This window comes from Ceratotherium simum, chromosome 16, assembly GCF_057802395.1.
Source record: "Ceratotherium simum simum isolate JZ-2026a chromosome 16, ASM5780239v1, whole genome shotgun sequence".
NCBI classification, from domain to species: Eukaryota; Metazoa; Chordata; class Mammalia; order Perissodactyla; family Rhinocerotidae; genus Ceratotherium; species Ceratotherium simum.
In genome coordinates, this window is record NC_141915.1 from 38746311 (window position 1) to 38878539 (window position 132229).

A 132229-nucleotide genomic window follows, 5' to 3' on the forward strand; every position below is an offset into this window, starting at 1 on the left:
TCATTATATTGTACACCTTAAACTAGTACAGTGTTATATGTCAATTATATCTCAGTAAAACTGGGGAAAAATAGAACTGAAAAATTTTAAGAGAAAATACACGCTATCAAGCAGAAAAGTCCTACACACACATATTCACCTGTCCACATCTTTCACTTCCTCCCTTCTCTTGGGGAAGAAGAGCACTCCCTCTAGTCTGCCCAAGCCCCTGTGCCTGAGACTGTCCTAGTAAACCACAGGCCACGCCTCCCTGACCTTGCCTCCTCCTCTTCTGCTGTCCTGTCTCCCTCTAGCTCACAGCTCAGCCCCTAGGAAGGTTGTCTAAACTCACACTGTCTCCCTCCACTGGCACAATCTACCACTCCCCGCCCACCATGCTGGACCAGTCGCCCCTCTCTGAGACACCTGCCCTGGGGGCCACCCCTTCCCTCCTTCCTCTCTCCTCCCTGGTTTCCCGGACACCACTTTCTCTGAGGTTTCTCCTCCATCTCCAGACACTCCTTCTCATGCTCATTGCCTAGCTTCTCTCCCTCTGCCCCCTCTTAAATGCCAGTGTTCCCTGGGCCCCTGGCTTTGGCCTCCTGCTCTCTGCACCTGTGCAGCCTCCAGCTGACCTCACCCGCGCCAGGGCTTCAATTACCATCCACTATTGACAACGCTCAAAGATATCTCTGAAAATTTTTTCAGAGTATCAAGGATATAGCAGAAGAGGTAGACAGAACATTACATATGCTTCAAAAGCCTTTTACAATTTTTTTTTTTTTTTTTGGTGAGGGAGATCAGCCCTGAGTTAACATCCTATGCTGATCCTCCTCTTTTTTTTTTGCTGAGGAAGATTGGTCCTGAGCTAATGTCTGTGCCCATCTTCCTCTACTTTATATGGGATGCCGCCACAGCATGGCGTCACACGCAGTGCGTCGGTGTGCACCCGGGATCCGAACCTGTGAACCCCGGGCCGCCGAAGCGGAGCGCAAGCACTTAACCACTTGCGCCACCAAGCTGGCCCCCCCTTTTACAATTTTTAAAGTGATATACATATCCAGCTGTCTTCTGGGACAGTCCACTGGACCTCAAATTCAGCAAGCCCCAACCTGAACTCAATCAGCTCTCTCCAATCCTGCTCCTCCTCCCTCCTTTCGGAGTCCAGTTGTTTAAGGCAGAGACCTGGGAGTCACCCTCCCACTCCATGACCACCAACTATCAATTACCCCTTCTCTCAATTTCACTTCTACACATGCCCTCTCTCCATCCCCACCGACACTCCACTCCAAGTCCTCCTCCTCACTCCCAGAGAGGTTCAAACATCCATCCATTCATTCATTCAACAAGTATTAACTGGGCACCTATTAGGTGCCAGACGCTGATCCGGGTGCCCGAGTAAACACGACACATAAAAACCACTGCCCTGTGGAACTTACATTCTAGCACTTGCAACAATTTCAGAAATCTCTCCGTCTTCCGCCTTAACCCCTCTGACCGCCAACTCCACCATGGCCACAGTGAACTTTGCAACATATGCGTCTGCTCAGCATCATCCACAGGACCTCATGCTCCTGGGGTCAAATGTAGGCCACATGTGAGGCACCCGGAGCCCTTCCCTCCTGTCTGCTCTCATGTTCCCTTTCCTCTCACCGCCCCCCCCCCTTTTCAATCCTCCTTCACTGAACAGTTGTACCCCCTGAACACAGTAGGGCTCTCACAATAGTGTGTATACTTGCTGGTCCTCAGCTGCGATGCTCTTCCTCACCTGGCTACCCAGCAAACTCCTGGTCACCTCCAAGTCATAGCTCAGACCCTGCCTCCTCCAAGAAGCCTTGCCCAACTTCCCCAGGCAGACACTGGGCCTCCTTCTCCAGGACTCCCTCTGTAGGTGGTCCATCCCCCATCATAACAGGTATCAACAGCACGGTGCAGTTTGCCTGCCCACCAGCCAGCCTTTGCCCTCCATCCCGAGTGCCTGCCAGGCTGCAACCTGCTTTGATGCTTTCTGCAGCACCAGTGCCTGGCCCATGAACTGGCACTTAGTAGGGGTCAGCAAATGGTGGTGGATGAAACAAATGACAGTGAATTAGTAGTAGTGTCACAGATAGGGAAAGGCTGGGGGAGAAGGGAGTGAGTTCTAAACTAGCCCCAGAATAGCCCCCTTACTGATAATTTGGACTGATCTCATGGGTAGAAGCAGGGTTCAGATCCTGCTTCTGTACCTACTGGCTGTGTCCTCTTGGTGCTCTGAGCTTGTTTCCCTCCCTTCAAAGCGGAACAAGAACAGAACCCATCTCAGTGCCGTGGCAAGGTGCATGTTAGATGCTTACCATAATGTCTGGCACATCAGCTCTTGCTAAAAGTGACCTGTTGCTGTTATCATTGCTACTGTCATTACCATCATCACTGCCACCAGAGGTATCCATCCTCGCCTCCTGACCCTTCCATCCCCCTAGTGCTGTTCTCCACTATTTCCTCCCTTCTCATCTCCCAACCCCTGCTTGACCCACTGCGGTCGGCCTCCACCCCACTGGTGCTGGGAACTTTCCAGGCTGAGGTCACCAGGGACCTCTTCCTTGCAGAACCCTTTCTTCCCTTGACCTCTCAATGGCATGTGACCCTGGCACCACTTCCTCCTTAAATGTCCCTCTCTGACTTCCATGACGTGAACTCTCCTGCTTTTCTGGATAGCCTTCTGGGTTTCTCCAGCCCAGACTCTCTGCTGATCCAGACCCAAACAATCAACTGCCTACTGAGCATCATCTCCTCCTGTGCCACAGGCACGCAATATCAGCTTGTCCAAAGCGGTTCCTCACCAGCTCCACCCCCAGCCCCACTCCTGGGTTCCACTGGTGAGCAGACAGCCACCCCCTCCACCAAATCGTCTCCCTCCACCCCACCCCTACCCCCGCAGGCTGCAGCTCTGGGAGTCCCAGTCCTGACCTTAACATCCCCATACGCAGCCCTCCTCTCATTCCCTCTGCTTCTGCCAGAGTCAAACCTTCATCTCTCAACCGAACCCGTACAAGTCTCCCACCACTCAATATTCAAGTGTGCTCTTTGGACCAGCAACACAGCATCACCTTGGAACTGGTTAAAAATGTTGGATCTCAGATTCCCACCCCAGCCCTACTGAATCAGAATCTGCATTTTAACAAGACCTCCAGGGGATTCATACGCACTTTAAAGGTTGAGAATTGCTGTCCTAACCAATCTCCCAACTCTAGCCTCCCCTCGACCCTAACCAGCCCCAGACTTGACAATCCACGTGCACATATGACCATGTACCCCTTACTTAAAAGCCCCTAGTGGCTCCCCACTGCCTTCAGGATTAATTCCAAATTCCCTAGCAAAATATGCAAGGTCCCCTTAAGCTGGTTTTTGCCTTAAGGCCATCCCTCTAACCCGCCTCCTGCTCTCCTACTGCACATACCACCATGCAGTTGCCACAACACACACAACTTCAATACACACTTTGCTGTTTCCTACCTTTGTGCCCTTGAACCTGCTGTTCCCTCTGCCTGGAATGCTCTTCTGCCCCTTATCTGCCTGCAAACCCTCCTTCACCCACTTGGTCCCAGCTCAGGCCTTCCCTGACTCCATAAACACAGCTCCTTCCTTCCTGCCTGTGTCACCATTGTTCTTAGCACTATCATAGCCCTTACCATCTTGAATTGAAGTTATTTCTTTATATGTGTGTCACTCTCACTATCCCCGGCACTGTGTAACTCCTATGGGCCGTCTGTGATGATTCAATGAAGTGTTTACTGAAAGACTGAATAATACAACTTTTTCAACTTCTGTCCTGATGGCAACCATAACAGGAGGAATGAAGACTAGACTTCAGGAGGAACTGGTGGAAAAGAGGAACAAGGCAGGGCAAATGTGCAATTCATCTGTCATCCCTTATTCTGGAAACTTGCCCAGGAGCAGAGTCATCAATCACAGAATGTTAACTCCAAGGGGATTTTCAAGGTCCAGTCACCCAACCAAATGCCAGAAAGGGCAACTGCTTTGCCCAAGGTCACACAGCTGGTTAGGGGCAGGGCTGGGACTAGATTCCAGGTAGCTCTGGAAAAAGTTAGGGCACGTGGCTACCTCATACCATGAACCTCTTTCCTTCCTAGCCATCTTAACTCCCTAAAGTAAGTCCCTTATGCCCTAACATGGCCAAAGGGACTACCTGGGCTGACTCACAGCTCTTAAAACACCTGCCCAGACCTCGGTTGGCCGGAGTTGCCAAAATCCTGCAGATTGGAAGAGGGGATCCAATTATCCCCATTCCACAGATTGGCAAACCAAGGCAGCAAGACTCTTGGTCACACTGCTAGCTAATGGCAAAGGCAGGATTTGACACTAAGTACTGTGCTTTTCCTGTACAAAGATCTGAAGAGCCAAAACTCCCACCCGTGCAGAGTCACTAATTACAATAATCATGACGACTGGCCCCCTAATGCGTGGGGAATCCCCTCCTCCCACCAGTTCCTCTTTAAATCGAGCCTCTATCCCTCTTGCACAGGATGTCTGACTTAGGAAAGAACCTGTACACTCACCCTGGCACCCCACCCAGGCTACTGGAGAGACCACGGCAGAGTCATAACCTTTGACGGGGAAATCACCCTTGCCTGTGCCGGGCACTTGACAGTGTCACCGCTCACATCAACCCTGAGGTTTGTACTACCATTCACATTCTGAGATGGGGAAACTGAGGCTCCCTGATAAGGCATTACTAAATTGGCTAGGCCGGGTCTCGAACCCATGTCTTTCTGACTCTAGCGCCCCCTTTCTATTTGGCCACGCCAAGCTCTCCTACCCGGCAGGTAAACCACCTGAAGCTTCGGACCGGCTGGGTTACCTGGGGAAAGTAACTTAACCTGTCTGAACGTCTCCAACGTCAGAAAGCTTTGCTTTCGGGGGAGAAAGCGGTATGCAAACAAGACGCAAACGAAACACACACCCGCGGGCGCCGGCGCAGTCCCTTCCCGGAGCCCGGGGCTTTCTAATCGGGACGGCGCGCCCCCAGCCCGCGGGACCGGCGAAACCAAGCGACCGGCCGGCTAGCAGAAGCGAAACCTCAATATTCTTCAGCCTCCCCCGCTCGGTTCCGGGAACCGGCGAGCCAGGCTTCGTGGAAACGCGCCCGGCGGCAGCCGCCTCAGGCCTCGGGACCGCCCCGGCCACAGCCCGCAGTCCCGGGCCGGGAGGTGCGGGGGCAGGCGCGGTCGGGCCCGAGCAGCTGCGCGACGCGCGCTTCCGCCCCGCTCGGCTCCGGCGGCAGCCGCGGCGGCCCCACAATCCCCTTCTGGCTCCGGGGACGGGCGGGGCGGGGCGGGGCGGGGCGGGCCGAGCCGAGCGGGCGGAAATAATTTTCTGTTTGGTCCTCTCTGCCCCAGTCCCTTAGCCGCGGGACGCGTGAAACGGGCGAGGATGCCAGAGGCGGGAAGCGGGAGCGGGAACGCCCTGCCCTGGGAAGCTTAGAGGGGCGGAGAGGGGATGGGCAGAGATTGAGTGCCTACTGTGTGCCTTAGCGCTTGACAAAAGGATATTCGTTAGATCTTCACTACAGCCCTTGCCGGAGGGAGTTAATGCCCCATTTAAGAGGAACAAGCTGAGCCTCTGAGAGGTGAAGTCACTCGCCGAAAACTGCACAGCCAGGCTCAGCGTGACACCCCAAATCTGTGCTCAGTTACGCCAAGGAGAGCACGATGAACTTGAACCACTTGCTGGCCGGAGTCCTGCTCTTGCTCTTTTTGTGTAGATAGACACATAGTAGGTGCTCAGGAAAATATTGGAAGATGGAAAATGAGCTTGACAGCTCCGCCCTGGGAGTACGCGCCGCGAATCCAGCCCAGCCCGCGGGGCACCGGGTTTCCCCAGACCTCAGAAGGGAACTTTCGCGATGGGCGGACATCCCAGTTCGACTCAGGCATTCGACGAACACGTGGTGGCGGAGCCCCAGCCCTAGCGGAGGACAGACCGGGTTCAAATCCCCGCTCTGCTGCTATCAGGCTGTGTGACTTTGGGCAAGTCACTTCGTCTGCCCGAACCTCAGTTGCTCCATCTATAAAATGGGGATATTAACACCCACCCCAAAGGGTTGTGGGGAGGATTAAACGAAACAATGTTCCTAACGCACTTAGTAAACGCACATGTATCGTCGCCCGTTCATCCCACAAGCTTCAGGCGGTGCACCCGCACGGGGGGAGGACCCGAGACTAAGGCTTCTCGGCCCCAGTCCGCAAGTCGTCCACCCCTGGACGCAGGGGCCGACGGGCCTTCGAGTGACCCTCGTCCGGCGAAACCCGACATTTCGGCCAGCTCGGCCGCGGTCAGTCCCGAAAGCAAATATTCAAATATTCCGAAACTGGCGCATGGCTAGGGCTGACATTTTGCGTTTAATTTTCTTGAAGTTTTAATCTGGTCAGTAAAAGTAATTCGTTAGACACTCCTAAGTGAGACTTCTCGTCTGTGTTTTTTTTTAACTTTTCGTATGAGCGAAGTTCACAAAGCCGACCAAGATACGGGCGCGTGGCCATCCTTGCGGGGATCCCGGCTCTCGGACCGGCCCCCGACAATCTCATGGCTCTCGGCGCCCTGCCTCAGGCACGGAAGTGGCAGAGACAGGCCTCCCCCCGCCCCGCCCGTTTAGATGGAGCTTCTTCGTCCTGACAGCCCTCTGGGATTCCCGTGTCCCTGCAGGAGCGAGGGGAGGTGGGGGGCTGCAGCCAGAACTCAGCTTCCCCGACCTCCCCCCACTCCAGCCTCGCTGGGATTAAGGGAGTAAATCCCTGATGCCACAGACCAGGTCAAGGACAAGTTCTCCCCCGCCCTATTCCCCTCTCCTGGGCGGGGATTCACCCCCCTTCCGGGATGAAAGGTACTAAATAGACGCGAAGGGAGGGGTGGCGGGGAGCCCTGGCCCCTTGATGTTCCGGTTGAACAGGTGCTGGTGAAAAGGAGGCGGTCCCGACGGAAGAGTCGGCCAGGGGGGCAGTGCGCCGAAGGAGAGGCAGCCTCCTCCACCCTCAGTGCCCCCGCGGATCTTCCCCTCTCCTCACCGTCTGCCCCTCCCCCGCAGGAAGCGTTCCCGGCCCTAAGGTCTTTGAAGTGTCGCTGAAGCCCCCAGGGCTGCTTTCTCCCCTCCGCCACCCCACCTCCCGCTGAGGGAGTGTGACCTTTGGTCCCTGCGGGCGTCCACCCCCTTTTAGGAAGTAGGAGGGTCAGATTTCGTCCCCCTTACCCACGCTGGTCTTGGGGATGAAGCCTTCGGGATGACGCCCCCTCACTTCTTCCCCAGATCCAATTTCAGGGAATTTAATCCCTTAGGGTGCTGTGTGAGTTTGTTATGTGTTTGTGTGCGTGCATAGAGGTCAAGTGTAACTGTGTTGTTCGTGAGCACTTCCGCAGTCGTGGGTCTCTAACTCGCGTGGGTCTCTAAGCGCGCCTGTTGGGCTGGTCCTGGGGTTTGTGTCTCTCTGGGAGGGTCAGCTGGTGTGGCTGGATGAGGCTAGGAGTGAGTTTGTGTGTCTGTGAGTGCCTCCGTGCGCCTCTGAGGGGTCTGAGTCCCTGTGCGTTCGTGCGTGAGTGTCTGTGACCTGGACCGGAGGCTCCCCGAGGGCAGGAATACCTGTTGTGTTCACTGCTCTATCCCAGTGGCTGGACGTAGTCAGCATTCAATAAATATTTCTTGACTGAACAAAACTGCGTATGAGTGTCTACCCTCCAGAGGGGCCTCCGAGGAAAGAGCCCACAAGGGGCCATCCGAAGAGCCCCCCGGACACGGAGGGGCGAGCGGCCCGCGTCGCTCCTGCTCCTTCTAGCGCCCCTTCCATGATCTCCGCCTTCAAGATTTTTGGTGATTGAGACACAGAGACCAAGACCTGCGCGGAGGGGGCTGGAGAATCGGAGACCCGGGGCCGAGACGAAAGGGCGGGCAGAGGAAAGGCTCAGGAGCGCCAACCCCGAGCCATAGACAGAAAAAGAAAGAGGGAAAACCAGCGCGGAGCGAGCGAGCGAAAAGCTCCCTACCAAGCCAGGCTTTTGTTCCCTGAACCTAAGACTTTACCCGGCGGCGGGCGGCGGGCGGGCCGGGAGCGAGCAAGCGGAGGCGCGCGGCCATGGCTGCCGCGGCCGGGCAGGGGGGCCGGGGGGGCGGCGCGTGAGCGGGCGGCGCGGGGCGGGCGGGCGCCCGCGATGTGCCACTCGGCGCCTCCCCCGCCGGGCCCGGGCTGCGCGGCGGCCGGGCGGCCCTAGTAGCTGGGCGCGCGGCGCGGAGGGGGCGAGCCCGGCGCGCGGGTCTCATTGTTGGGGGGGGGGGAGGGCCCGTCGGGGCATGAGGGCGAGAGCACGGCGGGGGGGGCGGCCAGACAGAGCGAGCGAGGAGGAGGAGGAGGAGGACGCCGAGGAGGAGGAAGGAGGAGGCAAAGAAAAGAAGCGGCGGCGGCGGCGGCGGCGGCGGAGGAGGAGGGAGCGAGGAGGCGCGCGGCCCCCCGCTCCCTCCCTCCCCCCTGACCCCCGACCCCCGCCGGCCGGCCCCCAGCCCCAGCCCCGGAGGGAGCTCATGGGAGTATGAAGGAGATGGTAGGAGGCTGCTGCGTATGTTCGGACGAGAGGGGCTGGGCCGAGAACCCGCTGGTCTACTGTGATGGGCACGCGTGCAGCGTGGCTGTCCACCAAGGTACGGGGGTGGCCCGCGGGGGGCGACGGGACCCCGGGGGCGGCGCGCGCAGGGCGCCCCCGGCCGCGCCCTCCGGAGACCTCCCGGGGCTCGGGCGCCCCTCCCCCACCCCACCTGAAGGGAACGGAGGCGTCGCGGGGCTCCCCCCGCCCGGTCCTGGAGGACCGGGTCAGGCATTGTTTTCTTGCCTATTGTTCCAGTCCCGCGCCCCCCACCCCAAGTTGAGGGAGTTTGGGGACAGTCTAGGGGGCAGTGAGTGCACTCTCCGCGCCCCACACTGCCGGCGTCGGGGCTGCTGAGGGAATGTTTACCTGCGAGGTGTCCCCTCCCGCCGGTTATTTTGGTCCCGGCTACGAAAGGGAGAGGTCAAGGGGGGGTCATCCCCCCCTCCCGCTTCCGGATATTGGGAAGAGCGGAATTGGGAAGGGAGGAGAAGGGTCCCAGGGGAGAGGGGACTCCTAAAATCCTCCGGGGAAGAGCCGCGGATAGGAGAGAGGTTGCGCAGGGGGCCGGGACTCGAGAAGAGGGAGGTTTGGAGTTTCCCCCAGCAGCACATGGTTCGGGAGTTAACTCCTTGAGGAATTTTGCCGAGGGCGCAGGCTGGCATCTCCCGCCTGTCTGGCACTGCCAGCTGGGCCCCCCTTCGTGGGACAGCCCTTAATGCTGTCGCTGTCAGCTCTTCCCGCCACTCTTCTCTCGGTTACCTGCCCTGCACCTGCCCTCGGCCTTGACTTTTGATCTGTACCTATTATAGTTATAAGCGAAAGATGAGGTCCCTGGACCACCGACTTCCCCGCCTCTCCTCTTACTAGCCCTTTAAGAAATGCCCCCCCCACCATAACAACAAAACGTGTTTGACTATCTTAAATGTTGTCCCTCTGGTTTTCTCTATTCCTGATGATGAGGACTGGTCCCTGGCAGGAGCTGGGAAACAGGTCCATAAAGGGCGTAGGGGGGAGGATCTTCTAGAAGTTTAAGGTCAAGGACTCAGACTTCCCGCCTCTGCTTGGAGCGCTTGGTTGTGTGGTTGAAGGCTGGCTGTGTGCTGTTGGGCATTCCTTGTGGTCCTGCTGTCTAGTGAGTGACCTCCAGACAGGAGAGCAGCCCCCCTCTCAAGTGGCTCTAGTCCTTTAGAGTCACCCCCTACCCCCAGTTACTCTGGGAAAAGCCACTGCTGACAGGTTTGCTTGGTGATTCTCCTCCCCTACCCCCAGCTTGCTATGGCATCGTCCAGGTGCCAACGGGACCCTGGTTCTGCCGGAAATGTGAATCTCAGGAGCGAGCAGCCAGGGTGGTGAGTCCCCCTCCCATACACCTGAGCATCTCCTACCGGATGAGCTAGGGGACGCTGAGGCTGAGGCTAGGGTGGGCCTGTCACACAGGACTTCCTGTTTCCTGCACACCTATCATCAACCCCATCTCTCCCTTAGCTCATCCCTTACTCTGCCCCACCTCTGTAAGGGGCCTTTTATGTTTGTTTGCTTGTTTGTTTGAACTTTTTATTAGAGAAAGTTTCTAACCTGTACAAAAGTAGAGGGAATACGGTAATGAACCTCATGTCCCCATCACCCATCTTCAGCAATTATCACTCATGGCCAATGCTGTTTCCTCTAGACCCCCACCTATTCCCCCTAGACATCTTTTTTTTTTCAGTTGAGGTAACATTGGTTTATAACATATAAATTTCAAGTGTATATCATTGTATTTTAACTTCTGTATAGACTACATCGTGTTTACCACCAAAAGTCTAGTTTCTATCTGTCACTATACAAATGTCCCCCTTTACCCACCTTCCCCTCTGGTAACCACCACTCTGTTCTCTGTATCTGTATGTTCCCCATAGACATCTGATCATTTCATCCTAGGGCCCTTTGAATGTGTTCAGGGAGGGCCCAGCTCAGCAGATCCCCCAGTCCCTTTGGGAAAGCCCCTCCCAAATCCCTGTGCCCCCTTGCATTGGCAGAGGTGTGAGCTGTGCCCACACAAAGACGGGGCATTGAAGAGGACTGACAATGGAGGTGAGGGGGGCCCTGAGGCCAGGCCTTATCTGTGGAGGTCAGCAAGGCGCCCTGAGCAGGGTCTGGGAAGGCAGGAGTGGATGGGGTGGGGCGGGAGCGGAGGCTGGGTTTCCCTGGCTGGCACTGGAATCTGATGGGAAGGCCATGGAGGAGGGTCTGCAGTGTGTGGTTATGAGGGGTCGGGGTCTCAGGCTCGCTGTCACAGCTGAGGCCCGCCCCACACCGCCCCAGGCTGGGCCCACGTGGTGTGTGCCCTCTACATCCCCGAGGTGCAGTTTGCCAACGTGCTCACCATGGAGCCCATCGTGCTGCAGTACGTGCCTCATGATCGCTTCAACAAGGTCAGCGGCCCCTGCCGTGCCCCATCCCAGTTCCCTTCCTAGTCAGCCATACTTGGGTCCCTCCAGCTCTCTTCATCCAGTGTAATTTGATTCTGTCCAATCGACATTTTCAGGGAACTCAAGAGGAGGGTGGGCAGCTTCCACTGAGGGACACATGGTCATGCTCTGGAACTCAAGTGCAATAGTAGGCTCCCTTGCAGTGGTCCTGCCAGAGGGTGGACCTTGACAAGCAGTTCACTCATTCATCCATGGCACACATTTTACTGAGTGCCTACTATGTGCCAACCCTGGGCAAGGCACACAGTGTTCAGTATTAATCAAGACAGATGGGCTCCCTGCCTCCTGGAACTCACACTCTCATGTGGGAAGACTGTAAATATGAATAAACAGGCAAATAAAGTAAATGCATTTTGGGGCAAGTGCTATGAAGAAAACAAACGGTACTGAAATAAAGACTACCTTGTGGGGGCTTACTTTAGATAAAATGGTCCAAGAAAGAGACGTATAGGTTGAGACCTGGGGAATGAGAAGGAGCCAGCCTTGAGGACGGTGGGGTTCCAGGCAGAAGGAACAGCATGCACAAAGGCCCAGAGGTGGGAATAAACTCACCAGTGAGCAAGGCCGACACAGTCCCTGGCCTTACAGGGCTCCCCATCCAAGGACTGCGCTATCCAATATAGTAGCCACCGGCCACATATATAAATTATATATTATTATATATATTATATATATAAATTATATATTATTTATTATATATATAAATTATATATTATTTATATATAATATGTTTAAATTATATAATTATATAAATTAATTAAAATTATATATAAAATATATATAAATTATATATTATTTATATATAATATGTTTAAATTATATAATTATATAATTATATAAATTAATTAAAATTAAATACAATTTAAAATTCAGTTCCTCAGTCACACCAGCCACATTTCAAGTGCTCAGTAGTCCATGTGGTTTGTGGCTACTGTCTTGGACAGTGCAGTATAGAAGATTTCCATCATCACAGAAAGTTCTATTGGATAGTGCTGACTAGGATCACGGGGAGAAGATGGAATTGAGAAGGGGCAAAGCATCCCTCAGGTAGAAGGAGGAAGGGACGACTATGCTGTGTCCTGCAGACTTGTTACATCTGCGAGGAGCAGGGCCGGGAGAGCAAGGCAGCGTCAGGAGCCTGCATGACCTGTAACCGCCATGGATGTCGACAAGCTTTCCATGTCACCTGGTGAGACCCCTGCCTGCCCGCCGCCCCTCCCCCCGACCCCTCCAGGGTTCTCTGGGATCCCTGGCCGGCTATACCAACCCCTCCAAGGTTTGCCATGGATGGTGGCCTCATCCTAACTGCTGTCTCTTTGCTGATGATGGCAGTGCCTTCCTTGGATGGTCTTAGCTTCACCTCAGTAGGGGTCTAGGAGGGCAGGAGGGAGGTGGCTGGGCTGGTCTGTGGCCATGCCCCTCTCAGGCTGACCTCTCTTGGTTAGCGCCCAAATGGCAGGCCTGCTGTGTGAGGAAGAAGTGCTGGAGGTCGACAACGTCAAGTACTGTGGCTACTGCAAATACCACTTCAGCAAGATGGTGAGTCTCGTCCGCCAGCGTGAGCGAGTCAGCCAGCCATGGTTTAGAGGGCATGGGCTCCAGGCCAGGTTGGTGCCTGGTGCAGGGAGGACAGAGATGGAAGGAACCCGGTCCCTGTCCTTGAGGAGCTCGCCATTGGATGAGGAATAAATTAAAGTAAAGCCTGAGGGATACGAATCAGAGCTGAACCACACAGGCCATCCCAGAAGACAGAGCCCAGACCCAGTCTGTCAGAATCTGGGAGGCTTCAAGCAAAAGGCAGCAGTTCAGCTGAGTGGAGGCAGAAACAATAAGAGCCAACATTTGTGGAAGTTCCTGTGCCCCTTCCTCTGTACTAAGCTCTTCACATGTGTTATTTTGTGTCATCCTCCCAACAACCCTAAGAACTAGGTGTACTGTATTTCCCCATTGTACAGATGAGTAAACTAAGACCCACTAAAGTTATGTAACTTATCCCACAGCTGGTGGGTGGGATTCAGAACAGGCAGTCTGATTTGAAGCTTCTCAGGAGCCTGCCAAGCAAAAACAGAGAGAAAGGAATCAGAGGCAGAGGACTGGCATGGGCAGTCCTGAGATGAGAAGGAATCTGTGAGCAGAACAGGGAATTTGGTGGAGATGAGGCAGGAGATGAGGTGAAAAAGCTCAGGCAGCGCCAGAGCTGGACTTACTTCTGCCCCAGGCCTCAGGGGCCCAAGGAGAAGCTGGAGAAGGGGTGCTGTCCCATGTTTGTGGAGACACCTGCGTGTTCCAGAAGCTGTAGGGCGGCCTGGAGAGGCAGGCTGTGGTCTGACTGGGAAAGCAGCTTGAACCTCACCCCCAGGCCACAGGCTCGTAAGGCTGCTTGTCAGCAGGAGGGTAACATGACCAGATTTGTTTTTTAGGAAGATTACTTTGGCAGCCACTATGAAGCTGGATCCGAAGGACCAAGGCTGGTGGTTGGGAGACAGCTGCGAGAAGGTGGGGTGGGGGTGGAGGGATGAGGCTGGACTCTAGAACCATTTCTAGCTCGCCTTGCCTGCATGTGGTGGTGGCCGAGAAGGAGGAGTTGAGGGCGGTACATAGGATCTAGGTTCTCAACGCTTGAGCACCTGGGGGTGCTAGGAACAGGGAGTGCAGTGAGCTGCTGTAGGGTTAGCACATGTCCTGGTCTGCCCCGGACAGTCCCAGTTTGTGCCTGTTGCCCTGGTGTAATTATTAATAGTCCCCCCTTTCATTTTCAAATGTCCTGGCTTGGATCATAAGTCATATGGTCACCTTGGTTTCAGGGTTTGATGATGACTTAGGACAAGTAGGGAGCTCAGTTTGGTATATAGGAGATGCCAAGTGGGGATATGCAGGTTTGGTGGCTGTCAGACCCCCGGGCAGGGTGGTAATGGCAGCCCCAGGTGTATAAGGCTGGGGCTGGAATGCCCAGATGCCCACCAGGGTAGGTAGGGTGGGTCAAGGTGTGAAGGGAACCGGGAAGGGGAGAGTTGAGCTCAGCAGGGTAGGAGCGCTGCCCACCGCTGGGGAGTGATTGGGTCAGACGAGGCCTGAAATTAGTCCTTGGGTTTGGCAACTGGGAGGCAGTGGATGACCTTAGAGGGAGCAGCTGCAAGTGTGGGATGGGTGAAGCCATCAGGCAGGCCTGGGGGAGCCTATTAACAAGGAAGGGAGGGAGGGGGCAGGCCCTGGCTGGGAGGAGAGGCAGCACGAGGGTCATTTGAGTTTTTCCTGTTGTGGATGTTTACTTCCCCCCTTCTTAAGGGCAGCAGGTCCTTTGGGACAGAAGGAACCACTGTGTGTGGTGGAGGGCCAGGAACAAAGGAGAAAGGGTGATGGCTGGAGCAAAGTGCCTGGAGGGAAGGATGGGGTGTAGAGTGCAAGCCCTCCCCACGAGGGCCCCCCCATACATCCTCTATCCTAGGGAAGGAGGTGGAGGTGGGCCGTGGCCCAGGCTGCCTGGGATGGGCCAAGAGGGCACCCTCGAAAGAGATGGGTGGAGAGTAAGAGACCTGGGTCCCAGTCCTACCTCCAGCAGTGCCTTGCTGGGGCCAAGACGCCCCTCACTTTTCTGGGCCTCAGTTGCCAGATCTGTGCACTGGATAAGCCAGCTGGGGAAGCTCTAGGATTTCAGGCTAGGGAGTGCCCTTCTGTTGAGCAGAGCATTGTTGAGGACACAAGGTCCACTTAGTGACAGGCAGGGTTTGGGGACTGGCCCCCGGATCACTTGACCTTCAGGAACCTTTCCCTAAGCCAGTGAGCAGAGGATTTGGCAATTCCTCTCAATTCTCTCCCCAGAAGACATCCCGGCACAGCAGCGGGGGAGGTGGAGGAACAGGAGGAGGAGGAGGAGGAGGAGGAGGCGGCGGCGGAGGAGGTGGAGGCGGAGGCAGCGGTGGCGGCAGCAGCAGCAGCACAGGGGGAGGTAGCAGTGGCTTCATCACTGGCAGGAGAAGCCGGTCAGCCTCACCATCCACCCAGCAGGAGAAGCACCCTTCCCACCACGAGCGGGGCCAGAAGAAGGTGACAGTCTTCTCCCTCTCCTGCCCACACTCACACACACACCCCTCTTGCAAGAAGCCAGCACGAGGTACCCCCCCCCGGCCTTGGGGCTTGTCCCCTTCCTTCCTCTGAGGCCACTGAGGGCCAGGATGGGGCTGAGGAAGTGATATGTGAGGGTCACAGAGGGTGAGGTGAGAGCCTGGCTTCCCTGGGGCTCTTTGTGTCCGTGTGGTTCCTCCGTGTCCTCCCCATGACATGACAAAGCCCCTAACACATGGCCCTGCACATTTGCACACATCTCCACAGTCTAGCCACGTGTCAGCCCAGTTTGTAAGTGTCTTGGGCTTTGTCCCCTCATGCCACACGTCACAGTGTCCCGGCTCCCATCCCTCTGCACAGCTCTGTGTCCCGGGTGGGCACACTTGCAGGTGCATGCTCACATGTGTGGTGCTGTGTCACTGGCATGATAATGGGACAGCCTATTCAACAGGCAGTGAGGATGAGGGGGAGGGGCTGTTGGCTCAGAGGAACCTACCCCAGCCACTCCTGTCCAGCCAAAGTCCCCTAGTCCCTCTATAGGGGGAGATGACGCCCACAAAGCCCCATCTCTGAGCCACCCACGTCATGTTTATGCTCATCCAGACTTCCCCCCAATACCAATATCTGGTCACCTCTCCCTCCCCAGAGTCGAAAGGACAAAGAACGCCTTAAACAGAAGCACAAGAAGCGGCCTGAGTCACCCCCCAGCATCCTCACCCCACCTGTGGTCCCCACTGCTGACAAGGTACTGCTGCCCACACCCAGGAAGGGGGGCCATGGCAGCGGGAGGGAGGCCAGGTGTGAGGGGTTAGGGTGAGCCAGGGACCCCCACAGCCTCAGGTTAATGTGCCTCAGCTCCCCACCCCAGCCCCCTATTCTCCCCCATTCTAGCCTCGGAGGGGCCTATGCTCCTCAGCCCCACCAATCACTGACCAACCAGGAGGGTGAAGGTGGGGTGGGGGGTACCACCCTGCTGCTGGCTGCCCGATGTTTACATCTGCCTCTGTCCAGACACAGGGCCTTAGCACTGGGCTCTTGTCTGTGCGTACAGTACTCAGGCTGGTTCTCCAAGTTTCTGGGGCTGTTGCCCCAGAGATAGGCAGAGAGGACCCCTTCACTCTCCCCACTCCCCCGACGTCGGAGTATGCCCAGAGCTTGTTGCCTAACAAAATCCCACTCCATGCAGGTTGGAGGGGCTGAAAGTACAGTCCATGGTGGCATGGGGGACAGTCCCCTGGACAACACCCTGAAACTCCCCCTCATCCCCCTCTTCCCAGTGGGGCATGGTATGGTTTCTAGAGACAGACCTGTCTCTAGAAACGGGCAACATCTGGATGAGCAACTGGCAGGCCCTACCCAGGCCAGGGAGTCACTAATCCAAGCCAGAGTGGCCTCCCTGCCCCTCCTTCGACCCGCCCTCCCCATGGAAGGAGAACAGGGGCCTGGAGAAACTGTTTCCTTCTGTCGCCATTATTGCCCCGTTCACCTCCAGCTGCCTTGGGAGGTTGGCAGAGCTCTGGGCATCCTAGCAGGAGGCTCAGGTATCAGGTTTCCAGGGTGATGTTGCTGTGGCAACTGTCCCAGTAACCCTCTCTCCACCCTGCTTCCCAGGGCTCACCTGGAAAGGCTTGTCATCCATGCCCTCTGACCTTTCCCTGGGGCCTTCAGGCAGGTGGAAAGAGAGGGCCAGAGATCTGGGAGTTCCCCCAGTGGCCAGGTGTCCCCTTGGACATGTTGGAGCATTCTGCCCATTCCCCTCCACCCGCCCCAGCATTTCAGCTACCCCTCCCCCCGGCCCCTCTCCTCCCTTGCTCTCAGAACCACATCTGGCTCCCTTCAGAACTCCAGCTGTTGAAAAGAACAAAGAGGAAGACAGAGACAAGGGCTCCACCCAGGGAGGAGCAGCAGAGAGTGGCTGTCATTCCCCCATCCATCCTCCCTCTGGCATTTGGTCGTTCAGCACATGTTTACTGAATACCTGGTCTCCACCAGGAGGAAAAGTGCCATCCCTTTGAATGTGAAGCCCTAACTCACTCACCACATGCCAGGCTCTGCTAGAACAGGGAGATGGATGGGGTGCATGGGGATTAGTTCGTTTAATGCTCAAAATAATCCAGTGAAGTATTTTTTAACCCCATTTAATAAATGAAGAAACTGAGGCACAGAGAGGTTAAGTAGTTTGCCTAAAAGCACACAGCTAGTAAGTGGTGGAATCAAGATTTGAACCCAGGCAGTCTGGCTTGAAGGCCTGCACCCTTAACCACCACAAGATACTGTCTCTGCAATATATTAATAGCAGCCGCTGCTATCAGAATCATGATCGTTACTGACCTCATACTACGTGTCTGGCATCATGCTCCTCGTAACTCTCCAAATAGGCATAATGAGCCCCATAGGGACACTGAAGCTCAGTGAGGTTGAGAGACCATGCAACATGACACGGCGGTCAATGGCAGAGCACGCCAGGCACAGCCTTTCTGCTCTGCCCAGCCCTAGAGCCCATGTTCCTCCAGCCACCGCCTGCCGCCCTCAGAGAGGTTACTGGGGGCCTCAGATATGGGCACATTATATTTCAGTACAGTGTGGCAGCTGCTGACATGGCTGATGCGGGTACATGGTACCCTGGAAATAAGAGGACAGAGTGACTTGTTCCACCCCAGGTATCTAAGGTGCCTTCACAGAAGAGGGGACTTCCAAGCTGGATTTTGAAGGATGAGAAGTTTCCTATGAAGAATAAGGATAGGCTCTCCTGGCAGAAGGCTCGGCCCTGCAAGTTCAGGTTGTCCAGAAAGGGCAAAGAGTGGCAGGGAACAGGGTGTCAGCCAGGTGGCTGTGGCTCACAGAGAGGGAGTGGTGGTGACTGGAGGGCCCAAGGATGGGGCCAGGACAGCTCCTTCTCCCTCGGTCCCTCTTCCCTGCACACACCACTTCCCGGCACAAGTCCAGCCCTCTTAGGCCCCGCTAAGTATTTCTTAAATGAATGACTAAACAGATGAGTACATCAGCACAGATTCCGGGACCATTTTCATCTCTCCCCTGCCTGAGGTGAAGGACAGATAGCTCTTTGGGTTCAGAGGGCTCCCCTCTTGTCACACCCAGAAGTTCCACAGCTGGCCCCCCATCTCCCTGGTCTAGGCGCTCCCATCACCATCACCCTGCCTGAAAGTCCTTCCTGAAGCTAACTCTGGGCTCTCTCAGTAGAGCACCAGGTCCTGTGTCCTCCTGCTCCACCCCCAAGTTGGGGTGAGCCCAGGCAGCTGGCCTTGAGCCTTCCTCTCTCCTCCCTCCCTCCTACAGGTCTCCTCCTCAGCTTCCTCCTCCTCCCACCACGAGGCCAGCACTCAGGAGACCTCTGAGAGCAGCAGGGACTCAAAGGGGAAAAAGTCTTCCAGCCATAGCCTGAGTCACAAGGGGAAGAAACTGAGCAGTGGGAAAGGTGTGAGCAGCTTCACCTCTGCCTCCTCCTCCTCCTCCTCCTCCTCCTCTTCCTCCTCTGGGGGGCCCTTCCAGCCTGCAGGTGAGTGTGGGCCTCCTGGAGGAGGCTGGGAGCCAGACAGCCTTTGGCCCTGGGTTTTTCTAGCAAGGGACTCTGCATATGGGTTTGCATCTCATTTGCTTCTTAAATTGGTTCAGGTTACAAGTGGGGGAATCCCCACCCTGTGACTCTACTTCACACCCTCCCCTCAACCATTCCTTACTGAGCTGGAACTTTCTTCCCCTCCCTCCCCTGGCCCACCCCTTCCACCCCATAACAATGTTCCTTATCCCCTACACCTGTGCGGTAAGGTGCCATCTGTAAAGTACCGACACTAATGTTATCTCCTGTAATCTCTACAATGGTCTAGTGAGGTCACAGGGAGGGAGTCATTCTCCTCCCACTTTATCACAGGTGGGAAAGCTGGAGGGGGAGGACACTCATCCCAGGACACAGGGACAGTGCCAGAGCTGGGACAGGCAACCAGGCTTTCCCATCCCCCGACCAGAGCTCTCTCCAGCTAGTGCATGTTGGGAGTGGGAGGGAGTGAGGAGATCTGGGGTCCAGCTGTAATTCGGTTTTTCCTCTATGCAGTTTCATCCCTGCCGAGCTCCCCTGACTTCTCTGCATTCCCCAAGCTGGAGCAGCCAGAGGAGGACAAGTACTCCAAGGCCACAGTCCCCACCCCTTCAGCCCCTGCCTCTCCCTCAGCCCCCGAACCCCCCAAGGCTGACCTCTTTGAGCAGAAGGTGGTCTTCTCTGGCTTTGGGCCCATCATGCGCTTCTCCACCACCACCTCCAGCTCGGGCCGGACCCGGGCCCCGTCCCCTGGGGACTATAAGTCTCCCCACGTCTTGGGGTCCGGGGCCTCAGCAGGCACTCACAAGCGGATGCCCACACTGAGCGCCGCCCCTGCGCCTACTGAGGAGACCCTTGAGACAGGCCTGAAAGAGAAGAAGCACAAAGCCAGCAAGAGGAGCCGACATGGGCCAGGCCGTCCCAAGGGCAGCCGGAACAAGGAGGGCACTGGGGGCCCAGCTGCTTCCTCCCTGCCCGGTGCCCAGCTGGCTGGCTTTACCGCCACTGCTGCCTCACCTTTCTCCGGAGGCTCCCTGGTCAGCTCCGGCCTTGGTGGTCTGGCCTCCCGCACCTTTGGGCCTTCTGGGAGCCTGCCCAGCCTGAGCCTGGAGTCCCCCCTGCTGGGGGCAGGTTAGTGACCCTTGGGGACAGAAGGCATCTGATGCCAGTCTAGTGAGGGGACAGAGGCATAAACATGCAGTTAGAGGGAAATGTGATAGAAACTGCTCCAAAGGACAGAGATAAAGGATGGAAGTGACAGTCACCTCTAAGACACTCCTCCATGCCATCTTCTGCATAGTTGTAGTGGGAGAGATTCGGATAGGTTGCCAATAGGACTTACCAAGTTTTGGGTGGGGAATTAGAAAAGCTGGGAATTCCTCAGGCCTGGGCAAAGCAGTGTAATAAGCAGGCATGTGAAGCAGATGTCACCGAGGCAAAAAGTGACATCTTTGCAGCAAGAGGGTTAGACAAGTGTGGTGGCCAGATCCAGAGGAGTGCTCTCCCTGAGGAGGGGCTGCCCCAGCAGCCTGATTGAGGAGGGGTCTGGGGGCGTGGTGACTGTAAGCTTCCTTCTGTGTCCTTCTTGTGCCTGTAGGCATCTACACCAGTAATAAGGACCCCATCTCCCACGGTGGCGGAATGCTGCGGGCTGTCTGCAGCACCCCCCTCTCCTCCAGCCTGCTGGGGCCCCCAGGGACCTCGGCCCTGCCCCGCCTCAGCCGCTCCCCATTCACCAGCACCCTCCCCTCCTCCTCTGCTTCTATCTCCACCACTCAGGTGAGGCCTTACTCCTGAGCCCCTGCATCCCTGGGCAGGTGGGGGACAGGCTGCCGAGGAGCCCAGCTCTCCATGGGATTTTGAGAAATTGGGCTGGATCACCACCAGCACTTCTTCTCTCTGGTCCTCTCCCCTCCCCAGCACACCTGGTCCCCTCCACCCTGGTACACACAGTTGTGCCCTAGATCCAAGAATAACCACCAGGCTGGACTCTGCCTCCTTTCCCTCAGGTGTTTTCTCTGGCTGGCTCTACCTTTAGCCTGCCTTCTACCCACATCTTTGGAACCCCCATGGGTGCCGTTAACCCCCTCCTCACCCAAGCCGAGAGCAGCCACACAGGTATGTGAGTCTCTGACCCCACTCTCCTTTCTTCCCAAAGGCCTGAGGGGCACCCTTCACCTGCATGTCACCCCAGAAAGGATGGGAAGGCTTTCTGGCTGCCCCCTCCCTCTGGCTATTGCCCAGCCTGCAAAAAAAAAAAAAAAAAAAAAAAATTCACACACAACAAACCAGGGTACACTTCCTCGTTAAAACCAGGTGAGGGGACAGGCAGAGCAGGGAAGAATTACGGCTGGCCCATCTCACAGAAGAAAAGGGCAGAGAATAATGACTGCTCACGGCCACTGAAGGAGGGAAATGCAGAGCCAGATCTCAAGTTCTGGCCCTCGGCCGACTCCAAGCCCAGCTCTCTCACGGCTGCAGCATAGCTCCCCGCTGGCCTCTTAGTGAGTCCCTGGAATCAGGGATCAGCGTTCACAGACACCCCACCAGCTGGGCAACTGCTCCCCGGGTATTTAGGAGTTAAGGGGGCGGGTCACAAGCGCCCCTCCCTCTCCCTGGAGAGTCAACTCAGCCCCAGAGGGCTGATTGGTGCAGAGACACCACCTGGCCGGCTAGGGGGCGGGGCTTACCTCCCGGCCGCCAGTTCAGGTGGGCCTTCTTAAAGGGATCGAATCTTGATTCCAGAATTAAGAACCCGACAGAGTAGGGTGACTATATTTTCCAAAACCCAAATCGGAATCCTGTGGCCCAACACAGGGTTTTGCCGTCTAACATGTCAGTTTATGAATATAAAAAGTCATGCAAAACTAATTATAATAGCTACAATTATTAAGGGCTTGCTGCATGGCAGCTAAACCCTTCAGCTCAACACTTCACATTTATCTCTTACCTTATGTTGCTCCTCACAACAATCACTTCAGAGAGGTTAGTTTCAAGCCCAAGGTCACACAGCGAATAAGTATCAGGTCCAAGTTCAACCCAGGACTGCCTAGACTCCAAATTTCTATAAATCTGAAGCTTCCATGAAAGAAATTGGGAGGTGGATCTGAAAGTAGCCAGGCAGCGGGAGCCTTTCTGCCTAGAGAAGGGGGAAGACTAGATCCCATAGCTTTGCCTCCCAAAGGGCCAGGTTTTCCAGCCAGGACTCCCAGCGCCTTACAAGCTAGAATTGCCAGTCTAGGGTTGGGAGATCCTGGGTTAAGGTCCCAGATCCCGCACCCACTTCCCAGGCGGGGACCGTGAGGCCAACGGCACCCCTTCCCTGCTGATTCCTGCCCCCCTTCTCCTTCCAAGAGCCAGACCTGGAGGACTGCAGCTTCCGGTGTCGGGGGACCTCCCCCCAGGAGAGTCTGTCTTCCATGTGAGGGAGGGGGCAGCGGTTTTGGGGAGGGCCTGGGAGCGGGGCTGGCGGGACACTTGGGGAGGAGGGGGTGGAGAGGCGGCACGGGAGAGGGTGGGGTCCGAAGGACTGACTGGAACCCCTGAGGGAAGAGGAGGAAGGGAGGGAGACTGGAGTGGGGGTGTGAGGTAAGCCTGAGCCCCGTTTTCCCTTCTGACCCCAGGTCCCCCATCAGCAGCCTCCCGGCACTCTTCGACCAGACAGCGTCCGCACCCTGCGGGGGCGGCCAGTTAGACCCAGCGGCCCCCGGCACGACTAACATGGAGCAGCTGCTGGAGAAGCAGGGCGACGGCGAGGCCGGCGTCAACAGTGAGGAGGGGAGGCGCCGGGCTGGGAGACATGCCCTAGGACCCCCCAGACTCGGTCACCCTTCTCCCCGAAGTCCCCAAACGTCTTTAAGTTTCCGCCTCTCGGCCTCGCCCCAGCCTTAACTCCTGCCACCCTCAGTCTCACCTTTAACCCTTGCGAGGCCCTGCTCCCGGCCCCGCCCCCTCTGCGCCCCGCCTTTGGCCCTCGAGGCCCCTGGTCCTTACCTTACTAAGCCCCAACTTCCGCCCGCTTCTTCCCTCCCCATCTCAAGGGCTCTACCCGAGCCTCAGGCCCCGCCCCTAGTCCTCGCTCCTCTGGCTCCCCAGGTCCCGCCTCTCGGAGCTCACCTGTGTCCTCGGTAGCCGGCGTCTTCTCTTCTAGGTCTCGGTCCGATTTCCTCCGCCAGGCCCCGCCCCAGGCCCCGCCTCGGGCGCTCGCCCCGCCCCTCCGGGCCCGCGGGGCTCAGGCGCTCTCGCCTTCTCTCTGCAGTCGTGGAGATGCTGAAGGCTCTGCACGCGCTGCAGAAGGAAAACCAGCGGCTTCAGGAGCAGATCCTGAGCCTGACGGCCAAGAAGGAGCGACTGCAGATTCTCAACGTGCAGCTCTCTGTGCCCTTCCCTGCCCTGCCTGCTGCCCTGCCTGCCGCCAACGGCCCTGTCCCTGGGCCCTATGGCTTGCCTCCCCAAGGTAAGGGATCCCACCCAGTCCGGGAGGGGGGGCCTCTGCCGGGAGGTCCGAAGTGGCCCCGACTCCAGCTCCTGACCTCCTTCCCTGATCCCCCTCCTCAGCCGGCAGCAGCGATTCCTTGAGCACCAGCAAGAGCCCCCCGGGGAAGAACAGCCTTGGCCTGGACAACTCGCTGTCCACGTCTTCCGAGGTGGGCGCCGCGGGGAGAGGCACGGGGGACGGGCAGGAGGCGGGAGGCAGGAGGCGGGAGGCGCAAGGGCCTCCTGGTCCCATCTCCACCCTGCAGCTATCGGAGGCCGGACAATGAAGTGATTGGCTGAGCAATTGGTTGACTGATCCATTCATTCCTTCCTTAAATAAGCAGTAATCACGAGGTGCCTACTTAGTGCCAGGCACTGGCTAAGCAATCAGTGAGCAACACGGACACAATCCTGCTCCTGAAGATAGGCTAAATCCAAGAAAACAATCAATAATTACAAACCGGGAAGAGTGCTAAGATGGAAATAATTTGAGGGCTGTGAGGAAGAATGGGAGTGGATTCTTCTGTAGATAGGAGGTGGTTAACGAATGCCTCTTTAAGAAGTGTTTGTGGGGCCAGCCCGGTGGCGCAAGCGGTTGGGTGCGCGCGCTCCGCTGTGGCGGCGCGGGGTTCGCTGGTTCGGATCCCGGGCGCGCACCGACGCACTGCTTTGGCAAGCCATGCTGTGGCGGCGTCCCATATAAAATGGAGGAGGATGGGCACGGATATTAGCCCAGGGCCGTCTTCCTCAGCAAAAAAAGAGGAGGATTGGCGGATGTTAGCACAGGGCTGATCTCCTCACAAAAAAAAAAAAAAAAAAAAGACGTGTTTGTGCAGGTTTATTACAGTGCCTCACATGGAATAGTCCGTGTGTAGTTGGTGGGGTTTGGGGAGTAGTTGCTGTTGTTATGTTGTGATTATTATTGAAATCAAACTGGGTTCTTGTTCTCCCTGCCACTTCCTGTGTGACGGACCATAGTACTCACAATAATAGCTAACATTAATTGCACACTTGCCCTTTGATGACAGAGGACCTCTCTCCTGTGTGAAGCTTTTAAAGCATTAGTTTGTTTAGTCTTCACAGTAACCTTAGGGAGTAGGTACCACTATTACCCCCATGTTATGAGTGAGTAAACTGAGGCAGAGAAGCCATCCAAGCCATTGAATTGTGGACATATGATTTGCACCTGAGCCTTTCGCTCCAGCTGTGTTCTCTTGACTGCACAGTTACTTACCTAAGAATCAATGGCTTCACCCATGAAACTGGAATAACGAGATAGTACAGGTCAAGCAGTGATCTCTGGATCTGGTTCACTAGATGGTTACTACTGTCATCGCTGTTCAGTATTAAACAAGGATTGTGAGGGGGGTGCTGGGCCCCCAGGAAGTGACTTGTAAACATGATTTGTGAGGACTATTTGGATTCTTAGCCTTTACCCCTGGGCCTTGCTTCTTCCTCCTGGGTGCCTCTGCCTGGGGGTGAGGTGGGGGTGACTATGCTCTGTGAGAATGCTGATGGGTGCTGGGCCGGGGGCCAGAAAAGTCATGCTGGCCCCCTGCCCTCTGACCCTTACCTTCCCCCTCCCTCCCCAGGACCCACACTCAGGCTGCCCGAGCCGCAGCAGCTCGTCGCTGTCCTTCCACAGCACGCCCCCACCGCTGCCCCTGCTCCAGCAGAGCCCCGCTACTCTGCCCCTGGCCCTGCCTGGGGCCACTGCCCCACTCCCACCCCAGCCACAGAATGGGCTCGGCCGGGCACCCGGGGCAGCGGGTCTGGGGGCTATGCCCATGGCTGAGGGGCTGTTGGGGGGGCTGGCGGGCAGCGGGGCCCTACCCCTCAATGGGCTCCTGGGGGGGTTGAATGGGGCTGCCGCCCCCAACCCTGCGGGCTTGAGCCAGGCTGGCGGGGCCCCCACGCTGCAGCTGCCAGGTTGTCTTAACAGGTGAGGGAGAGCTCAGCCTGGGGAAGGGCACGGGGAGGCTGGCTCTGGGAGGGACTCCCCCAAACACCCACAATCCCCCAAAAGGAAAAACTTCCTCCAGTCTCACAAGCTGTAGAATCTAGTCACCTCCTGCCTCGGGTACTCTCTAGATGTTAGCTGGGAGTGTCCTCTGGATGCTAGCTCTCCAGGGACAGAGTTGTCTGTCTATTTATTGTACCCAATCTAGGTTTTCCTCCTGGGAATCTTCTTCCATCTCACTTGTTTTCCCCAAACTGCACTCTGAGCTCGGTCTGTTTCTCTTTAGTCCTCTGAAATCACACATCCCTGCCTCTCTCCACCTGGGTCTGAGGGAGTCCGGGAACTTGTGGGGGGCGGGGGAGGAGTGTTTCCCTGTCCCTTCCCATGGTCTGTGTTTTGTCTCCCTGCTCAGCCTAACCGAGCAGCAGAGACACCTCCTGCAGCAGCAAGAGCAGCAACTCCAGCAGCTCCAGCAGCTCCTCGCCTCACCACAGCTGACCCCGGTAATGGCCTCTTTTCCCAGGCCGTCTCCCTTACTCCAGCTCTGTGGGAAGGGCCCGTCTCAGAGGGGCTGGGCCAGCTTGGGGAAGGATGGCATAGAAGGGAGGGAGGGAGGGCGGCCCCAGGCTGGGCCCCTATGGAGCATGTGGGAGCAAGTGGAGAAGGGTTGCTAGCAGGGCCCCCTGCGCATTGAGGAATGGATGCTGTAGTGGCCCCAGGTCACATCCTATGTGTGAGGATTGGGACAGGGGGCGAGTCCTCAGTGACTGAGCATTTGCAGTCCCAGCCTCAAGGATCTTCAGAGAGCAACTTCAGGGTCTGTGTGGAGAGGTGGTGGAGGAGGGGACACGCCCTCAACCAGAGCAGCCCCTTTTGGGTCTGTCTTATATGTTGGGTTCTGTTAAGATTTCCTTTGAAGAAAAGAGTTCTGCCTTTTAAAAAGAAGTGAGTTGATAAAATGGAAAAAATAATCATTTGCATGTAAAGAAGCATTAGAAAGATACACAGAAACCCATTCAGCTCATTGCCTATAGGGGCCAGATGGGAACGGGTTTCTTAAGGCAAACCTTGATCTATTGTTTTGGTTTTTGGAACACTGGAAATGCTTTGCCTATTCAAAGTAAAAATAAATGAATCTTAAATGAAAAAAGAAAGCTAAAAAAGCTGAGGAGTTGAAAGCTGTTGACCTTGTTTAGTATTTCTCAACTTAGGGTCATACCACCCCTGGGGGCATTTGTGGTTGTCATAGCAACTGAGGAACTGATTTAGTGAGAGGAATGGGGCCAGGGATGTTGAACATCCTGCACGTGGCCGGTAGTACCCCAGTTGACAAACACTGATGGTGTGCAACCACTTTCTTGTTCAGATGGGGAGACTGAGGCCTGGAGTGGGGAGTTAGAGACAGAACAGACAGTCTCCCAGGTCTCCTGCCTCCTGGTTCCTTTGTGATGGGATGGGGCCCGGGCCAAGCAGGGCAAGCTGGCCCCAGGGACCACTGGCCAACGAGCTGTCTGGCCCCCTCACAGGAACACCAGACTGTTGTCTACCAGATGATCCAGCAGATCCAGCAGAAGCGGGACCTGCAGCGGCTGCAGATGGCTGGGGGTTCCCAGCTGCCAATGGCCAGCCTGCTGGCAGGAAGCTCCACGCCACTGCTATCCGCGGGCACCCCTGGCCTGCTGCCCACAGCATCTGCCCCACCCCTGCTGCCTGCTGGAGCCCTGGTGGCTCCCTCACTCGGCAACAACACAAGTCTCATGGCCGCAGCAGCTGCGGCCGCAGCAGTAGCAGCAGCAGGCGGACCTCCAGTCCTCACTGCCCAGACCAACCCCTTCCTCAGCCTGTCGGGGGCGGACGGTGGTGGCAGTGGCCCCAAAGGAGGGGTGAGTAAGGGGCCCTGGGCTGTCCTGTCTCTGTTCTCTGGGCTGGGCAGAGGTGGAGCACCAGAAGGTACATCATCAGAAGAAAGAAGGAAGCGACCCCCAGGTCAGCAAAGCACCCTGCTCCAGACCCCAGGGCCTCTGCTAGCACATAGCTGCCCTCCTACAGACCCAAGAAAGATGCACTCTCAGCGTTAGCGCTTAGTAAAAGGACCAATTAGAAAAGGTTGTTTCCTCTCTGGGTGGACCAATTAGGAAAAAATGAAGCTCTGGGTGGGCCATTTCGAGAAAGGCCCTCCCTCCTTCCGCTGAGAGCATATAGCTGGGGCCCAGGGTGCTGGCCTTGGCTGGCACATGCCTGCTTAGCCAGGCACCCTTGTGCAGGGCAACTCCCCCCCGACAAATGTTGATCCTGGTGTCAGCTGGGCTCCCTCACTGCACTACAACAGCTTCCCAGGAAGCTGTTCTCAACTGGGTGTTAGGACCAGACCCCTCCCAAACCCCCAGCCTCCCTTCCTCTCTTTCCAGACCGCTGACAAAGGAGCCTCAGCCAACCAGGAAAAAGGCTAAATCCACTCATGGCCCTCCTGGCCCCCCAGGTGGAAGGGGCAGATCCTGGCCCCAGGGGTCCCAGCCTGGAGCAGGCACCCACGCCCAGACACTGGAGAGCCCCGGCCCAGATCCTGTGCTGAGGCCTGGGGAGCGCGAGGCACTCCTGGTGCCCAGGACTGAGGCCAAGAGGGAGCCCCTTCCCTCTCTGCACTGACCCCTTTGTGAGGGGCTCAGAGGGAGGACAGGCTCCAAGCCCACGTAGGAACCCCCACTCTCAGCGAATGTTTTGAGGTCTCCCAGAGAGCAGAGTGGGCCATGGTGTAAGTGGGGGTTGGTTGGACCCTCCACATAAAATGGATCAGCACTTGAGTGGGAAGAAGAAGGGGTAGGCCCTGGGTCTGCCCCTGTGGAAGTCTTTTATAGGAGAAGGGAGGCCCTGCGTTACCTGCAGTTTCTTCCCAACGTGGGCGGATGGCAGGGGGGATCCCTTGGACTGTTTCTAGCCTGTCCCCTTCCCCCGCCCCCCCAAGGAGGGTCACGAGCTGAGCTTGTAAAAGCCCACAGACTAGGGGACTGAGGAAGGGGCAGGATGGCATCAAACTGGGCCCAAGCCCCCCCACCTCTGGGCCCCCAATGATGGGTTGGGGGAGGGCAGGGGGAGGAGGCCCAGCCCCCTTGGTGCCCCGCCCCTTGTTTGCACTATTGGGTTTAGGAGTGCTGAAGCTGGGGAGATGGAGCTGCCTGACTCAGAGAGTGTGTGTGTGCGTGTGCGTGCATGGGTGTGCATGTGTGTGTCTCCCCTGGACCTGGGGCAGCCAAGGGCAGGGATAGGAGCAGTGCTCAGACAAGGCAGCACCAGAGGGGCGGCTCCCAGCTCTTGTTTGCACCCTCCCCACCTCCCCTACTTTGGTCCCTTTCTGGGGCATGAATGGTTAACAGAAACCGGAACAGTACTCCAATATTGGAGAGTAACGGGGGCTGGGGGCTTAGAATCAGGGTAAATCCTGCCTTCCCTCCCCCAGCCCCCACATAGTCTCAGTGCCCCCTCAGAGCTCCCCTTCCTCCACTGATAGTTGGTCCTGCTTCCCTGGCACAAGGGGAGCCCCAGGGTTAGGGATTGGGGGATGGGGCAAGGGACAGGGGGTAAAGTGCCACTTCTTTTAGTGAAAACCTCCCAGGATTAGCCAGCCTGCTCCCCCACACCCCACCACACCCCCACCAACCAGGGGACACTTAAGCTTAAGCTCACCTAACAACTGTCCCTTCACCCACCAGCTATTTCCCGGGGTTTAGTAAGAAATCCTCACCTTAAAGAGTCCCCATCTGCCCAGGGCCTTTGGTGGCAGGGCTCAGGGGCGGTGGGGCCGCCAGGAGAGGGGCAGGGTTGAAGCCTGTGTCTGTTTCAGTTGCACTGGGGTTGGGGCCAGGAGAAGGCGTTTCCAGCTTTCCCTGACGCTCATGTCTTGTCAGTCTCTTTGCATGTGTGGATTTTTTGTGTGTGTTTCTGTTGGGGTTTTTATTGTTGTTGGTTTTTTTTTTTTAAATAAAGAAAAGAAGATGTGTATATTTTTGGCAATGACAGAAATGTAGTGCAGATATATTTTTGCCTGTGCTGCTGAACTGGTTTTTTTCTGATACTGAAAATAATATTAATATTCCTGTTGATAAGACTTTGTAAGATGTTAGGGAGCTGATAATGGAGGGGGTGGGTGGGAATCCTTCAGAGGCAATTTCTTAGGCACTTGCAAGGGCTGGGGGGGTGGGGGGAGACAGTGGTGATGACCTCAGAAATACTCACTTTTTATTAATGCTAAATATCAGTTAGAAAGAAATGATAGAATTCAGCATTTTATTCATCTTCATCTATTAAGCTCTCTAACTCCCTGCTCCTAGACCACTGAAAAGAACTTTCAGAGATTCTTAGAAGAGTTGCTCATTCACACCCACACCCTCACCCAAGGCTGGCCCACGTAGAGCTGAAGTCAACTTCTGTTCTGGATGGGAGGGAAGTAAAGCCCCTCCAAGGCTGCCTTGGTGGAGAGCAAGATGTTCAAATGATTTAGTGCACTGGAACCAACACCTCCCCCCCTCCCTCCCAGCACCCAAGAGTCTGGGGTTCTCATCTCCAAGAGTCTGTGTTTTCCAATTTTCCCCAGGCTGGGGTGCAGCGGCAGGTGGGTTAGATTTGAAGAAGGGACACAGGCTGGGTATGGATTGGTGCTGTCCCTCGATTTGGGGCGGGGAGGGGAAGGGAGGCATGGGAGAGGTAATGCATTTCCTTTTGAGAGAGCTTTATAATAGGAAAGGTCTGGAGATCTTCAGAAGGGAGCAGGGTCTCAATGCCAGGGGGCACAGCTGTACTGACCTCATCCTCCTCTCCCAGCCTCAGTCACTTTTTCCAGGATGAATTTAGATGGAGAATGAGAAGGGACACAGACTTGTAGATCTCTGTCTAGGGGAGGGGAAGGATGTGGTTTGCAGGGCGGAAGTGGAGCTTGAAAATGCATGAGAGTTGAGCTTTGTGTCGTCGCCCTCAGCTCGCTGTGTGAGTGGGGTGTGCATGCCAAGCTGCTGTTTGGCCTTGAGGTCACGACGGGTGCATGAGTGTCAGAGCTGGAAGGGACCTGTCTTTAGGGGTCGTTTGAGCCAGCTCCTCGGTTCACAGGTGATAGCTCCAAGCCTAGGAGGGGCAGGGGCTCCGGGCAGAGCCAGGACCAGCCCTCAGGACCCTGGCCTCCTGGTCCTGGGCTCTCTCGCCCCACTGTATCACCTCCATGTGGCTGTCCATCTGTCCCTGTGTGTGTGACGTGTAGTGTGAGTGTGGGGCTACGCCCCGGGTGGGAAGGTATCTATGTAGCACTGATGTCTAAGCTCAGAGCTGATGGATCCTCTCCATAGACAATGACACTTTAAAGGTTGCCTTTTTTTTTTTTTTTTTTTTTTTAAGGTTTTCCTATTTCTGTGTGAGTTTTTCCCCTCAGGCTCCTGGGTCTACTGCTGCCTCCAGGTGCTCTTACCTTGAGGCTGATGAGAGCACCCCTACCCGTTCCTGTACTGAGTTCTAGGAAGTAGTCCTGGGAAGGGCCTAGACAAGTGAGGGGACCCAGAGCCAGGGGCCAGCTCTGAGAAAGGGTAACCTTCCCTACACTTCCTTTTCCCAAACTGGAAATGCAGACAAGTTTTCAAAGGCACAGGCTCCCCCCTGCCAGCTTCCAGCATCTTCCTTATGCAGTGGGCTAGTGTGCACTTCCTAGTGCAGCCTGCTCCCAATTCTCCTTTGTCCCAACTCATTTTCTCCGGGAGAGGTGCCTGGAGGGATTAAGGTGACTTTGATTGGGAATTTGGAGGCAGGTGGGGCGCAGTCCCCTGGCTCCCTCCAGTCACATCAATCCGGATTTAAAGTGTTTTTCGCTCCCGACTACTTTGACTTGATCTACTGAAAAGTTGGGGACTGAGGGGTGCCTTCATTGCGCTGTGTTCACTTTGGGACTTAGGTGGTGGGACTGGAGAACCCAAACCCTGACTCCACCCCTGTGCCCCTCTTTCCACCCCAGCCTGTCTCAATGTAGCAGACCCTTCCCAGGGGAGCAGGGAGGGGAAGCCACAGTTTGCAAACCCAGGGGCTCCTTTTTCATTCTTTCTAAAACCTCCTTTGTATTCTCAGCCCAAAAGGCAATGCCCCTCCTCCTCGCCACCTCCAAGCCTGGAATTGTGCATAACCCGGATCTTGTATCTTTGTATAACGGATGTTATTTGTACGAAGGGCAGTTCGTAAACAGCACTTGTTCTTTTAATAAAAGAATGTTTTACAAAAAAGAAAAAAATCCAAAGAGACCCTGCTTTGTCTGGCTTTATTGAAGGGGAAGGAGGTGGAGTGCCAACTGTGGGAGCCTCGGGAGGGGATGGGGGATGGTCTCTCACACTCAGAGTGGTAGTTCACAGGTCAGAATGCACAAAACGCCCCGGGCTGCATATTGAAGACGGATACCTGTGCCCCACCTACAACAATGTACTTTGTAAGCCTGGGCCGGGCGGAGACTGTTACAAAACCAGCTCCCTGGGTGATGAGGTGGACACCACTGCACTACTAAAAACACTGCCTCAGACTGCAAGAGCAAACGGCTCCCAGGAGGGTCCCCGCTCACACGGGGGTGCCCTGGGAGGCTGAGGCAAGAAGAAACGAGAAGCGATGCTCTGCGCGGGTCATTGCACAGACATGCCGGTACCAAAGGGGGCGCCAGGAGAGCCCCCTCCACACTCCCCAGGGGACCCGAGGAGGCTGCTGGGCTGGCACCTCCGCTCGGCTTCCGGCGGCCGGGGCCGGACCGGACCGCGCAGGCCGCCGCCCCACCCGCGCGGACCCGGCGGCGTCTTCCGGGCCGAGGCGGGGCCGGGACGGCCGGGAGGCGGGGGAAGCGGGAAGGTGACCCGGGCGCGAGGCGGAGCCGGCGCAGAGCGGTCGAGGGCACCGGCATGGGCGGCATGGGGGCGCTCCTGCGGCCGGCGGCCTGGGTAAGCACCCCGCACCCCGGCGCCGCAGCCCTGGCCTCCTCCTCCCCTCGCCGCTGCCCGCCCCCGCTCCCTCCCAAGCGCCGCCCCCTGCCCCTCCGCCGAGCTCCCCCGGGTCCCCGCGTCGCCTGGTGCTTTGCAGCCCTCCCTGAGCGCCTGCTGGGTGCTAGCACCTCCCCTTCCTCTCTTGTGACCCCTTTTTCTTACCCTCTTATTTCTCCCACGCCCCTAAGCCCTGCCGTCTCTTCCCTCCCGGATGACTTCCCTCTGGAATTCCTCCGCTTTCCATTGACTTTATTTTTCTCTTGCCAAACCACCGTCACATGATGCCTGCGTGCCTTGCAGAAGCTGAACCAGAGGCGGGACAGCTCCTCCTGGCTGGTGAGTACCCCCAGTTTCCCTTCTCTCCGCGCAAGTCCCCCAGGCCCGGAGGCCCCAAAGGTAGAGACCAGAGAACGGGACCAGAAAGGGTCAGCGCTGCTTCCCAGACCCCAGCGTCCGAAGGCCTTGGCAGTAGCCACCTCCTGATGGCTCAGGGGAGGTAGAGTGGACCCGAGGGCACAGGGCGGGAAGCCAGGCTTCAGGGCTGCGAACTGCCGTGCCTGATACACCAAGCCCCAGGTGCACTTGGCCCGCTGAGGCTGGCGGGATGCTGACCCTCCCCTCCCTAGCACGCGGGTGGGAGCCCGAGTTTGAAGGGAAGGCGGCTGGATCCGGGAACCTGAATGCCTGCATAGCCTTGAAATCTCTTCCCTATCTGGAGCTCAGGGTCCTTATGGGCCTTTCGGAGTGGCATCAGATCAGCCTCCTGCAGAGGAAGCCTGCCACAAACTAGGGCCAGTGGGAAACTGGACAAGGACATAGGCAGGAAGGTGCTTCCAGGGTGTGGGCTGACCCTGAGCCCCTCATCTTCCCTCCCACAGGCCAGATGGTTCCCCAAAACCCCAGCCAAGTCTGTGGTGGCCCAGAAAACGCCCATCAAGGTGGAGCTGGTGGCTGGGAAAACCTACAGGTGGTGTGTGTGTGGCCGCAGCAAGAAGCAGGTGAGAGACCCTTCCCCTTCCCATTGACATATGACACCCTTTGTTGGGGACAGCACAGTGGGAGCTCCCCCCCAAGGTGTTCCTCTTTTTCCCACACATGCCTGAGGGACAAGGGAGGTTGGGGGTGAAAGGATACGCTTGGGCCAGCGCCACCAGCAGCCTGAGCTCCCTGTTCTCCGCATCCACCCTTTGAGATGAGGCCAGAGAGACAGAAACTCAGTCATGAAGGCAGGCGGGTGACGCCCGGGGGTCTGCACTCCTCTGGCGCTGCCTCCTTCTCAGAGGCAAGGCCTGGCTCCTGCTCTAAGCAGAGAGAGGTTCACCTGTCTCTCTCCCGTCTCCTTCCTCCTTCCTGGAAGCATCTGGGCCAAAGGTTCCCAGGCCTCAAAGCCTACATTGGGAAGACCCTGTGCAGACCCTCCTCCAGCGTCTTCTCCTGCAGACCCTCCCCTTTCTCAGTTTATGTGACGGTCCTGGTTGCCTGCCGCAGCCTGCTGTCTTCTCAGTCTGGCTGCCTGCTCCCAACTTGTTCTCCCCTCTGCCCCAGGAGCCTTTCATCCAGCAGGAACCTGCCCCATATTCTTAGCCCTTTTCTTCCTGAGCTGAGCTCTAAATTGTGTTCCTCCAAGGGGTGTGGCGTGCTGTCAGCAGCCCAGGGTCCCAAGTCTACTTTGCCACTGATTTGACTTTGAGCAGGTTCTCGTGAGGGTGGGGCAGTGCTAGGGGATGCCAGCTGGAGTATGGCCCAGCCCACTCTGTGCCTCTCTGCCTCTTGCCCTCTGGGACAGGTGGCTGATTTTTATTTGCCCACCTCTCATCTCTCCTCCTACCCCATCCTGACCCAAGGGCAAGAGGCCTTTGCTCCAGCTCTGCCACTAACTAGCAAGACAAGGCACCTCTCTGGGCCTCAGTTTCCATCACCCAGTCTCTGCTTGAACAGCTTCTGGGATGGATGGAGAGTGTGTTCCCGCACCAGGCACTGGTTCACTCTGGGACATCCCCTGCCTCCCTGTGACACCCACTCCCTATAACATGCCCAGGTGTTTCCTAGAGCCAAACAAAAATCAATACCCCAGTCTTAAAGCACTGTGACACCGGAGGTTCTCTCCCATCCAGAAAAGTTTTTACCCGAGAATGTGGGGAAGGAAATGGATTTCATGAACCAATGGAGACTCAGAACCATTAAAAAAACAAAACCTATCACGTAAACATTGCTGATACCTAAAGTCCCATTTCACCTTGAAAACTCTGTCCTTGTGTCCTGGCCTCTGGGTCCCCCAGAGACTAATGCTGTAGACTCATACTTACTGAACACTTACTACAGGCAAAGTGCATAATAACCATTATTTATTGCCTTGGGACAATTCTGTTCTTATTACCCTCACATTACAGATAAGAGAGGTGAACTAGTGAACCCAGGCAGTCTGCCTCCGGAGCCCAAGCCCTGACCACTGTGCACCACTCTTCCCAGACCCGCCCTGCCCCAGCCGGTGGGGTCTCGGGTCTCTAACTTCTCTCTTTCCCTCACCAGCCCTTCTGTGACGGCTCCCACTTCTTCCAACACACTGGCCTGTCCCCACTCAAGTTCAAGGCCCAGGAGACCCGCACAGTGGCTCTCTGTACCTGCAAGGCCACCCAGAAACCCCCGTACTGCGATGGCACCCACAGGAGTGAGCGGGTGCAGAAGGCAGAAGTGGGCTCCCCGCTCTGAGGGGGTGGCTGCTGCCTAGCCCCACGCCATTGCGGGGAAGGAAACTGAGTGCTGAGCCCAGGACGGGATCATCCAGGGACCACACTACCCACAGCTGGCTTGTGAAAAGACATGGTCCCCATAACCTGAGGTCTCTAATCTGGGGCAGCCAGGGACAGGCCCCTGGTTCAATGCCTGCTGGTGAAGGAGATGGCATTAAACAAGCACGCTCGCCCAGATTGGTGTTCTTGTCCCTGGTGTGAGGCACGTGACCCACCCCGCTCTGGAACTTAACCTGGCCCCAGGGCACCTGACTGGCCACAGGGAGGGGGCAGTTCATGTTCATTCCATATGGCGTCCCGAGGCAGGCTGAGCCTAGAGAGGAGGCATGAGGATGAGACCAGAGGACCCACCCACCCTTTCCCTGTCCCCTCTACCCCAAAGAACTACAGGCTCTGGAGAGTATGCAGCATTTATTACAAAGCCAGGAGATACAAATGTCCCAGGGCGAGAGGAGTGTACAGCCACAGCACCTCAGACACAGGACAAGGTGCAAACACAAACCCGTCGGGGGGCTCCCAACCCCAAACATCTAGGTTGTGAGAGTCTTGCCTCCTCACCTCCTCCCCGATCTGCTCCATGTATACTGGAGGAAAAACAGGCGGGCAGGGATCTGGTGGGGTCTGCCCCCCAGGGGACAGTCCACTGACCTCTCGGGATGAAGCTGAGGTCAGAGCTTACAGGTTTCTGTCTTCTTGTGCTTTTAGAAGCCTCTGTCACTCTTTCCTGACTCAGCCTCAGCTGAGGGCAGGGAGGGGACTGGAGGGCTGTTTGCCTTTGGCAGAATCTGGGGTCTGTGCTTGTCTGAGGTTAACCCCACTCCCCCTGTCCCCTCTAGGCCCCCAAATGAGACTTTACCACCAGCCTTGCTAGTGCGGGGTTCCTGGGTGGGGGTGGGGGTGGGTTCACAATGCTAAAGCCACAGTGGAATTCCAAGGGCTGAGGCCTCACGTGGCCTGAATCTTCTCTTCCACAAGATAAATGATGCACAGGCCACACACAAAGGCAAAAAAAAAAAGGCAGAACTATCTATTCTCTGCACAAAGTTTCCACTGCAAGAGGAGGAGGTAAGGGAGATGCCATCTCCACCGCCCACTCACTCCTCAGAACCAGGAATAAACTGCATTTGTAAAAGGCACTGTCTTAGCAATTTTCTGGACATTCAACAATGGGGGGGGGGGTGGGCAGGGCACTGGTCAGGGCAGGATGGCAGCCAAGATGGGGAGAGGGAAGGTGGACCCCAAACACAGCCAGTTAGAACTGGGCCTAAAGCTTTGGGGGCTGGTGGGGCCCCCTAACGCCCCATCTTCCCTGGGAAACAGGAGGATGGAGCAGAGCTTTATTGGGCCTCAAGTGGTCCTCTAGTCTATCTCCAGGCACCCCCCCAAGAGAGCAGGGCAAATTACACAAGACCCCCTAAAAATGAACACCCCATCCCCCACACATACACACACATAAAGTTTGTTTCCCGTGGCATTTAAATTAATCTGGTTGGTCCATAGAAAATAAGTATGTATATTTGGTTTTTCCTATGTACATATATATATAGATTTATTTATAAAACCCGCCCCCCACCCCTAAGGTGGGAGGAGCTGGGGAAAGTAGAAGAGGTGGAAAAAGGGCCCAGAAAAAGTGGAGGAGTGGAGAGGCGTGGCTGGAAAAGAAGGAAGAGGGTCCCTTTCCTCAAGTTAAGGGGGGCACAGGAGCTCCGTTGACAGTCATCTTGCGCCCCCTGCTGGTGGAGGATGGTGTCTGCAGGCAGTTCGAGGTGCCCCCGTTGGCAGCTGTGGTGACCCCACTGGCTGCCGAAGGAGGGGTGGGGGAGGTAGGGTGGGTGGCTGGGGGCCCGTGGGAGCTGGGAGAGCCATGGGAGGGGGTAGCTGGGCTGGGCAGGGAGGAGGAGGTGGCCGGCAGGGTGGCAGGGCTGGGAGCCTTGTCGCTGACTGACTCACACTCAGATGCCCCACTGGTGTTGGTGCCCTCAGAGGGGGTGGGCGCTGCGGGCAAGGTGAGCCGCTTGCAGGCCGGCTGGACACGATACTTGAGGGGGAGAGGGCCGTTCTGTGGGGAGAGACGCAGGGAAACGGAGGGTGTCAGGAGAAAGGCTAACCAGACTGCCACCCCCCCTTCATGCCACAGTGTCCAAACATGAAGAAAGGGAAGGTCCGGGCCTTGGAGAGGAGAAAGAGCCAGCAGAGGGGAGGAGCAAGGCCAGAGATACAGGGGCACACAAAGACCCAGAGAGGCAGACGGACCGTGTAAGACCAGAGACGAGAGAAAAAGGAAAGAGGGAGGCCGAAGAGCAGAAAGCAACATTTACTCCTTCACAGCCACCAGACCCTCTTTTCTGACCCTGAATCGGGGCCCATATCTGCCCAAGGATCCTTTTCTCCTTCTGAGTGTGGGAGGTCATCAGGGAGATGGCCTGGAGGCTGACCTGGTGTAGTGAGCCACCCTGGGCATGCCCAGCTCAGAGACAGGGGATGAACTGTGATTGATTGGAGCAGGGTGGCCCATGCGGTCAGTGTGGCCACAGACCAACGCCAGACCCTGCAGGGGTCCCCTCCCAGCCCAGCTCACCCGCCGCCAGGGGTAGATGTAGGCGATATCCATGAGGGTGTAGTATTCCTTCAGGGGCTCGTCCTCATATAGAACCTCCACCTGGAGGAGGAAAGGGTGGACACCATGACCCTGGCCGGGCTCAAGCCTCCAGCCATTTGGCAAAGAGGCTCCAAGCTAGGAGTCTTGGGGGGTGGGAGGTGGAGCACTGGGGAGGGTGGACTTGCAGGTGGTCCTCATAACTCTTGGGTTTCATGGTGTATTTGACTTTCCTATCAGAGTTGTCCCAACATAACTCCTGACTACCACATGGAAGGGATCCAGAGAAGACACCCACATCCTTAACAACCGCCACCCCCAGCCATCCACGCAGCTATCTGGGTCCCGTTACATCTCTGGCAGGTACCCCAGAGGAGCTAATGGGCAAAGAAAAGGCCCAGGTGAGAAGGATGTCGTGGGACACTGGCTCTCACCCAGGGAGCACAGTGGAATCACCCAGGGAGCTTTAAGAAAAACACCAATGCTTGGATCTCACCCCCAGAGATCCATAGATTCTGATTTAACTGGTGTGACATGAGTCAAGTCAAGATTAGCCCTGAGCTAACATCTGCTGCCAATCCTCCTCTTTTTGCTGAGGAAGATTGGCCCTGGGCTAACATCCGTGCCCATCTTCCTCTACTTTGTATGTGGGACACCTGCCACAGCATGGCTTGGTAAGCAGCGCGTAGGTCCACGCCCAGCATCCAAGCCTGTGAACCCTGTGCCGCTGAAGTGGAGTGCGCAAACTTAACCACTACGCCACCTGGCGCGATGACATGAGTCAAGTTTTAAAGCTCCCCACGTGATTCTGACATGCAGCAAAGTTTGGGATCCTAGAGTAGCATTGGCAGCACCTGGGAGCTTGCTAACACTGCAGAATCTATCAGAATCTGAATTTTAACAAGATCTCTAGGAGATGACAGACACATTCAAGTTTGAGAGGAATGTCCTAGAACTCCACTGGAATGCAACTGACCTTCCTTCCTCCAGCTGGCTCTAGATAAGACCTTGTATTTTTGCATACTTACCTCTGCCACAGTGCTGAGTGTGCAAGCATGCATGCACATCCACACACACCATCTGGGTCCCATACACCTCTGCACACTGGCTTCAACAGACGCAGACTGCCCCACTGTAATCTTGGTTTCAATTACCCTTCTACTCGGGCTCAATTACATGACCCTGCAGGCCCTTGGTGACACCCAGCCAGCCCTGAACAATGTCTGGGATGCACAGATTGTCAGACACACCCACACACAGATACTCACTTTTTGAAAGGGCCCAGGGACTCACCTTGTACTTGCTGGGCACATCCATCTTGTTGCGGAGAAACTTGGCAAGATGCATGACGGTCATGGCTGCTGGGCATCGCAGGAAGCGCACCCCTGTCTGCTGGGGGAGAGGCACCCAAGGGCTGGGGTCCACCCCAGGCATTGTCTCGCCACTCACATCCCACTCCTAGGCAGGCCCCAGTACTCACCTTCTCCTTGTCCCCATCCCCATTCTCCAGGGGGCCCTTCTTCTCCTCCCGGTCCCTGGGGGAGGAGTAAGAATGAAGCTAGGGAGACCCTGGAGCAGGCAGGATTCCCTAATGCACACATCCAGAGGCACCCTTTCCTCCCAGGGCAATGGGGCCAGGGTGGGAAAAGAGGTAACCCAGCCTAGGACCCCAAAAGGACCAGCTCTGGGTCAGACTTGCCTGACACCTTCGTAGAACTCGATTGAGAGGCTGACAATCTCGTCGTCGCTCAGGGTCCCCTTCTCCTGCTCCAGAACCTCGCCGCGATCCTCATTGGAGCCATTGGGGACTACAGAAGGAGAGAGTTCTGAGGGCGTCATCTAGGATCGGGGAAAGGAGCCCCACCAAGGACCCAGGGATCTTGGAGCTCAGCAGGGTGAACCCAGCCATCCTCTGGGCTGGGGAGGCAGCATGGTGGTACACGGAGGATGGACGGCCCAGTGCATCCAGCCCTCACGCCTGGAGCAGTGCCCCACACTCACATGGTTCCAGGCCTGGGAGCACACACACACGTGTGAACACACAAGTGAACACACTCACCTTCTGTCAGGGGGTACGCTGCATAGAAATCCCGCCGCCGTTTCATCTCATCTGGAAGAGGAAAGGAAGCAGGGTGAGGAGGGAGCAACAGGCTGGGAAGTGGGGGGCGCTGGGCAGGAGAAGGAAGGGTGTATGGATACCTTTAAAAAGCCCAGGGACCAATTTGTAAACGATGTCTTGGAGAGTTTTGTCAGATCTGGAAAAAAACAAACAGAGGCCTATCAGTGCCTCACCTTGATCTCTCCATCCAGGGACCCCGCTTCCCACCTCCCTTCCTCAGATTCAGGGCCCAGGCACTGGGGTCCCTGTGGGCCTGGTCTTTCCCCCTCCAGTATTTCTCAGCCTACAACAAGCTGGATACAACCGAGGGAGGGAAGGGGCCTCGGGTCCGTGCCCAGTGCTTATTCCCCATCTGCCACCTTGGCTACAGGAAGCAAGGAGGGCTGAGGGACAGAGGACAGCTGCCCCAGAGGACTGGCAGGGGTGGGAGGGACAGTGCCAGGCCCACCTGATGCTCAGCAGCGGCCGGGTTTTATGGACCTGCACATCACACATGGGGCAGTACTTGTTGGTCTCCAGGTAGCGCACGATGCAGGTTTTGCAGACTTAGGGGGTATAGAGAGAGGGAGGAGAGTCAGAGCTCCCTTCATGACCCGAGACCAGCCCCACGCCCTCTGCTCAGGTTCAGGTAGCCCTTCTTCTCCACCTTGTCCCCAGAGTTTAGGCCTGTTCTGCACAGATGACAAGTGCCCCTTATCTATCTTTGAGGGAGGACAGATCTTGTGCGTGTGTATGTGTGTGTGTTAGGCCAGTGTCATGTATCATGCATAAGGTGAGCCCCAAGTCCCAAGCTCCTCTGATGGACTACAAAACAACAGCCAGCCTGTTAGACATCTCTGGGGTCCTTGACCCCTTGCCAACAAGCCCATAGTGCACACAAGGGACACCTGTATCTTCAGGGGGTGAGATTTCAGATGAAAGTCCCTGAAAATAACTTCTGGGCTGAAACCTCCAGTCTGCCCTCCCAGGCAGCCTCTCTGTGACCTGAGGACCCCACAAGACACATGGATGTGTGTGCTCTTCAGGGCAGGGGCTATACTCTGCCTTCCCCGCGCAGTGCCCCTCCATCCTGGGCAGAGGCCGCTCACCCTCCACCCAACTCACAGGAATGCAAGCACTCCACGATGGTAGTGGCATCGATGAAGTACCCCCCGCAGAGGGCACACATGAGGTGAGGGTTCAGCTCGGTGATTTTGATCCGTGTGGTCCGATGCATGATGCCGGGGCAGGGGGCGGGGGGGCTGGGGAGTGTCACCCTGGGAAGTGAAAGTGGAATCAGAAACCCAGAGATCCAGGAGCCCCTCCCATGCAACATCTCTCCCCGAGCCCAAGGCCCTTCCTCTGTGCCCTCAAGGCCGGACTGGGTGCATGCATGGGGCTGGTTCTTTCTGGCCTCCTCTGAGTGTTCACTGGGTGCCAGGGGCTCTGGAGATTCACATAACCTTGAGCAACAAGGTCAGGCTCCATCTTAGGAGCAGCAGAAAAGACTGAGGTTAGACCACAGGAAGTACTACCCAACTTTTCAGAGGATGTGGGGAGGCAGGAAAATGGAAGAGAACAGAGTTCTAAAAAATCTCCCTGATCCCAACCCATATTCACTCAAGTAAGTGCTGGGAGCTGTGAGGAAATTTAAACAAGCCAGTGTCCTGAGCCTCAAGAAAATAAAAGAAACAATAAATTACCCACACCCCCTCATCCCCTCTATGCATCCCCTCTATGCATCCCCTCTATACAGCCCCTCTATGCATCCCCTCTACGCATCCCCTCTATATACAGCCCCTCTATGCAGCCCCTCTATGCATCCCCTCTACACAGCCCCTCTACGCAGCCCCTCTACGCAGCCCCTCTACGCAGCCCCTCTATACAGGCAAGGCCCCTGACTTGCTCTTTCTACTCCACCCTGCCCTTCTTCCATCCCATCTACTCCTCCTCCAGGAAGCCTTCCCTGGAAACACTGTGGGCACAGGCTGCCCTAAGTTTGAAGGGGGCACCCCATCACTTGTCTTTCTGGCTCTGCATCCAGCCCCAGCCCCAGCCCCAGAGCAGCAACCTGGAAACCCACCAGATGGTGACCGTGGGGCTTCCAGGCCTGGTGCTTAGCCAGGAAATACTGAGGACAGTCCTTACACGCCCGATGTTGGGAACACGCAGCTCCACCTGTGCCCACGAGCACACACTTCCACACCCCCTCCCATGCACAGGCAGGAATTTTCCCACCTGGGCACTGCCACCCACCCACCGTCTCCCACCTGTTGATACCTGCTCTGCAACCTGTCCAGTGACAGACCACAGGCTCTCCGAGAAACCTGCCAAAGCTGGGTAGAAAGCTCCCTGTCCCCAGCCCACCTGAGGGTCCAACCACGCCCTGGCAGGGTCCGGGGAGGTCAGGCAAAGCCTAGCTCTGGATTGGCTAATGTGCTTACTTCCTGGCATAGAAATCAAACCTGCACCTAGAAGGCACGGCCCCTCCCTCCCTCTTCTTTCCCAGAGTAAAAGCCCAAGGGGTGGGGCTTGGAAGGGTGGCGAAGCCCAACAGCTCCTTTACAACACACACCCTTCCCTCCTTTCCAGAAAGATTTCTAAAGCCACCACATTGGGTTTTCTAGGACCAGAAATTCACAGCCAGGATCAGCAGTTTCTATAGAGACCCCAAGATGAGTTTGGCCAGGACCCAGACATCCAACAGAGGCACAGGGAGCCTGGCCAGAGACCAAAAGAGAGGGAGAGAGACAAAGGCCACACGTGGGAGAGACCCCGAGTTGCAGGGCAGACAGAGGGGAACAAGCAAGCCCAGAGGCCAGTGGAGAAGCAGTGGCCAAGACCAGCAGACCCAGCCTGAGGAAGGACAGGGGTTCCCGCCTCATATAGGGCTGCCTCGGCTGGCCCTCCTTGCACGGGTGCCCCCTTCACAATTACGCAGAAGGCTTGCTGGCTACTCCACTGTTTGGTCGTTTCCAAAGTAACCCTGTCCCTGGCAAGATGCCCAAATATTATTACAACCATCCAGAGGAAAGAACAAACTCCAAGCGGCTGTCTCACTGAGCGTGTTAATATCCATCAGATGTGTACGTTCCGTCTGGGCCTCCAAAGGTACTTCATGGGACTACTTGCCCCGTGCGTGTGTCTGTGTGTGAATGAATCTGTGTGTGCACGCACAGCTGGAAAGAAAATGTTTTGGGGTCTGATAATGCTGGGGGTCCAGGTTGCTGTCTGTGAATCTCATCCCCCTTCTCTTTTTCTCTCTCCCTTTCACACGCGCACACACACATACATACACACAAACATGTAGGCGCTTCACACTGCCTTAGCCACCTCATTCACACACTGGCTGTGTTTTCAAAACAGACAGTTGCTCTTAAGAACTCCCATCCAGTTCCCGCCAGGCAGACTGGCCTGAACACAGGAGCTCCTAGGCAAATGGCCATGCCCCTCACCCTTCTGCTTCCGCCAGCATCTGTGAGAATTAAGACCAAGACTATCCCTCAAGCCCCTTTCTGGATGCGCCGGTGAAAAGACAGAAATAGATGTGGTACTTATTGAATGAAATGTTCCTCCTTCTGCCCTTAAAGAAATGACCCCCCTTGCCATACTCCCTGCCCCCCCACCCCATCCCCAGGGGCCTCAGACTGTTACCTCTGGGGCGGGGGGGGTTGGGAGAAGCACTGATTGGTTCCTCACCTGATTGCCATGGTTACCTGCAGGGCCCTGCCAGCAGGTGCCAAGAACAACCATAAACAGCTCTGTTCCCCCATTGCACCCCCTCCCCAACTTCCCCACCCAAGGCCTCAGGGCTCCACATTCCAGACACCCAATTCCTCCCAGCTGCATCTGGCTGCTGTGTTGTGGAAAGGAGAGGGAAGAGGGGTGATGGGTGGCTGGACCTCCAGCTGTCATCATTTTAGGGAAGAGGCTGAGAAATGAGAACAGCCTGAGGGAGAAACTGAGGAAGAGAGAAATCCCAAGAAGCAGAAAAGGGAGACCAAGGGCCATTTGGAAGTAGCCTTTGGGGACTTTAACAGTTCAGTCTCAATTACATCCCCACGGCGGAAACAGGCACTGTCTCCTACCCCCAACCAGGGACCAAGTCCTTCAATATCTTCTGTCCCCGAACCACTGTCTTTGCCCACGCCTGGGGCCTCAGGTCTCGGCTGCAATGTCAGGAAAAGAGCCTGATCTGCACCCAGCATCTAATCCCAACTCCTCCTCGACATTCAAGCCTGGCACTCGTCTTTCCCCATCCTCAAAGCCCCCTGCTAATAGAGGGCTCCACCCTCCATCTCTCCATTCTAACCAGTCTCTTTCTGGAAGCTCCTCCGCAATTTAGGTCTCTCCCGCTGTCAGTTTTTCATTTTCCCTGCAGAAATAGTCAAGTCTGATTACCAGAGGTCGCTTCTGCTCCTCCAGATGCCCAGCTACAACCTTCTTTGCTCTGCCTTTCCTCCACAAGACATTAGCCCAACTCCCTCACTAGAACATCTCCAGGTCTTAGGAAAAGTCACTCAAGGTGACGTCCAGACATCTAGAATTGCAGAGGTAAAAGGGATCTTAGAAAGCATCTTGTCCAATCCTTTCATTTTACAGATGATGAAAATCAGAAAGAAGTGACTTGTCTAAGGTCAGGCAGCAACGCGGTGGCAGTCCTAGGACTAGAAGCTGCCTGACCCCGGTTCCAGTAGTCTCTACACACCTGCACCCAGGCCAGGCTCCCCACACATCTAGGGAACCAACAAGCCTGGCCTGACTCCATCCGGGTGGGTGGAAAGTAGAAGGACTCCAGGTTCTCTAGAAGACCACTCAGTGAGCCTTCTGGGAGGGGTCAAAGTCTGGCCAAAACATGACGATCAGCCCATATTCTCACCTTGAAGTAGGAAGAGAGGGCAGAGGCTTAATACCTCACCCCACTTCCACGTTACAGATAGAGAAACTGAGGCTGCGTGGAAGCACAGTGAGGCAGAAGGTACTGGGTCCCAGTACACCCTTCCTCTCCCAGCTGTGTGGGTCCAACAGTGGAAGCCCCATGTATTTTGGGGGGGATGTGAGGGGAGAAGGGGGTCTGCCTGGGGACATTGTTAACCTCTCAATATTCCCTGATCCCAAGGATCTGCTCCCCCAACCAGCAGCATTGAAAAAGGCCTCTAGCCTCCTGAAGCTGGCTCACTCTACCCTCCCTCCCTTTCCCACCTCTCAGCTTCTTAAGATCAAAGACCAACACCCAAAATATACACACAGGGAGCCACAATTGCCAGGTATGCACACATATGCACACACAGCCAGACACACCCCCTCCATCTCTCTCTCTCACTCACAACACACAAGGCCAGACAGATACTACACACACACACACATACAACCAGACAGACACTTGGCCAGACACACCCCATCATACACACAGCCAGACCAGAGCCAGGCCTACACTTGCCAAATGCACAAGCCACCCCCACCGCCCCATCCAGAAGCACAGTCTGACATCCCTACCTGAAACCAGAGCTGCAAACACACACTAACCTTTTGTGCATCCCTGGTCCACCCAGGGTAAATTATAACATACCTCTCTTCCTGCAACAAAGGCAGAGCAGCTCCCAACCTCTGCTCTGGGGGCCAGAGGCTGGAGGAGCCGGGTGGGCATCTGACCTGCACAAAGATATAACCTCTTCCTGTTCAGGCTCTCTCCATTCCTATGGCAACAGTTCCATCAACCAGGATCTCGAAGGCAAGGCCAGGGGCAGCAGAGAGCCCCCCTTCCTGTCTACCCCTCAAGACTTCAACTTGAAACCCACCCAGCTACACAAGATCTGGATCCTGAGTCCCAGGTCTCACCTGGAGTCCGTTTCCTGCCTCATTCCAAAGACAGCTCTAAGACTTCAACTCCAAACCAAGGAACCCCTGGGAAAACCTCCCCACCAAAAAGCTGCAACAGAGCTGGCTTTATGCTCCTTCTCCAAGTCCTAACACTTTGGAACAGAGTGGAGAGGGGGGAGGAAGGAGAGAAATTAGAGTTGCAGGAACAGATACAACTGCAAGAGGCCCAGAGAAGGAGGCATCAGAAGGGAATGGGAGACATCTAAGTGACCCCCTCCCCAGGGACAGAGAGCCCTGGAGAGACTGAGGCAGCGTTGGGGGAGTACTCTAAAAGACAAAGACCGGGAGAAGCGCTGGGTTAACACTCGCACAATATTTACAGGCAAATCCACCACCCCCAGGCCGCCTCCCTTCCCCACCTCAAGCCATCCGGAGCAATTCTGGGCAGATGGGGGCGGTGGGGGAGGGGGAGAGGCATGCCTGGGCCCACCGTAGAGACTGGAGGGGCAGAGGGTGTCTGCTTGCCAAGGGGTCCCACCCCCTCAGAGGTAGCAGCAGGAGGGCCTGGGGAGGGAGGGGGCAGCCTGGCTCCCCAGTGGAAGAGGGGCCAGTCGGTCAGACCCCTCCTGCCTCCGCTGGCGACGGGAAATATCGCGATAAATCTCCCCCCACCTCCATTCTAACCCCTCCGCCCTGGCTTCTGCGGGAGCCTGGGTCAGAGGATCAGAGACCCCAGTTACCGGGTGGCTGCTCCTACCTTCCCTAGAGCCAAACTTTCGGCGGGGCCCAAGGAGGGGTGTTCCGGAGAAAGAGGCTCTGCTGAGGTGTTTCGGGGAGGGGGCGGGGCGCCCAGTCCTGGGATGGGGGAAAGGGACCGGCTGGGGGAGGTGCCCGAGAGGACGGGGACCCCGGCAGGGAAGAGCGCCCTCCCCCGGCCCCGCAGCAATCAAAAAAGCATGTCCCCTTCCTCCCGGCCTCAAGTCCTCGCGCGTCCATGACGCCCCAGTACCCACGGAAGAAGCAGAGAGCGACCCCTCCCCAGACCCAAGGGGGTAGTGGCGTGCAGCCTGGGGCTGCTCTGGCTCGTGGGGAGGGCTGGGGGGCAGAGATCCACCCCAGCGCGTAGCCCCAAAGCCCTGTGGCTGCCTCGGACCCTCCCCCTCGCTACCTCGGGAGCAGGGCTACGAGGGGGGCTGCGGCACAAAGAGGTAGTGGTCGAGGGAGACGCCAAATCGTTAAAAGGGGGAATCCACTTCGGCCATCTTGGAAGGGAGGAAAGGGAAAAGGGGAGAGAAAAAAGGGAGAAAGAAAGGCGGACGGGGCGAGCTACGAGAGGGGCTGGCGGGGGTGGGGCGGGGACGCGAGAAGCAGGCCCGGCTCGGAGCCTCCCCCTCCCACAGAGGTTTGCAAAGAAGGAAATACCGGCCCCCCATCCCGATGCCCCAGATGGTTACGGGGTAGGAGAAGGAAAGGAAAGGGGCGTCCGCCTCCGCTTACCTGGGTTCGGGGTCCGGTGGGTCTCGGGGAGGGGGGGATGGGAGGGAGGGAGGGAAGGGAGGGGAGGGGGGCCGCAGCCGTGTCTCTCGCTCCGGCGGCGGGAGGGGAGAAACCTACGGTAAGAAAGGAGTTTGTGAAAGCGGCTTGGGGTGGGAGGGAGAGAGGGGAGGGGAAGGGACGGAGGGGGGAGGGGAGGGACCGGGGCTGGAGGGGGGAGACAAAATGGCTTTTTTCCTCCTGACAAGAGTAGGTCCCGCCCACTACTCACCCACGTGACCTCATTCCTTCAGGGTGTTTGCGGAGAGGGAAAGAGGAGGAGGGAGAGAGGCTAACGAGGCTGCGCCCCCGCCGGGGGCCCGGCCCCCAAAACTAGGACGCGACCTCACCCTTCCCCAAACAGCTCCTGACCCTGGAGGATGTATCGTCTTCTCTGTTACCCTCTGCAACTTACCCTTCCCCCCCAAAAATATGTGTGCTCCCCCCCACCCTCTGACCCTGCGATTCCCGCCCCTAGCTGGGGGGCCTGGAAAATGGTGAGATGAGGACCGGGCTGAAATGTGGCTCGCCCTGCAGTCCTCCACGCCTCGGCCTCGACCAAAGGGCGCTGGGCTGGGGCGAGGGTGGCGACGCCTCCAGCCATGCGTCCGGGTTATTTTCATTCACTTTCAAGTGACACTCCCTTAAAATTAGTAACTGCATTGGTGAGAGCGTGTCCCCCACCCCCTTGCCCCTCTCAGGGGCCAGATCACTGGCTTTAAAACGCAGCACACCGGGACTCAGCCGGGGCGCCTCAGGGAGCAAACCGCCGGGGGACGGAGGGAGAGGCCTGGGGGGAGGTCTCTTGGGGGAGCTCGGTTTGCTGTGGTGGAGGTTGGCGCCCTCGGTGTGCTCGCGCGGAGCAAAATGGAACGCAGCCTCAGCCGGGAGTCAAGCTGAAGACGGGGACGCAGGCTCCGGGGCCGAGGCACAATAACTCGACCAAACTCGAGAGGCCCGCATGGACTACAAAACGAGGCACGGGGGCTCAAAAATGGCCCGCGCTTTTTTTCCTGCCTTGCGCTGATTCCTGCATTTTGCGCCCGTGCGCTGACCGCGCTCCGCGCGGTTGGTGCGCCTCCCTCGCGGCGGCGGCGGGAGGAGCCGGGCGAGCGCAAAGGCGGCTGGTGCCCGCCGACTCCGACCGTCGCTCCAGGCGCCTCCCGGTGCTCTGGCTCCTGTCCCCAGTGGCCCCGCCGGGAGGAGAACGAAGAGAGAGGCTTGGAAAAGCCGGGAGGAGCGGCTGAGGCTGGCGCTGGGGAAGCCAATCGATACTACGTTACGGCGACCACCGTGGGCCTCATTAGGACGGTCGAGTTGCTTATTTGAGATTTATTAGGGAGGGACACTGTCTGTCCCTCCAAAAAGCTCGATTATCCGGCCAGAAGCGCCATTAAGCGCACTGGCGGTGGGTGGTTCGAGTTAGGAAATTAGGAGACAAATCTTCCGCAAGCTTCGGAGCACCTGCCGCCGCCTCCTTCCTCCCTCCTTTCTCGAAGCCCCGGAGAACCCAAAACTGGGCTCCCGGACTGAATGCTTTCACCCTTTGGCCGGCGACCGGGAGACCTGCGGATACCGGCCGCAAAACCCCAGCTTCAGCCTTCAGGCCACACCGGCTGAATGGGGGCGGGGAAGAAGAGGAAGGGCGGGAGAGATTTCCGCCCAAAGGGAGTTGTCTGAGAACCCGCAGGAGAAGGGCCGGGGAAGGATCTGGTCACCTGCTCCCCTGTCCTTGCTCGCGGAGACCAGGAGTTCGCCGCTCCTCATGGAAAGGGGGCTCTTGGCGTGGGCACGCCCACTGTCCCTAAGGCAAGTGAGTCGCCGGCATCCTGGACTCTGCCAGGGAAGACTCGCGCCTCCTTCTCTGTCCCCCAATCGCCCTCCGGGGAGGGGAGCGCAGCAGGGACTCCTGGTCTGCCACGCCTTTCGGGCTAGAAGATCTCGGGCAAGAGAAACCTGTAGGGGCTTCGCGAAGATCTCGGTCCCACTCACAAGCCACAGGGGCACCCAGGGGCTGCCTGGGGGCAGAGGGGTAGGATATCAGCTAGTAGGAAGAGAGCTGACGTCCCTCTGAGTCCCAACTGCGGCCCCTTTAATCCTGGAGTGCTGCCGGAGGGGGCCACCGTGCTCACCGGGGGTCCGTTCACTTGTTCCTCAGACAGTTATTAAGCGCCAGCCACGAGCAAACCATAAGTCAGAAGCGGCATGCTGAAGACCCCACTACCCACTAAAACTTCATTTTAATCAACTCCATCCTGGGCGACCCGTCCTCACATCGCTGGCCTTTCTGGTTTATCAGGAGAACCTTCTGACCCAACCTTTTTCATATCTGAAGTTCTCTGGTTTCCCGGCAAAGAAGCACCTGTCATGTGCCAATGTCAAATCTGTGCTAGGCACGGAGGACATAAAGCTGATGAGCCCGGCTTTTGCCCTCAGGGTGCTCACAGGCCGGTGGGGGCAAACCCAGAGGGTTACACAGCCTGTCCCATTAGCTTCCATGGCACTGTGTATCCCTCCCATTTGCCCCCACCAGCCCTGTGAGCGCCCAGTAAGTCTCTGTGAGCGATGGGCAGGGCTTTCAGAAGAGGCCTCTGAGCCCAGTCTTGAGGGAGACCATATGTCAAAGGGAACTGCTTGAGGGCGTCCTTTGCTTAGCTCCTCTATAAAAGTGAAGGCTCCCACCCCTCACCCTGGGATGCGCCTCTGGCTGACAGTGGTGCCAATGCTTCCCCCTCGATTCTGTGTTAGTTGTAGTTCCACACAGTCCTCCAGCTGACACCTCTCATCAGAAGGGTCACTGTGTCTGACACAGGCTAGAAGCTTCCAGAGGGCAGGAACCCGAGTAATCTAGGTAATTATTTCCAGTACATACTGAGAGCTACTGCAAGGATAAGATCCCCTTGAAGGTGCTGACAGTGTGGGAGAGGGCGGCTCTGCTAGTGATTTTATGACTGTCTTGACCTTTGCGTCTTTTACTCCTCTCTCCCCAAAACAATATACTTTGTCAGTTTCTGCTTCTATTTCCCCATCCTCTTCCCCACTTCTGTGAATTTCTAGAAAAAAATTGTTTTGTTGTTTTCCTTTTCCTGATGCTTCGCATATTAACTGCTTCCGTTTTCCCTCTCTCCATTTTCTCGGTGTCTTCCTTCCACTCACCGCGCCTATTTCTCTGTCACGTCCCCTCTCTGTATATCAAGCTGTGTTCTCCCTTTCTCATCTTTTTCTTTATCCCTCAGTTTGTCGCTGCCTTTGTCTCTCGCGGTATTTTCTTCCCTTCCAAATGTAATATTTTGAGATTGTAACATCGATTGAGGCAGACAATGGAAAACTGTCCAACCTCCACTGCAAATTCATTCTTAATCCTACGAAAAATGCAATCTGAAACCTATTGCACAATGAGACAAAAACCTCTGTCTGCTTTTCCTGCTTGGGGGCGGGGTGGGAGGTAGGAGGTGAAGTGCTGGAGAAATTATCCCACCATTGACTGAACAATAGCGAGTTTTCAATCACAATGACCCTCTGATTTGCTATGGAAAAAATTGTTACCTCTGCCATTTCAATACAAAATTTGGCTTTTAACTGGTTGGGAGAATAACACTTGAGTTTCCCTTTTTCCTCCCCTTTCTACTAAAAACGGGAGAGAAAGACAGCGTCCCTGGGTGGGCTCGAACCACCAACCTTTCGGTTAACAGCCGAACGCGCTAACCGATTGCGCCACAGAGACTGCGACAATCACCAGGCTGGCAGTGAGTCGAGTCAATAGGAGTGAGCCTGCGATGATGCAGAAGGCAGAACAGAATTTCTGCAATGGGGCGAAAGAAGCTCGACTCTGGAAAGAAAGGAAAGGGTCCCGATCAGGGAAGGGGAGGAGGCGGGACGCGCACGCCTCTCCTCCATTGGCTCTGGGAGAGATCGTCGCCGGCTTCCTCGGGGAAGGAAGATATGGGGAAGCCCGGAACGTCCCTTTTTAGGGTGACCTGAGACTTGGAGATAAGTAAAGTCCATCTGCTGAGAGTCCCCAAAAGCAGAACAACCTTCGGCCTCCAAACCTCCCCTCTGCAGCTGAACCCCTGCAGCTGCAGAATACCTGCGGCACCCTCCCCCGACCCCTCCACCTCGCAACATTAAATATGCACTTAATGGGCGCCTCCTAAATACCAGGCGCCGTTCTAGGGCCGTGAATGTCCAAAGCCTAGCACAGTGCCTGGCACACAACAGACGTAAGGATTTCTGGAATGAATAAGTGAAACAAGCTAGCGTGAGTAATACGCCCGACCCACACGACGTGTTCATAACCAACACCGTCGCGCTTCAGCTGGGGCCACAGGCCCCTATCTCGGGCTCCACCGGCCCAGGTGCGCGCACGTCCCCGCGCCTGTCTCTGGCCTCCTGAGTCCGGGTCCGCCACGATCCCAGCTCGCACCGCGAGGCCAGGCTCTTCCGCACTCACAGTGACTTTTCACTTTCCGCTGTCTCCGTTTTGGCTTCTCAACCAAACTCCTGATCTGATGACTGACAGAGATGCATAGCCAATAGGAAGCCAAAATGTGCCGGAAGGGTCGGCCTTTCAGCTACTAGAGAGAAAGCAACAGGAGTGGTTGCGCAGGGAGGGCCTTCGCCGGTTTGCTGAAGTTGTGGCGAGTGGAGGTCCCAGTACGCCGCAGTCATGGTGAGATGGGGAGCGGGGAGAAAGGACATGGGGTAGGGATTGAGGAACGGGCATGGGGTCATGGGACGTTTGGGGGGCGGAGAGAGCCTGGTGGTCGATGGAAGGAAGCGGCTCCAGTTTGAAGGGGAGCGAACCGCGGTGAGGACCCAGGGGGTGAATTCAGGTCCTCGCGGCTGCACCGCGCTCATGTCAGGGCTGGATTCGGGGCGTCCGGGCGCCTCCAGAGTGGAGGACGGTGCGTCCAGGAGCCTCAGGATCAGGGGCTGCGCCGGGGGCTATGGCTGCGTTTGGCCCTCGCGCTGAGCACCTCCGCCCTGTCTGCCCCAGTCTATTATGTCCTATAACGGAGGGGCCGTCATGGCCATGAAGGGGAAGAACTGTGTGGCCATCGCTGCCGACAGGCGCTTCGGGATCCAGGCCCAGATGGTGACCACCGACTTCCAGAAGATCTTTCCCATGGGCGACCGGCTGTACATCGGCTTGGCCGGTCTCGCCACCGACGTCCAGACCGTGTAAGTGTTGGGGGTCCCCGCCCACACCCAGGCCCCTTCTTGGACAGCCTTGCTCGGCGTCTTGAGTGGCCTGGGTCAGTCATCTACCAGACGGCACCAGCGAACCTGAGACTTGCCGGACACCTTAAGCGATACAGAGTTGTATCCTAACCAACTTTTGCCAGCATTTACTCTGTGCCAGATTCGGTGGAAAGCACCTTACATGCACGGACTTATTTAATTCTCTTAACGACTTTACCATGTTGCTGTCCCATTTGCAGATGAGGAAACTGAGGGTCTCAGAGAGTGTCTTGCCAAGATGCAAGCTAATGAATGTCACCCAGGATCCCAGTGCAGGTCTCCCCGAGGCCAAAGCCTGTGCTCAGTCCCTAAAGAACTTCAGGTCTAGTTGAGAGACAAGGCAGGCATATATGGGAAAGATAACTGACTCATGATGAGCTGGTGCATATTAACTGCTAGATTAGTTATCTAGTTGACAGTGTTTCTGTGATTTGAGAGGAGAGAGAGTCTGGGAGATGAAGCAGGTAGCTGTTGTGATGGTCTAGGTGTGAGGCTTATGGTCCTAATGGGGTGGTAGTGGTGGGAAAGGAAAGGAAGGCATTTCTGAGAGTTGTTACTGACCAGCCGTAGTGGCTGCTTGGATATTGTGAGGCCAAAGAGTCATTCATGGAGGTCGGGGTCTGTGTCTGGTTTTTTTGTGTGTGTGTGAGGAAGATTGGCCCTGGGCTAACATCCGTGCCCATCTTCCTCTACTTTATCTGGGACGCCGCCTCAGCACGGCTTGACAAGCGGGCATCGCTGCGCCTTCGGGATCCGGTGCGCGTTTGGGATACGAACCTGTGAACCCCAGGCCTCCGAATCGGCGGAGTGTGCGCACTTAACCGCTAAGCCACCAAGCCAGCTAAGCCACCAAGCCAGCCTCGGGACGTGGGGGGGGTGGAGTCGGGGTCTGGTGTGTGTGTGTTACTAGTAACTAGACTAGTACTTGGCATGTAGGCAATCTAAAAATGTTTTAAAGATGATTTCTGTTTTGAGCATGTTGACTGAAATATAGAAATTGGGAGGACTAGTTTTAGGAGAAAGATGACTTTGATTCTGACACCAATTTTGAAGGAACAAGGCGAGCCAAGTAGAAACATCTTGGGTCTTGAAACTATATCTCAGGGCTGGAGAGGCATTGGTGATATGTTAAATCTATGGGAACAGATTCTGGAGAGACAAAATACATAGAGGGGAAAAAAATAAGCTGCAGTTTGAGAGCCAAACTGTGTATTTAGCAGTGAGGGAAGAAGAGAGGCCAGAGGAAAAAAATCAGGGTAGGGTTTCAAGAGGGAGGATATAGTCACAGATGGCAGGTTCTGCAGGACGCTGGTGGCCTTAGAGCAGCAGTGCCTGGACTTAGTTTTTAGGAGACTAGTTCACTAATGTGGGTGGAAGCTTGTCAGAAAATTGTCTCTCTCATTTCCCTTAAAGCTCCCTAAGTCTCAAGAACGTAAAACTTGGAAATTCTTCCTGAGAGGTAACCCAGCCAGCTCTTTCTTTCCAGTCCTGGTGGAATCAGAGAACGATCGCTTAGGGTTCCTGTCCATGTGAAGGCCCCCAGCAGCCTCCCTCTCTCCTGTCCCTGCCGTTCTCCTCACACTACTTCCTTTTCTTCAGGAGGCTTTTTTCACCAAGTTTGCTTGTTTGTGGGCAGAAACAAGCCAGGCCTTGGTTTCCTCACCTTTAAGGTGAAGCTCAGGTTGTGTCTAAGGCCCTTTGTTCGGGTGTCCTGTGACTTGGGGCTTTGTTTCCAGCAGGTCTGGCATTGGTCTGCTCCTTGCAGGGGCCACTCCCTGGGCTCTGAGATGGCACTGGAGGAGATGTAGCCTTTTTTCTCAGGCACCTTCCACTCCATTAGTGCAGCAGCTGCTGTTTGTTAACGCGTAAGACTTTGCAGTGTTCTGAGCACCTTGTCATGCACCCATACATTTATCTCACCACCAGGTGATTGAGTGTGTCCCCATATTATGGGTGGGAAAATTAAGTGAGAGGTTGAAGGCCTAGCCCAGGTCAGCGCTCGGTCCACTGCCCTTTCTACTGTAAGCTGCCATGTCTGGGCCTGCAGGTAGACTCCCACTAAGACTGTAGAAGGAGCTGTGCGTTTTATTGTATATATGTTATTCCTCAAAAAAGAGGGGAAAAATCTACTTCTTAACTCCCTTTTTCTCTCTTCAAAAAAAAGTAAGGGAAAAAAGGTTAGCAGTGTGGCATGTTTACAGGTGACAGATGTTGGACAAGTCCTGAAAGTGGACGTGAGGCTGGACTTCTGGTGAGAAAATCACTGGGAGGGAGAGAGAGGAGTCTTGGCGGGGGCTGAGATTGTGTGTCTCCCGAAGTACCTCCTGACCTCCACAGGGTGGACATGAGGGGACATTCAGCAATGACTTACTAACTCATTTTTCTTCTCCTACCACAGTGCCCAGCGCCTCAAGTTCCGGCTGAACCTATATGAGCTGAAGGAAGGTCGGCAGATCAAGCCAAACACCCTCATGAGCATGGTGGCCAACCTCTTGTACGAGAAACGGTGAGTGGAAGTGTAGTTGGGGACTTCGGGAGTGCAGAAACTTTGGCCAAGTAGGCATGTAGTATGGAGGGGTGCCCAGGATGGCGATTCCTCCTGTTCTATTTCTTATTTGTAGGATGATATCCTTATTATTTTAGGCATCTGTTTTCTGTGGGCCTGCCTAACAACCAAATAGAAAAGAAAGGGCTACTTCTGAAGATGGCAGGGAATGCAAATAGCAGATGAACTTGCTTCTAGGCAACAGAATTAACCCCACCAAAGATGCCCTGGCGTCTCCCAGCCAGGAGCCACCCTTGCTCCAGAGCTAATTCTGTCGGTACTAGGTTCTCTGGAATACATGGAACCTAGGAATTGGGTATGTTAATTTTTGTCAGTTCTATTTGGGGACTTTACGATGAGAACAGAAGGGGCCTAACTGTAAAATTCAGTGCAGAAGCTGGGATGGAATCGAAGGGAGAACTAACCCCATAAGCACTTCCCCCCATACCTCTGGGCAGAACTGGTGGCAAGAAGACAAGTTGAGCTTTTTTTTTTTTTTTTCTTTTCTTTTCAACTTTTTATTTTGAGATAAGTTGCAAAGTACTCTTTAGCTTTCGAAACTAAATCTTTGCCATTTCCATACCTGGAGCAATATTACTACCTTTTTAGTATTAAAAAGTTAAAAACAAAGGGGGCCAGCCCGGTGGCGCAAGCGGTTAAGTGCGCGCGCTCCGCTGCGGCAGCCCGGGGTTCGCTGGTTCGGATCCCGGGCGCGCACCGACGCACTGCTTGGCAAGCCATGCTGTGGCGGCGTCCCATATAAAGTGGAGGAAGATGGGCACAGATGTTAGCCCAGGGCCAGTCTTCCTCAGCAAAAAAAGAGGAGGATTGGCGGATGTTAGCACAGGGCTGATCTCCTCACAAAAAACAAAAAAAGCGTTGCTGTTTTTTTTAGTGTGTGTTAATATCCTCAGCCGTGAATTGTCTGCCATATGTGGTAATTACATTTATCAAAATCCCAAATTGAGAAAGGCTTAACAAAAAAAAAAAAATGATTTATATGGGGGAAAAAGGTCTTATAATGTTGTAAAAATTAACTCACATTTAGGTATATATTTAATGGCTCATGTTTATTGCAGATAATAAAATTATAGGCCATTGAGGGTGACCTGAAAAATTCTAGATTCTTAGTGGCTCTAGCCGGGAGCTTTCTCTACAAGCCCAACTGAAATCAATGATTTTCCAGCAGGATAGGCTAATGCAGTGATTTGCAAAGTTGAGCAATGTACAGACACTTTTCAAAGGAAAAAACTTCTCATGGACCCCAGAGAATCTATCCAGGCACCTCTGTTTGTGAAGCACCGCCAGGAAGAGTCAAACACTGACCTTCAGGTGATGCCTTGCCATCAACATGACTGGAAGTGCAATGCAGGCCCTGAACTGTGTTGTATTTAGTTTTAAGGTTGTTACCCAGATAATACAGAATATTCTTATATTAACTTTATTTTCAGTTTATTGAGAGAAAAATGCAAAATTTTAAGTTTCTTCTAGAAATTGATACCCAGGGATCTGTTTGAGAAACACTGAATCAAAGCGTGCTACCCCAACTCCTTCCTCCACCTTAGAATTATTATTTTTAGAGTTATTTTTTACAGCACTATAACTTAAGATCATGCCCTTAGAAATTACTGAGAGCCGATATAAGACATATGAATAATGCCTCTTTACTTACTGTTTCTATTGAGTATAGTGGCTATAAGTTTTTGAGTATTTTATATGTAAAGATCCCTAAGATTGAGTCTTCTCAAAGCTCAGGGTCTAGAACAAGTTTCTGATAAGCTGCTATTTCCTGTCAGCAGATAATGAAAATAACCCAGCTCACTGAGTGTCCTTCTTTGGCTTGCCTGCTAGGAGACTCAGAACAAAAGTTTGTGTTCAGTCTGAGTGTCTTGTTGCTATTAATGGTTTAGTTTTATTTTTCAGTGTTTTTCCTATAAACTGCTTCAAATCCTTTTTTGAAAGGAGTAGAGGTATAGATGTATAAATAGAGAGTTGAATGGTGATAGAACCTGGATTAGGATAGGGAAGATTAGAAGAAAGCAGAATTCCCAAAGAAAGGAGGAGGAAGAGAGGGTCAGGGGTGAGGAGGATATGAAGGTAAGTGTCAGAGAAAAGAAGGAAAACATCTTGGAGCATTGCCAGATGCCAGGAGAAGGGGAAAGGGTTAACAAAGCTGGCCACAAGCCAAGGGGCCCTCCGTTTTCCTCCCCAGGCCTGGGCCAGGGTCTTGTTTGAATATCTGAATAGGCCTAACAGGAAAGTGAGCGTTCTTGAGTTCTGGTTTCTCTCTCTGCTCCTGGCCCCCACAGGTTTGGCCCCTACTACACTGAGCCAGTCATTGCAGGGTTGGACCCGAAGACCTTTAAGCCCTTCATTTGCTCTCTAGACCTCATCGGCTGCCCCATGGTGACTGACGACTTTGTGGTCAGTGGCACTTGCACCGAACAAATGTACGGGATGTGTGAGTCCCTCTGGGAGCCCAACATGGTGAGTTGGCGGCATGGAGTAGGGCTGGGCTCTGAGGTACCCACCCCTTGGCCATCAGGGAAAAATGTGTTTACCTGGCAGATAATGGGGAGAATGGTACAGGTAGGAGAGAAAGCGACAGTTGCTTGAGCCTTGGGAGGGTGTCCAGAGACTCCATCTGCCAGGGCCTTGGTGCGGATTGGCTGGCTCCAGGGAAGAACACCTTCTGTTAGCAGACCCCAGTCAGATATTTGCTACAACAACAACAAATTCCTCACGTTGGGTTTACAGGGTTCTCACACCTGTTCATTGAACAAACATTTAACCAGGTGTTGTAGGGTTAGACAGCTCAACAGAATGGGCTCGGGACCTTCAGGTGTCCTGGTTGGAGACTCGGATCCTCCTACCATTTAATGAGTTATGTTCTTGGGTAGGTCACTTCACTTCTGTGTGCCTCCATTTCCTTGGCTGTAAAATGTGGGGGAGAGTAGAACCTACCTTATGAGTGGTGTGAGGAAAACATGCAAAGATTGGAACAATGCCTGACAGTGAGGGCTGGCTATGGTGCCAGCTCTGCCAGGCTCTGGGGAAACCAAATAGTCTGTCTTCAAGGGCTTACTGCAGTCTAATGAAGCAAGACGGACACCCAAATACCTGTTAAAATGCAGTTTGCCAGGAAGAAGAGGAAAGAAAGGACCTAGTTGGCAGAAGGAACAGCCTATGCAAAGATACAGGAGGGGCCAGGTGTGTTCAGTGATTGGAGAGAGCTAGCTGTGGCTGCTGGAGTGCAGGCAGAATGTGGGGTGAGGGCCGGCCCTGTGGCTTGGTGGTTAAGTGCGCGCGCTGCGATGCTGGCAGCCCAGGTTCGGATCCCGGGTGCGCATTGAGGCACCACTTCTCTGTCCATCCTGGGGCCGAGTCCCACATACAGCAACTAGAAGGGTGTGCAGCTATGACATACAACTATCTACTGGGGCTTTGGGGGCAAAAAATAAAATAAATAAAATCTTTAAAAAAAAAAAAAAGAATGTGGGGTGAGGTGATGATGGAGAGGGAAATTGGGGTGAGCTTTTGAAATGCCTTGAATGCACGCCAAGGAGTTTGAACTTGTTTCTTTAGCATGGCGTCAAAAGCAATAAGGAACTGTAGGCCTGCGGGTAGATGCCATAGGCTTTCGTAGTCACCTACAGGAGGCGCTGAGGTCCTGAGCAAAGGTAGTGGCAATGGGGGAGGGGGCAGCCAAGAGTCTAGAGGACTTGGTCACTTAAAACAGAAGTGAGGGGGCCGGCCCCGTGGCTTAGCGGTTAAGTGTGCGCGCTACGCTACTGGCGGCCCAGGTTCGGATCCCGGGCACGCACCGACGCACCGCTTGGCCGGCCATGCTGAGGCTGTGTCCCACATACAGCAACTAGAAGGATGTGCAGCTATGACATACAACTATCTACTGGGGCTTTGGGGAGAAAAAAAAAGGAGGAGGATTGGCAATAGATGTTAGCTCAGAGCCAGTCTTCCTCAGCAAAAAGAGGAGGATTGGCATGGATGTTAGCTCAGGGCTGATCTTCCTCACCAAAAAAAATAAAACAAAACAAAACAAAAAAACAGAAGTGAGGGAGGTGGAGATATGGAGGATGCCTGAGTTTTCTAGCTAAGCCAACCAAGATAGAGGATCTAGGAGAAGGAAGAGGTTTGGGGGGAAATGGGTACCTGTGAGACACCCAGGAGAAGAGTGCATCGGACAGCTGATAAAGCACACAGGAGCCAAGTAGGGATTCTTCTCATTTTACAGAAGAAGAATTGAGGCTTAGTGAAGGGACATGTGACTTGCCCAGGGTCACACTGCTGGTTAGTGGAGGAAGTTTGGGGCTTGAACTTCCCCTTACATAACCCTCCTTCCTTCTGAGAAGGAGCTGAGGGGGCTTCCCATATCCAGGGAACCATCCCTCACTTCAGGCATGGGAGAGGCCAGAGCTGGGGGCCTTGAGCCTAAAGAAAAGAGAGTTAAGGAGCCAGACCAAGTAGCGTCCAAGGCTCTGGGGATTAAAAGGCTTCTGCTCTGTTGGCAGGATCCAGAACACCTGTTTGAAACCATCTCGCAAGCCATGCTGAATGCTGTGGACCGGGATGCAGTGTCGGGCATGGGAGTCATCGTCCACATCATGTGAGTATGAGTTGGGAGAAGTCTAGAAGCTTTGTAGACACCTGACCCTCCCCTCCCCCATAAACACCCCATCTTCCCAGCCCCCTGGTCACGTGTGAAATAAGAAAAGCACTTGCAGCAGGCACAGGATAACAGAAATCCATGCTTCCTTGAGTGGCAGCTAGGAGCCTACCCAGAATTCCCTGGCCTGTGTCAGGTGAGGCTCCATCACCCTGAGTCTCCTCCCCTTGCTCACAATAGACATTTCTTTCCTTCCTTAACAGTGTCCCCACAGTCTCAGGGACCTGTGTAGGATGAGCCACAGCAGAGCTACTGCCGACAGATGGAAATCCTAGGCAGCTCCCCTCTCTCCCAGCTCCTACCAGTGTAGAACCCACAAGTGTGTGATGTACTGAACTGGGAACTACTTTCCAACCCCTAGCCAGATCCCTAACAGCCATCCCCTTTTGCCTCTTAACTTGTTTGGGGCTATCACCAGGAACCTGATTGGATGAACTAGAAGATGTCCTCCCACTGCTTTCTGCTATTCATCCCAGAATAAGCATTTAGACCCTTTTTTTTTTTTTTTTCTTTTTTGTGAGGAGGACCAGCCCTGAGCTAACATCCAATGCCAATCCTCCTCTTTTTGCAGAGGAAGATTGGCCCTGGGCTAACATCCGTGCCCATCTTCCTCTACTTGATATGGGACACCACCACAGCATGGCTTGACAAGCGGTGTGTTGGTCCATGCCCGGGATCCGAACCTGCGAACCCCGGGCCGCCACAGCGGAGCGCACACACTTAACCACTGCACCACCGGGCCAGCCCTAGACCCTTTTATTATGGGACAGCCTGCTTAATTACCATGAAAAAGATTGGGGCTGATACAGAGAATTTACTACCCCAAGGTTCTTTTATGTTCATTGGAGTGAAACACATCACACCTCCTTCCTAAGCTACTTGTTCTCTAGGCCTGGGGAGCTCCTTCCCTTCTTTGGAGGGCTTCGCAGTCCAGCCCTGAGTCATCTCAACTCTTGATGGTTCCACCTATGGAAAGCCTTCCCTGGAGTCTCCCCATGTCTCCATTCTCCCCTTCCCTACCACAGGCCAAGGAAACAAGCTAACATCAATGTAACATGAGCACAACACTCAAACCTAGAGTTAGGACAGCCGTGTTCTGCAGTCTAGATGGGTGTAGATGCTTTGTCTTTCTCTCTCTGCAGTGAGAAGGACAAAATCACCACCAGGACACTGAAGGCCCGAATGGACTAACCTTCTGTTCCCAGAGCCCACTTTTTTTTTTTTTAAATAAAACAGTTTTTCTTTCACTCCTGCTGCTTTGAGTCTTTACCACAGGTCTCTCTCCCTAGGTGGGCAGTTACTCAGGGTGTAGCTCCGCCCTCGGGCTCTCGTCTTGACTTGAGCTCATGCACTAGGCACCAGCGGGGATGGTATCCACACATCACTTGTTGAGGGCCTGCCATGTGCTAGGCCCTGCATGCAGAGCTTTACACATTCTAGAATTTAATCCTCATAGTGACTTAAGGTAGTTGACATTATTCTTGTTTAAGGGCAGGTAAATAACTTGCTCAGGGCCACTTAAATAAGTGGTAGGGCAAAGATGTAAACCAGTGCTTCATTTGACTCCCAAGCCTCGAATCCTTTTCACTCTACTCTACTGGGAAACTCTTAAATCTTTTTTCATTGTTTCAGATAGAAATTTAGCCAGGTACCCACAGGTAAAATCCTCGTAGATCGGTATTTCTTCACCTTGGCTGCACACCAGTCACCTGGGGAGCTTCTAAAATCCAGATATTTTGATCCCATCCCTCAAGATTCTGATTTAATTGGCCTTTTAAAGCAGCCTGGGCAGCTGTCTTTTCTAAAGTTTCCCCTAGATGATTCCAGCTGTCAACCTGTATAGATGCCCTCATAAGCAAGGGGGAGGTTGGTATAGCATAGTGGTTCCCAAACTTTAGCCTCTGTCAGAATCACGGGGAGGGCTTGTTGCTGACTCAGATCTGCAGAGGACCTGAGAATTTATATTTCTGATTCCCAGGTGCCACTGATACTGCTGGTCCAGGACCACACTTAGAACTAGATTTTAAGCTTAGCGTCTTGGGCCGGCCCTGTGGCTTAGCGGTTAAGTGTGCGCGCTCTGTTACTGGCGGCCAGGGTTCGGATCCCAGGCGGGCACCGACGCACCGCTTCTCTGGCCATGCTGAGGCCACGTCCCACATTCAGGAACTAGAAGGATGTGCAACTATGACATACAGCTATCTACCGGGGCTTTGGGGGAAAAAAAAAAAAAAGAATTTAAGCTTAGAGTCTAGATAGAGAACCTGAGGTACATAGAGGTGACTTGTTCCAAGTTAGCCACATAGCTAGTCAAGGGAGAGCTGGGACAAGTATGTGGCTCCTAGCCAGCGTTAGTTCTACACAGCTGGAGAAGTGAAGGGCAGTGGCTTTTTCCATTCCTCAGTGCGCGCTGCTAGGACGGCTGACAGGGAGATGGTGCCACTGCCTGTGCTCTTAACCGTTGCTTATTAACTGCATCTGAAAGTGGGTGACCAGTCATGGACCACATTCTTTCTCCAAACTCGCCATACACTGATTTAGCCCAAGCAGCCTCTGAAACTGGGACCAAACCTTTTAATTCTGAAAAAAATAAAAGGCTCATTTCCAAAAGACTCACACTTAACAGATGTGTACACAAAACTTTTTGAGTTTTATTTTTTCCTCGGGTTGGAGATTCATTTTAACATGCATGCACTTTAAAACAGTAACAGAGTCTCGAACTGTTTGGAGCAGACATTAGACAAGCACAGGGGGTTGAAAATTCCTATTTAAAAAATGGAAATTGCAGTGGGAAATCGAGAAGTCACACACGTATCTTGGGGCAGTAGTTTATCCTGCTCCCCCAAAAGGTGAATCTAAACTTCATTCACATTTTTTTTTATTACAATGACCTGACCTGATGCTCGGGTGTGCTGAGCAGCACCCGGCATCCCTGCAAAGGTTCTTGGTTCCCACTTCTTCACAAAATGGCTCTGAGGAGGGGAAAGGGCTCCTCTGGAAGTTTCCTCCCCAGCCTCCGAAGGATCTCAGCACAACCTGCTGGGGACAGCCAAGTCTCCTCTTCCCTTTGGAGGCATTCTTCCTAAGTGGCACATGTCAGAGGAAGGCTAGAGCATGTCACTGCCCCCTGCAGATAGCTGGGAGATTTGGGGGCAGTTGTGTGAATGGGTTTTCCCTTTGATTCCTGTTCTCGGGCTAGACCCCACTCCCCACATTTCTGCCACAAAGAAGTGAGGTCCCTAGACCAGGGAAGCCAAGGTCTATGGCCAGAGCTCTAAGGGTTGTTTAAACACACTGTCCCCTCCGGCCCCTAACACTTGAGTAGCTCAAATGCTGGGGGGAGTGCTGGAAGTTCTCTCTCCCAACTTGAATTGGTAAAAAGACAATTGGGTGGGATTGGCTACTGAGAAAAGTCCTGGGTCTTTGGTCCACCTCCCCAGGGCAGGCCCTGGCAGACTGTGAAGAGGGGAAAGTCACTAGGGCAGGAGTCTGTAGTCCCAAGCCCTGAGCAAGACCAGGGGACCTATTCGAGGCCTAAAGCACAGGCAAGAGAAACAAGTGAAGTAGGAAGAGGGCAAGGGGAGGAGGAGCTGCCTGTGGTGGGAACTTAAGAGAGTGCCACTGAGAACAGCCACAGGGGCGACTCGTGGCACCTGCCACAGACCAGTAACCCCTGAGCTCGATAAGGAGAGATGGAGCACTGCTTCAGTCTGTGCTCCTGCAACTGCTGGCTTCCAGCCTGCCCCATAACCCCCAAACCACAGGGCACAGGGAAGGAGCTTGCGCTGGGGAACAAAGACTCAGTGGTTCATTAACAGGAACAAGGGCCAGAGGCCTTCACCTAGTGGTCTAAGTGGAGTTCAGAGACTCCTCACTTTGGCTGGGAGACCTGGGAGACCAGTTTTCTCAGCCATGGACTTTCAGAGAAGAGAGGCGGGGCAGGACAGGAGAAGCTGTGCCTGGTGAAATGGCAGAGGGAAGGAAGGGAGCAGAATCCTGCCCTTATCCCCATCTAGGCCTCACCCAGTCAGCCGCGTCCTGTTCTTATACCTTTGTTCTCGGGAGACCCAAGTGTTCCAAGATGCCATAAGACAATTCAGCCTTTCTTCATGGCTCCAAAGAGCGAGGCTGAGGGCAGTCACTTCCCCTCGGAGGCCTTACTGCCCAGTGAGGGAAAGGTGGGACTTGGAAAAAAGAGTGGGGGCAGACAAAAGCTTGGGGATCAGTTCACTTTCTCTATGTTCAGACTGCAAACCAAACATAATATCTTCATCATTACAAAAAGAAGAGAAAGAAAACTTGTATAAACCAAGATAAATAGCTTTTAAACATTTGAATGCCAAAGGAATTAGAGGGCTAAATCCAAGGTTCTGAAGATAGCACAGAGAATGACCTTTAAAAAAAATCTAAAATCCACCAAACCATAGCTCAAATGTTTCGACCCAAATCAACAATACTGTCAGAAAAACAAAAAGCATTTAAAACAGAATGCTACCTCTCAAAATGTAAACAATATACCAAAAAAAAAAAAAAAAACCACAAAAACTCAATGTTAAAGAAGTTAGATACCTGGTAGCTCATCTTTAACTGATAGACGGTGTTACACTTTTCATACAATTATGGCAACATGATCAGCAGACCAAATGCAGAAGCCGGTGGGAGCCCAAGGCTGTGGAGGCTGCTGGCAGACAGCCTCCCAAGCTTTGGAGATGCTGGGCCTGACTAGGAGCAGATCCAAATTTTCATTCTTGATTAGGAGGTGCGGAAATCAAGTCCAAACATTATTCCTACGTAATCCCTTCCTAAATCAAATTTGTTTTCTCCATGAGCCACTTGGTTCCAAGTTCTTCCCCAAGTCATTTCGTGGTCTTGCTGCTGATATTCAGAGCTACCTATGGCCCCTTCCTGGGGCCAGGGCGGTTGTTTGACCCGTCTGACTCTTCCAGAAGGGTTCTGGCAGCCCCAGTGGAGTCCAAGAAGGCTGTCTCCATTCCTCCCTGACATAATGCTGCAGGTAGGGCACCGAGAGGGTACTGGTTCCTGCTCCAGAAAGTGAACTTGACCGGGTTTGGAGGGAGCCACAGGAAACCAATCCATTCATTCAAAATGGTTCCATAAACTTTCTTCCCATCTACAAGTTTTACCATATCTCATCCCAAATCCCCAGTTCCTGGTCAGGAGGTGAGAAGAGGCAGGAATTACCTCCTCCAATGCAGGGCCCGTTTTCTCTCCTAGCCAGACCAGACTGCTCTGATGGCATCACAGACCCACATACACGGCTCAATTCTGAGGCCTGGGTAGCAGGCTCAGAAAGTAGATGGAGATCCTGAAGGAAGCTGCAGGATGCCACTCCTGAGGAAGCTGTGGGTAGCAGATTTGCTAAAAGTCTAGGGTGGGGGGCATCAAGGAAAAACGGCCCCAAGGTTGGGGGCCAGGTCGAATCCCACATCAAGCCTCCAAATGGGATTTCCTGGGTCACATCCTCAAGTGACTCAGAAGCAACCTCGGGCTTGGGCACCACACTCTAAGGTGGAGGGCACCACTCCCTGCTGGCCATAACCATCCAGGTGACAAACCACAGGCACAAGGAGTCAGATTACCTACATGGTAGCCTTGGGGCCTGAAGAGGTGTCTCTGCAAGGAGCACCCTAGGTGTGTGGAGATCTGCCCCCAGCTAAAAGCTCATCTGCAAGTGAGGGTGCCTGGCAGAAGGTCAGAAGGAAGTCAGTGAATGGAGGGCACAAGACCTCATTTGATACTCATCAGCTTCCAGGGTTTCCCCAAGGGAAAATAATCATTTTAGCACAAGGGTCCTGTTACATCGAAAGGTGCTTTCCTCTTGATCCAGTGGGAAGCAGGCTTTATAGAGAGGACATCTGAACTCCAGAGTGAGAGAGCCCAGGGGCTTTGGTGATAATCACGGGTTCTCTGAGAACCAGCTGTCCAAGAGCCCAGCAGCTCCCCCGACCCCTCACCATCCCATGAGGATGAACTCACTCCCCTTTGAGGTCTCTGATTCCCATCCAAGATGCCTGATGTTGATCTGGAGTGTTCCTTGGGGAGGACAGCATTTAGATGGAGGAATCATGTAACATTTCACTTGGATCCGAGGGAAAGGTGGAGGAAGCTGTGCACAATACTCCATAAAATTAAAAAGTTAATCCAGACAAGATCAAATGCAGCAGGGCTGAGGTGTCTGACCTCCTCTCCTCTGGCGTTAGAGCACTTTGCTCTGAGGGACCCCTGGCCAGGTCTATGGGGTGCCTCTTTAATTGAAAGGAACTGAGAGCAGGGCAGGGATGGGGAGGGTGGATAGGGTGATGACATACATCATTATCAATAGCAAACCTGGAGCAATGAAATTTCAGAAACAAAACCTAAATAAACCCACAAAGTCATCTCTAGCCCCAAGGTATCTTACAAGGTTACAAGGTAACAGAAAGGAAACCCCTTTTTAACCTGGGTCAAGTGGGGGGAAAAAAATCAAGGGTAAGCAGGTGAGGCTACATCCTGTGAGCACGTGCACACACAGCACATCCCCTCCTCCCCAGCTAGTCTCTGTGTCACCGGCTGCAGTCTCATTGCTAAAGCCCTCCCCTACCCCCCACTCTGCCCCCACCCTCCCATCCAGCCCAAATACACCTTCTCCCTCTTCCAAGCCCGACCCCACATCCAGCTCTCTGGCTCTGGCTGAAGGTGGAAGGTAACTATGTCAGGATGTTGGACATGAACTCGTTGAAGCGTTTGGAGTACTGCTCAGGGTTCACAGTCGAGATCTCGGCCCCCGCCTGTAATACACAGAGGCCGACTCAGGTCGAGCTCCTTGGCCCTAATCAGGGGGCTGTGCCTGGGAGGGGCCTGGGTATTCAGGAGCCTCTGGCTCCGCATTAGAGCTGAATACTACCCCTCAGACTGGGCAGGCCACCTCAAGAAGTGGTTCCCACATCTCAGAATCATCCTGGCCCCACTCCTCTGATTCACAACCAAGGGCTGCACCCACTGAAGCAGGAGCACGGCAGTGGGGAGGTGGCAGAGAGGCTCCAGATCTCTGTGGGGCCCCTGTTTGGAGAACAGTAGTGTGAAGTCCATGGGGAAACAGGCCTCTGGGGAGCAGCACGGGCATGTCAACAAAGCTATTACCAGCGGTCAACAAGATGCACAACATGCCCAGCAGCCCTGGGGAAAGGAGCCAGCGGGCTCAGGGCCCTGAGGGCCAAAGAACTAGGGGAAAAACAAGTTGGGCATATCAGCTGGCTGCAGGGAGGCAGTGGGTGTAGATGCAGAGAGAGAGGACAAGGCAACCAGGCAGGCTGCTCTTCCGGTTCTCTGTCCTGGGAGGGGGGCTGGAGGGCGTCTCCGTAGAGCAGGAGGCCTGAGACCCCCCTCCCCGGGGTCCGAGGGCCCCCCTGCTGGGCCTGGATGGAGAGGGAGAACTCACCCCATGTTTCACCGTTTTGGCAGCATGTGCAGCTTTCTTCTTAGCATCATACGGCGTGAGGATATCGATGATGGCCATGAAATAGACCTCCTTCTTGGGGGCACCTGAAGGGGGAGGGGAAGCAGGAAAGGAGGAAGAGGGGGCAGGGAGAAGAGCAGAAAGCAGCTGTGTCCATGACCCTTCAGATATGAGATTCAGAGCCATCCCTATCATTTTGGATCTGACAAAAGGAATGACTAATGGAATCCTCCTCAGAAGCTTTCATAGCTCTTATTTGATCTTCACAGCCACCCTGTGGGGTTGACCTGACAGTATTTATGAGATTTTGTCCACCCCATGAACCAGAGCAGAACCATGCCTCCGATATCCGGGACAAGCAGAGGGGTGAAGGAAGGCCTGACAGAGAAGGACCCCAGGGCCCCAGAAGACGGAGTTACTGTGATGACCCAGTATAGAAGCCTGGAGGCAGAAAGAGGACAGAGTCAGCAATTAACAAGGTAGAGTCCAGACACCCACAGCGGCATCTGAACAATGGGCCCAAGAGGGAAGGATGGGGGCCAGGGGTGGGCAGGGCAGGCACAAGCTCCTACTTACTTTCATGGCTTTTCATGGCATAGACATCAACAGAGGGATCGAATTCCCCAGGACCAAAGAACCGGGGAAAGCTGAGGAGGTTGCCAGGGCTATCTGGAGGCGTGCCATAGGAGCAGAGCAGGTTGCCGCCCATCCCGTCATTCTCACACTCCTCGTCCTCTGCCCGCTCCTCCACCTCCATCTCCTCCTGCTCGGCCCGGTCCACGTCATGGATGCCCACTAGCAGGCTGTAGTCCATGATCTTCAGCTGGGCCAGGAACTAGCGGAGGTGGGAGAAGGAGAGATGGAAGGAAGAGGTTACACAGGACATCCCAGCGGCATCCGGAAAGGGGAGAAAAAGTGTTCAACTCAATTCTCCAATTCTGAAATACAATAGAGAATAAGACACCCGAATCTCTGCCCTCGATGGGCTCAAAGTCTAATGGGGAAGACAGTTATTTCAGAAGGGCAAGGAGCTGTGGGAGTCCAGAGCAGCGGGGGGAGGGCCTCCCTGAGGAAAGGAGCCGAGACTGAGCCTGACGGATGAAGAGGAATCAGGCAGGCAGAGGCTGCAGGAGTGAAGACAGAACGAGCGCGGCAGGAAGAGGGGACAGCCCGTACGGTCTGGGATCATGAGAGGCCACGGCTAGTCTGAGGAAAGAAAGAATGGAATGTTGTACCGTGCAAGAGAGATGGATGCAACATAGCAGTGTCTTTCAAACCATGAACCTCAGTCCATTATGAGTCCTATATCTAATTTAGTGGGCTGGGAGTAGGATTTTTTTTTACTATTATTATTATGAAATAGGATAGAAAATATCAGAGGACCTAACAGGAAGAAATCGTACGTAGTATTTCAGTTTGTGTGTGTGTATGGTACATATGTTGGGTTGCAAGGCAAAATGCACTTCTAACTGGGGGTCACAGGCAAAGTTTGAAAAACTATGCAATTCAGCTTCTTTACCAGTCAGGGTAAAAATGGGGAGATAAAGAAAAGGGGACACGACATAAGAATGAGAGTCAGAGCCAACCAACATTCTCAATCCCATCCCTGAAGGTCAAAAGAGGCCATGTGGGGCAGAGGGAGAGAGCACTGGAGCCCTCCCCTCGCTGTGGCTTCCCCCTTGCCGAGTCTCCATTTTCTCACCTACATAATGAGTATTGTGAGCAGGATGGTGTCTCAGGTCTCCTGATCTAGGACTGCATGACTTGGAGAAGAACAGTGTGGGAATGATACAGGATGGAAATGGCCAGCCAGCATTCCAGTTTAGCTAATAATGAGGCCAGAGTCATTGGTCCAAACCTTCTGTGAACGAGCCAGCAGCCACCATCAGTCATATGCCGGGCATTCTGCCATGGTCACAAATTGAGCCTACAGCACCAGGAAACTGTCCGACTGACCACCGTGACTAGGGGATTAGGAAAAGAGTCATACTAGGACCAGAGCGGCTCTATGCACAGACCCAGAACACAACAAAAAGCACCAGAAGCCCTGATGATAGGAGATCAGCAGAATCTCCCCACTAAAGAAAGGTGGGGGCACCATTTCACACACCTCTGGACAAGGCCTTCTTGAGGTCTAGGGAGAAGGGGCTGGGGTCCCAGAAGAGAGAGAGTCCATGAACCACAACCCTCCTATCCCCCTGAGAACATTTATGAAGCAACATGCAAGTGAAACATAAATTGTGTAAACTGCCTTAAATTCTTCTTAGAAGCAGAGTAGGGAGGAAAGGGAGGAGAAAGACTCTGAACAAAGGAAATGTCAGAATCAAGGCACAAACATAGTAGGGGGTGATTAAGGAAAAGCTTCCTAGAAAAAGAAGTTTGTAAAACCCATGTTCACAGCAGCATTATTCACAATGAGGCAATCCAAGTGTGATGGTTAATTTTATGTGTCAACTCCACTGGGCCAACAGGTGCCAAGACATTTGGTCAAATACTATTCTGGGGGCCGGCCCCGTGGCTTGGTGGTTAAGCGCGCGCGCTCTGCTGCTGGCGGGCCTGGGTTCAGACCCCGGGCGCGCACCGACGCACTGCTTCTCCAGCCATGCTGAGGCCGCGTCCCATATACAGCAACTAGAAGGATGTGCAGCTATGACATACAACTATCTACTGAGGCTTTGGGGGAAAAAATAAAATAAATAATTAAAAAACAAATACTATTCTGGGTGTGTCTGTGAGGGTGTTTATGGGTGGAATTAACATCTGAATCGGTAAGAGTAAAGTAGATTGCCCTCCCTAATGTGGGTGGGCCTCATCCAATCAGTTGAAGGCCTGACTAGAACAAAAAGTCTGACCCTGAACTCCTCCTGCCTGACTGCCTTTGAGCCGGGACATCAGTTTTTTTCCCTGCCTTCAGATGTGACTAAAACATCAGCTATTCCTGGGTCTTGAGCCTGCCAGCCTCCGGACTGAAACTACACCATTAGCTCTCCTGTGTCTCTAGCTTGCCAACTGCAGATCTTGGGACTTGTCAGCCTCATTAATCGTGTGAGCCAATTCCTTATAATAATCATCTAGCTAGCTAGCTAGCCACACTCCATTGATTCTGTTTCTATGGAGAATCTTAACTAATATACCAAGTGTCCAGTGATGAATGGGTAAACAAAATGTAGTACATACACACAATCGAATATTCTTCAGCCTTAAAAAGGAAGAAAATTCTGACACATGCTACATCATGGATGAACCTTGAAGATGTTATGGTAAGTGAAATAAGCCAGACACAAAGGACAAATCTCATATGATTCCACTTATGTGAGGTTCCTAGAATACAGTTTCATAGAGACAGAAAGCAGAATGGTGGTCGCCAGGGGCTGGGGAGAAGGTGGAATGGGGAATTAGTGTTTAATGGGTACGGAGTTTTAGTTTGGAACAATGAAAAAGTTCTGGAGATGGATGATGGTGAAGGCTGCACAACAATGTTAATGTACTTAACGCCACTGAACTGTATGCTTAAAAATGATTAAGATGGTAATTCTTTTTTTTTTTTTGTGAGGAAGACCAGCCCTGAGCTAACATCCGATGCCAATCCTCCTCTTTTTTGCTGAGGAAGATTGGCCCTGTGCTAACATCCACGCCCATCTGCCTCTACTTTATATGGGACGCCGCCACAGCACGGTTGACAAGCAGTGCACTGGTGCGCACCCGGGGTCCGAACCTGTGAACCCCAGGCCGCCGAAGCGGAGCATGCACACTTAACCACTGTGCCACCTGGCCGGCCCCAAGATGTAAATTTTATGTTATGCATATTTTACCACAATAAAAAAAATAATTTTTTTTTAAAGTTTGTAGAGTTTGGTTTTAATGAGCAGGCTCCGAATTTATTAAAATAGAAGGAGACACTGAGTTATCAAGTGGTGCAGATATCACATTCGCTGTTGAGCACCTGTTCTCCCCGGAGGAACTTCTCCACAGGAACTTCTGGTTGGAAGTACCATTCCACTGGAAGGTTGCTAGGTAAGCGGAGAGTCAGAGCCAGAGAACCACATGGTTGGTGGCTCTTAACAGCTGGTTTCCTGTCGCTCTGATGGCTGGATGCCCCCTCCACTATGGGGACACCACCAGAAAAGAAGTTTGAAAAAGGTGCTGCAATAGATTAGTGAAGAGACGAAGCAAAGTATCTCAAACTGAGTTACAAAGGTTGTACTGGCACAAATCGTGTCCCCCCAAATGGAAAGTTCATTTGCACTAGCTTTAGGTGCAAATAACTACCCACACTGCTCAATCACCACCCTTTCTTTTGTCCATACTCCTGGAAAGTAGTGAATTCAATTTTTCTTAAGGTGAAAGAAGCTTCTGCTCTGGGGATAAGAGAGGGCCCTGTTCAACTAAGGTGAAAACGAGGGTTAGTAAGTACCTCTACATCCCGTTTCAGTTTTTCCAGGAAGTTCTTTTTACTCTCCTCTCCCACATGCAGCTTCTGCCCTTCATTGAGGAAGTCATTGTCTTTGAATGTCGGCAAGTCCTTGGCCTGGGAGAGCAATAGCAGTGTTAGGTTGGTTGGCCTGATTCATTCACCACAAGGAGTCCTCTGCCAGGCAATGGTACAGAAAGGGGAAGGGTCTTTAGCACACAGATGGTCAACCTGCCAAATCAACAGCTCAGCACAGGAGGCTATAGTTCGAGGCTTTGGGCAGGCAGGGATGGCAAATATGTGGCATATGTCAGACAACAAGGACTGACCAAAGCATGCCTTCCTGCTGAGCCTGGACTACCTCAGGGCTCAGGCAGCCACTCGCTGATTCAGGCTGGACCATGAGATGGAAACTGCCAGCCCTCCAGGACCATGAAGAACCCAGCAAGGGCAGAGGTAAAAGGCTAGAGACCAAGGCCTAGGCAGAGGATGAGGACAGGAAGGTGCTTAGCGACACCGAGCATTTCATGTGGACAGACTGCATGTCTGGGAACTGGGCTGGAGGCTGTGGTGGAGGAAGGAACGGGATGGCCGACAGAAGTTGTTTCTGATTCCAAGCGACCCATTCCACACTTGATCAGCACAGGTCCCAGCATACCTTCTCCTTGTCACTCGCTTCTCTGGAAACAGTGGAACCCTGAAAGGATAAGAGCCATCAGGAGAAGTCCAGCTGAGGCAAATTCCACTGAGCAAGAAAACATGGACCAGTCTTTGGAGAAAGGCAGCAGGTGAACTGAAGTAGCCCGGTTAGGATCCTAGAGGTGCCAGGAGGCAGCAACTTTTTCCACTTCCTCAGTCATAGGCCGTTTACAGAGCTCTGACTGCATACAAGATACCTACTCAGGAAACAGGACTGTACCAAGACTCAGTCCCTGCCCTTAGGGGACTTTCCTTCTAACAAGGGAGACAGGCATTAAACAGGAGTTATATGAATAATTAGTCCATTAATTACAATGATGCTAAGTGGTCAGGGGAGGAGACAAGACACTCTGAGGGTGGGCACAGGGGTGGGGCCTGGACTAGGGAGGTGCAGTGGCCAAGGCCTGCTTCTGGAAGAAGTGATATTTGAGCCGAGCTCAGAAGGGAAGGGAGGAAGTAATTAGGGGAGGAAGGTGGAGGTGGAGAAAAAGGCAGGGAGGGAAAAGAGTCCAGGCCGCCTGTCTGAGATCCTGGGAGAGGAGAGCGCAGGCTCTGCAGGAATGGAAAGGAGACCGTGTAGCTGCAGCCGAGAGAGGGAGGGTGGTGTGAGGTGACAGAAGTCAGGAAGTCAGGGTCAAGAAAAACAGAGTGCTGTGGTTCATAGGCACAAGTGTGTTCTTTCTGGCGTCTAGAAATACACTTGTGCTGTCAGTCGGTGGGGCCTGGACAGATGCCAGAGTACATGTGTCAGCACAGCCTGTCCCCATACTGCTGCCCTCTGTGTGCACATCCCACTGACAGGAGTTGAAGAACATCACTTGTTACATAAACATGGTACATTCAGGGCTTAACCTCTTGTCACTGTCACCTGGACTTCAAACAGCCTTTGGCCCACAAGAACTGAGCGGATCAACTCCAGAGTCACCTGTCCACGCCAAAACACATGCTCCGGCTTTCCCGCTAGGTGGAGGTTGGAGTCGTGGCCCCTCCAGGCCTCAGGCAGCCAGAGACAAAGCTGGAAACACAGAGCCTCTTACCTTGAGGTCATACTTGCGGTGTACAGTGAGCCGGTGGCTGAACACATTCCTGGTGACCACCATGTAGGTTTCCACGCCATCCACGGTCAGGCGGTACATGCCCAGGAACTGGGGCAAAAGGGTGTTGCCATGACACTCCACTATGAACTAGAAAGGAAGGGAGCACAGGAGGGAAGGCAAAGGAACATATGAAGGTGCCAGGATGGACGGGGCTCTTCCCAGGCTGAAAGGCTCCCTGGGATTCTAGCCTCTAGACTAGTGGTTTTCAAATTGGGTTCTTGAAGACATGGGGGTTCCCCAGACTTACAACAGGCAACGGCCACCCCCGTCCCCAACTGGCAGGGCAGAGTGTGAGGCTAAGCAAGCAGTGCACAGCCCCTTTGGTTTCACATTATTTGGGTTCCACCGCAGGAAAAGCATTGATCTAGGCCTTGCACCTCCTCTGCCGGCCTGAAATGGGAAAGCCAAAGGGCAGAGAGGGGATGCAGAGGCAAGCTTGTGACCTGGCTGTCTGGGAAAACAGAATGGCTCCACACCAGAAGCTCCCACCCATGCTATGCCCCAGGGTTTTCTGCTGTAACTCCCTGTCACCACTTCCCAGATGCCCCAGAGAGAAGCCAGCTTTCCCTGATGAACCAAGCAGGCTTAGGACAGGCCCTCAGATGGTGCCACCACCACCCCGCTTTTCTCGCGGACAGGTTCCAGGGGAGTGGAGAGTTGGGATGGGAAAAGCCCAAGCCCACCGAGCCCACAGGACTTCTTTTAGAAGAAATGAGGCAGGTGCTAGAGTGTGAAAACGTCCCAACTCTGACAAGAAACAGCTGTTCAACTGGGACTGAGTCAGTAACACGCCTTCATTTCTCCTTTTTTCTTTTCTCAAGTAGGCACAGAAAAACCTCACAGAAACACGGTACTGGGAGAGGGCCAACTGCTCGGTTATCAGGAGGCATCTGCCATTACCAGAGAGGACCAGTCCCTCCCCAAGAAGCTCCATCTCTTCTCCCTCTTCCAACCTGTCCTCTACTGTCCAGGCTCGGGACTCACCATACCTGGTGGTATTTCTTTAAGATGTTGTGCATCTCAGCCACATCCTCACTTGACACAGTCTTGATGACAAAGCGCCGGTCATAGGTGGTGAGAAAACGTGTGCCACATCGGCCCTGGCTGTCACTGTTGATGGGGGCGCTGCGTGTCACTGAATTCTGATGGACCAAGACAAAAGCGGTCTCGTCTTGGGAGGGGAACAAGGACTCGGACTCCTGCTCTGAGTCTTCTCTTACGGGCTACGTTGCTCTAAAGCCAACAACACTGAGATAGATGGGACCTTACCCACCCCTTTTCTCAAGAGAAGTTCACATCTCTCCCAAAAGTCTTCCTAAGAGTGACAAGAGTTGTTCCTTACCACCTGCTCCTAATCCTTCACTGGGAGGGGAAGAGGACTAACTGTGACCCATTTCCTTTCATTCTGATCCCAGAGAGCTACCCTACAAACTAAAATTCGGCCCCTAGACGTTAGAACCCCAGACTGGGTTCTAATCTTGATGCTCACGTGTGATATGACTTTGGGTGAGCCATTTAACTTCTCTACTCCTAAGTTTCCTCACCTGGAACACAAGGAGGCTGACCAAGATGATTTTCCCAGGCTCTTGGGATGACAAAGACAAAGCTTAGGAAATATTCAAGAAGTCTAGCATAAAGAAGCAATGGACACAGTCATATCTTTTCCCTGTATGTACCCTGATGCTGGAAAACCCTTCCCAAAGCAGGAAGTTGGTCCTCACCTCTCTCCCCAACACTTCTCCCCTCACCTCAAACTCCTGCTTGTCTGTGCAGGGCTACGCGGCAGTTCTGGGGAGCTTTTCTGGTTCTGTCCCTGCTCCTCCTCGAGGCCCCATTCCCATTAGGATCAGAGAGCAGTAGAAGCCTCAAAGAGGGGGGTAGGGGAAGGTGTGAGTCAACCAAAGGGAGGTGTTCACCAAGCAGATGCCGGGAGAAGATCTTTGGGAGGCAAGGCAGAGAGGGAGATCTCAGATGTCCCTGTTCCCAAGAAAACACATGTGGGGATCTGCTCACTGAAATGCCGCCTCTCCAAGCCCTTTCCTCGTCTCTTACCTAGGATTCTACTCTTTACCTTCACCTAATGCCTCCCTCCTCACAAGACCCTGGGGGAGGAGAGAGGATCACCTTCATGGGAGAAACTAAAGTTTGAAGTGGTGAGGGGCTCTCTAAGTTACAGGAGCACCCCCCAAACAGGGCGTCCCCAACCCAGAAATGCTGACTAGACTACATAACTGAGGGCCTCATTCTCCCAGCCTGGTCCCTGTATCAGTAAGACTTACAGGCCTCAAGCCCGGTTGGGAAGTATAGTTCTATCCCTGTCTCATTTCCAGCCAGCATTTTCTGACTCTCTAAATCACTGGTAGTCCAAGAGTATAGAGTCCCCTCCCTGAACACGGTCCTCTCTGCCCCTATTTCAGTCCTGAGCACAATCACTTGCCCACAAGGCTATTAGAGAAAAAATGCCGACACTGAGAGGATGTGGTTAGATGGTCAAGAGGAAGGGAAGGAGCCACAGTGGAGGGAAGATGTCTGAGCAACCTGGGGATGCAATAATGGCAAGAAGCTTTCAGAAAACCTCAGGCTCCAATCAGGTCATGATTTAGTTCAGGGCTGGGTCCTAACAGAGGCGGCTGGAGGGACCTCCCAGTTCCTCTTACATATAGACATTCCTATTTGCTCAAGTCTCCTCTCCTCCTCCTCTCACATCCCCTCACCCTCCTCTTCAGGACACACATCTTTGCAGCAGGCCCTCCAGAGTGGAAGAGGGAGGGGAGGGAGCCTCACCCAAGGCCCCTTCCACTTCTCGTGAACTACTCTGTGAAAGTCCTACTAGGAGTGAGGAGGGAGGAATGACAGTATTTTAAAAGATGTGGGCATCTATTTTAGATTTCACCAGGCTATACACTCCTTTTTTCCCCACAGAAAATTGAAAGTCAGCTATATTTCTTACTGCTACAAAGGTGAAGTGGAAAATTCTCCCACCTTCACCATCAGGCTGTCTACCACGGGAAGAAGGTCCAAGGAAGGTGCTAGGTGGACAAGTATCAGAAACCATGGACTAGGGGTCAGACTATAATGTCCCTGATATTGGGGTTGATTCCTCCCAAGAAGCCAAAGCCTCTATGACACTATCACCCCCCAACGGGGGCAGTTGCCCTGCCATGCCTATCCCCCCTCCCAACATCAGACAGGGGACAAGTTTAGGAGGTGGCACTCATACCTGGCAAGAGGTTACACTACCCTTGAAGTCTTCCTTTTCTAATCTGTCTTATCTGCTTTAAGCGGCCTCATTTCCCGCTGGCAACAATTCTCTCTTTTAAGTCAAACTACGAAGGAGAAGGGTTCTTCAGCCTAGACTGGGAATGTCAGACTAAAATGAAGCAGCTTTCACAGACCCCTCTCCCTCCCACTGCTCTCCCTCCCAGGGAGAGGAGCCTGAGCCTGTGAGGCATCATCAGAAGCACTTCTAAGGCCCTCAGCCCTCCAAGAGCCCAGCAACACTGGGGAAAGACTGCAGGGGCCAGAGCAGAAAATGACAGGAAGATGCAGCACAAGAACAGTAGACACTTTTTTCCTCTACTTGTCCTGTGGCTTCCTGACCCCACTCCACTTTCTAACCCCTGCGGTTTTGCAGACATCCCGTACCTGGTAATCCTGATCATCAATCCCAAACCTCTCCCGGAGATTTCGGAACACCATGGGGCAGTACTCCTTAAACTTAAAGCGGCTGGGGAGGTTCTCCCTAGGGAAGAGCAGAGAAATGTCTGTGAACTTCTCCTTGCTCACCTAATTCTCACATCACAACTTCTCCAGTGTGGTCCACAGGTCATCTGGATCTGAACAATCTGCAGTGCTTACAGTATAGGCTTCTAGGCCTCAGAAATTCTGGAGGTAAGTCTGGAAATCTGCATTTTTAACTACTCCAGGTGATTCTGAGCACGTAAAGATTTAAAAACTTTACATCCCTTGTGTTTACTTTGTAAAAATTAACCTAGCTGTATACTTATGATTTGTGTTCTTTTTCTGACTGTATGTTATCTTTCAATAAAATTTACATTAAAGGAAAAAGACCTTACCTGCCGAGAAGTGAGACTGAGTTTAGGCTCCACTTCATAAGCACTGTACTTGCTACAGGTGGGTGGCTGTACGTGCACAGCTGCTGTGACGTGAATGTCAGTCTGACTGCTAAAGGGAAAGGCCCTTCTCATCAAAGGGCCCCTCTCCTCTGAGGATGCTCCTATCAAAACATCCTGAAGATGGTTACATCCAGGAGGCCCTGCTCTTGGCTTCCACTGGGATGGAGGAGCGGGGAGCATTAGGTCGAAGAGGTCTTCAGTCAATTGACTGGGATCCCATCTTTCCATGAAGCCTTGTTTGCTGGCTGCTGGCACCAATCTCCACCCTTCCCACTCCTTAGTCAATCCACAGACTCTCTCCCAGGAGGGGAGAGAACCACTGTGAAGGCATGCCTTCTCCAAATCCTCCATCTTTACAGGAGTCACCCTGCTTGGGAACTCCCTTTCAGAACTATATCCCTCTGATTACTCCAGGACGATAGACTTCAAGGAAATAAAAAGCAGTGGCTTCTCATGAAGGCAGGGGCCTGGTCTGCCTTATGTACCCCTGTCTTCTAGTAAATAGCACTGCAGTCTAATAACTAGCACATAAACAGTCATTGAAAGGACAAAAGGAATAAAGAAATATAAAGGAAAATAAGAGATTGGATGTTCTACTTCAGGCCAAGATGTCAAGGTGGTAGATCTTCACCAGAGGCCATGGACTCTGAAAGGGCAGTGGTGCAATGCCCACTTCCAGAGCCCTGACCTCTGGGACAGAACAACCTCCTTTCCTGCCTCAGAGCCGAGCGCTGCCTCTCCTTCCTTAGGTGGTGTGATATAGTGATATAACAAGAAATATTTATTTGTCCATGTTTCTGGCACAGAGCTCCTAAAATCCTTGGAATTTCATAAGTGATAAGAGCAATAAAGGTGACTTTTGTTATTCATAACGAGCCCCTTTCAACCACACCTGACTTTATGTTAATGAGGTGAATTTTGGAAAGCCTCTAAGGATGGATGCTGGTCACCAGGGAAACCAACCAGGATTAGAGGATTGGAACTTTTAGTTCTACCCCACTGACCTTCAAGGAGGGGAGAGGGGCTGAAGGTTGAATCAATCATCAATGGTCAATGATTAAATCAATCATGCCTTCTTAATGAAGCTTCCATAAAAATCCAAAAGGACAGAGTTTGGGAGCTTCCACATTGGTGAACACGTGGAGATTTGGGGAGAGTGGTATACCCAGAGAGGGCATAGAAGCTCCCCGCCCCTTCCCATATACCTTGCCCTATGCATCTCTTCTATCTGGCTGTTCCTGAGTTGTATCCTTTTATAATAAACCAGTAATCTACTAAGTAAACTGTTTTCCTGAGTTCTGTGAGCCACTTGAGCAAATTAATCCAACCCAAGGGGGAGGGTCGTAGAAACCTCTGATCTATAGCAGGTTGGTTAGAAGCACAGGTGACAACGTGGACTTGCGATTGGCATCTGAGGTGGGGGGTGCAGTCTTGTGGGACTGAGCCTTTAACCTGGGGGACCTGATGCTAACTCCAGGTAGACAGTGTCAGAACTCAAGTGAATTGTAGGACACCCAGCTGGTATCCTACAGAATTGCTTGATGTGTGGAAAACCCACACGTCCGGTGTCAGAAGTGAAGTGTGGTGGTAGTGTGAGAGTGGAGAAGAAACAAAGGAGAGTTCTTCTGTGAAGGTAGTCACTTAGCAAGCAGCAGCTATGAAGACAGATGGCTTCTAGAATAAGATGCTGTTCTTACTTACTATGGCAGAGAGAGGCCACTAAGGGATGTATTTGAATCAAGCTTCTCCTCTGGGCTAACAGTCTGGGGATGGTGGGGTGGCAGAGCCCAGCTGGTGAGGTGGTGGGGACTGTGGGACAATGGAGAGTGGAACCAGGATTCCAATGCAGAGAGGAGGAAAGTGGAGCAGCAAATGGCTCCTAGGGTGACCCAGAGTAGCATGAAAAAGCAAGGCCCCCAAAGGGCCTGGGCCAGCCAGACTACCAGGTGAGACGGCTGCTCCAACAGAGTCTGAGCCGACCTTCAGACCCCAGTGTCAATCTAGGAAGGCAGAACCAACAAGGATGGGAAGACGTCCTGTGGATAGCACCCTTGGGTACCATGCTCAGCCTGCGGTTCACACATCAACTGGAGAGAAAACAGTTTGGCTGTATCCCAGGCCAGGAACATGCCTGGCAGCTTCTTGCCTCAGACTAAGATCAGATAGGGCCACTGCTGTCAGCCTCACACTAGATACTTCAGCTCCCGAGCAGCTCACTTTTACCTAAACTGGCCCTGGATGAATCACCCTGGGCCGAGCCACATGCCCCGAGGGACAATGGAGGTAGGCTGATAAAGGAGTGAGATGACAAGACAACACAAGGGGGAGAGGCACATAATGAATGCATTTTTCCAGCCATTTTTTCAGCTCTGTGATCCAGGTGTCACTGTTTCACCCTGCCAGGTGTTGGCTCGGCAAGCCACGTGCAATGTTTCAGCTCTCTGCCTTGAGGAAAGGACTGCCCACGACACCTGAGCCCACTCAGGGGGCAACTTACTTATTGAAGAGATGATTGTCCACCTTGATCTTGCTGTATGCTTTGAAGTCATCTGGCATTAGCATGACAGGGACAGGGACATTGCTCAGCTCATTGATCTGCAAAGCAAGGGGAAAGTGAGGTTCTCAGCCAGGAGGTCACCTGCCTCAGAGAGACAATATGCTACAATGTGGATGCCACCAGCTCACCAAAAAAATGTCCATAGGTTCCCTCCTTGTCTTGTTTCCTGCTCTTTTCTTCAAATAAGTTCCCAACTTCATCTCCACCTACAGAAATTCTCCCCACCTCATAAGGTCCAGCTCAAAAGGCACCTCCTCCATGAAGCTTTCCATGATTCTCTAGACCATAAATTTTCTTTCCCATCTTGGAATGCCTGAAGCATTGTTTGTATCCATCTTTTACCTACCTCACAGCCTCCCTCATATTGTAGTTAATACTTATAAACCTCACAAGCCTGCTAGACTATAAGCTAGGCAAGAGCATATTACTGATCTTTGTAAGCAAAGATCATCTAACTGATCTGTGAAGGCTCCACGGTGCTTGGTACCATGATTTGCATATGGCAGGTACTATATAAGTATTTGTCAAATGCAATCATAAATGGATCAATGAATAAATTGAGTATTAATTGAGGCCTTTGAACATCATCATACAAATTGTGAGTCACTCAAGAAATCAGCTTGGGGGGCCGGCCTCGTGGCGTAGCGGTTAAGTGCACGCACTCTGCTGCTGGCGGCCCGGGGTTCGGATCCCAGGCGCACACCGATGCACCACTTGTCAGGCCGTGCTGTGGCGGCATCCCATATGAAGTGGAGGAAGATGGGCATGGATATTAGCTCATGGCCAGTCTTCCTCAGCAAAAAAGAGAAGGATTGGCATGGATGTTAGCTCAGAGCTGATCTTCCTCAAAAAAAAAAGAAAAGAAAAGAAAAGAAATCAGCTTGGGGCAGGAAAAAAGCTAGATGGGTTTGTGTGGGTGTGTAACTCTTATCTCCAAAGTAAAGGATTAAATTTAAAGCTAGCGGAAGAGGTAGACATTTGGCTACTGGCTCACTCTTACTCTCCTGATTAACACAGGGCCAGTTCCTAAAGCCATGTCCTGCCTTATGCTAAACTGGGGGAGATGGGGCAGGCTGCCTTGGCCCCCACTGCAAACAAACCTTTTCATTGTCTTTCATCCCCCTTCAGGGAGCTGGAGGCTGGACAGGGAGGTGGCTTCCCACTGGTGCAGAGCTGAGAGGGCAGAGCCCTTTTCCATCCCCAGCTGAGCCAATTAGTGGTCTAATTAGCCACAGATGTCCTCTCCCATCACAGCACAGTATTTGACATTTGACCCTCAACTCAGTTGCCACTAATGCATTCAGGATTTACAGAGGAAACCTTAGTCCTGACTTAATGGATGCAGGGCGGGGTGGGGGGGGGGCACGCACAGCCTTGTGTCTCCCAGATACTTTCCTTGCAAATCCTATTATCTCAATGAGGCCCCATGTGGCAGTGAGAGAATAACCTAGAGTCATTAGGACTCCTCCAGGAGCATAAATGGGAAGAAATAGCACTTAATTTGCTGCCCCTTTTATGTTCCAAACCTTTTTTTTAAGAAATGTCAGAGGACAGAGGAAGTTCAAGTTAATGCAGTAACTGTGCTGGCGAACCATATCTTCCTAGAGTTGGTGAGAAACGCAGTTTACTCATGGGGAAATTAAGCAAGCGTACATAGGAATGTACGTATATGGGGAGGGGCAGTAGGGTGGTATAATAAGTTGGCAGTGGGGCAGAGACTCAATAAACTGCTAACAAAAACTGACTGGCATAGACACAAGAGTATATCCTGTATGATTCCAGTTATATGAAATTCTAGAACAGGAATCTGTAGTGAGAGAAATCCCATAAGAGGTTGCCTGGGTTGGGCCAGGGGGAGCTGACTATAAAGGGACATGATAGGTATGATTCTAGGGCGGTAGAAGTGTTCTATATGTTTTGGTGTGATGATTACATGGGTACACACATTTGTCGAAACTTATCAAACTGTACACAAAATTCTCAGCATCCAGATCAGTGATACCCGCCATTGGCTAATTGGCCACACATACACACAAAAAAGCCATGCCAGGTTCCATTCTAGAGGATGCTCACAAGAAAAGCTGATTCTTAAGTGTGTGCCTACGGAGGAAACCATTCCACTTCCTTGTTTTTCTGCCAACAGAAACAATTCATAGTAGTTGTCCCACTTCCTTTTTCCTGGCATATTAAGTCTGGCTCGAGAGTTAAAGAAGTTAAGAAGTTCATGGCTCTCATGCAATTCTACTTTTTCTAGCTCACACTGCCATGCTAGAAAGAACATACTACTGGCTCAAAGAGTATGGTTATATACTAAAACGTTCTAGTATCTGCTACTAATTGATTCTGGGTTAGTCTAAAATCCAGACTCGGTGCCAAGGCCAGGGCTTGACACTGAGAGAACTAGAAAAGACTAAAACACTTGCTTGAGAGGGGTCAATTGCCCCTTAGCCAGGATGAATTAATCTAACAGGAGCTATTCAGGGCTGCTCTATTCAATAATTCTTTGTGTAACTCTTAGTGCAGCAGAGCTTGAATGGTTGTAAGATGGTCAGTTTTTAGTTCTCACTTCATCTCTATTCTTCACTACACAACCTAATAACAGGAAATTTGTAACTGAGATAATATATTGGTAAACAATCCATACACCTGAATCATGTGGACTCACGCCTCATTTCCACTGGGCCATACGTAGATAGATGATTCACCCTAGGGATTAGCTGTACTATTTTTTTCAGTTGTGCTAAATTTTATATCCCCAGAGACTTCTATTCAATTTCAATGGAACAAGCACTTACTGAAATGCCTAGTACATGCTTCATTTCATGTTAGGGAGGAGGGGGCATGCAGCAGGGGAAACACTGCGCACTGTGCACACAAAAGAAGTAGGAGGCTTATCCTATTACCAGGGAGATGAGACAGACCCATGATACAGTGAAACTCGAAGTCAGGTGGTACACAAGTAAGTGAGAACACAGGGACAGAGACATCGAGAACAGCAGAGGTTCAGAGGGTAAGGGGTATGGTATGGTCAGAGAGTCAGACTCCTGGCCCTCACACATCAGGCTAGAAACAGGGCACCTAATGCCCCTCCTGGTATTGCCAAGAGCACTCAACACTGGAAGAATCCACAACAAGATCATGTTACACCCCTGCTTAAAAGTCTTCCACGGCTCCTCATCAACCTCAGGGTAAAGTTTTAACTCCTTAGCCTGCATTTAAGGTTCTTTCTGATTTTGCTCAGACTCTGCCAAACTTCTATTCAGTTTACTTCTACTCAATGTATTGAGGGCCTTACTACATGCCAGTACCGTGCCAGAAGCTGGGGATACAAGAACGAAAAGACATGGTCTCTGTTTAGCTGGGAAGACAAACAACAAATAACTAATACAATGTGATGAGTGCTATAGAGTTATGAATAAAGGGAGATGGAAAAACAGACTGAGAAATGATTGATTCTGCCTGAGTGGGAGTGAGAGAGCTGGTTGCTAGAAGAGGCTATAGAGAAATACATGTGAGAAAGGCCAAGGATGGTAGTTCTCAAAAAAATGAGAGGAAGGGAATCCCAGGCCATGGGAACAGTCAGAACCAAGCCTCAGAGTTGTGAAAGTGTACTGCCTATTTCAGGTATGGGGGGCGGGACAGGCCCGGGGGGCAGTGGGCAGTCTGGAGGGTAGCAGGGTAGGACAGAGGTACAAAGGAGTGAAGGGAGATAATACAGGAAAGATAGGTCAACGGCCTAGCATATTATCAATATTAATAAATAACAGCTGCTTTTATTTATTGAATGCTTTTAAGTGGCCAGTGCTTTACATTATTATATTTTATACATTATACATATCATATATATTCTGTTCTATGCTATTATTTCTAATACTTAATAGTCACATAAAGTATTATTAATCTGATTTTGCAAGAGGTTCAGGGCACCCTGCTCAAGGTCACACAGACAATATGTGTTCCCAGGTGTATATGTGTTGTGCAATCCTTCTTACGGATAGCTACCTTGACCCAGGTAGTGTTTTCCATTCCTTGCTTCTATCCAAATAAGCTGGAAGGAAAGTGTTATGCTCATTTTATAGGAAAAGAAAAGGAGGCTCAGGAAAATTACTACTACAAAGCTATACTAAGGGGCAGAGCCTGGATTTGAACTTAGGTTTGTCCACTCTATGATAAATTTGGACTTGACTATGCAGGCAATGGGAAGTTCTCTCAGGTTCAAGTCTGGGAATTAACATGAGAAGATGAGTGATACAGAAATGTAACTCTGGAATCAAAATCAAGTAAGGATTGGAAAGGACAAGATTAAGAAGCAGCAAGACCATTTATGGGGTCATTACAATAGTTCAAGTGATAGGCTGTGGCAGCAAGAATAGAAGAAGGGATAAAACTAAGAGAATCATCTGGGATCTGGCTAAATGACACTTCCTCTGTGACAGCTTCCCTGTCTCCCCCAGGCTGAATTAATTACTCATTCCTCTGTGCATCTTTATATTCTAGATATCACATTCACTTAGGTAATTATTTGTTTACATGTCTGATTTCTCCACTAAGCTGTGAGCCCATAGAAGGAAGGGATTATCTTACCCATTTTTATGTCCCTGGCACAATGACTGTCACATAGTAGTTGCACAATAAATGTTGGATGGAGGGATGGATGGCTAGGAAAAGGGCACTGAAGGATGGCTAACACGAGGATAAAGAGAAAAGAGACAGCAAAGCTGGTGTGACAATGCCAAAGGCTCATGATCTGGACAATGGGAAAGATTAATGTCAGCTATTGAGGCTATGACCTCAATAAAGAGTCTCAAATGCCAGGGAGAGAAGAATAAACTTTATTCGGTAGACAAAGGGGAGTGACTAAAAGTTCTGGAGCATGAACGGTCGTGACTAAAGCAATGTTTCAGGAAGATGTGCCTTTCCTTCATTATCTAGCACATTTCTGGGCCAATCTCTTTCACCTTCAGCAGAAGTGCACTTGTGGAATGCAAACTCATTCAAATATCATGTGAAATGCAACATATTAGGATGCTAAGGCTGTTGTAGCTCACGTCATGTAAGTGGTTTTTGGATTATCCACACGATTAACTCCATGAGCCATTAGCATAAATAATAAGGAGGCTAAACCAGCTGAGTGAGCAACAACTTAGGGGCAGAGAGTTCACTCTATGCTGATCCTACTGGAGATGAAAATTCAGTCACTAGTTCTAGTCTGGTGAACTTCTGATTCCAGAAGCCTCCACTTCTCTGTGTGACCTTCATAGGAATCCCAGCCAGGAGGCATGGGCTGGGCATGCAGGCTTCCTGACATGTCCTGGGGGTTCCATGGGTGGCTCAGCAATGGGCTGGCTCCACTGACAATCATCTGTTACCCGCCGCCACCAGAAAACATGAGGTGTTGGGAAACACACTCCTGAGACCAAGGAGGTCCAAGCAAGACATGAAACTCCAGAGAGGAAGAGGGCAAGGACAGCGAGCCACAGGTGCCAACAAATCCACCCTGGCTTTATTCCTCCTTTCTGCACCTTGCTTCTTCTCCTCTTGCATGAGTCCCACCATTCTGTGTGAGGTGGGAAGGCCTGCCAAAGGACAAATTCATCCAAAGGCCTCACTAGTGTGGGAATATTTACTAAAGATTTGTAAAGTAGCAGGGCAAGAGGAAAAGGAAGGTAAAGGAGGTTCTGGGTCTGCATTAAGCAAAGAAAATGAGTGGACAGAATAGGGGTGGAATGAGAGAGAACTGAGCAGACTTAAGAATGAATCTGGGGGCTGGCCCCATGGCTTAGCGGTTAAGTGCGCGCGCTCCACTACTGGCGGCCCTGGTTCGGATCCCAGGCGCGCACCGACGCACCACTTCTCCGGCCATGCTGAAGCGGCGTCCCACATACAGCAACTAGAAGGATGTGCAACGATGACATACAACTATCTACTGGGGCTTTGGGGAAAAAAAAGAGGAGGACTGGCAATAGATGTTAGCTCAGAGCCGGTCTTCCTCAGCAAAAAAAAGAGGAGGATTGGCATGGATGTTAGCTCAGGGCTGATCTTCCTCACAAAAAAAAAAAAAAAAAAAAAAGAATGAATCTGTTCCTCACACCATACACAAAAATTAACTCAAAAGGGATTACCAACCTAAACGTAAGGGCTAAAACTGTAAGAGTTTTTCTTAGAAGAAAATATAGGAGTAAATCTTCCTGACCTTGGGTTAGGCAAAGTCTTTTTAGGTATGACACCAAAAGTACAAGCAACCAAAGAAAATAGATAAAGTGGACTTTATCAAAATTAAAAACTTGAGCTTCAAAATATACCATCAAGAAAGTGAAAAAGACAACCCAAAGAATGTGTGTGTGGATAAAAGATTTGCAAATCATATACCTGATAAGGGACTTGTATCTAAAATACATAAAAAAACTCTTAAAACTCTATAATAAACAAACAACCTAATTGAAAAACAGGCAAAAAAGTTTTTTTAAAAATGGGCAGAGGATCTTAATAGACATTTCTCCAATAAAAATACACAAATGGCCAAGTAGCACATGAAAAGATGCTCAACATAATTGGTTATCAAGGAAACACAAGTCAAAATCACAATGAGATAATACTTCACTCCCACTAGGATGGCTATAATAAAGAAGACAGACAATAGCAAGTGTTGGCAAGGCTGTGGAGAAATTGGAACCCCCACACACTGCTGGTGGAAATGTAAAATGGTGCAGTCGCTTTGAAAAACAGTCTGACAGCTTCCCAAATGGTTAAACACAGTTACCATCAACTGCTCCTATTCCTTCTGATCGCCTGGGTGAGGCTTCACATGTACCTGGTTCCTAAAATGGCCAACAGGTTATCAAGCCAGGTCTGCCTCCTCCAGTCTCCATGCCCCTCTCCAAGGCCATCTCTTTCCTAACTCCAGACCCTCTGAACTATATTTCATCCACGAAAACACTGGTTTTCTCTCTTTATTAGTTCTCCCCTGACAGATTCAAAGTCTTCTGATTTTTCTCCCTGCCTACACAGTCCTCCTCCACAAAGTCCAGGAGCTGCATCTCTCGTCCACCAGATGAGCTCCTATGACAACACTGAGCTCCAAGGCCTCTCTTTTTCCACCCAGAAGTAAATTAACCACCTCATTAGAGCGTAACTGACTTCTGCTATAAAGATACACCCATCCTTCATATCTGATACATCATCAGCCATAGACCACCTTGGTCCAAATGCCTAAATGGGTGAGAATCTATAGAATCAAAGAAAAGGTGGTATCTGAAACCTCAAATGGCAAAAAAGTTGCAATAGCGGGCTTCTGAAGGAAGGTAACCTCCAAGAAAGGCTAGCAATCCACCGAGAATAATGTGGTCCTAACACCTAGAACACTGCAAGATTTCACAATCTTCTTCTGGGGAGATGCCTCCATTTCCCAGATGAGGACGCTTAAGTACTAGACCTTATTGCAGGTCAAGATGAAGCAATAAGACTTGGGACTAACTGACCTCTGAAGCTCGGCCTGTCCAGGGCAGTGGTGCCCAGTGCATTTCCCCTGAGGTACTTGCTCATTATGCCCAGAGGTATGGGTCTTGCTTAAAGTCAACGCCTTTCCAGCTAGCCCTCAAACAAACTTTCTTAATGTTAGCAAAGAAAGAAAGTGACCACCTAGTCAGAAGAGAGTAGGAATCAAAGATACCTATCCATCTCCCATCCAGAGGCTTCCATCTGATGCCCACATCTGGGCAGACTCATTGCCTGCCTATCAGAAAACCAAGCACCACATACACTCCTGGGAACTGGCATGCACAGGCACACACACCTGAGCACACATTCAGGTTCTCTAACAAGACCATAATTCCCATCTATCCTGGCACTTGGCTGAGAGAGAGAACAAGGAATGGGAGGCAAAGAAAACGAGACCAGCCACTCAAGTACCACCACTGGACAACACAGCCCACAGTGCTGGACAATGAGCTGCATCTTTTGCTGTGGCCATAGGTGAGCTAATCCTCCACCAGAGGCCTCCATTTCTTCACGTATACAATAAGGGACCCAAAGTCCCTTCCAGCAAGCTGTAATATTCCTGACTCTCGGACCTCTACTAGTTCTTTATACAGACAGGATGCTTTCAGGTGAGAGGCAGGCTGCAGAACAAAATCAAGGAGTGGCTTCCAGACAGGGACACAGAGTTCACATTTTAATGACCCAGTTTCCCTTGCAGTGTTGTCAGATGACCTCTGAGGCAGGAGGAAGCAGGAGGAACAACCTCTGCTGGACTATTGGCCTGAAGCAGCTCCCAGAGGTCTGGGCACTAAACCAATGGTACTCTCTACCCTGGCCAGGACCCTCACTTCAGTGAGGTAACTGAAAACAGTAACCTACCCAAGACCAAGAAACCAACAAACACTTCACCATACCCATGTGCTTTGGAGATAAAAGATCCAAAATCCTGGCTCAGACTACAGTTTATCAATCTCCAGCCAAAGGTCCCTCTACCAAAGCAAAGCAAAAAGTCTTGCTGGCCCCAGGCCCCCTTTGTCATCACTTGGTCTTGCCAGCAATTTCAAGCACTCAGGAAAGTCAGGGAGCCTAAAGAACTGAAATCCACAGGAAACCCAAGCCATCAGCTTCATCTTCCTCTTTCCAAACTTTTAGTTGGTGAAGTTGGTGTTTCAGGTCCTTTTACTTCCTCTGCTCATTCCTGGTGTAGGAACTCACAATGAAATGGTCAGAAGGCAAGGAGCAAGTGATTGGAGGAGGAAGAAGCAAAACCCTCAACAAACAGCACATAAAGTCCTCCAGCTGAAACAGTATGCCAGGCTCCAACTTCCTGACTGGGGTTGTAGACAATCTCAAAGCACCACAAGGATCCAGAGGACCTTTCTCATCCTAATCACTATCCATTCTCACACCCTTCATGACCATTCAATAGAAAGCTCAATAAATGAGAAGTCAACGTCTTTGACATGAACACCATAGGAGAATGCAAGAAGACACATTATTTCTACTATGAATAGTCCTCCCTATAATCAGGGCTCACCTTCTCTCAAATGGTTACATTCTCTCTTCTCCCTAACCCAAGAAGACCCTGGTAAAGTGTCTGTGTTTCAAGGAAGCCTGTGCTTCTCCAGTTGATACATCTTGTTCAAGAAGAAAAAAGGAAACCCACAGAGGATTTCCATAGTCAGGGGTAAGGTGGTCTGGAGGATGGGAAACTTTGAGCAGCCACACCAACCAAACGACCAGCAACAGAGGAACATTCAGGCAGGCCGATGCCACTTGCCCTGTCAACTGGACAGTGAGCTGGCAGCCGGTTCTGAGGAACGAGGGGGAAACCCATGCAGCAAAGGGGGTGAGGAGAGAAGAGAGGCAGAGGGGATGAAAGCGCTTCCACCGCACCCAGGCCTTCCCTCTGCGCTCCAGGGGCCGCCCGAAGCGAGCACACCAGACGCAGGAAGCTCGAGGGGCTGGAGGGAAGAGGAGGCGACAGCATACCACCGTCGGAGACACCAGGCCTCGCGTGGTGCGCGGGAGTGCACACCCGGCCGGGACGCCGTGCAACGGTGGGGTGGGCGTGCAAGTGGCTTGGCTAGGGGTTGCAAGCGTCACTGGCAGGGCCCCCGTGGCGAGGGCGGGGGGCGTGGGAGCCGCGGTGCCGCGCTCGGAGGGGCGCGCGCGGGGGAGCTGGTTACCGTGTGGTTCACCCCCCACATCAGGACGCTGAGGATCGGCTCGCTGGCCCGGAATAGCTTCACTTTCTGGCACACGAAATGCTTCTTCTTGGTCTTGGTCTTGCTGGCGCTGAGCGGCGCCACCGCCACCGCCGTGGTGCTGGTGCAGTTGGACGACATGCCCGGGGCGGCGGCGGCGGCGGCGGCGGCGGCGGCGGCGAAAGGGGGGGCGGCCGAGACGGCGCACAAGCCAGCGGCCCCAGGCCTCCCCCGGACCGATCCCCACCCCCGCTCCCTCACCGCGCCATGGTAGCGCCCGTCCCGTTACCTCCCCACCCCGCCCCGGTGGTTCCGTCCGCCCCACGCTCCGCCCTCCCCGCCCCGCCCCGCCCCAGGGAGCCGGCCGGCCGGCTCCGCACCCCGCCCCCGGGCGGTGCCGCCGCCCTGCCGTCACCAGGCCCTCGCCTCCCCGCTTGGGTGGTACCACCCGTCCCGAGGAGGCAGCGGCTGCTCCGCCCGCCCCTCCTCCCCGGGCCTGACAGGAACCCGGCCGGCCTCTGCACGCCGCGAAGCCCCGCGGGGAGGAGAGGAGGGCGGGATAGGGCTCGCTGTCTACCGCGGAGGGCCTCCCTGTCCCGGCCCCCCAAAGCCGGGGTTTGGCTCTTTCCCTTAACCTGACGTGCCAAGATGGCGGCGCCGCCACCGCTCCTGAGGAGAGGAGGGGCGGGAAAGCGAAGGGGGTGGGACGTACCATCCCCACCCGGGGGAGAGAGGAGGAACGCAGCAAGGGGAAAAGGAAGTCCTGCCGGGAAAACCAAAGAACGCCCCCTCGCTCCACCCAAGCGTGGATCTTCCCACTCCCCTGGGCCTGGGGCCCGCTCCACCCGCGGGACACGCCCCTTCCCCCCAGGGCCAATGAGAGGAGCAGGCCCGGAGCCCTGGGTTTTATGAATGGGTCCGGTACCCACCCACCTGCGGCCGGCCTCCTCCCGCCAAAGGGTCCAGTTGAGACACCCATCCTACTGCAGAGACTCATAATCATCTTATTCTCTGGCTCACTTCATGAAATCTTTGAGTAAACTGCCCACGCTTTGTTATATAATTCCTTTCAGGCGAAGGATCTCCATATATTCGACACGAATTATGGGTCAATGCTGTTCTGTATGGGAATTCGTAAATTCATTACTCAGCACATGGTCACTCTTTAAACAGTGACAAAACTAAGTGGAGACTTTATTACTAAGTAATATAATAAAAGACATAATTAGCATAGCTTCCCTAGCATAGGGAAGCAGGATGAGGTGATTAAATGAATAACAAATATATGTTACTTTCTCTCTGGAGAAAGACTGGGTTTCATGCATTACAGTGCCTGGCATAAGTGCTCAAAAATATAAACCCAAATTCGTTCTAAGCAGAATTAGGAATCAGCAGAAGAAGGAACTAGCCCAGCTAATGTGTGGGTCAATAGTGCCTAGGAGAAGGCCGACCTGGTGGTGTAGCGGTTAAGTTCACATGCTCCACTTAGGTGGCCCAGGGTTTGCAGGTTGGGATCCGGGGTGTGGACCTACGCACTGCTCATCAAGCCTTGCTATGGCAGGCGTCCCACATACAAAACAGAGGAGGTTGGGCACAGATGTTAGCTCAGGGATGATCTTCCTCAGCAAAAAGAGGAAGATTGGCAATGGATGTTTCCTCAGTCCCCAATTTCCAGGGACCAAAAAAAAAAAGAGTGCCTAGGAGTTCATAGGTCAAAAGAGGGCTTCTGGTGAAAGAATAGAGAAGGAAAAGGAGTAAAGACAAGAGATTGGTCCCATGAGTTTTTTGTTTTTTTAATACCTGACTAAAAAAGAGTAGCAAACAACTCCTGAAAATCTAGAAGAGTAATAAAATTACTACATGATAAAGGGGAAGCCATGAAATAAACAGCTTCCGTTTTATTTTAACAGCCAGGGAGCAGACTGGCAATTTGGTCCTGACTCCTAAAATCCTTTCACTTCACTGCTGCATTGCCCATATCTGAGACTCTAAGCATCATAAAAGGATAGATACCCTAGATCCTATCAATAAACCCAGGTCCCTCCTAAACTAGCCAGATTTGCAGAGAAAAAAAAAAAAAATGCTGACCTGCCTTACTGTATTACTCAATAACAGGATACAATATGGTTCCATTACACAGTAAAGTCATCTACAAAACAAGATATTCTCACAAAGCTAACTTTTTTTAAAAAGCATGTAAAAATTATACATTTGTACATATACACACCACACTTTTACAATTCAAAAGATAGTCCAAATAGTTCAACAGTTCATTTGGGGCATTTTTGTATTGTTTCCCTTCCAGATTCTTTGTCACTCCCTTGGCTCTGCCCTAAACTGACATCATTCTGTCACATTATCTATTAAATCAAGTAAATGTTCATTTACCCCAGTAAACACAATTGATCTGGGTGGCTCTGGAGAGAGAGATTTCTGAAAGGTCCAGTCTATACTGAGGCGATAGAATAGGTCTGTTCACACAGGTGGGAGGGAAGTGGCATAGTAAGTATCACAACCACAGGGAGCAGCCTTCCAGAGCAGGACGAGTGCTCAGACCTAGATGGTCCAGTGCCCACCCATTAAAAACACAGTCAAAACCCACTCTTGCACCCAGCAAAAGCAAAAGTTACTGGGGGTCCCATAAAGCAAGTCACACTGGTTCTCAAAGGAAGTGAGCCGTTTCAGGAATCGATGGAGAAGAGTCACTTTGAACAGTGGTGGTTTGACATCTGTAGAAGAAGCCGTTTTGAACTCTTATAAAGAGAATTTTTAAGGGGTCAGTAGCCTCCCTGGAAAATTCAGGAAAACCAGCAAGAGAGGGGATGGTTTTCATCTTTTCATAAAGTTCTTCTCCAGAGCTACTGATGTTCTCTGTAGAGAGTAAATATTCCGCTTCACCCGATCCTCCAGGGAGGAGGTAGATGCACTCTCTAGCTTCATGCGGCTAGGGAGAGAAGACAGGCGAATGTAAGTAACAAGCATTTGTCAACTGGTCAACTATCTGGCAGAATTAGAAGAAACAGGTTGCTAGCCATAAAGCAGCTGTAGAAACACAGCTCTTTTAAGCCCACATAGATAACTTTTGAATGACTCCATCTGGAACTAAACTTTTTAAATCAATGTCCATAAGGGCAAATTTATCTGTTTTGGAAAATAAGTCAAAGCTTCAATGGGAAAAAGCTTCCTGAGCTGTGAACTCTTATTTAAAAGGAAGGCCAAGGGGCCGGCCCCATGGCTTACCGGTTAAGTGCACACGCTCTGCTACTGGCGGCCCGGGTTCGGATCCCGGGCGCGCACCAACGCACCGCTTGTCCGGCCATGCTGAGGCCGCGTCCCACATACAGCAACTAGAAGGATGTGTGACTATGACATACAACTATCTACTGGGGCTTTGGTGGGTGGGGGGAAGGAGGAGGACTGGCAATAGATGTTAGCTCAGAGCTGGTCTTTCTCAGCAAAAAAAAGAGGAGGATTGGCATGGATGTTATTAGCTCCAGGCTGATCTTCCTCACAGAAAAAAAAGAAATAAAAGGAAGGCCAAGGAGATTCAATGAAAACACCAAATCACTCCCCCCTCCCCTCAAATCAACCATCTGGCCAGAAGCTGGGAGTAGTAACAAAGGTGGTCTGGAGGCTGAGCTCCACGTTCCCTCTGCACCAACACAGAAACACTGGGAACACAATCAAAGAAGCAGCCGCCTGACTGCCTCCTTGGGACCATTGCCATGAAAGCCGTTAGGCAGGAAGAAGATGCACTCACTGGATAAACTTCCCGTCACGGGAGTCCAGCTTCTCCAGCCTTTGCTCCCGTTCATCATCCTTAGCATGCCTCTTGAGGATGTTCAGCCTCTCTTCCTCCCGCCACTTGGCGTTTTCCATCATCTCTTGCCGTTTTCGCTCTAGTTCCTCTGATGAGAGCTTTCTGTTGAACACAAAAACTGTCCTATCAGGTCTGCTTCTCTCCCAGCAAAAAAAAAACAAAAACAAAAACACCCAGGGAGAACAGGTTCTCCAGCTCACTGCTCTCTTTCCACGGAAATGCCCAGCCCAGTGCCAAGCTCAGCAGGAGTGTCCTTCCTTCCTAACATCCTGGTCAGGTAGTTTCATCCAAACTTCAAAGACTTTTAGTGAAGGATTCCATACTCTCACTCAATACTCTCTGGAGTGATTATTCTGAAACATTAAATATGAAATAAATTGAGAACCAATCAGGAACCTAAATCTATAGCAATTATATTCCAATTGTTTGCTCAACAACTTATAGAAGAACAGAGGACTAAGCTATCCATGGGACTGTTGACATCTACCACCTACCCACTAGAGAGGCTTAGAAATTCATGGATGCAGCCCCTGAGTATACCACTTTAGGACTAAGCCAGGAGCCAGATGCCTGAAGAATTCAACTTAACCTCAGAAAATAATAGGTAAGTCTTCTTTCCTGGCACTCCCTGCAAATGAAGTTAGAGCAAGAAGAGGAGGTGATGAACCAGCTCAATCACTATTTAACAATGGCAGACATCCAAATCCACTGCTTCTCAAATGGAGGTGAGGTACAGATCCCCTTTTAAAAGGAAAAATAATTATTGGAGTCCCACAAGGGAGTGGAAACCCAATATTGAGAAACAAACTTAAGATACTAAAACTTGACATTTAGTATCCTTAGTGAAATGACAACACTCCCTTTCAAAAACTTCACTAAATAAAATATATAAAACCACAAAGAGAACGGGAGAGGAGATAACACTGGATAAGAGATGTGAACCAACTGTCAGAAGATGGAAGTGGATGAAGGAGTGGTAACTACTTTAATAGATTAGAGGAACCTAAGTGCCTAATACTAAACAAGCAAAACCTGGGAAAGGCTCACAGACAGCAGGCACCAAGTACTCTGGAGGATGGCGCGGGGATAGGGCTGAAAACAAAAGGACTATTTAAAGTCTGTATAAGAAGCTATTAAGACACCCTGGGGTAGTCATGTCTCACAGAAGCCCATGACTGCTCTCCCAAACTTCTACAGGAGACCTTCCAGAGGGGAGACCTTCCTGGTAATTTTTGGAGAACTAAATCAGTCAGGAGATCAGAAGATGCAGAGGCATCAGGCACAGTAGAGGAAGCTGGCAGGGCCACTAGGGCAAACAGGGTGAAATGGATGTCCATATACTCAACACTGAGACTCGAGCCCCTGCTGGGATCTGTGCTGTCTCCCAGAATGCCAGCAGCCAGACTTACAGATATTGGTCAGACAACCAGGGATTTTTCTCTGGATAAATTTAATGGTTCCTGACAAGACAACCAAAGATACTGACATCTGAGTGTCCCCAGCTAAAAACCAGTTCAAACTCAATCTCCCACCAGTAGACAAACCCTGCCCATATATAATACAGTGATTTCAGCTTTTTAGTGCCTTACTCTTAAATATGAATAGACAGTGAAATATCACCAAACATTTCAAGAAAGCCTCTAACATAAAAGATAGAGACCAAAGCAAATGGAAAAGGGAACTTAGAGAAAAAAGATAAAGCACAAAACTTTTTAAAAATTTACAATTAAAAATCTCACTCCACGATAACAAATGAAAGATACTGCCTCATTGAAATGAGAATAGGAGGCTTTTAAAAAGGAACAATCACATAACATAAAAGAGTCTTAGAAATTAGGGAGAACGAAGAAATAATAGCAAAGAAATAATACAGGAAAATTTCCCAGAACGGAAAAACGTAGGTGAGATTGAAAGAGGCAAATATTGACCCTAGAAAAAATGTAAAAGTCATACAAGGGAGGAAATGTAACCTCAGTATTCTGCTTGGCAATGAAAAGTATCAGTGAACAATATTTATATATCATAATAACATGACTCCACATACTGATTAAACCAAAAATTGTGATATAACTGTAACAGAAAGATGGGGGGAGAAGAAACATGGGACTGGGAGTGGGTGAGAGCTCATTTACTCTAAGACCTCATTCACTATAACAGTAAAAAAAAATCTAATATCTAAAACTGATGAATTAAGAGACAGCAACATATGCATATTTTTTGGAAATAGGGAGCTGCCAAAAGAAACAGCTCAAAAAGTTGAAAGTGGTTGCCACTGGGCAACATGACTGGAAGGGAGGCGAGGCAGTGCTAGGAATTGGTGGTTTTTGTTATAACACATTTTTTTAAAATTATTATTTATTTATTTATTTATTTATTTAATTTTTTCCCCCAAAGCCCCAGTAGATAGTTGTATGTCATAGCTGCACATCCTTCTAGTTGCTGTATGTGGGACTTGGCCTCAGCATGGCTGGACAAGCAGTGCGTCGGTGCGCGCCCGGGATCCGAACCCGGGCTGCCAGCAGCAGAGCACGCGCACTTAACCGCTAAGCCACAGGGCTGGCCCTTTTGATAACTTTTGACCTTTAAAAATGCGTCTATATTATTTGATCAAAACAATTTAAGAAATTGTGCCTCCATAATAATGGCAATTAATGCAAGAATAATAACTCCACTTTGTATTTCCTATTGCCACTTTTATTCTGGGCAATTTACAAGCCCTATAAGAAGGAATTTCAGCCACTTCTGGGGTGTGACCTTATAGTAGTGTTTTTTGTTGGTTCTGAGTATATATATTTTTTTAATTATAGAAGTACTACGTTGGGGCTGGCCCTGTGGCCTAGTGGTTAAGTTTGGCACGCTCTGCTTTGGCAGCCTGGGTTTGGTTCCTGGGCGTGGACCTACATCACTCATTGGCGGCCATGCTGTGGCAGCAACTCACATACAAAATAGAGGAAGACTGGCACAGAGGCTAGCTCAGGGAGAATCTTCCTTAAGCAAAAAGAGGAAGATTGGCAACAGATGTTGGCTCAGGGCAACTCTTCCTCAGCAAAATAAATAAATAAATAAATACATAAATACAAGTGCTATGTTGACTGTAAGAAATTTAGAAAGCACTGAAAGCAATGAAAAATAATATAAATTAAATAGGAATGTCACAAGCCCACCCAAAAAATTTTAAGAGAAAAAAAGTAGTCATAAAAATCACTTTACATTGAGAGTCTTACTGCAAAAGAGAAGCTTCATCTTTTCAGCTGACAAGAGTTGTTTTAGATCACTAATTAAAAGAAAACAGACAAGCAAAAGAAAACACAAAAATTTTAAAATTTTCACGGAACTCTTAGGCCCTTGAGGAAATATCCAGTGACACTCAATCTGAGAAACATTGATTAAATAGTGCTAACAAAGGTTTTACATGGGCCGGCCCCATGGCTTAGTGATTAAGTGCATGCACTCTGTTGCTGGCGGCCCGGGTTCGGATCCCGGGCGCGCACCAACGCACCGCTTGTCCGGCCATGCTGAGGCCGCGTCCCACATACAGCAACTAGAAGGATGTGCAACTACGACATACAACTATCTACTGGGGCTTTGGGGGAAAGAAAAAAAAAAAGGAGGAGGATTGGCAATAGATGTTAGCTCAGAGCCGGTCTTCCTCAGCAAAAAGAGGAGGATTAGCATGGATGTTAGCTCAGGGCTGATCTTCCTCACAAAAAAAAAACAAAAAGGTTTTACAGGCATAATTTTTCTTTTTATCTTAATTCAGCATCATCTTAGTTACATACAACAACCTCAATTACATGGAACACCAAACCAAAACAAAGAGATATCACAAAATGCATGCATTAAAGCTTCTGTGTTTTCACTTCTGCGAGAGAGAGGTTGTAGGACTCTAACTCGTTTTAAATCACAAAATTCAACAAAATTTCTAAGGGCAACAAGACAGGCTGACAAAGTAAGACAAATTCAAGAGATGGCAAATGGCAAGAGAGACCGAAAAACCAAGCAGGATCTGAAAAAGCATAGTCATGTACTGACCAAGTGCCTTCAAATATATAAAAAATACACTCACGAGCACCCATCCCTAAAAGCAGCATGAATTACAGCACAGCTGAAGTACTGACCCAGTGTTGCCAATAAAAGATTAAATTATGCGTAACATACTCTGGGGAGGCAGGAAAATATGTAACATATTTTGGAAAGTTGCCCGTCAAAATTAAACCTTTTAAAAAAGTTTCTGTTCCCTGGAAACTTAGAGAATCAGGCAATCAAGAGGTAAAAGGGACCTTAGGGTCCGCCTCTCTTCTAACAACGTAACACATAAAAGAGGTTGTAGACTCAGTGGTTCTCAAGGTCGGCTGCGGTTGGAATCACTGGGGAGCTTTAAAAATACTGATGTCTGGGGGTGGCCTGGCGGCGTAGCAGTTAAGTTCTCCAGTTCCACTTCGGCGGCCCGGGGTCTGCAGCTTCAGATCCCAGGTGAGGACCAACCCACCGCTTGTCAAGCCATGCTGTGGCGGCGTCCCATATAAAGCCCTGGGCACGGATATTAGCCCAGGGCCAATCTTCCTCAGCAAAAAGAGGAGGATTGGCAACGGATGTTAGCTCAGGGCTGATCTTTCTCACACACACAAAAAATACTGATGTCTGGGCCCACCCCCAGAGACTAAGGTGTAATAGGGCTGGGGTGTAGCCAGGTAATAAGATATTTTTTTAAGCTTCTCAAGTGATTCTTTTTTTTTTTTTTTAAAAGATTTTATTTATTTATTTTTTTTCCCCCCAAAGCCCCAGTAGATTGTTGTATGTCATAGCTGCACATCCTTCTAGTTGCTGTATGTGGGACTCGGCCTCAGCATGGCTGGAGAAGCGGTGCGTCGGTGTGCGTCCGGGATCCGAACCTGGGCTGCCAGCAGCGGAGCGTGCGCACTTAACCACTAAGCCACAGGGCTGGCCCGCTTCCCAAGTGATTCTAATGTGCAGCCAATTTATTTGGGCAGTAAAAGGAAGTTCACAAAAGTTGCCCATCTCATCTAAACTTCTACTGAGCAACCGAGACGCCTAGAAACAGCCTTTTATGCTCACAGCCAACTCCCCTCAGGTCCCAGGACTGCAGGCCCGTGTTCCATCTGACCCACACCACAACCAACTCAAACAGAGTCTATCTTAGCGTGTCTGCCTTCAAGGAAAGCATGCTGCTTCCCTTTCAGATGATACCTCAAGAAAGGAACATTCTCTTGAGAAAAGCTCCTCTCTGTGGAAATCTCTATGAGAATTAGCATGTTTAAAGATGTTGAGGGGCTGGCCCGGTGGCGCGAGCGGTTAAGCGCGTGCACTCTGCTGCGGCGGCCCAGGGTTTGCCGGTTCGGATCCCGGGCACGCAGCGACGCACCACTTTTCAAGCCATGCTGTGGCGGCGTCCCACATAAAGTGGAGGAAGATGGGCATGGATGTTAGCCCAGGGCCAGTCTTCCTCAGCAAAAAAAGAGGAGGATTGGCAGATGTTAGCTCAGGGCCGATCTTCCTCACCAAAAATAAATAAAGAAATAAAAAATTAAAAAATAATAATAATAAAAAAATAAAGATGTTGAGGGCCGGCCCCGTGGCTTAGCGGTTGAGTGCGCGCGCTCCGCTGCTGGCGGCCCGGGTTTGGATCCCCGGTGCGCACTGACGCACCGCTTCTCCGGCCATGCTGAGGCCGAGTCCCACATGCAGCAACTAGAAGGATGTGCAGCTATGACATACAACTATCCGCTGGGGCTTTGGAGGGAAAATAGATAAATAAATAAAATAAAATAAAAAATAAAAAAAAAATAAAGATGTTGAGAGACAGTCACTTCGTCAACTGTTCATTAAGTCAAACTATTTATTTTTTTTTTTAAAGATTTTATTTATTTATTTTTTCCCCCCAAAGCCCCAGTAGATAGTTGTATGTCATAGCTGCACATCCTTCTAGTTGCTGTATGTGGGACTCGGCCTCAGGATGGACGGAGAAGTGGTGCCTCGGTGCGCGCCCGGGATCCGAACCCGGGCCACCAGCATCAGAGCGCGCGCACTTAACCACCAAGCCACGGGGCCGGCCCAAGTCAAACTATTTATTTTGTCCTCTCAAAGAGCCTCGTGTGGTGGGCGGGGGGGTGGTGTGCGGCGCAGAGTTAAAAGTTGACAAGGAGAAGAAAAGCTGGATGGGCAAAAAGGTGATAAGAGATTGTCCACCTGCTCTGGTTTGAGCCACTCCTAGACTCAGGCCTGCAGAGCCTAAAGTTAATCCCCTGGGCCCTTGACTTACCTGGTGTATCCAGGAGCATGCCTTCTTTGGTAGACCTCTTTTTTTGGTGATGGGCTCTTAGTTCGGCCTCTCTCTCTCCTGTTTACCTTAGAGTTGTGCCTGTAACAGACACAGAGGCAGAGGAGAAAAGCCTTTTCAATATAGAGGCTTTTATCATGTCCCTCAAACAATGGAAGAAAAGCCAACAGTCTTAAAATTATAGTCCAAATTGAAGAGACAAGAGGGCAGAAGTAGAAGAAAAACAAAGGCATAAAGATACATCAGATTTGATATTAAACTCACTCCAGAGATTCCACAAATATAAAAATGTAGTTCCAGGGGCCTGAGCTTTACACTGAGGCAGAAAAAAAAATGATGTAAGGGAAATAACAAAGACATTTGGAAAAACTAACGAATAGACATCAGGAAAAGCAAATACCTGCTGTGACCAGGCCCCCACATTCACAGGTTATTTCCCAGTGAACTCCCACACTCACGGTTTGCTTTGCTTTGGGGACCGTGATCTTCTGCCAGGGGATCGAGACCTCCTGTCCCATGACCCTGCTTCTCTGGTGCTCTTCTTGCTGGCATGTCTGGGAGGTGAGTGGGAGGAGCTTCTGGATCTGGAGTGATTCTTCAATCTGTGGACTCCCCTTTGTTCGGCCATCAGAGGACCCTGCAGTCCCTTGCTATGGTCAGAGTTCCTGATCTACATCACCAAGGAAAGGAAGAGAAACTATTCACAGAAAAATCTAGCAGCTCAGGAGAAAACGCAGTGAAACAGGAAATGAATGAGCAATCTGTAAGGAGCCAACTGGGTATACCAATCCCATCCGACAGTTATCACAGAGAACCAAACAAACTTAGGAAAGTGATCTTCAGAATCCCCTAAAAGAATGTACCCACCCAACCACCTAAACTGGTTTGGCTCTTTGCTACAGCCTATGGAGGAGCAAGACACAGAGCATGGAGGACAGGACCTAAGGTTAAACACACTGAGGGAAAGAAAGGAATCCAGAGGGATGTACATTTGTTAAAAGTTATCAGCTTGTACACTTAAAATGTGTTTATTTCATGTAAATCATTTGCAGAGGGATGAGCAAAATGTCTAAATGCCCCACTGGTGGCTTAGCCTCTCTGCTCAGAGGGTCTCAGCCATGGTCAGATTCAAGGATAAGGGATGGGCCTGTTTCCCAGCAGCCCTAGTCTTTGCTGTCCAAACTCCCTTCTTCCTACATGATATTTGCCTGCTAAAAATGCTCTATATCCAAAACGGCTGTCAAGGATGGCACATTCCACAGTCCCAACAGTCACTCCCTTTGAGAAGCCCACATTCTTACCTGTAAGCCATATCCACAGACTTTGGACAAAACAGGGGAAGAATTTGCCATCTTCTTTTGAGATCTAAGAGATTAAAACACACACTCACTAAAAAAGAAAATGCATAAAGGTCCAGTTTAAATCCCTTGTGCTGAAACACGCTTCCTGCTTCAAACGTGACCTTTCTCACCTCCCAGCTGTGACTTGGGAGCATGTCTCTCTATTTGGACTGTCTTTGCTGGAAGATCAGCAAAGTCATGTTTTTCCTGTGAAAAACTGTGGGCCTAGCTTTTCAGCCCCAACGCCTGAACACATTCTCCTCTCACCTCGTGCTGCTGTTCCAGGGACTAACGTGAGTCAGCAGTGACAATGTTGACTGCTCCCACAGAGAAGACACACAGAATGGGCCCATTATAGAAAAAAAATCCTACATAAAACCCACTTCAGTCTTGGGGGAATCACACGCTGAGATGAAAGTCATATCCAGGATGTCTGACCCAAGACCTATAAGGTTACGGTCAGCTCTGTTAGGGGGCCATGCCAAGATCTCTAAGGAGCTCTAGTGCTGAATGGCAAGCTCTGTGGGCATAGGGCCCGGGTCTGAGTGTTCACCACTGAAACCCCAGGACCTGGCAGTTCCCGGCACAAAGCAGGTGTTCAGTTAATATCTGTGGAACAAACGAGTGACATGAATCAATGAGGGAGGCTCGCCTCCCCACACTCACCTTTCCCGGCTGCGCTCATCCTCACTGCTGCAACGGTCGCTACTTGAGCTTCTGTGCTTATGTTTCTTGTGCTTCTTTTTCTTCTCCTTCTTTTTCTTCTTCTCTTTTTTTTCCAGACTCATTTGCAACTAGAAAATGCCCAGAACATAACCACACAGGATTATTGAGACCCCTGTCAGTCCCTCTGAGGGACCTAGGTCATGCACAAACTACCTGACTCCGTGCCTCTGGGTCTACGGGGGTCTAGGACATTATCAGAGGTTCCTTGTCAGCAAGAGGGGGAAGGTCTTAGCCCTGGCTGTGCACAAACGCCCCCTAGACGACTGAACAGAATCTCTGGTGGGAGGGGCTAGGAACGTGTGGGGGTTTTTAAATTTTTTTTTATTTAGTGTGTGTGTGTGTGTGTGTGTGTGTGTGTGTGTGTGTGAGGAAGATCAGCCCTGAGCTAACATCCATGCCAATCCTCCTCTTTTTGCTGAGGAAGACCGGCTCTGAGCTAACGTCCGTGCCCATCTTCCTCCACTTTATATGGGATGCCGTCGCAGCATGGCCTGACAAGCGGCATGTTGGTGTATGCCCAGGATCCGAACCCGGGCCACCACCAGCGGAGCGCACACGCTTCATCACTACACCACGGGGCCGGCCCCAGGAATTTGTGTTTTTAAACAGTCCCCAGAACCGCTGCCTAGGAATCGCCATTCTGTCAAAAGAACTCCAACTCCACTGAAAGCAATCAGGGACTGCAAAATCAATCTTTAAATCTTTCTTCCCAACTGATCCAAGAAACTATCACATAATATGTCATGTGAATGATGAATGGGCCTGAGAGGCTGGATTCCACCTGATCTCCTGAACACACTGTATGATCATGTTTTCCACAGGCATATCCCATTCTCCTCTTTTCCTGGAAAAATGACATCATACGGCGCTTTTCCAACCAAAAGACATAAAAGAGGAAATCAAGCTTAATTAAGCTTGATAAACTAAGATTGCACAAGATCACCAAGAGAAGTCTTTAAAAGACAACAATTTTAAAGGCCGTTTTCTTTTGTGTGTGTTTGTGTGAGGAAGATCCGCCCTGAGCTAACATTCCTTGCCAATCCTCCTCTTTTTGCTGAGGAAGATTAGCCCTGAGCTAACATCCGTGCCCATCTTCCTCTATTTTGTATATGGGACGCTGCCACAGCATGGCTCGATGAGCTGTGTGTAGGTCTGCGCCCGGGATTCGAACCTGCGAACCCTGGGCCACCAAAGCAGAGGGCGCAAACTTAACCACTACGCCACCAGGCCAGCCCCTAAAGGCTATTCTGTTTTCCCTCTCGGAAGGGAAGAGTACGTGGAGAGAAGTTCTCATGTTAAGTAGCTAAAAGCACTACTTACCAATTCTTTGATCTTCTTCATTTTCACAGGATTATTCAATACCTCTCTTTTTTTCTCCTCCTCCTTCTTCCTAAACAAAGAGAGGAAATTATAAAAATCATAACTGTTTCTTTTGGAAAGGGGATTCAGTCATTCATTCTACTCTCCACAATTCTACGTAGCAATCTTTTTTCCAAATGCATGCACACAGGCCCTATGTCAAAATCTACATGATGATGTGGAAGCCAGAAATCTTCCCCAAATCTGTAAAAGGGATTGAATATTGTGGGAAAGCCCACACTGGTTCCCTGTGGTGCAAGAAAGTGAGTTTGGTCTGTTTCTTATTAGGCTTCATGCTCATGGCTTCTCAACTGGTCAAGAAAAGGGGTGTCATCCTGTGTATCAATTGGTTGCTGTGTTATCAACTGATTGCAACATTTCAATACTACTTCCACTGTTTAGCATGATAACTGACTGGGAAACAAAGAGAATGGATGCCTCTTCAAGAAGTCTTACTCTTACATACATTTTGTTCATAGGAGGGTAAATTGGTCAACCTTCTTGGGGGACAATTTGGCAACAGCCTGCACACACTCTGATCTCACAAATCCATCCTCAAGAATTTGTTACTATACGGAAATAATCACGGAAGGTCACTATAAAGTCGTTCATATTATAACAATAAAAATTTGGATACAAGTTAGGGACCCAACAAGAGAGTATTAATAAAATAAATTATGGTATATCCAGACAATATAGAATAAAAAATAATGTTACAGAAGCATAGTTATCAACACAGAAAGATGTTCAATATATAGGATTAGGAGGAAAAAAAGAGGTTTATAAAATAATATGCACAATATTTGTACACCAATGTTCACAGCAGCATTATTCACAATAGCCAAAAGGTGGAAATAACCTAATGTCCATTGACAGATGAATGGATAAACAAAATGTATACAATGGAATATTATTTAGCCTTAAAAAGGAAGGAAATTCTGATACATGCTACAACGTGGATGAACCTTGAAAGACATCATACTAAGTGAAATTAACCAGTCTTAAAAAGACAAATATTGTATGATTTCACTTATATGAGGTTCCTAGAGTAGTTAAACTCATAGAAATGGAAAGGAGAACAGTGGTTCCCAGGGGCTAAGGGGAAGGGGAAATGGAGAATTATTGTTTCATGGGTATAGAGTTTTAGTTTTGCAAGATGAAAAACTTCTAAAGATTGGTTTCACAACAATGTGGATACACTTAACACTACTGAAATGTACACTTAAAATGGTTAGGATGGAATCTCTTCAGGGTGGTGTGGACTTAATGGCGGGTGTTTCCCACGGTGGAGAAAGAGGCAAGAGACACAGAGACCCAGACACAGAGGGAAGAAGGCCATGTGAAGATGGGGCAGAGATTGGAGAGATGCTGCCACAAGCCGAGTAACACCTGGGGCCACAGGAAGTTGGAAGAGGCGAGGAAGGATCCTCTGCTAGAGGCTTTGGAGGGAGCGTGGCCCCGCCAACACCTTGATTTCAGACTTCCAGCCTCCAGAACTGTGAAAGAAAAAATTTCTGTTGCTTTAAGCCAAAAAAAAATGGTTAGGATGGTAAATTTTATGCTATATATATTCCACCACAATTTTTTTTTTAATAATTTCTCTTTTTTTTTTTTTTTTTTTTTTGTGAGGACATTAGCCCTGCGCTAACATCTGCGAATCCTCTTCTTTTTTTGCCAAGGAAGACTAGCCCTGGGCTAACATCCGTGCCCATCTTCCTCTACTTTATATGGGACGCCACCACAGCATGGCTTTCCAAGTGGTGCGTCGGTGCGCGCCCGGGATCCGAACCGGCGAACCCCGGGCTGCCACAGCGGAGCGCCCGCACTTAACCGCTTGTGCCACCAGGCCAGCCCCTCCACCACAATTTTTTTAAAAAGAAGAAAATTCTGACACATGCTACAACAGAGATGAAACTTGAAGACATTATGTTGAGTCAAATAAGCCAGTCACAAAAGGGCAATTACCATACGATACCATTTCCATGAGGTAACTAGAGTAGTTAAATTCATAGAGACAGAAAGTAGAATGATGGTTGCCAAGGCCTGGGGGGAGGAGGGAATGGGGAGTTATTGTTTAATGAGGCCTGAAAAAGTTCTGGAGATGGATGGCATTGATGGTTGCAAAACAATGTGAATGTACTTAATGCCGCTGAATTATACACTTAAAAATGGTTAAGATGGTAAATTTTATGTTATATATACCTTACCACAATTAATTAAGAAGGTAACAAAATGGGAGAAAATATTTGTATATACATATACAATATCTTTACATATACATATGCAATATCTTTAATAGATAACTTTAAAAGTATTTTCAAAAGAAGAAATATAAATAACAAACATTTTTCAATGTGCAACCTTACACACTCGAAATAAAATAATGCAAATTAAACCAAAAAAAAATATGCACAACATGATCTCCTTTAGCACCCAAAATGTAGCTCTACTTTGATCTGTTACATATTAGGGTTTCAGTAAGGCAAAAAGTTTCTTTTTAAAGGGTTCTGGAGCAATAAAAGGGGTGGGGGGAGAAGGCCTGTTCACCCACCTAGCCAACTCTACATATATCCCCAAATTTCCAAGAAGCTGCCAGCCTTTCTCACTTTGCTTTTACCTCCTATTTTTGTTTAAGGGCCAAAGGTAAATGAATGAATCTGGTCTGGTCTGGTCCGTTTGCCTATCTCTTCCCATATGGCCTATATAAGGCACCCTTAATGGAGCCTCCTTCCTAACATCAGGAAGCCCAAATGGAGACAAATCCTTTTACATGGCAGACAAAAGCCACGAGGAAACCAACTGTGAAGCGAGAGGCTATATGACATCTCTGCTAAGCATCTTTGCAACAAAACTCCCTTCCCAGCCCTGCATCAGTACCTGATGATGAAGAGTGGGTCCTCCCGGATTTTGCTGGCCATGTCAAGAAGGGAATTGGCACCCGACGGGGCAAAGATAGAGCCTGGGAGGAGTCCTGTCTCAGAAGAACAGCCTGCCTCCTTCTCCTCCATCTTCTCAAAAACGTATTTGTCAATGGGGCGCCCCAGCAAGTACTCATCACGGTTCACCATCCCACCAGGACCCTGGTACATCCAGTCCAATTTTTCTTCTTTTTTCCTAGTTCAAAAAAAAAAGAAATACAATCAAAGAAAATGTAGACTCCTGCAAACCTACACACAAAACCTGAACACGAGGGATAGATAACCACAGTTGGTCAGAGGAGAACTCATTCTACAGGCACCCAGCATGGGCTAAACACGGCACTCCACGTGGCACGTGGGAAAAAACGATGCTTGCCAGCGTGGAGCTCACCATTTAGTGGAGAGATCATTTCCACACACCTAAAGCAATTTATGAGGAGAAACAGCGTTCCTCATAAATTGGGGCATGGATCTTTGCTCAGGGCTTCTCGAGTCTCCTTCACAAAGTCTTTATATTACGCTTTCATTTCGAGGATAATCTAAAACAGTAAGCATATTCTGGATCATCTCATTACCAAGAACAATTTCAGTGACCACATATGCAGTTGTGTTAATTGTGTTTTGGTGCTTATGGTCACACGGGCACAAACAGTAATACTACATTTGAGGGGATAATGAGAAAAAACCAGAGATAATCTAATAAGTAAATTATGCTTTCAAGCCAAAAGAGGAGGGACAAATTATGTCACAGTATCTTGCCAAACAAATATTGCCCTGTGGTTCTGAGAGAAAAACATGGTGAGAAAATTGAACCACCACAAAACAGACAGTAAAGGCATGCTGAATTTATAAGAGCATATGTTCAAGCAGCCAATACCACATTCACACCACAAGCAGCAAAGTAGCTTCATCAAAACAGTATTATCTATAATATTAAATTCAGTGTTTCTGAATATGACTTTTTTTGTCTAATTTGCATTGCATATTTATTTTTGTTTGCCCCAGACATTTTTAATAAGAATAACTCAAACCAATAATGCAAGGTCACAACTCTTTGGATTTTTTTTTTTTTTCCTATTAAAAGGATCAGTTTGAGGGGCCGGCCCAGTAGCGTAGCAGTTAAGTTCAAGTTCATGCACTCCTCTTCGGCGGTCCGGGGTTCACAGGTTAGGATCCAAGGCATGGACCAACCCACCGCTTGTCAAGCCATGCTGTGGCAGCGTCCCATATAAAGTAGAAGAAGATGGGCATGGATGTTAGCCCAGGGCCAATCTTCCTCAGCAAAAAGAGGAGGATTGGCAACGGATATTAGCTCAGGGCTAATCTTCCTCACCAAAAAAAAAAAAAAAAATCAGTTAGAGAAACATTATTGTCTATAATTAAGAACTGATTTGGGCCACTGGGGTCAAGCTCCACCTAGCTTGCCTGGCTTCACTCACGCCACTGGAGTCAAGATGGAGAAGTATAAGCGAGAGCCATGCCCTGGCGAACTATGGAAGACCGTGGTAGGCCTTTACGATGGGTACCATAAGTGGTGGTGTCTTTCAAGCAGTTAAAGGTTTTTGCCATTCTCCAATAGGAGTAAACCAGAGACTACAAGAAAGTCTGACAGTGATTAAAACCAGGTCTCCACAGCTGGGAGGTAGCTTTGCAGTTTGGGGAGGTCTGTTTTCCATGACTGACTGCAGTACGGTTCAAGTTAGAGAGAAAGGAACTCCATCAGAACTGCTGCCTTAACAGGAACCACACTGGCAGCAAGAAATGGACCAGTGGTTATGGCTGTCGGGTCATCTGTGATGGGTGACATTCTCCTAGGTTTAATTGGAGGAGCTGGTATCTTGTCAACAAGATTTGCCTTTGTGCAGTTTCCCAATGGTCCTTAGTTTGCTGAAGACCTCTCCCAGTTGCCTTCAACCCAGTTACACACCCTCACCTTTTAGAGACTAGGGACAATACCAACAGGACTTCTTTTCCAAGATTTCTTTAACAGAATGAGCTGTAGTTCAGGAAGGATTTTGGAAGACCAAGATACAGTCTGTTTTTAAATCATAGGACAACTATGGCCAAATAGGCTATATTTATACAAATGAAGAGATTTTTAGCACTTTTTTCTATTCAAAGGAACATGGGGGAGGAAGGGGGAGGTGTGAAAAGATAATACATTTATTTATTCAGACTTGGATTGTATTTCTGATCAAAATAAACATCTAACAGCCTTAAAAGAAAATAAGTGCTTAGAAGATGAAGGATCAAAGGGCAAATAACTGACACATGACCATCATTTCCTTGGGAACTTCTCAGCCTGGTTTTATGTATTCTGTTATTCAAACAAAAAACTCCCGGAGGCGGAAAAAAGAAGTGATTGTGAAAGGCAGACTACATCAGATCTTAAGGAGGCCTGGGCAAGAAAATCAGTGAGACTAGAATATCCTGAGCTCATTTTCCTGAAAGGCAGTATAACATAATGGTAAAGAGTACTAGCTCTGGAGTCGGGCAACATGGATGTGAATCTTGGCTCTAAACCCTAAGCAACTTCTCTGAGCCTTGGTGTCCTCGTCAGTAAAATGGGGATAAACAGCACTGACCTCACAGAGTTGTTGGGGATTAAATAAGTCAATGGATTTCTAAGGCATTCAGAAGAGTACATGGCACAAAGTAAGTACTAAATAATTATCTATGTATGTGTCTGTCTCTCCCATCCAGGTTTTCTTAAACTCCTGGACAACAGGGACCACAGTTTACTCACCTGTCAATCTTAGACAGTAGCCTAATGATCACGTGTTCAATGTTTGACATTTTATGGGCAATGGATCATGAGCTAGGCAGTACTTTTTGGAAGAAAAGCAAGTCTTAGTGATTGGGTAGGGGGGATTTTAAAAGGACATGTCAAAGATAACTGGAGGGATCATGCCTATGCATGCATGCCTGACACTAACAGGGATAGGGAAGTTGGGAATAAATATCCATGTATTCACTTGTAAACATTTACTCAGCATACTTCCTATGTGCCAGACAGTTGAGTAAAGCCAGAAGGACAAAAAAGATGCAGGCAGCTGAGTTGCTCACAGGCTACTGGTTGAGGCACATAGGTCAACAAATTACCAAACGGTGCTGATGAGAGCTAAGCAGGTGTTGAGGGGACTCTGCGCCACTCAAGTAGAACCGCCTGGCAGGCAGCTGAACATACAGAGATACAAGAGTTTGTGTGGGATAAATTTGGGAGTCATCAGCATGAAGCAGACAACTGGTGCTAGAGGAATGAAGGAGCTCTTAGGGAAAGAAGGGAGAAAAGCAGTGAGTCTTGGGCAGCATGAGCAGTTAGGAGATGAGAGAAAAGAAGCTAAGTAAGCGAAGGAAAGAGAAGAGATAAGAAGAGGTAGGAGGACCAGGAACCTGTAGGCAAAGAACCAAATGTTCCTAGGGAGGGGCAATTGGGTCAAATACAGAAGAAAGGATATGAAAAACAAAGACAGGTACTTCTAAAAGTAGTATTTTCATGGCTCTATCTAGTCTTAAAAGGGCTCAACTAACATCAGTCCTACTCAGGCCTTCTAGTAAGAGAACATGTGGTATAGCTGAGACCCAGAGTCACAGGACTTGGCCTGGTTCCACCACTAACCAGCTGGGTAACTGTGTAAGTTACTTGTGTGCACTTCCATATCCTCATGTCTAAAATGCAGCTAGAGGGGCCAGCCCAGCGGCATAGTGGTTAAGTTTGCATGCTCTACTTCAGCGGCCCAGGGTTCATGGGTTTGGATGAACGGCACGGACCTAGCTGCACCACTCATCAAGCCACGCTGCGGCAGTGTCCCACATACAAAACAGAGGAAGACTGGCATAGATGTTAGCTCAGGGCCAATCTTCTTCACCAAAAAAAATAAATAAATATGGGGCCGGCCCAGTGGCATAGTGGTTAAGTTCGTGCGCTCCACTTCAGCGGCCTGGGGTTCACAGGTTCGGATCCCAGGCACAGACCTACGCACCACTTATCAAACCATGCTGTGACAGACATCCCACAAAAAGTAGAGGAAGATGGGCATGGATGTTAGCCCAGGGCCAACCTTCCTCAGCAAAAAGAGGAGGATTGGCAGTGGATGTTAGTTCAGGGCTAATCTTTTTTTTTTGTGAGGAGATCAGCCCTAGTGCTAACATCTGCCAATCCTCCTCTTTTATGCTGAGGAAGACGGGCACCGGGCTAACATCCGTGCCCATCTTCCTCCGCTTTATATAGGATGCCGCCACAGCATGGCTTGCCAAGCAGTACATCGGTGCACGCCCGGGATCCGAACTAGCGAACCCCGGGCCGCCGCAGCAGAGCGCACGCACTTAACCACTTGCGCCACCGGGCAGCCCCAGGGCTAATCTTCCTCACAAAAAAAAAAAAAAAAAAGGAGGAGGATTGGCAATAGATGTTAGCTCAGGGCCAATCTTCCTCACAAAAAAAAATTTAATTAATTAACTAATTAAATAAATAAAATAAAATGGTGCTAGGAACCACCATCTCTCATTGTTACTCTGAATTTTAAAATGAGAAAATACTTGGGGTTGGGCCGGCCCCGTGGCTTAGCGGTTAAGTGCTCGCGCTCCACTACTGGTGGCCCGGGTTCGGATCCTGGGCGCGCACCGACGCACCGCTTCTCCGGCCATGCTGAGGCTGTGTCCCACATACAGCAACTAGAAGGATATGCAACTATGACATACAACTATCTACTGGGGCTTTGGGGGAAAAAAAAAAAGGAGAAGGATTGGCAATAGATGTTAGCTCAGAGCCGGTCTTCCTCAGCAAAAAAAAAAAAAAAAAAAAAGAGGAGCATTAGCACGGATGTTAGCTCAGGGCTGATCTCCCTCACAAAAAAAAAAAAAAAAAAGAAAGAAAATATTTGGGGTAAAAGCCATAAAACCCCTTTATTTTTAAATATTCCAAATTTCATACTTAAGTCAGAATGGCCTTCTTTCTAATCCATTACACGCAATCCTGACTGGCACAAATCCTTCCGTCATGAAATTATTAAGGAAAAGCCCTATATATCCAATGGGGGAAGTGTGCCACATGCCACCAAGAGTTGCCCACAAGGACACAAACAAGGGGAATGATAGTACAGATTACTCAGTTTTAGTCTATGTGCGGTTTGTATTCAATTCTGACTTAGTAATGGGCTGTATATTTTATGCTTTTTATTTTTCTCAGCACACGTTTACTCCCACCTCTTTTTATCAGATGCGAAGGGTAATTATCATTTGCTACTCTTATCCTAATTATACAAGGGGAAACTGAAGTAGGGTAAAACCGAGTGGGACTGTCCACAGTCACCAGCTGTTACTGACAGACACACCATCCACCTCCTTCCATGGAACCTCACTGTCCCCCCAAAATGAGCCTGCAACACATAAACAAACAAAAGCAGGACTGAGGGCTGGGCACATACTGAGAGGCAGGGTAGAGGCAACCATCCTCGGTCATGGTTATCTATCAATCACCTACCATGAGCTTGGCCTACACTAAGCCCTTTCCATGTTATCTCATTTGATCCTCAACAAACCTTAGGAATTGGGTACTCTCACTCCCCTGGTTCTACTGAGGTAACCAAGGCTCCCAAACTTGCTCCCAGTTACACAGCTAGGCAAGTACGTGCAAAGCCAGCCTTAAAACCCAGGTCAGTCTGGGGCCGGCCCGGTGGTGCAAGCGGTTAAGTGCGCGCGCTCTGCTGAGGCGGCCCAGGGTTCGCCAGTTAGGATCCTGGGCACGCACCGATGCACCGCTCGTCAAGACATGCTGTGGGGGCGTCCCATATAAAGTAGAAGAAGATGGGCATGGATGTTAGCCCAGAGCCAGTCTTCCTCAGCAAAAAAGAGGAGGATTGGCATCGGATGTTAGCTCAGGGCTGGTCTTCTTCACACACACACAAAAAATAAAATAAAAAGTAAACTCCCTAAAATTAAAAAAAAAAAAACAAACCCAGGTCAGTCTGATTCCAAACCCATGCTCTTAATCACTATGATGCAACAACTGGACGATGCCCTTGCAGGCCAGACCTGCAATTCCCTACACACCAGCACCCCCAGCCCAATCGCCCCACTGCACCCTCTGCTCCTCGCTTACTTGACAGCCCCCACATCCTCCGCATAGCGCTGCATCTCCTCCCGGGCCCTCTCCTCCCGCAGCTCCCGCTGAAGCTCCTCAATCTTCTTCCGCTCAGCCTCATGCTTCTGCTCAGCCTTCCACACTTTCTCCACATTGCGGAGGGTCTGCGGGTGCCAGCTCTTCTTCAGATTCTGTGGTAAATGAAAGGAGGGAGAAAACAGGGAGTGGGTGGGTGGTGAGTATAACTAGCTCAGCCTCATCCACCCCTCTATACCCTATTTATGCCAAGACAGGCATATAAGGGCAAGATGTCTTTAACAATGGCAAGGTTGGCACCCAATAATCTCACACACCAGGGGAGTTTTTGTTCAAGTACATAAAGCTTCAGGATACAACAGGCCCTTCCTGGATTCCCTTTAAATACTTGTAACCTGGGCCGGCCCTGTGGCTTGGTGGTTAAGTGCGCGCGCTGCAATGCTGGTGGCCCGGGTTCGGATCCCGGGTGCGCATCGAGGCACCACTTCTCCATTCATCCTGGGGCCGGGTCCCACATACAGCAACTAGAAGGATGTGCAGTTATGACATACAACTATCTACTGGGGCTTTGGGGGGAAAAAATAAAATAAATAAAATCTAAAAAAAAAAAAAAAAAAATACTTGTAACCTGAAATGCATATGAGTCTGACTTCCATTGGCCATGCCTGAAGTGAGGGTTGGTGATGACAATATAGGAGGAATGAGGCAGGGAGGTGGGAAGGTATAGACTCTGAAAGGCAACAGACCAGTGACTTTGGCACTGGACATTCATTCTTATTAACACAACCTTCTTTTCCTTGAGTCCACTTAACTTGCCTTAAACTTGCATGGTTTCACCTAGTAGTACCTCTTTCAACCTTCCTTCCCAGGAATCTCCCCTTGCTTCTGATCTCCCCTTCACCCCCAAGGAATGCTCCTCTCCCCCTCCTCCCCATGAACCACTGCTTTGGGTTCAGCTTCCCAATTAGGGAAGGTTTCCTGTAGAAAGTGACATCTAAGGACAATTATAAATTAGCCCACTGATGTAGGAACGGGGGAGGAGGGGGGAAAATTTCCAAACAGCACACACAACTGCAGGCCCAAGGGTGAGAAAGAACACAGCACAAATAATTCAGTGTGGCTGGAGATGGACTGCAAGCTGATGGGAAAGGCCTCAAGATGAAGCAAACTAAGAAAGGAACAGATTAAGGGCCTTATAAACCATGTAAAAGAGTTAGACTTTATTCTGCTGACAGTAGGAAACATGAAACAGTCATATACAGGTGAGAGGCATGACTAGCTATCATGTGAAGAAGAGATTGGAGAGGACCAAGACTGGAGACCAGGAGACCAGTCAAGAAGTCTAAATGAGAAAATGTACACAAGGTACCTGGTATGTGGAAGGTGTTCAATCAATGAGGTCTCCCTCTGCTACCTTCTCTCTCTCTTCTTGTCCTTCCTTTCTCCTCATCAGGTCATTCAGTCCTTCCTTCCTTCCTTCTCCCTGCCCCAAACTTGTCCTACTGGTCCTCCTCTCCCTCCTTTAACATGGGTGATTTTGCCCCTCAAGGGAACATTTGGCAATGTCTGAAGACATTTTTGGTTGTCACAACTAGAGGAGAAGGGTGGTACTGGAATCTAGTGGCTAGAGGTCAGGGATGCTGCTAAACATCCTACAATGCACACAACCCCTCCCCCCACACCCCCCCCCAAAGAATTATCCAGCCCAAAATGTCAATAGCGCTAAGGTTGAGAAACCCTTAATTAGAGCTTCCCTGTCCCTAACTGCAGTTCCCTGAAGAGTACACTGACTTAGACAAACCTTGATGGAGTCTTGGAACTCCTCCTAATTGCTAACACCTGACAAACTGTAATACAGCTACTGGACAGATGGCTAAACTAATCTATTTACTAATTCATTTAGCTACACTTTGAAGAGATTAGCATTTTTCTGACCTTGCACCATGCTCTTGTGGGTACATTTGCCCTATTTTGGGCCTTACAAATGAACTACACAGTTTAAGAGAAATTGCCACATAACATAAGCGCTATGAATTCAGAAGAAAGCTCTGTCACTACAGATTAAAACGCAGCATTGGGGCCGGGGCCGTGGCTTAGCGGTTAAGTGCGCGCGCTCCGCTACTGGCGGCCCGGGGTTCAGATCCCGGGCGCGCACCGACACACTGCTTCTCCGGCCATGCTCAGGCCGCATCCCACATACAGCAACTAGAAGGATGTGCAAGTATGACATACAACTATCTACTGGGGATTTAGGGAAAATAAATAAATAAATAAATAAATAAAATTATAAAACGCAGCATTGAAGGAGAAGCGGAAGTCAGAAAGGTGGATATGAAGAAGATCCCTTCAGGCTTAAAACAGACTCCAAGACATACTCAGGGAAGATGAGACTGGGGCACTAACCACCCCTACTACAGCCCAGGACATGACTGTGAACTCCTAGCTGAGGAAGGGTGATGTATCCCAAGGCAAGATATAGAAAATAAAGCGTGTGTAACACGTCCTGGAAATCTGCCTCCCTTCCTAGCCATAGTTCCAACCGCCCCACTCCCGGGCCTTCCCAGAATTTCCAGCCGAGAGCGCCCTCGCCAACAAACATACAACCACTGGCGACACATCTCGCACACCTTCTCAAGTCTCCACCCGGTCCCTCCGTGGCCTTAGTGACCCGTCTCCTCTCCGGAGCTATGGTTCCCTCCCCCCACAGCAAGGCTGCGTTGCCATAGTGACCCACTCACACCCCCTCCAAATTCCGTGCCCAGCCCCAGCCGGTCTCCAGCCTCAGTCCTCCCCCGCTCAAGCCCCCCTCACTTACCAGATCTCCGCCCCCCATGATCGTGGAGACGTTTCCTCACTACACGGATCTGGAGGACTTAGGAAGAATCGAGAGGAAACGCAGAGAAACTGTTCGGGGGCGACCCCCCCAGATCTGGTCTGGAGAGCCACCGGCTGCCAATTTCACTGTCCGATCTAGGGCCCACTTCCGGGAGGGCGTCGGCGTCGCGGGATGATGACGTTTAGTACACGTTGTGGCGCTGCGTGGCGGTCGCGTCACGTGCAGTTTCGCAGTTTGAGGCCCTGATATCGCGGCATCTGTGGGCTCATTTTGGACCCCTCGGGTTGGGACCTCATTGTATTTCTGGAACGGTGTGTGAAAATGCCGCAGCTTTGTCCAGTTACAGTCGGCCCTGGGCCTCGCCCCACGGTTCTGTTTCCATGGCAGCGCACCACGGCGTCCTCACCCCCCCACACACACACCCTGCCGAGGCGCCAGCGTGGACCAGCCTAGGCCTCCTCCGCCCCGCGCACACCCCACACCCGGGTTTTCCAAACCCTTGTGAAACCCGCATTATCCTCAAACCTCGATGCAGGGCCATCCTCCTTACTCCAGGCCTATTTTACGAAGATAAGTAGAAACCGAAATTCCATCGGCTTCCCTGCACCAAACCTTTAGAACCTGCCAGCTTCCCCAATTCCTTTACCCTCGTTTGCGATGGAAGAGGCGTCCCTCGTATCTAAGGCCCCGTGGTTTGTCTGCTCTGGATCCCACCCCTCACATCTGGTATTTCTCAATTCCTTCCTCTCTCCTCTATGTCCCTGAATATTAGCTCTTTGTCATCAGCATTTTTAGACACGCTCAATTGATTTTTTTTTTTCTTTGAGGAAGGTTGGCCCTGTGCTAACATCTGTTGCCAATCTTCCTCTTTTTTTCTTTTTTCTCCCCAAAGCCCCAGTACATAGTTGTATATCATAGTTGTAGAATTGTGGCTCTTCTATGTGTCGGACATCGCCTCAGCATGGCTTGATGAGCAGTGAGTAGGTCAGCGCCCAGGATCCAAACCGGCCAACCCCCTGGGGTGCTGAAGCAGAACAGCTAACTTAACCACTACACCCCATGCTGGGCCCTCAATTGATTCTTTAAATTAAAAAAAAAAAACAGAAAATCCCATGTCTTTCCCCCAGCTGCTGCACTGTCCTCTCCATCTTAACCAAACTTGAAAGGAGTTGTCTCCACTCAGAAGACAAGATGCCTCCAACTTCATCTTCTGCTTAACCTCAACACTCCACTCAACTATTCTCCCCATGATCTTAAGTAATCCCCCTGTATTTAAATCAAATGACACACTTCATCCTCATCTTAACTGTCACTAGCCTTCAGTATTGAGGACCACTCCCTCCTTATTGAAACACTTTTCCCTGACTTCTCCCCGCCACTCTCCAGGTTTTCCTTTTCTTCTCTTGACCCGTCTCAGGGAACAGTTTTTTCTTCTTCATCGTGTCTCTTAGGTTCTCGCTTAGGTCTTCTTACACTCTGTGCTCTCCCTGTGTGATTTCATCTGCTCACAGAGCTTCAGTTACCATCTATATGCTGATGAATCCCAAATTCATCATCTCCAGTTATATCTCTCTTTCAAGCTCCAGGGTTTTAAGCCTGGCTGTTAGGCATTTCCAGGTGGGCATTGGGAAGGCACTCAACCTGAAATTGTCTCACTTATCTCCACCCCCCTCCAGCTCTTTTCTCCCCTATCACCCTCACTTCTCCATCTAGACATCATTCTAGACCTCTCCCTCACCATCCAGTCAGTAAGATTCTAACTGCTAACCACCTCTCAAATCTATCCACCTCTCCGTCACTATTTCCACCAGCCTGGTTAGGCCACCGTAATTTCTCACCTGGTAAAATCTCATTTCCCTGCCTTCAGTTTTATCCCTTACAGGGGCCAGCCCAGTGCCGTAGTGGTTAAGTTCTCAGGCTCTACATCAGCTGCCCAGGGTTGGCAGGCTGGATCCCGGGCATGGACCTACGCAATGCTTATCAAGCCATGCTGTGGCAGGCATCATCCCATATATAAAATAGAGGAGGATGGGCATGAATGTTAGCCCAGGGCCAATCTTCCTCAGCAAAAAGAGGAGGATTGGCAACAGATGGTAGCTAAGGGCTAATCTTCCTCACCAAAAAAAAAAAAGTTTTATCCCTTATAGATGTATGCGCTCCTTTATAGCTGAGAGTGATCTCTCTAAAATGCAGATCTGATTATATCAATCCCCTGCTTCAAAACTTTTAGTAGCTCCCCATTATTCATAATATAAAGCCCACATTTTTAACATGTTGGTCCCTTCATAACCTGACCCTTCTTACCTCTCCAGCCTCATAAGACTTCCTACCCCTCCTTCACTGTGCTAGAGCTAAACTTTTATTTCCCTGGCTAAACGCTCTTAACAAAAACGTTTTTTAAATAGGTAATACATTGTAAATATGTTTTAAAAGAAACAAAAGGCAGTGCAGTTAAAAAAGCCTCCTTACACCCTCATTATTCAGAGTTCATTTATCCCATGTTTCAAGCACCTTTATAATTTTATATTAAATATTTATGTTTAAGTCTTTGATCCATTTGGAATTTATTTTATTTAATTTCTAGTTGGCTATACATTCACCTCAACACCTTTAGAGAATCTCATTTTTCCCCGGCTGGTGTGAAATACTTCTTTCTCATATACTATATTCTCATTTCTGGCTTCTCTATTCCACTCCATGAATCCATCTGTTCATGTGCTGGTACCAAACTGTCCTAATTATTATAGTTTTGTTTTAATGACTAGTAGGCCTACTTTTCCCTCGCTACTCTTCTTTTTCTGGAATTTCCTGGCTCTTCTTATAATTTTATTGTTCCAAATGAACTTTAAAGTCAGCTTGTCCAGTTCCAGAAACAGTCCCATTTGTGTTTTTATTGAGGGATATGTTAGATTTATGGATTAATCAAGAGAATTATATTATAGCACTTATCACTCTGTATTGTAATTGCCTGTAAGATACTTGTCTGTATCCTTGTGAGTTCCGTAATACAAAGACCTTAGTTCATCTTTGTGTCCCTTATGCCTGGCACTGTTTCTGGCGTATGCTAGTTGCTCTCCATCCATTAAGCCATCTGATATTCAGTGCATTTCGAAACAAGTTTCAGACAACGGTACACTTCCTCCTAAATACTTCAGCGTGCACATCATTAACTGGAGTTCAATATTCGTTTACAGTGTTTGTTTTTCATTTGATGTTAACGTTATGTAAAATGAAATGCGTAAATCTTAAGTGTACATTCACTGTTTGACAGATGCATACATCTGTGTAACCCAAACCCTCAACAAGCAATGGAACATTAACATCATCCCCATAAAGTTCTTTCATTCCCCTTCCCAGTTAATCTCTCTTACACCCCCACTCCAGAGACAACCACTCTTGTGATTTTTTTCCACCATAGATTAGTTTTACCTGTTCTAGAGTTTCATGCAAATGGAGTAATACAACATACACTCTTTTGTATAAAGCTTTTATTCAGCATGTTTGTGAGATTCATCCATCTTGTATCAGTAACTCCTTCCTTTTCATTGATGAGTAGTAGTTCATTATATGACTAAACCACAGATTGTTAAAATCATTTTCCTGTTGGTGGGTCCCAGTCTGTTTTTGGTTTTGCCTGTTATCAATAAAGTCGCTATGAACATTTCTATATAGATCTTTTTGTATGCATATGTTTTCTTTTTTTTTTTTTTTAAGCGTATTTTTTCATTTATCTTGAGTAAAATCTTAGGAATGGAGTTGCTGGGCTGTAAGATTAGTATATCTTAGTTTTATACAAACTGCCAGATCTTTTCCCAAAATGGTATACCATTTTACGTTCCCACCAATTTGATTGCGAGTTGGTGTCTGGTGTTGTCAGCTTTTTAAATTTTGGTCATTCTGATACGTATGTGGTGTCACAATGTGATTTTAATTTGCATTTATCTGATGACTAATAACGTTGAATACTTTTTCACGGGCTTCTTGGCCATTGGTATCTCTTCTTTTATGAAATGTCTGTTCAAATCTTTTCTCCATTTCTTAATTGGGCTGTTGACAGTCTTTTTACTTTTTGTGTGTGTGTGAGGAAGATTAGTTGTGAGCTAACATCTGTTGCCAATCCTCCTCTTGTTGCTGTGGAAGACAGGCCCTGAGCTAACATCTGTACCCATCTTCCTCTACTTTATATGTGGGACGCCTGCCACAGCATGGCTTGATAAGGGGTGCGTAAGTCCATGCCTGGGACCCAAACCTGTAAACCCTGGGCTGCCAAAGCAGAGCACGTGAACTTGACCACTACACCACCAGGCTGGCCCGCAGTCTTTTTACTTTTGCGTTGTAGGAGTTCTTTATATATTCTGGATACCGGTTGTTCGTCAGATATATATTTTGCAAATAATTTCTCCTAGTCCGTGGCTTGCCTATTCATTTTCTTAACAGTCTTTTGATAAGCAGACATTTTAAATTTTGGTGAAGTCTAATTTGTCAATATTATTTTTATGCTTTTTGTGTCCTCTTGTTAAAGAAAAAATTGCTCATGACACTTGTGGAAGAACAACGGTAAGGAAAATTTTATTTAAGGGGAGACTATTGGAATAGGTATAGGGACCACTGCAATGGGGTGTTGAAGTGGGGGAGGGAGATTGGGCTCAAATCTGAATACAGTATGGGCAAGTGGGAATTTATAGCCAAGCAGCAGGGTGGGGGTTGGTGGGTGGAAAATTACTAAGAGGAAACATCAGGGGCAAGGAGGGGGATTCTGGCAAAACCAACCTAACAGGATTCTTGCTGAAGGCAGACCAGTGTGATCAGACTGATCACCTGGGGGGTGGTGGGGGATGGGGACCCCATTAGATATTGAGGGTGATCAGATATGGAGGATGGGGGATTCTGATTCTGGCTAAACTGACTGAGCAAGATTCTTGCTAAAATTGGACAATGCAGCCAGGAACATGGAAGTCAAGGCCTAGTTGAAAAAGAACTCAGAAGAGCCTGTCTAAAGTTTGATCATCGATAGAATCCTAGTCTAAGGAACTTTTGCCTACCCTCAAGTCAGAAAGATATTTTCCTCTGTTTTCCTTTTACAGTTTTTCTATCATCCTTCTTGAATTATTTTTTTTGAGACAATCATTTATTTTTTGGACTGGGCAAGGTCATTTAAAGAGGGGAAACATATCCATAAAAATGTGTTTAGCTTGGGTGTTATAGGCGTCAGCACTCACAACTCTACTCACTCAAGGCCACATGCAACCAGGAAGATGCTGTCATGCCACTCAAAATGCTTAGGAAGGCCCGGCCCCGTGGCTTAGCCGTCAAGTTTGCGCGCTCCGCCGCTGGCGGCCCAGGTTTGGACCCTGGGCTCGCACCGACACACCGATTCTCTGGTCATGCTGAGGCCGCGTCCCACATACAGCAACTAGAAGGATGTGAAACTATGATGTACAACTATCTACTGGGGCTTTGGGGGAAAAAAATAAATAAATAAAAAATTAAAAAAAAATGCTTAGGAAACTAGGGAGTTACAGAGCATGATAGTCCCCAATTCACCCATCTGCATTTTCTGCGGCTGGGCCGTTAACCCATAGCATTTGGCTGGTTCCCTGGTTATTAAGAAGTGAGTCTTCCTGCATTCTAGAGAGCCTTGGATAGTACACACTTCTGGATGTCACTGAAATCATAGTCAACTGTAATCTCAACTAGCACATCACTATATTTTTTGGACTACCATAGGTAGTAATGGGCCATCTCTCTAATTAATTTTTGTGTATGGTGTGAGATTCATCTTTTTTCCATATGGATATCCAGTTATCCCAGCACCAGTTTTTGAAAGGACTTTTTCTCCCCATTGAATTATTTTGGTGCTTTTTGAAAATCAAATGACCATGTAAGTATGAATCTGTTTCTGGGCTTTCTATTTTCCTCCACTGATCTATTAAATCCTTATGCTGGTACCCGCTGCCTTGATTACTGTAGCTTTATAGAAAGTGTGGAGGGCTGGCCCCGTGGCTTAGCGGTTGAGTGTGCGCACTCCGCTACTGGCGGCCCAGGTTCGGATCCCTAGCGCACACCGACGCACCGCTTCTCTGGCCATGCTGAGGCCGCGTCCCACATACAGCAACTGGAAGGATGTGCAACTATGACATACAACTATCTATTGGGGCTTTGGGTGAAGAAAAAAAGCGGGGGAGGACTGGCAGTAGATGTTAGCTCAGAGCTGGTCATCCTCAGCAAAAAGAGGAGGATTAGCATGGATGTTAGCTCGGGGGTGATCTTCCTCACACACGCACAAAAACAATAAAAAAATAATAAATAAAATGTTTAAAAAAAAAGAAAGTATGGAAAGGCAGTGTAAAGTCCTTCAATTTTGTTCCTTTCTTTAAAGATTACTTTGGATATTCTAGGACTTTTGTATTTCCATATAAATTTTAGAATAGCTTGACAACTTAAAAGACTGCTGGAATTTGATTGGGATTGTGGTGAATCTATGAGTTTGAGAATTGACATCCCGTATCACTACTGAGTCTTCAATATGTGAACATGGTATATTCTTTCATTTATTTAGGTGTTCTTTAATTTCAGCAATGTTTTGTAATTTTCAGAGTAGATTTCATTAAATTTATTCCTAAGTATTTATTTTTTTGTGATGCTATTTTAAATGGCATTGTTTTTGAAATTTCACTTTCCAATTGTTTGCTGCTAGTATATTGTGATAAAATAAATGTAAATATTTGGTCTTCATCCCTTGGCCAGAGCTCTTAAACCCTTGTAATTTCCCAAGTGATAACAGCAATAAAGGTGAAAGGAGCGTCTTTTGTTATTCATAAGCAGCCCCTTTCAACCACACCTGAGTTTATGTTAAAGCAGTGACTTTTGGAAAGCCCCTAAGGATGGGGATGGAGAAGAGCTGGTTGCCAGGGGACCTAATCATGTCATTAGAGGGTTGGACCTTTGAGCCCCACCCACTGACTGCAGGGGAGGGGAAGGGCTGGAGATTGATCACCAGTGGCCAATGATTTAATCAATGATGGCTATGTAATGAAGCCTCTATAAAAAAACCCTAACTTGAAGAGTTCAGGAGCTTCCTGGTTGATGAATGGGTGTAGATGCTGGGAGATAACCGGGAGGGTACCCCCCCTGGAAACAGCATGGAGGCTCAGCGCCTCTTCCCACATAGCTTGCCCTATGCATCTCTTCCATCTGGCTGTTTCTGAGTTGTATCTTTTTATGATAAACTAGTAATTTAGTGAGTAAACTGTTTTCCTGAGTTCTGTGAGCCATTCTAGCGAATTGTCAAACCTGAGGAAGGGGTCATGCAAACCTATGATTTATAGTTGGTGGTCAGAAGCACAAGTGTCAATCTGGACTTGCAATTGGCATCTGAAGTGGGGAAGGGACAGTCTTGTGGGGCTGAGCTCTTTAACCCGTAGGATCTGACGCTAACTCTAGGTAAATAGTGTCAGAATGGAATTGAATGGTGGGACACCCAGTTGATATCCACGGAGAGCTGGAGAAGTGCTTGCTGTGGGAAAAAAAACTCTACACATTTGGTGGTCAGAAGAATCGAGTCTGTGAGTAGGAAGAAACTGTGTTTTCCTTTCACATATAAAAGTATAATTTTTCGTATATTAACCTTATATTTTACAACCTTGCTAAATTCACTTATTCTTGTAGTTGTTTTATATGTATTCAGTATTTACTTAAATTTATTGGAGGGCCAGCCCTGGTGGCCTAGTGGTTAAGTTTGGCACATTCTGCTTCAGCGGGCTGGGGTTGGTTCCTGGGCGTGGACCTATACCACTTATCTGTCAGTGGCCATGCTGTGACGGAAGCTCACATACGAAAAGAGGAAGATTGGCAGCAGATGTTAGCTCAGCGAGAATCTTCCTCAGCAAAAAAAAAAAAAAAAAATTTATTTGAAAAAAATGTAAAAGAAAATCAATGCTTTGGAAAACAGTCTAGCAGTTCCTCAAAAGGTTAAACATAGTTACCATATGACCCAGCAAGTGCACCCCAGTTATATACTTAAGAGATATGTAAACATACATCATACAAAAACCTGTACATAAATGTTCATAGCAGCATTATTTATAATAGCCAAAACATGGAAACAACCCAAATGTCTATCAGCTGATGAGTGGATAAATAAAGTTATATCCATACAATGGAATATTAGTTAGCCATAAAAAGGAATGAAATATTGATACATGCTACAGCATGGATGAACCTTGAAAAAACAGTATGCTAAGTGAAAGAAGCCAGTCACAAAAGACCACATGTTGTATGATTCCATTTATATGAAATGCCTAGAATAGGCAAATGTATAGAGACAAAAAATACATCAGTGGTTGCCTAGAGATGGGTGGTTGTGAGGAAATGGTGAGTGACTGCTAATGGGTATGAAGTTTCATTTTGGGGTGATGAAAATGTTCTAAAATTGATTGTGGTGATGGTTGCACAACCCTGTGAATATACTAAAAGCCATTGAATTGTGCATGTTTGATGTATAAATTATATCAATAAAGCTGTTATTAACAAAAAAGAAAATCATGGGGCCGTCCCAGTTACATAGTGGTTAGGGTCACGCACTCCACTTCAGTGGCCTGGGTTCATGGGTTCAGATTCCGGGTGCAGACCTTCGCACCGCCATGCTGTGGCAGGCGTCCTACATATAAAAAGTAGAGGAAGATGGGCAAAGATGTTATCCCAGGGCCAATCTTCCTCAGCAAAAAGAGAAGTTTGGCAACAGATGTTAGCTCAGGGCTAATCTTCCTCACAAAGAAGAAAAAAAAAAGAAAGGAAAATCAGGGGCCAGCCTGGCGGTGTAGTGGTTAAGTTCACACACTCTGCTTCGGTGGCCCAGGGTTCACAGGTTCAGATCCTGGGCGTGGATCTACACCACTGGTCAGCCATGCTATGGCGGCGACCCACATACAAAATAGAGGAATATTGGCACAGATGTTAGCTCAGGGCTAATCTTCCTTAAGCAAAAAAAGAGGAAGATTTGTGACAGATGTTAGTTTAGGGTGAATCTTCCTCAGAAAAAAAAAAAAATCACTATCACTTGCCATAGAGTGGAAAACCAAATACAATATTATTAAACACTAGCTAGATATTTATGTCTGCTTTCTTTGATTAAAAAAAGAGAGGATTAGAAAGTGTTAGAGAGCTGACACCAAATTAAACTTTTCCCTTAAGTTATTCAGGAATGAAAAAGATTGAAAAGGGAATAATTTTTGCACTCTGTGGTTCAGTGTTTTTCCCCCCTGTTTATTAGCTGCTGTCTAATTGCATACACCTGCAGTACCCATCCCACACTTGGGGCACTGAGGTGCAATCTGCAGAGCCAAAGCACAGCACTGGGAGTGTGCATGTGCTCCGGCCATTTAAGCAATTCTTATTAAGGGGCATAAAACCATTTCAGATATCAATTTCATACATTGACTACAAACAAGCCTCTAAAACTGATGTCAATTGGGTTTAAGGAGTCTCTTAGAAATAGAGAGGGGAATTTCTGGGAAGAACACTGAATTGAAATAGGGACTAGCTGCCTCATGGTGAAATACTCCACCACAGAATTCGGACCCCCACCAGCCTGTTGGGTTGCCATGACCCAGTACTAGACGTTCCTCAGCTCATTTGTGACCTGTTCTCACCTTCTGAATATTGTAGCTGGAGCCCTGTGAGAGCAAAAGGAGGGGAAATTAGAACAGCATGCCCCCTCTGCCACACTGCAATGATTAATTTGTACTAGATAACTTGCAAGAGTTTCAGGGGACTATTAGGAGACAAAAAAGATTTATTGATTCCATGTAGGACTTGAGGTTGGGACTCTTGCTGTGTGATAAAAGGTTCTACCCCTGCTGCAATAAGTCCAAATTGTGTTAAGTGTTGCAACACCTAATTAAAAGGGTGGCCTTTTAATTAGTAGGGTAAAAAGGTGGAGGTGGCGAGGTGTGTGGAAAACAACTTTAAATGTTGTCCTGGCATCTGTCTGTCAAAACATAGACACCACAAAAAGGGTAGAAACTAAGGACAGCTTGCATTTGACCACGTGTGTTTAGGTAGAATTATGTCTACTGTTCAGCAGACAACCGCCATCCTACATGGAGCACCCAGTGTGTGCCAAGCATGTAGTAGGCATTCTGTATTACGGCTACTATGAGCAAAAGAGCAAATGAATGAGTGCAAGAATGCAAGAAAATTCTCTCCTGGCCACTATAAAGAGAGAGCAAGCACACCAAAGTGGTTGCTCCTAAGGAATTCCAACCCAAGAGATAGGTCACATGTATGTACGTTAAAAATTCGTGTATAAATAATTCTAATAGAGAAACAAGGCCTATGGAACATGTATATTTATCTCCACTCCCTCTCAAGACTTGGCCAGAACAACGGTAGTATATAACTCTACAAGGACAAAGAGGACTGGAGAGGGAACAGAAGAACCATGTCAAACAATTTTTGAAGACGGAAAGGAATGGGGAGATGTACCTTAACAGAGAACAGCAAGCTGAAACCTGAGTGTTGGTTCTGGCAGTGGTTCTCAAACTTGGGCGCACATTAAAATTACCTGGGAGCTAAAGAAACAAGTATGGAGGCCTGGGTCCCACTAAGTATCAATAGTTTAAAAATCTCTCCAGGGGCCAGCCCCATGGCCTAGCGGTTAAATGCTCACGCTCTGCTGCTTGCTGCCCAGGTTCGGATCCTGGGCACGCACTGATGCACCGCTTGTCAGGCCATGCTGTGGCAGTGTCCCATATAAAGTTTAGGAAGATGGGCATGGATGTTAGCTCAGGGCCAGTCTCCCTCAGCAAAAGGAGGAGGATTGGCATGGACGTTAGCTCAGGGCTGATCTTCCTCACACACACAAAAAAATCTCTCTAGGTGTACGGCAGTTCCTCAAAAACAAACATAGAATTATTATATAATCCAACAATTCCACTTCTGGGTATATACTCCAAAGAATTAAAAATAGGGACGCATACAGATATTTCATACTCATACTCATGTTCACAGCAGCATTATTCACAATAGCCAAAAGGTGGAAGCAACCCAAGTGTCCATCGATGGATTGATAAACAAAATGTGGTATATACGTACAATGGAATGTTATTCAGCCTTAAAGAGGAATGAAATTCTGACATGCTACAACACAGAGGAACCTTGGAGACTTTATGCTAAGTGAAATAAGCCAGACACAACAGACAAATATTGCGTGATTCCACTTGTACAAGGTACCTAGAGTAGTCAAATTCACACAGACAGAAAGTAGAATGGTGGTTTCCAAGAGTGAGAGCTGTGGAGAGGGACAGAGAAGAGAATCGATTAATGCTTGAGGAACCCTGGGAAAGTGAACTTCCCTGGGAAGAGAACTTGGCATCATCAGGAGGGGCTGTGGAGTGGGCTGCAAATAGGGAATTTTGGTGAAAATCTGGATAAGGAGCAGTTAAGTTTGTTAATCTGTATCTCCAGTCCCAAAAGAAAGATTTGTTTGAGAAACTGAACTGTGAGACCCCTCCACTTCCAACTGGGTGGCCAATTGCTTTCAGAATGGTGGTGGGGATTAAGCGAAAGTCTGCTTATTGAAAAGTAGGGTCCATTCCCTTCTTCCTCCTTGTCCTGCTCCCAAAATGCCAGCATCAAGGCATATATCCCAGGTGGGAGATCTCAGGAATTTTCTACAGAGAAACTAAATGGCTCAAGGAGTGGGTGGATGGTGACTTATATATATAGACATTTGGTAGTTCCCAAATGAAAAGGCTGGCTCACTGTTGGACTACCCACAAGGAAGTCCACCGGTCAACAAGCCCTTCCCAAGAACACAGAGCTTCCAGCGGCCTTTACCCTGTGGAGGGCCAGTTATTTGATGAATGTTTTCAACACGAGTCCAAAACCAAAGGAAACAGCAGCAAAAAACCCATTGAGGAAAGAGAGACAATACTTGGAGAAGAAGAATACTTCAGAAACAACTATAATTTTAAAGAAACAAGAAAAAACTGTGTCCATAAAACTAGAACAGGATGTAATAACAAAGGAGCAATTGGAACACATGAGAAAACTGAAATTAAACAGCCAACAAAAACGTTGGAAGGTAGTATGAGGAAATCTCCTAGAAAGTACAGCGAAAAGACAAATGAACAGTAGGGGAGGAAAGATAAGTCCCCAAATGAGCAAATGATGGAGAAGAAATTATCAAAAAAATAATAAGACTTAAGATAGGATTTGAATCTCTAGATTGAAAGGGATCACGAAGTACATCACTGAAAAACTTCAGAACATTAGAAACAAAGATCCTAAGATTTTAGAGAGAAAGAGGTCACTACGGGAATAAGAATGACATCAAACTTATCAAGAGAAGCTAGAAGATAATGATCTGCAAACTTCTGAAAAAAATTTCTCAGCAAGACTTCTACTCCCAGACAAACTATCTCGAAGTGTTTAGGTAAAATAAGAATATTTTCAAGGGGCTGGCCGGGTGGCGTAGTGGTTGAGTTCACACAATCTGCTTCCATGGCCTGGGGTTCACGGGTTCAAGTGCTGGGGGCAGACCTATACACCCCTCATCCAGCCATGCTGCGGCGGCGTCCAATATATAAAGTAGAGGAAGATTGGCACAGATGTTACCCGAGTGACAATCTTCCTCAAGCAAAAAGAGGAGGATTGGCAACAGGAGGATGTTAGCTCAGGACCAATCTTCCTCACCAAAAAAATATATATGTGTATATTTTCAGACATGCCAGAAGTCAAACATTTTACCTCCTATCTATTCTTTCTCAGGAAACTCCTAGGGATTATTCTCCACCATATAAAGAAGAAAACCAAGAAAAAGGAAGACATTTCCCAGGAAACAGAGAGAATCCCACACAGAGAAGAGGAGGGGAACGGAATTCCCAAGGCACCAGCTGGGTGGCAGGTCTAAACAGCCTGAAGCAGAAAGATGGTGGGTGTCAGGAAGACTGTCTTGAAAAAATTAATTTGGTAGATTTGGACCAGGTGAATAATTGCACTGTGAGGCTGTTGAAGGATTTGAAAATAATTATCAACAGGCACAAAGAAAAATACACAAATGAAAAAAGGAGGTAATTATCTTCAGGAAAAAAGTTTTCAAGAAAGGAAATGCCATCATAGTACATATAGACTCAATAGTAAATCATATTTACGTGATCATGATAATGTGAACATAACTGACATACAAAATTTCAACCTAATTTTAGCAAATGGGAAATGAAAGGATGCAAGAGAGCAAATCTTTGACCGCTAGAACTGGAAACCGATAAATTATCACACTCCCTCCTTACAAAGATTTCTTCGAGGAGGAAAAATGATGTGGTGGTGAGCTATCCATTTTTGCACCCAAACACACCTCCAATTCTGGGGGAATACCTCGTGTTGTCAAACTCGGTGAGGCAACACTAACTCCTCCCCTTCCTGGCAGAAAATTGCACGGCTCAGCCAATCAAACGCTTCCGCTTGGCATTTTGAAACTTGAAGAACTGTCCTGAAGATGCAGGTGCAGTTGGAGTAACACCCACGGCCTAGTGACAAGTGCCCAGGGTTGGTGGCACCAGCAGCAGACACTTCCAGCGACAAGACCTGAGCTGGATTTCCCTCCTCTGCGGCCCCTCATAGTTAACTGCTTTCTGAGTTAGGTTCTCAACCTTCCATCAACTCTGTGAGTCCCTACCATGACTCCAGTAAACTCTTTTTCTGCTTACAGTGGCCATGGTGGATATCTGTTCCATTCCAAGAACACTGACCAGCACAATAAACAACTAAGAAGAAAGTGCCCCTAACCCTGTGGAGAGGAGATTGCACAGTGTCGCAAACAACAGGTTACTAATACTCTTCAGATCAAGCAGAAAATCACTTCAAATTGCAGGAAAGCTTTGCTTAGAAATTGTGTCTAGAAAAAGTGGGTAGGTATTTTTAAAAGATCTCTCCTTCTTGAGCTACAAACAACTGCTCTTCCTCTGACAGCTGTGTGTGAACGTGTCAACTTCCACTAGACTGAAAGCTCCCTGAGGACAGGTTTCCTCTTTCATCTTTTAATTCACCTCAGCCTTACATGTAATAAGCTCTCAAAAATATGTGTTGTATGAATGCGTTTATCTTTACTGTCGTATACCAACAGGGTCCTCCAGGGGTCTCTCCTAAGTGGTCATTTGGAATGTGGGAGGAACAAGCAGTATTTCAGGACAGGAGCTGAGAGTTTCTCCTCTTCTCCAGTTAACTCCGGGGCTAGGAGTTAAGAGGTACTTACTTAAAAGAGAAGGGAATAGAAGGGGGCACCCGGATTTGAACCGGGGACCTCTTGATCTGCAGTCAAATGCTCTACCCCTGAGCTATACCCCCATCACTTACATAAGTTCTCTTCTTTGTCCACTTATGGTGACTCAATACAATCAGGTTCCACCCACTCTGGACCTCTGGCAAGCTTTGTGTTCTAAAACCCCACCTACTTTTGTATCCATCATCTGCTTTGGCTTTTCTCCTGGCCACCAATAAACTGGGTGGGGGCACTTGAAAAATGACATCCTGGAAAATAGCTAAAAAGGAAACTGACACAGCATTAGTAGAGAAAGTGTCCACAAGCACAGTATTACTGTGTCAGAATCCTTGGGCTAAGAATCACCACCTGCCAGATATCACCTTGTTTACACCCTGCCTCTTGATGAACTGAGGGTGGAAAGGAGAAGAAAGATGTCAGTTCATTTAGCTGGATTCTCTCTCTCAGGAAAATCAGGAAATCCTTCTCAGGGCAAACAACACCAATCCCTGCGGCTGCACTGTCTGCTCTGCTCTGTTCTTTTTTCTTTCTTTTTTTTTTTTTTGTGAGGAAGATCAGCCCTGAGCTAACATCCGATGCCAATCCTCCTCTTTTTTTTTTGCTGAGGAAGACTGGCCCTGAGCTAACATCCGTGCCCATCTTCCTCTACTTTATATGGGACGCCGCCACAGCATGGCTTGACAAGCGGTGCGTTGGTGCACGCCCGGGATTCGGGCCTGTGAGCCCTGGGCCGCCAAAGCAGAGCGCCCGCACTTACCCGCTTTCGCCACCAGGCCGGCCCCTAGCCTAATCTGTTCTTGATGGAAACAGTAGCCAGCTTCTGACCTGGGGCCCTGCTGACGCCTGGGGAAGAGCTTTGCTGAGGGCTAGGTAGTGTGGTTCCTCCTTATCACACTGGCAGGGAGGAACTGAGGCCTCTCCTTTCAACCTTGCACTGGTTGGCGTGGAATGTGAGGGCACAGGCCAGAGATGCCCTTTCTCCTCTCACTTCCTCTCCATAGGGTAGAGAAGCTGGGGGTGGAGAAACTAGCTTGCCCCCTCCCCCAGTCTCAAGGAAGAAACAGCACACTTAGAGGCACAAATAAAAACAGTTTTATATAAAATAACATTGAGAGTTCATCTAAACATCTGTCTTAGATATTCAGGTGGAGAACTGTGAAGGGAAGAGATGTTTTTAGAAGAGAGGGAACGGAGTGACCTCTCCAAAGACAGATGGGTGCTGGCGGAGGGCTGGGGTGTTCCGGCGATAGCCAAACCGACCATTGAACCCCTTGATAGTTTTCAGATCAGCATTGTAGTGGTCATGCCCGGTCACCTGCTGGAGGGAATGCCCTTGGGGGCGGAGAGAGAGGCCTGAGCCTGTGTTCAGTCCCCTCGTGCTTTCCCCACTCCCATAGGGCTGGTATAGGAATGCCAACCCAGCCACAGTCACCGTGCTCCCCACGTCCCAGCTGAACCTTCAATCCTCAAACGTCTTGAGCCTCTTGACTGAAATGCCTAGGGTTGGTGAAGTCAAGGAGATAGATGGCTTCTAGACACCAAACCTCATACCAGGAATAGCTTGCAGGAGGAGCGTGAAGGGTATGTGTTAGGACAGGCGGGGCCAGAAACTTCGGGGCTTGCCTGAACTTGCCTTCCTCCCAGCAGAACTGGGAAAATTTCACCCTTGCCTTTGACCCATCTGGAGAAAATGGATGAGCTCAATTTGGCCCAGTGTTGCAAAAGGTCATGTGACTAGAGTGTAGCCAAAAGATGGTGGAATGGGAGTGGGAGGAGGGTTCACTCTGTTGGAACAACATCTCTCAATATTCCCTTTCTTGTTGCTGCTAAATTGGGCCTGGAAAACGAGCAGGACTCAGCTTGCTCGGGGAGCAGTGAGAGACACACAGTCTTCAGAGTTGGAAAGAGTGGAATTCCTTTTTTTCTTTTTTTTGTGAGAAAGACCAGCCCTGAGCTAACATCCATGCCAATCCTCCTCTTTTTTTGCTGAGGAAGATTGGCTCTGGGCTAACATCCGTGCCCATCTTCCTCCACTTTATGTGGGGTGCTGCCACAGCATGGCCCGACAAGCGGTGCGTCGGTGCAAGACCAGGATCCGAACCCAGGCTGCCAGCAGCGGAGCATGCATACTTAACCGCTACGCCACAGGGCCAGCCCCAAGAGTGGAATTCCAATCCCAGCTCAGCCCTTCTTAGCAAATCACTTTAACTCCCCAAACCTCAGTTTCCCCGGCTGTAACATGGGGATAGCGTGAGGGTAAAAAGCACCTGAGATACAGTAGGTGCTCAATAACTAAATATACGGAGCACTGTGACACCATCTGCTCATGTATGAGAAGAAAAGCTGGAGGATGCAGTTCTTAGTCCTCTTCCCCCAACCAGGTCTCTTTATGGCCCGGTTTCTCTCTCTGAACTTAGGGACACACCCCACTCTTCTTAGGTGGTACCATGGTGAGACTGGAAAGCAAGGTGACACTTGCCTGCCCCTGCCCAGTTTCTCCTGTTGAGGTATCTCTGTCCTTGCCCGAAGACGTGGAAATAGTCCACTATCCAGCCGTCCCTTCCTGTACCGCCATGATCCTGAGAGTGAGGGAGAAAATACAGAAGACTGTCAGCCACGATGCTGAGCGGTGCTCAGTGCTAACTCCCCTGGGGCTTGTTGAGGGGAGGGGAGGAGGTCACAGCCAGGGGTAACTGGGCCAGACAGATTAAATATAAATATACGCATGGACCTATTACCTCTCAGGGAGAGACAGCGTAGCTTGGCAGTTAAGGGCTCGGTGTCTGCTGCCAGACAAACTCGTTCCAATTCCAGCTCTGCCGCTAACAAGCTGTGTGACCTTGGGCCAATGACACAGCTTTTCTGGATCTCAATTTCCTCCTCAGTAAAAGGAGGGTTGCTTGAGATTTTACTGAGATAGTTCAAACAAAGGGCCTGGCATAGTAAAGCTTCAATAAACTCTATCTTTATTTAAATGAAAACAATATCTACCAGAAATGGTGGTTGTGATGATTGAATACTTATAAAACGGAACATAGAAAGTTTCAGAAGTGTGTACACCCTATTATTTTCAAGTTTTTAAATACTCAAGTTTTTCTTTCTTCCCCCAGACTCTGGC

General features: G+C 50.4%; 6 protein-coding genes, 2 non-coding genes and 1 pseudogene across 23 annotated transcripts in view; 3 read left to right on the plus strand and 6 right to left on the minus strand.

The window, feature by feature from the left end:
* The first annotated feature begins 8303 nt into the window (after window positions 1–8303).
* Window positions 8304–35039, plus strand: LOC101387914 (MLLT6, PHD finger containing). 8 transcript variants are annotated; one of them, XM_087441065.1, is made up of 22 exons: window positions 8307–8659; window positions 9874–9953; window positions 10623–10677; window positions 10909–11018; window positions 12161–12264; window positions 12521–12614; window positions 14895–15119; window positions 15784–15882; window positions 18435–18654; window positions 19207–19821; window positions 20288–20469; window positions 20700–20808; window positions 22045–22111; window positions 22314–22459; window positions 22949–23146; window positions 23248–23336; window positions 24759–25108; window positions 25539–25629; window positions 26653–27030; window positions 32413–32448; window positions 32991–33110; window positions 34642–35039. In XM_087441065.1, the coding sequence occupies exons 1-22, from the start codon at window positions 8551–8553 to the stop codon at window positions 34819–34821; spliced, it is 3657 nt and encodes a 1218-aa protein (XP_087297191.1). In that variant the 5' UTR covers window positions 8307–8550; the 3' UTR covers window positions 34822–35039. The 8 variants fall into 8 exon arrangements, with proteins under 8 accessions (XP_087297184.1, XP_087297186.1, XP_087297185.1 ...); XM_087441058.1 differs by lacking the exons at window positions 32413–32448; window positions 32991–33110; window positions 34642–35039 and adding an exon at window positions 27535–29122 and having other exon boundaries at window positions 8304–8659; window positions 26653–27009; XM_087441060.1 differs by lacking the exons at window positions 32413–32448; window positions 32991–33110; window positions 34642–35039 and adding an exon at window positions 27535–29122 and having other exon boundaries at window positions 8304–8659; window positions 18435–18573; window positions 26653–27009.
* Window positions 35040–35258: 219 nt separating this feature from the next.
* Window positions 35259–47056, minus strand: PCGF2 (polycomb group ring finger 2). Of its 7 annotated transcripts, none has more exons than XM_014790756.2 (11): window positions 46874–47056; window positions 46134–46231; window positions 40682–40833; window positions 40026–40122; window positions 39658–39713; window positions 39518–39568; window positions 39158–39266; window positions 38939–38993; window positions 38752–38850; window positions 37441–37521; window positions 35259–36921 (listed from the first exon to the last, which is right to left on the minus strand). In XM_014790756.2, exons 3-11 carry the CDS (start codon window positions 40791–40793, stop codon window positions 36544–36546), a joined length of 1038 nt encoding a protein of 345 aa, XP_014646242.1. In that variant the 5' UTR covers window positions 40794–40833; window positions 46134–46231; window positions 46874–47056; the 3' UTR covers window positions 35259–36543. The 7 variants fall into 7 exon arrangements, with proteins under 7 accessions (XP_014646242.1, XP_014646241.1, XP_087297197.1 ...); XM_014790755.2 differs by lacking the exon at window positions 46874–47056 and adding an exon at window positions 46545–46762; XM_087441071.1 differs by lacking the exons at window positions 46134–46231; window positions 46874–47056 and adding an exon at window positions 44265–44697 and having other exon boundaries at window positions 35259–36612; window positions 36813–36921.
* A 3503-nt stretch (window positions 47057–50559) lies between these two features.
* Window positions 50560–50633, minus strand: TRNAN-GUU (transfer RNA asparagine (anticodon GUU)). Its single transcript has one exon. It is a non-coding gene; the product is annotated as a tRNA-Asn (tRNA).
* A 790-nt stretch (window positions 50634–51423) lies between these two features.
* PSMB3 (proteasome 20S subunit beta 3) lies at window positions 51424–60626 on the plus strand. Its single transcript, XM_004434594.3, has 6 exons — window positions 51424–51578; window positions 51906–52090; window positions 54549–54656; window positions 57005–57182; window positions 59225–59319; window positions 60522–60626. Exons 1-6 carry the CDS (start codon window positions 51576–51578, stop codon window positions 60568–60570), a joined length of 618 nt encoding a protein of 205 aa, XP_004434651.1. The 5' UTR covers window positions 51424–51575; the 3' UTR covers window positions 60571–60626.
* Window positions 60627–65992: 5366 nt separating this feature from the next.
* Window positions 65993–89610, minus strand: PIP4K2B (phosphatidylinositol-5-phosphate 4-kinase type 2 beta). 2 transcript variants are annotated; one of them, XM_004434592.3, is made up of 10 exons: window positions 89398–89605; window positions 79673–79770; window positions 76685–76781; window positions 74029–74181; window positions 72980–73126; window positions 71902–71940; window positions 71247–71360; window positions 67409–67667; window positions 66815–66918; window positions 65993–66164 (listed from the first exon to the last, which is right to left on the minus strand). In XM_004434592.3, the coding sequence occupies exons 1-10, from the start codon at window positions 89554–89556 to the stop codon at window positions 66084–66086; spliced, it is 1251 nt and encodes a 416-aa protein (XP_004434649.1). In that variant the 5' UTR covers window positions 89557–89605; the 3' UTR covers window positions 65993–66083. The 2 variants fall into 2 exon arrangements, with proteins under 2 accessions (XP_004434649.1, XP_087297192.1); XM_087441066.1 differs by lacking the exon at window positions 65993–66164 and adding an exon at window positions 66185–66479 and having other exon boundaries at window positions 89398–89610.
* A 1577-nt stretch (window positions 89611–91187) lies between these two features.
* Window positions 91188–114974, minus strand: CWC25 (CWC25 spliceosome associated protein). 2 transcript variants are annotated; one of them, XM_004434591.3, is made up of 10 exons: window positions 114810–114974; window positions 111977–112149; window positions 105836–106072; window positions 102920–102989; window positions 101540–101667; window positions 100835–100898; window positions 99992–100203; window positions 99516–99614; window positions 93176–93337; window positions 91188–92359 (listed from the first exon to the last, which is right to left on the minus strand). In XM_004434591.3, the coding sequence occupies exons 1-10, from the start codon at window positions 114825–114827 to the stop codon at window positions 92245–92247; spliced, it is 1278 nt and encodes a 425-aa protein (XP_004434648.1). In that variant the 5' UTR covers window positions 114828–114974; the 3' UTR covers window positions 91188–92244. The 2 variants fall into 2 exon arrangements, with proteins under 2 accessions (XP_004434648.1, XP_087297198.1); XM_087441072.1 differs by lacking the exon at window positions 93176–93337.
* Window positions 107331–107871, plus strand: LOC106802497 (mitochondrial import inner membrane translocase subunit Tim17-A pseudogene; annotated as a pseudogene).
* Window positions 114975–129104: 14130 nt separating the features above from the next.
* On the minus strand, window positions 129105–129176 carry TRNAC-GCA (transfer RNA cysteine (anticodon GCA)). Its single transcript has one exon. It is a non-coding gene; the product is annotated as a tRNA-Cys (tRNA).
* A 1015-nt stretch (window positions 129177–130191) lies between these two features.
* Window positions 130192–132229, minus strand: part of SPMAP1 (sperm microtubule associated protein 1) — a 3112-nt gene continuing 1074 nt past the window's right edge. The window contains exons 2-3 of the mRNA XM_004434590.3: window positions 131591–131690; window positions 130192–130443 (exon numbers count right to left, since the gene is read on the minus strand). Of these exons, the coding sequence (XP_004434647.1) occupies window positions 130286–130443; window positions 131591–131690 (258 nt within the window). The 3' untranslated portion in view covers window positions 130192–130285. The remainder of the gene's footprint in view (window positions 130444–131590; window positions 131691–132229) is intronic.

Coding starts and splice junctions, on each gene's coding strand:
- LOC101387914 (XM_087441065.1), top strand. CDS start 8,551: ATGAAGGAGATGGTAGGAGGCTGCTGCGTATGTTCGGACGAGAGGGGC. Junction 12,265..12,520: donor CAAGCTTTCCATGTCACCTG/GTGAGACCCCTG, acceptor TCTCTTGGTTAG/CGCCCAAATGGCAGGCCTGC. Junction 20,809..22,044: donor AGCCGAGAGCAGCCACACAG/GTATGTGAGTCT, acceptor TCTCCTTCCAAG/AGCCAGACCTGGAGGACTGC.
- PCGF2 (XM_014790757.2), bottom strand. CDS start 40,793: ATGCATCGGACCACACGGATCAAAATCACCGAGCTGAACCCTCACCTC. Junction 39,714..40,025: donor CGGCCGCTGCTGAGCATCAG/GTGGGCCTGGCA, acceptor GTTTTTTTCCAG/ATCTGACAAAACTCTCCAAG. Junction 37,522..38,751: donor ATGTGCCCAGCAAGTACAAG/GTGAGTCCCTGG, acceptor TTCCTCCTCCAG/GTGGAGGTTCTATATGAGGA.
- PSMB3 (XM_004434594.3), top strand. Junction 57,183..59,224: donor CCCTCTGGGAGCCCAACATG/GTGAGTTGGCGG, acceptor CTCTGTTGGCAG/GATCCAGAACACCTGTTTGA. Junction 59,320..60,521: donor GGAGTCATCGTCCACATCAT/GTGAGTATGAGT, acceptor CTCTCTCTGCAG/TGAGAAGGACAAAATCACCA.
- PIP4K2B (XM_087441066.1), bottom strand. CDS start 89,556: ATGTCGTCCAACTGCACCAGCACCACGGCGGTGGCGGTGGCGCCGCTC. Junction 76,782..79,672: donor GACAATCATCTCTTCAATAA/GTAAGTTGCCCC, acceptor GCTCTTCCCTAG/GGAGAACCTCCCCAGCCGCT. Junction 71,361..71,901: donor AAGCGAGTGACAAGGAGAAG/GTATGCTGGGAC, acceptor TTGCTCTCCCAG/GCCAAGGACTTGCCGACATT.
- CWC25 (XM_004434591.3), bottom strand. Junction 93,338..99,515: donor CATGCTCCTGGATACACCAG/GTAAGTCAAGGG, acceptor TGTGTTCAACAG/AAAGCTCTCATCAGAGGAAC. Junction 92,360..93,175: donor CGTGACGGGAAGTTTATCCA/GTGAGTGCATCT, acceptor TTCTCTCCCTAG/CCGCATGAAGCTAGAGAGTG.